General features: G+C 42.1%; 5 protein-coding genes and 3 pseudogenes across 12 annotated transcripts; 3 read left to right on the top strand and 5 right to left on the bottom strand.

The window, feature by feature from the left end:
• Window positions 1-20,380: 20,380 nt before the first annotated feature.
• On the bottom strand, window positions 20,381-44,242 carry LOC100136247 (CD36 antigen). 2 transcript variants are annotated; one of them, NM_001124511.1, is given in 13 exon segments: window positions 24,281-24,458; window positions 27,090-27,137; window positions 27,966-28,118; window positions 28,345-28,396; window positions 28,518-28,591; window positions 29,506-29,624; window positions 31,013-31,191; window positions 31,665-31,784; window positions 32,131-32,222; window positions 33,478-33,672; window positions 34,654-34,801; window positions 35,109-35,266; window positions 43,101-43,559. In NM_001124511.1, coding segments are annotated over 13 exon segments (1,599 nt in total). In that variant the 5' UTR covers window positions 43,224-43,559; the 3' UTR covers window positions 24,281-24,320.
• Window positions 44,243-59,752: 15,510 nt separating this feature from the next.
• On the bottom strand, window positions 59,753-69,780 carry LOC110535822 (coiled-coil domain-containing protein 158). Of its 4 annotated transcripts, XM_021621138.3 has the most exons (24): window positions 69,256-69,780; window positions 69,052-69,106; window positions 68,726-68,868; window positions 68,324-68,520; window positions 68,049-68,158; window positions 67,606-67,912; window positions 67,423-67,499; window positions 67,144-67,254; window positions 66,860-66,974; window positions 66,416-66,535; window positions 65,983-66,180; window positions 65,410-65,862; window positions 64,974-65,142; window positions 64,363-64,506; window positions 63,229-63,341; window positions 62,856-63,014; window positions 62,662-62,745; window positions 62,422-62,538; window positions 61,940-62,088; window positions 61,643-61,702; window positions 61,410-61,480; window positions 61,025-61,201; window positions 60,717-60,821; window positions 59,753-59,890 (listed from the first exon to the last, which is right to left on the bottom strand). In XM_021621138.3, the coding sequence occupies exons 1-24, from the start codon at window positions 69,362-69,364 to the stop codon at window positions 59,805-59,807; spliced, it is 3,429 nt and encodes a 1,142-aa protein (XP_021476813.3). In that variant the 5' UTR covers window positions 69,365-69,780; the 3' UTR covers window positions 59,753-59,804. The 4 variants fall into 4 exon arrangements, 2 of the variants coding, with proteins under 2 accessions (XP_021476813.3, XP_090046504.1); XR_016484526.1 differs by lacking the exon at window positions 61,410-61,480 and having other exon boundaries at window positions 69,256-69,778; XM_090190378.1 differs by lacking the exon at window positions 67,606-67,912 and having other exon boundaries at window positions 69,256-69,766.
• Window positions 69,781-70,156: 376 nt separating this feature from the next.
• Window positions 70,157-77,813, top strand: LOC110535820 (cyclin-G2). Of its 3 annotated transcripts, none has more exons than XM_021621133.3 (8): window positions 70,157-70,407; window positions 74,347-74,476; window positions 74,588-74,725; window positions 74,945-75,195; window positions 75,336-75,414; window positions 75,509-75,607; window positions 75,875-76,077; window positions 76,306-77,813. In XM_021621133.3, exons 1-8 carry the CDS (start codon window positions 70,370-70,372, stop codon window positions 76,418-76,420), a joined length of 1,053 nt encoding a protein of 350 aa, XP_021476808.3. In that variant the 5' UTR covers window positions 70,157-70,369; the 3' UTR covers window positions 76,421-77,813. The 3 variants fall into 3 exon arrangements, 2 of the variants coding, with proteins under 2 accessions (XP_021476808.3, XP_090046503.1); XM_090190377.1 differs by lacking the exon at window positions 70,157-70,407 and adding an exon at window positions 72,858-73,831; XR_016484525.1 differs by lacking the exon at window positions 75,336-75,414 and having other exon boundaries at window positions 70,164-70,407.
• Window positions 77,814-79,657: 1,844 nt separating this feature from the next.
• Window positions 79,658-89,507, top strand: LOC100135853 (alpha-N-acetylneuraminate alpha-2,8-sialyltransferase ST8SIA3). Its single transcript, XM_021621130.3, has 4 exons — window positions 79,658-80,611; window positions 81,462-81,584; window positions 81,751-82,308; window positions 85,977-89,507. Exons 1-4 carry the CDS (start codon window positions 80,451-80,453, stop codon window positions 86,257-86,259), a joined length of 1,125 nt encoding a protein of 374 aa, XP_021476805.1. The 5' UTR covers window positions 79,658-80,450; the 3' UTR covers window positions 86,260-89,507.
• On the bottom strand, window positions 89,010-93,608 carry LOC110535819 (ras-related protein Rab-27B). Of its 2 annotated transcripts, none has more exons than XM_021621132.3 (6): window positions 93,480-93,608; window positions 91,966-92,167; window positions 91,615-91,700; window positions 91,309-91,412; window positions 90,942-91,065; window positions 89,010-90,126 (listed from the first exon to the last, which is right to left on the bottom strand). In XM_021621132.3, the coding sequence occupies exons 2-6, from the start codon at window positions 92,119-92,121 to the stop codon at window positions 89,940-89,942; spliced, it is 657 nt and encodes a 218-aa protein (XP_021476807.1). In that variant the 5' UTR covers window positions 92,122-92,167; window positions 93,480-93,608; the 3' UTR covers window positions 89,010-89,939. The 2 variants fall into 2 exon arrangements, with proteins under 2 accessions (XP_021476807.1, XP_021476806.1); XM_021621131.3 differs by having other exon boundaries at window positions 91,966-92,146; window positions 93,480-93,591.
• A 3,150-nt stretch (window positions 93,609-96,758) lies between these two features.
• On the bottom strand, window positions 96,759-99,870 carry LOC149979613 (DNA polymerase iota-like; annotated as a pseudogene).
• A 283-nt stretch (window positions 99,871-100,153) lies between these two features.
• On the bottom strand, window positions 100,154-105,751 carry LOC110535044 (DNA polymerase iota-like; annotated as a pseudogene).
• Window positions 105,752-105,754: 3 nt separating this feature from the next.
• On the top strand, window positions 105,755-118,196 carry LOC149979612 (uncharacterized; annotated as a pseudogene).
• Window positions 118,197-122,717: the final 4,521 nt, after the last annotated feature.

Genomic DNA, 122,717 nt, shown 5'->3' with positions numbered 1-122,717 from the left:
GGTAGCCTGGGTTTCACTGTGTGTTTGTGGGTGATTGTTCCTGTCTCTGTGTTTGCACCAGATAGGACTGTTTAGGTTTTCACATTTCATTGTTTTGTAGTTTATTAATATATAGTTTTCCTTTATTAAACAAACATGAATCATCACCATGCTGCGTTTTGGTCCGCCTCTCCTTCATCGCAAGAGAACCGTTACATCCAAGCACAGAAATGACACTTGAAAATGAATCTGCTTAAAGCATTAAACATGCAAAAATAAATAATATATGTGCCACAGCATCAGTTTGAGTCAAACTTACGATCTGTTTTCTATCATTTGGAATTAGTCCACTGCACCAAAGCTGTTCATTTTAGTCTATTCAAATAGACCCCATTTTAAAGGAAACAAGCACTCATTAAGATCAGATGTGGCCAATTAGTGGGCACGGCCAACACACCTGAACCTGAGTTTTGTTGACGCTGAGAACAGAATGTATGTTTTTAAATAACATTCATAGAACGTTCTTGGAACCTTACTGTTTTCTTGTGGTCTTTATGGAAAGTCATCTTAATGTTCTGAGAACATGACTTTAAGTATAACCATGATGAAACCTGTAGAAAACGTTATGCTGAAGTACTGAAATTCCCATCTAAGAAACATGGTTCTCAGAATGTCATGTGCTAGCTGGGTATCCTATACCTTTCCCAGAACATTGTGGGAAGATTGAATGCAAAATAATCACAGGAAAACCAAGCTCTCACTAAGCTCTAAGAAACATGGTTCTCAGAATATTGTGCTAGCTGGGAATTTGTTTATTTTTGACTGCGAACAATCGCAGTAAATTACTTGGTTGTTACCCAGAAATGATTTGATACTGAGATAACGTCTGCATTGGGCCTTTATGTAATCCACTAAATAATGCTAATATTTGCTTTTGCATTTTAACATTTAATGTGGGAGATCTTTTAAAAAAAACGCAAAATATGTCACAAAACGGGCCTGGACCGCTGCAGGAACTGCTTAACAGGGGCCGCACCCATCACCAGGGAGACCCTGGAGTATTTCATGAGCCTTCGCCTCCCCTTGTATGAGCTGTATGGGATGAGTGAAAGCACCGGCCCTCACACCATCTCCTGGGAGAATAACTTCAAGATCATGAGGTCAGCAACTGGAAAACTAGGATGTCCACTGACAATTTTTAATGACTGTTTACATTCATTAATTTGTAGTTGACAAAGCTAGCACTGTGATAGCAAAACATGAATTGATACCGATAAGACATCAGATATAAAAGTGACATTTAATACATTATTTCTAGATGTACAGTACTGTATATATAGCCATTACACAACATGGCTGCCAGTGTTGGGTGTTGATGTGAGAAAGATGCTGTTTCCTCAAGACTCTGATCTAAGGTTGATTTTGTGTACCTTCCCCTGATCCTAAGTCTGTGCCTAAGGGTAACTCCTACCTTGAGCCTGGATATACAAGATAATCATCATTGAACATCATGTAGATCTATGATCTAAATATCTAGATAAGTATGACATATCTTGTCCTGCAGAGCTGATCATAACAGCAGGAGGAGAGAATATTCCACCTGTGCCCATTGAGGATGCATTGAAAGCAGAGACCGCCATCATCAGCAACTCGGTTGCTCGGAGACAAGCTCAAATTCCTCTCTATGATGCTCACACTCAAAGTAAGACCTCAAACATTAGTTGTGGACTGTATTGCCAACTCCTATGTTAATTGGCATACTTTAGAATTGTTGCTTTAGAATTATTAAGCAATTCAAATAGAATTACACAACACAAACAGATCTGGAACCAGGCTCTGTTCAGAAATACTCCTGGATCACTCCTAACCTTTGACCCCACTCTCCTTCCGTAGTGTGTAGTCGACGACAACGGTTATACGACGGACGAGCTGACCCCAGAGGCCTTGGCGTTCTGCCAGCAGCGTGGTGTCATGGAAATCAAGGCCTCTGAGATTATAGCCAGTAAGGAGCCAGCTGTTTACAAGGCCATCCAGGAGGGCATAGAGCTAAGGCCAACTCCAACGCCCAGAGGGTCCAGAAGTGAGTCATTTTGGACAGAGACTTCTCCATATCCGGGGGAGAACTGGGTGAGTCAGTCAGTGTGAGAAATATATACAGTACCAGTCAAAAGTTTGAACACACCCACTCAATCAATGATTTTTTTCTTCATTTGGGCTATTTTCTACATTATAGAATAATAGTGAAGACATCAAAACTATGAAATCACACATATGGAATCATGTAGTAACCAAAAAAGTGTAAAACAAATCACTTTATAGTTTAGATTCTTCAAAGTAGCCACCCTTTGCCTTGATGACGGCTTTGCACACTCGTCTGAAGCTGTGAGCATATACTGGAAAATAGGACATAGCAAGTAGCTTAGTGGAGAGATTAAACATTGTGTTGCAATGAACAGTTGTGCTGATTGGAAATAACGGGAAAAGATGGCACATGAGGATACAACTCAGCATAGTAGTGCCTGACTCATGTGATTCGCCTAGTGTGTTACATGCTGACGCTAGGTCTATGAGGTTGAGGCCCACTAAAGATTCACCAATTATTATCCGTAAAGTAAAAAAAACTATGAACTGTGGACTACTAGTCCGATAGGTAGCGTCTGTAGTAAACCCGTACTCAGAGCCAACTGTCTAACCCAAAATGAGATCTGAAATCAGGCACTATTGCAACACTACCATAGAAACTGTAGGAAGAGACCTAAAATGGCACTTGAATAAAAAATGTATGAAAAACTGAGTGCTACCAAACCCGTGCAGGTTCCAGATGAAACTTGCGTGCTAGCAGTAAAGGAAACAGCATGGTAAACCCATTGCTGGGTAGCCTTAATTTGCAACCAGAAGGTAGGAGTTTGCCAAAAGGCACCTAAAGCACAATATTCTCTGGTCTGATGAAACCAAGATTGAACACTTTGGCCTGAATGCCAAGCGTCACATCTGGAGGAAACCTGACACTGTACCTACTATGAAGCATGGTGGTAGCAGCATCATGCTGTGGGGAATGGGAGATCAGTCAGGATCAAGGGAAATATGAACAGAGCAAAGTACAGAGAGATCCTTGATGAAATCCTGCCCAGAGTGCTCATGACCTCAGACTGGGGGCGAAGGTTCACCTTCCAACAGGACAACGACCCTAAGCACACAATGTCCTGAATGTCCTTGAGTGGCCCAGCCAGAACCCGGACTTGAACCCGGCCGAACATCTCTGGCGAGACCAGAAAATAGCTGTGCAGCGACGCTCCCCATCCAACCTGACAGAGCTTGAGAGGAATTGCAGAGAAGAATGGGAGAAACTCCCCAAATACAGGTGTGCTAAACATGTAGCTTCATACCCAAGAAGACGCAAGGCTGTAATCGCTGCCAAACGTGATTCAACAAAGTACTGAGTAAAGGGCCTGAAATCTTATGTAAATGTGATATATCCGTTTTTATATTTGGAATACGTTTGAAACAATGTCTAAAAACCTGTTTTTGCTTTGTCATTGTAGGGTATTGCGTGTAGATTGATGAGGGAAAAAACGATGTAATCCGTTTTAGAATAAGGCTATAACGTAACAAAATGTAGAAAGAATCAAGGGGTCTGAATACTTTCTGAATGCACTGTATTTAGGTACATGAAGGATCCAACCTTACACAGGATAAAATACTTTTTACACAATATAATGAAGCTATTTTGACACAACCACAATGATGCTTTGCATGTCAGCCCCAATAACTATACAATAAAGCAGGTCTATTCCATGAATAATAATATGGTGATTATAGTTATAAGAAATCCCCAAAAACTTGATCAGCAACAACAGACATTCAAAGTAACACCTCATTCAAAGTAACCCTATGTTTTCATTTGCAACGTCAGTTATGTGAGCAGGACCATACACAATGAAGTAGGTCCTATTTACAGAACATTTACATACCATAGTATTGAATACATGGAGAATGGACATGTTTAGTAAGTAGTGTGATGGGGGTTGATCTGTGGTGTCCAGCTGTAGTCCTGGGTCAGATACACAGAGGAGATGACTAGTGTGTTGAAGTCATCCAGGTAAAAGCTGGCACCAGTTATCGGGATGCAGGTTTGCAGCAGGAAACTTAAAAAAGGAAAGGTCACTGAACTGTAAGTAACCATCAGATCACAGTTTGAAAAGTTCACAAACATATTCAATCTCTCCATTTCCCAGTCTGTTGTTCCAACTTGCTTTAAGATATCCACCATTGTTCCTTTACCCAAGAAAGCGAAGGTAACTGAACTAAATGACTATCGCCCTGTAGTACTCAGGGCCCTGGCTCTGAACCCCTCCCTGTGCAACTGGGTCCTGGACTTCCTGACGGGCCAACCCCAAGTGGTGAAGTTAGGCTACAACACCTCTGCCACGCTGATCCGCAACACAGGAGGCAGGGGTGCGTGCTCAACCCCCTCCTGTACTCCTTGTTCACCGGGAGCACACTGCCTGCCCTCCAGGACATCTACAGCACCTGGTGTCACAGGAAGGCCAAGAAGATCATCAAGGACCTCAGCCACCCAAGTCATGGCCTGTTCACCCCGCTACCATCTAGACGGTGGAGACAGTACAGGTGCATTAAAGCTGGAATCTAGAGACTGAGAAACAGCTTCTATGTCCAGGCCATATCAGACTGTTAAACAGTCACCACTAGCCGGCCTCTGCCCAGTACCCTGCCCTGAACCTTAGTCACTGTTACTAGCTGGCCTCCGCCCAGTACCCTGCCCTGAACCTTAGTCACTGTTCTAGCCGGATACCACCCGGTACTCTACCTTAGAGACTGCTGCCCTATGTACATAGTCACTGAACACTGGTCACTTTAATTATATTACATACTGTTTTACCCAATTTATATGTATGTACTGTATTCTAGTCAAGGTTCATCCTATATACCTACTGCTGTACACACTTTTTCTATTCATACATTGTCCATAATGTCTTACACATATGTATGTAAATATTTATGTACATATGTGTATAAATATATATATATATATTCCGATCTCTGACGTTGCTCGTTCTGATATTTCTTCATTTCAACTTGACCATTTTTCTGGATTACCGTGTGTATTGTTTTTTCCCATGTAATTATTTCTAGGTATTACTGCACTGTTGGAGCTAGAAACACAAGCAAATCGCTGCACCTGCAATAACATCTGCAAATCTGTGTATGCGACCAATAAACTCATACAGTATATTGACATCATTATGCTTCTTAGAGAGGCTGATCATCTGAAATGAAAGACTATAGTAATACAATGAAGTAATCAGGTATGATCTGTCCAGTTGCACATTTGTTCAGGGAGTAGAAAGGGAGAAGAAAACAAAAAATTAAGGAAAGCGCAATATCTGAGTTCTGGAAAAAAAGTAAGAGGCAGGTTGGTTGCAGTAGTGTCCTAATTTTACCCTTAAATCATATTTGGTTGTTAAGACGTCTGCTCTGTCTGCTTGAGTCTACCATTTCCTGGCTGAACAAATGTGAGAACCAATTAGATCAACAAGGTACTAACCCTTAAACCTGTGACCTTGTACTGAGAGATGCATAACACATTCTATTTTATCACTTTGTTCAGACAAAGCACAGGTAGCCACTTCTATGGAATCGGATGGAATAGCCGCACATATACATTGTGTTTGCAAAACGTGCATGTTACGTTCCCCAGTTTCTGTGCTGTTTTGGGTTTGGTTGTGTGTGTGTGTGTGTGTATATGTAGGGTACTCTAACTTTAACTTTATTTTGCTTTGGTTCCATCCAGACCATTTTCCCCCCATTTTACCTTGTTAAGGAAATAAATTCCCTGTAAAAGGTAATATTCTCTGCCTCTGTCATCCTTACCCGTGCCTACAGTCACATACCTCTTAAACTCCACGGGAAGTTGAGTGTAGCAGGGTGTTGCGTTCCCTACAAGATGTGTGTAACAGTGCATTTGATTGTAAACTTAATCATATGCCAACTGTTACCACTTCAACGCTTTTGCAGTGTGATGAAGTTTCAATGTTTTTAGTGCAGTTTTGACATTCTTGGTTGAAGCCAGGGTTCCATGCATTACCTCTGGAGGGGAGTCCTGTGGGGAAAGGTGTGCACCACACCGTGGGCCTGTGGGGTGCAGGCTGCACACTGGGTGACGGGGGAAACTCTCTGGGTAGATCCAGTTGTAAAATTGGAAATTGATCATGTAACACAAACCTTGTATGAAGATCTGAGATGCCAGTTGACAGCAGTGTGTCCCTGTTTCCAGGTAACTCTGGCTTGGCGTTCTCTACTGAAATGGAGAGCAACTTCAACAAATTTTGTAGCAATACATTACTCAAGCAAATGGTGGGAATCTAGCATTCATTATCTGGATTTGATCAAAAATTCATTGTCAGTGATGATCTTCTGAGTTACATTACACAGCTTTACTGTTGCTGTCCTGTGTTGTCTGAGTCACTGTTGCCATGACATTGGTCTATCGGGGGAGGTTTATGACCCCCATAAATACTTTTCCCCATTTTCCCTCTACTCTACCAATGTGACTATTGAAAACCCTTGGTTAACAAAGATTCTGGAGACATCAAAAGGTGGGAAACGGAACCATATTTCGGTAATCCAACCAGTTGAAAATATGCGTTGGTACTTAATGTCAGTTTGGTTGGCATCTGAGACATTACTGATGATAGGACGACAAACTGTATCTTGGAAAGTCGACACATTCTAGTTCACATGGATTCACATGGAATTGTTGTGCAATTTAAATGTTTAAATATGAAACTATTTGTGGAAAGATAATTTAATTTTAGCTTCTTAAATGAGAACGGTTTATCACTCGGAAGTGAACAGACATGTGAACAGACATGGGTTGTACAAGCTATGAAACACACACTTATTTCACCACTATATCAACCCGTTGACAAATGTAACTTCCTGTTCCAAGGATGTGCGGACTGGCAGTCCCCACGTTGAAAGGACAAAGGCCACCTACAGAACATCGATGAATTTCGACTATGCCAGCCAGAATATAGCATGAGCTTAAAGTATGGCAACTTGGTATGAACTTTGAACTCTTATTCACTAAAGAAGTGCTACCCCCTCCAACCCCGCTAAACGTGGGCTAGGAGAGGACGGACAGAGTATGCATTCTACCACGCTCCAGTTCACCACTAGACAGTCTTCAGAGATCCATGCTGGACCACCCGGCCTGCCACCTACGAGTAAATATTCATTACATTCTCCTTTTTTCAAATGGGCGGTTATTTAAAATGCATAACCTTTTTTGCTCCTCAGTCTTCCCGCTCTTTCATTCTAACCCAACCCCCTCTCTTTGTGTAACCAGTCGTCGTATCTGTTCCGTCCGCTAGGGACATTTTCCTTTATGACATTTGTAATCTATGTATGATACATTCTGTGTATATGTGATTATTTAGTAAATAAGTAATTAAACAAAATGTTGTATTGCTGATTAAACTTGTTAGCCAAGGTTCGTGAAGATAACCAAGAATGTACAACACTCAGATGAGACTAAATAAATGATTAAATATTAACTGCTACTGATGTAAAAGATTACTAGGTCTTTAAGAGTTTATTCGGAAGATAACAGCTCTATAAACATACCTTTTGTGGTGCCCCGACTTTCTAGTTAATTATTTACCTGATTAGCTTAATCAGGTAATATTAATTACAGAGAAATGATTTTATAGAATAGCATGTCATATCACTTAATCCGGCATAGCCAAAGACACAACACTGCGTTGGGTTGCGAACACAGCTGTCCACTTCTCCCTCGGTGAGGCCAGTCCAGCCCCCTCCATCCGAGGCTCTCTTTGCAGGTTCAGACCTCCCCACAGGAACTGCTTTGTCTAAAAGTGGTTCCCAACGGCACCTGCAACAAGTGAATAAGGGGATCATTACTCCTTAGATTTTTTTCATAGATTATGCTCTAAAAATAGCCCTAAGATCAAAATTAGAGCATGACAGATGCAGGTTTACCATGTTGAGAAATAAGGTGATGAAATAAATCAGACAGGCCAAGGCAAACTTTTCTATTAACATAATTGGTGAAGCAAAGGGAAATTCTAAATTGATCTGGGAGAATCTAAATAAAGTTAACAGGGAAAGACCATAGTAACACTGCAAAAAGACTAGAAATCATGGTGAATAACAATCTAACACAGGATGCAGTCGAAATAGCAATAGCCTTCGATTCCTACTTTATTGACTCAGTCAGGGTACCGACACAGAACCCCTCCACTCGTTTCATGGGCTCAGTGCTAGTGAATGACGCTCAACCTGTCTTCATCATAAGGGAGGTTTCTGACTCAAAGATGAACAAGGTGATTAGCTCACTAAAGAACTCTAAAGCCAAAGATATGTTTGGGCTGGACTCTACCTTTCTTAAAAACTACAAAGAGTCACTCATTGGCCCCATTACTAAGGTCACTGTTAGATGAATTTAGTTCTTACGTGTTCATTAACCAATTCAATTAAAACACTCTGTCCATTTCTAAGAATTTGTAAGGTTCTTATTTGCATAAAATGGACAGAGACCAGCCACCAAAATTAGCCAATAGCGTTTATTCTCGAGAGCTCTGGTCATAATACCATGTACATTGGTTTATATACCTCACATTTCATCATACATGTCCCTCCTCCTCTCAGATACAATGGCAATATAGTTCACAAGCCGTCTCACAGTCTGCCACCTGTTAAACAATCTACTACAAGCCCAAGGTCTCTCCCCTCCCTGGGTAGGGACAGAATGTCCTGTAAGGAACACAGTATTCCAGCCGGTCTGACGATAGCTCCATTTGTTTCTAACAAGGACAGAAAGTGTGTAGCAGAACAACTGATTGCCCACCTCAACAACAGCCCCTTCACATTACACTCCATGCAGGAGTGTAACACTGTGGAGTGTTACAGAGCAAAACACTCCACAGAAATGGCCAAATGCTTCCTTCTGGAAAATGTGAAGTCCAAGATGGACAAAGGCGTTGTTGGGGCTGTGTTTCTGGACCTAAGGAAGGCATTTGATACTGTTAACCATGAGATTCTCATCACAAAATTGTCCAAGTTCAACTTTTCCCCCGATGCCTTGAGATGGATGAAATCATTCCTTGAAGGCAGAACTCAGTGTGTCAGATTGAGCAATGAGCTGTCGCCCACTCTTAGCTATGATGTGGGCGTGCCCCAAGGGTCAATACTGGGGCCCCTCCTGTTCAGCCTGTACATTAATGATCTGCCTTCTGTCTGTACTGGGTCTGAAGTTCAAATGTATGCAGATGATACAGTGATATGTGCATGCAAAGAGCAAACAACAAGCTGCACAAGAACTCACTACTGTAGTGGTCCAGGTTACAAAGTGGCTCAGTGACTCGTGTTTGCATCTCAATGTGAATAAAACTGTTTGCATGTTATCACAAAGAGGGCAACAGATGCTACTGAGCCAGATGTTGTTGTGTCAGGGGAGAATCTCCAGTTGTTTTCTGATTTTAAGTACATTGGCATCATAATTGATTCCAACCTCTCTTTTAAAAAGCATGTGAAAAAGGTAATTCAAATAACCAAATTCAACCTAGCTAATTTCCGATTTATACGAAATTGTTTGACTACAGAGGTAGCAAAACTGTACTTAAAATCTATGATACTCCCCCACTTAACATACTGCTTGACTAGTTGGGCCCAAGTTTGCTGTACAACATTAAAACCTATTCAGTCTGTCTACAAACAGGCTCTCAAAGTGCTTGATAGGAAGCCCAATAGCCATCATCCCTGTTACATCCTCAGAAAGCATGAGCTCCTGTGTCGGTGTATTGCACAAGATTTTCCCGACGCAGGTCTTGTATTCAAGATCCTAAATGGCCTGGCTCCCCCTCCACTCAGTATTTCTGTTAAACAGAAAACCCAAACATATGGCAGCAGATCCACAAGGTCTGCCATCTGAGGTGACTGTATAGTTCCCTTAAGGAAAAGCACCTTTAGTAAAAGCACTGCTTTCTCTGTGAGAGTTTCCCATGTCTGGAAATCACTGCCATCAGACACACATAACTGCACCACATATCACACTTTCACAAAATGCATGAAGACATGGCTAAAGGTCAATCAGATTTGTGAACATAATCCCTAGCTATGTATTGTTGCTTTCCATGTTGCCTGTAGCTTGTGAGGTGTGGAAACACTTTGCTGCTTTTATGAATTTTGTCTTGCTGCTTTTTGTTCTGTTGCCCTGTCTGTATGCTACGTCTTGCTTGTCCTATGTTGCTCTGCGTGTGCTCAATACTCAATGATTGTCTATATTGTAATTGTTTTAATAACCTGCCCAGGGACTGCGGTTGAAAATGAGCCGGCTGGCTAAAACCAGCACTTTTACTGAAACGTTGATTAATGTGCACTGTCCCTGTAAAAATAAAATAAACTCAAACTCAATTAGCATCCTGACTGCATGAATGTCCACCAGAGCTGTTGCCAGAGAATTGAATGTTCAATTCTCTACCATAAGCTGCCTCTAATGTTGTTTTAGAGAATTTGGCAGGACAGCCAACCGGCCTCACTACCGCAGACCACGTGTAACCATGGCAGCCCAGAACCTCTACATCCAGCATATTCACCTGCGGGATCGTCTGAGACCAGCCACCCGGATAGCTGATGAAACTGTGGGTTTGCACAACCAGAGAATTTCTGCACAAACTGTCAGGGAAGATCACCTGCGTGCTCGCCATCCTCACCAGGGTCTTGACCTGACTGTAGTTTGGTGTTGTAACCGACTTCAGTGGGCAAATGCTCACCTTTGATGGCCACTGGCACACTAGAGAAGTGTGCTCTTCATGGAGGAATCCTTCTTTCAACTGTACTGAGCAGATGGCGGTTTGCTGATGTCAATGTTGTGAACAGAGTGCCCCATGGTGGTGGTGGGGTATTGGTACGGGCAGGCATAAGCTAAGGACAATGAACACAATTGCATTTCATCGGTGGCAATTTGAATGCAATTGTGTTGAGATCCTGAGGCCCATTGTCGTGCCATTCATCCGCCGCCATCACCTCATGTTTCAGCCTGATAATGCACAGCCCCATATTGCAAGGATCTGTAGACAATTCCTGGAAGCTGAAAAGGTCCCAGTTCTTCCATGGCCTGCATACTCAGCAGACATGTCACCCATTGAGCATGTTTAAGATGCAAAGGAGATGCGTCACACTGCATGAGGAAAATTGTGGTCACACCAGACTGGTTTTCTGATCCACGCCCCTACCTATTTTTTTTTTTAAGGTATCTGTCACGGTCTTCCTCCTCTTCATCTGAAGAGGAGAGGCGAGAAGGATCAGAGGACCAAAATGCGGCGTGGTATGTGTTCATGTTGAATGTTTAATCAAAGGAAGAACTGAACACGGAATACAAAAAACAATAAACAAATAAAGACCGTGAAGCTATCCTAAGGACTGTGCTGACACAAGCAACTAACATAGACAATCACCCACAAACAAACAGTGCAACCCAGGCTACCTAAGTATGATTCTCAATCAGAGACAACTAATGACACCTGCCTCTGATTGAGAACCATACTAGGCCGAAACATAGAAATCCCCAAATCATAGAAAATCAAACATAGACTGCCCACCCAACTCACACCCTGACCATACTAACTAAATACAAAACAAAGGAAATAAAGGTCAGAACGTGACAGTATCTGTGTCCTACAGATACATATCTGTATTCCCAGTCATGTGAACTCCATAGATTTGACTGATTTCCTTTTATGAACTGTAACTCAGTAAAATCTTTGAAATTGTTGCATGTCGCGTTTATATTTTTGTTCAGTGTGGCTGGCTAGCCAGCTCATATAATTACCAGAACATATCTGCCAACGTTATTGTGTTAAACTCTAGCCTACTTTTTATTCAACATATAACTAGAAAATGAACACATCACAAGTTAATCACTTACAAATGATTTACAAGAATGGCAAGCTGATAACTTAAAAACTTAACTTTCCTGTTGGAGGAATTTGCTGTTACCCCTACCTCTTTCAGGTATACCAAGAAGCAGGCAAAAAGAAGCAGTCGTGGTATATTCGTGGGATCTTGGTCTGTGTATGAAAGGGATTTTACAGTACAAGAGTTAGTCGACTGAATCCGCCAATAGTGTTTTCAGAGTTCAGTATATTCTCATATGATATATCAAATCAAATGTAATTTGTCACATACACACGGTTAGCAGGTGTTAATGCGAGTGTAGTGAAATGCTTTTGCTTCTAGTTCCGACCGTGCAGTAATATCTAACAAGTAATCTAACAATTTCACAACAACTACCTTATACACACAAGTGTAAAGGGATGAATAAGAATATGTACGTAAAAATATATGGATGAGCGATGGCCGAACTGCATAGGCAAGATGTAGTAGATGGTATAGAGTATAGTATATACATATGAGATGAGTAATGAAGGGTATGTAAACATTATAAAGAGTGGCATTATTTAAAGTGGCTAGTGATACATTTATTACATCCAATTTTTAATTATTAAAGTGGCTAGAGATGAGTCAGTATGTTGGCAGCAGCCACTCAATGCTAGTGATGGCTATTTAACAGTCTGATGGCCTTAATATAGAAGCTGTTTTTCAGTGTCTCGGGTCCTCGCTTTGATGCACCTGTACTGATCTCGCCTTCTGGATGATAGCGGGGTGAACAGGCAGTGGCTCGGGTGGTTGTTGTTCTTGATGATATTATTGGCCTTCCTGTGACATTGGGGGTGGTGTAGGTGTCCTGAAGGGCAGGTAGTTTGCCCCCTGTGATGCGTTGTGCAGACCTCACTACCCTCTTGAGAGCCTTACGGTTGTGGGCTGAGCAGCTGCCATACCAGGCGGTGATACAGCCCGACAGGATGCTCTCGATTGTGCATCTGTAAAAGTTTGAGTGTTTTCGGTGACAAGCTGAATTTCTTCAGCCTCCTGAGGTTGAAGAGGTGCTGCGGCGCCTTCTTCACCACGCTGTCTGTGTGGGTGGATCATTTCAGTTTGTCCGTGATGTGTACGCCGAGGAACTTAAAACTTTCCACCTTCACCACTACTGTCCCGTCGATGTGGATAGGGTATAAGCATTGGCTAAAACTAGTGTACTATTTAGGGAATAGAGTGCCATTTGAGATGCCGACATGGTCTTCTCTGTATCCCCTTATATCCATATACCAGTCGTTTGTTTACTGTTGTTTTTCTTATAATTCCCTATTGTAAAGTCTTTGGATCTGAAAAAAATGCTACTAAAAATATGCTGTATTATTTCTGTGATTAGATCCTGGACCTGCTGTGGAGTGACCCCATGCCTCAGAATGGCTGCGTGCCCAGCGAGGTGTGGGGAGGAGGCTGCTCCTGGGGGCCAGATGTCACCCGGGTCTTCCTCAACAGACACAACATGCAGCTCATCAGCCGCTCCCATGAGTGCAAGCAGGATGGCCTGCCACAACCGCAGGGTGAGAACAGTCAGGCTACACATGTCTAAGGGTTTACATAGGATGGGTAAGACCATGGCCCATATTCAAAAAGTGTCTCAAAGTCGGGGTGTGGATCTTGTATCACTTCCCACCTGTCAAAATAATCTTCATTCTTTATGATCTAAAAGGCAAAACTGATATCAGATCAGCACTACTGATCAGTTTTTCCTGACCATGTGACCGGATCATGAAAGATTCTAGACCCTCGTTGTAAGCTATAACATTGGCTCAGAGTTTGTCCTGGGTCGGTATCCAGAAAGCATCTCAGAGTAGGAGCGCTGATCTAGGATCTGTCAATATAATATTACTCATTATGATCGAAAAGGCAAAACTGATCCAAGATCAACACTCCTACTCTGAGAAACTGTGGATATGGGCCCTGGTCAGGTTACAGTATGTAGCCAGGAAGAACCTCCTGGCCTTGGTAATGGGGTATTTTTAAAGCTAAATCTCTTTATGCCCATAATGCTAATACGCCCACTGACTTGTCATGGCATAGGCCCACACTACGGTATTATCTCACTTGGCAGACGGGAGGAGTTGCAGAGTTAAGAGTTGTAAAGCTTATCACTTACCTGAGTCAACTTAAATGTGTCTGCTTTGGAAGTGCAGTACGAGAGGTTTCTGGTACATGTGCAACAAACTAAAACACTGCTTTACACTGTATGGTAATTATGTATTGTTTACTTCTGAACAACATGTCCTCACCCCGTTCTCTGCCTCCAACTAGTGTGAAGTGGGCAGCAACAGGGGGGGCTACATGAAACTGGGTCCAGGCCTTGTGCCTTACTTGATTCAGTATCAGGCTAGCAGTATGACTTCGATAACTCACCCTGAGGAAAAAGTAAGATGCAACAGACAATGGAAAACCACATTATCTAATAGTTTCCCTGAGAATGTTGCGCTGTGATATTTCACATCCAAGACTAATTATATAGAGATTGATATGGCACTACACGAGAGAAAGCTTTGGTCTCTTTGTATTAAGGATTAGACAATAGCTTGTACACAACTACGCATGCATACATGTTAACAAGATTGTTCATACATACAAAGTATTTAGATTATTCAATTGACAAGGAAAAAGCTTGATCTGCTCTCCCTGTCTGGCTTACAGTGTGCGGAAGGTGGGAACATTCAGCCCTCAATGTCCTGCTGGAACAGTTGTTTTCACACAAGTCGGACCTCGTCAGTGCCTTTCAAGAGTTTGATAAAGACAAAACAGGTGTGATAACCTCAGTATAGCCATGATCAAATGTTATTCCAAAGGATTAAGAGTTTGTGGGTTAATCCAACCAACACCGGTTCGTGCTCATATTTCATAAGAAATAAACAGACTGTTCGTAACTTGTTTTGTACTGCACCCATCTCTGACCGAAAAGAGTTTATGGACATCAGAATTGCGATTACTCACCTCACATTAGACTAAGAGTTTTTCTTCAATGAGTCGGACGGGAGGGATATACTACAGACACCGACCAGGCCCAGATCCCCGTCATTCGCTGGAGAAGGAAAAGGAGATTTTGCGGAAAAAGATCAGGGTGCCTTGAGGATCAGGCGACGAGTGGCTAATCTGCCTTTGCCTTCCATCCTGCTAGCTAACGTTCAATCGCTGGAAATAAATGGGACAAACTGAAAGCATCTCCTACCAACGGGACATAAAAAAATGGTAATATCTAATGTTTCACCGAGTCGTGGCTGAATGACGACGTTAAGAACATACAGCTTACGGGTTATACACTCTATTGGCAGGATAGAACAGCAACCTTTGGTAAGACACGGGGTGGGGGCCTATGCATACATGTAAACAACAGCTGGTGCATGATATCTATAGAAATCTTGAGGTTTTGCTGCTCGCCTGAGGTAGAGTATCTCATGATAAGCTGTAGACCACGCTATCTACCTTCATCTGTATTTTTCGTAGCTGTCTACATACCACCACAGACTGATGCTGGCACTAAACAGCCCTCATTTTTTTACATTTATTTACCCGTTATTTTACCAGTAAGTTGACTGAGAACACGTTCTCATTTGCAGCAACGACCTGGGGAATAGTTACAGGGGAGAGGAGGGGGATTAATGAGCCAATTGTAAACTGGGGATTATTAGGTGACCGTGATGGTTTGAGGGCCAGATTGGGAATTTAGCCAGGACACCGGGGTTAACACCCCTACTCTTACGATAAGTGCCATGAGATCTTTAGTGACCTCAGAGAGGCTCAATGAGATGTATACCGCCATAAGCAAACAGGAAAACGCCCATCCAGAGGCGCCGCTCCTAGTGGCCGGGGACTTTCATGCAGGGAAACTTAAATCAATTTTACCTCATTTCTTTTTAAAATTTGTAATATATGTTTTTTTTTTACCCCTTTTTCCTCCCCAATTTCGTGGTATCAAATTGTTTTAGTAGCTACTATCTTGTCTCATCGCTACAACTCTCGTACGGGCTCGGTAGAGACGAAGGTTAAAAGTCATGCGTCCTCCGATACACAACCCAACCAAGCCGCACTGCTTCTTAACACAGCGCGCATCCAACCCGGAAGCCAGCCGCACCAATGTGTCGGAGGAAACACCGTGCACCTGGCAACCTTGGTTAGCTTGCACTGCGCCCGGCCCGCCACAGGAGTCGCTGGTGCGCGATTAGACAAGGACATCCCTACCGGCCAAACCCTTCCTAACAACGCTGGGCCAATTGTGCGTCGCCCTACGGACCTCCCGGTCGCGGCCGGTTACGACAGAGCCTGGGCGCAAACCCAGAGTCTCTGGTGGCACAGCTGGCGCTGCAGTACAGCGCCCTTAACCATTGCGCCACCCGGGAGGCCCCAATTTGACCTAATTTCAATCAGCATGTCAAATGTGCAACCAGAGGGAAACATTCTAGACCACCTTTACTCCACACACAGAGACGCATACAAAGCTCGCCCTCCATTTGACAAATCTGACCATAATTCTATCCTCCTGATTCCTGCTTACAAGCAAAATTTAAAGCAGGAAGCACCAGTGACTCGGTCAATAAAAAAGTGGTCAGATTAAGCAGATGCTAAACTACAGGACTGTTTTGCTAGCACAGACTGGAATATGTTCCGGGATTCTTCAGATGGCATCAGTCACTGGCTTTATCAATAAGTGCATCGAGGACGTCGTCCCCACAGTGACTGTACGTACATACCCCAACCAGAAGCCATGGATTACAGGCAACATTTGCACTGAGCTAAAGGGTAGAGCTGCTGCTTTCAAGGAGTGGGACTCTAACCCGGACGCTATGAGAGCATCAGAGCATGAGAGCATCAGTTGTTCCGGATGACTGTGTGATCACACTATCCGCAACCGATGTGAGTAAGACCTTTAAACAGGTCAACATTCACAAGGCCGCAGTACCAGACGGATTACCAGGACGTGTACACCGAGCAAGTGTCTTCACTAACATTTTCAACCTCTCCCTGTCTGAGTCTATAATACCAACATGTTTCAAGCAGACCACCATAGCCCCTGTGCCCAAGAACACTAAAGTAACCTGCCTAAAATGACTACCGACCCATAGCACTCACGTCTGTAGCCATGAAATGCTTTGAAAGGCTGGTCATGGCTCACATCAACACCATTATCCCAGAAACCCTAGACCCATTCCAATGTGTCCCTTCACACCTGGACTAAAGGAACACCTATGTGAGAATGCTATTCATTGACTGCAGCTCAGCGTTCAACAGCATAGTGCCCTCAAAGCTCATCACTAAGCTAAGGACCCTAGGACTAAACACCTCCCTCTGCAACTGGATCCTGGACTTACCACCCTCGGGTGGTAAGGGTATGTAACAACACGTGCTCAGTCCCCTCCTGTACTCCCTGTTCACTCATGACTGCACGGCTAGGCACGACTCCAAAACCATCATTAAGTTTGCTGTTGACACAACAGTGGTAGGCCTGATCACCGACAACGATGAGGAGGTCAGAGACCTGACCGTGTGGTGCAAGGACAACAACCTCTCCCTCAACGTAATCAAGACAAAGGAGATGATTCCTTGGTGTCCACATCACCAACAAGCTAACATGGTCCAAGCATGCCAAGACAGACGTGAAGAGGGCACAACAAAACCTATTCCCCCTCAGGAGACTGAAAAGATTTGGCAGGGGTCCTCAGATCCTCAAAAGGTATTCCAGCTGCACCATCGAGAGCATCCTGACCGCTTGCATCACTGCCTGGTATGATAAATGCTTGTGGGAGCAGTGGGGCAGGAGGGGGACCACAATATATATGAGGGAGCAGTGGGGCTGGAGGGGGACCCCAATATATGAGGGAGCAGTGGGGCTGGAGGAGGACCCCAATATGAGGGAGCAGTGGGGCTGGAGGGGGACCCCAATATGAGGGAGCAGTGGGGCTGGAGGGGGACCCCAATATGAGGGAGTAGTGGGAATAAGTGAAAAAAGAGAACACTCAAGACCCAAATACACCCCAGACCAGGAACTACTACTAGTGGGAGTATTTCAGTATGGAGAGAGAGAGGATGGAAGAGACTGCTTGTTTATTACCTCAGGGACTAGGAATCGAGAACAAACAAATCAACCAACAAGCTGCTTTGATCGTTGACGCACATTGAGACACTGACACTATGGAGTGTTACAGGCTAGAAGGTGAATAGAAGCCCATTCATCTCCTTGGTGGTGAGAGAGATGGATGGATATCATGTCCATCATAGGTTGACGTTCAAGAAGACACCACAGAGGGATGTGGTTTGCATTCATTTAGTCCACATGTAGAGGCCAATGAGCAATATACACGTCGTCGTCATTCCAAGCAGAGTAACTTGCGCATCATTTTACACTTTCAAAAATCCAATTGATGCCAGACTCCCATAAATACATCTGGACTAACTGTTATTGGTGCTTTAGTGAGAAAGCGGGGAAAGCCATCAATTTAGTGACACTCTTAGTGTACAGACTGTACGGTCATTACCAACGGACACCGGTTCACTGGATGTTGCAGTAGGATTATATCTCCATGGGGACATCGGTCCTTTCTCACAAGAGCGGAACTCCAGCTCAGTGTCACCCTCTGGTTTACTGTATAAACACAACTACAGGAGGACGATGCAGAACCTGCCTCTCCAAATGTTTGCACCCATCACTGTAATTGTCCTACCTTTTACTAAAATACCCATAATTCCTTCCACCATAAAGAAACAATTTTTAAAAATGGAATTGTTGGGCAAACTTTAACTTTGCCAGATGTTTGATTCACTTGTAATTACTGTAAGTTGCTGTTGATGCTGGAATGTTATTTGACATATCGGAAGGTAACATTGGGAATGCACTGGATGTAAACGTAAGTGACATTACTTTGAATTAATCTTTTTAACCAAATATGCTAAGCTTGTGTACGTATGGGTAATGAATCCAAGAATATCAGGTAGAATGTTTCTGTATTTTATTTGTGTGTGTGTGTGTCACACATAAAATCTTGATGACATGATAGCAAACTTGGTAATGTAACAATGGAAGTTCTGGAACTCATTAAAAACCAAAGTATGTTTTAAGCAACAATGAGTTTCTTTTTAGGAGGTACAATAGAATACAGGCACTGGAGTTCAATAGTTGCAAGTATTTGATCATAATATCATATAACAATACATTCAAAAGGAAAACATTGGTATTAGTAAATAAGAAACACTGCAAGCCGCTCAATGCATTTACATTTAAATATATTTTTTAAAGATGTGAATACTGAGGTCTTTACTAGTAACCACCAGATGGCGGACACACACTACTTGTTCACGCAGATATATCGAATCAGACAGAAGACAGTTTCAGTACTCTATTACTTCCTTTCCTTAATTATTACTGATAGGCCACACCTCTTTCACCTGTCATATTCATTCATTTCAGCCGTCAGGAAGGAAAGGGGACCATAAGACTTCAGATACAACCATGGGTAGAAGTGCACAATTTGCCCTACACTCCTTCTGCCTTTCGTGATGAATCAATATTGTTTTGCTTGCATGTATGATTTCTGAAGAAAAAAAAAAGATTGATGTTCATTGAATTCCTACATTTGAATTACTAAACTCAACAGGAATAAAAGGACATGAGAACACAAAAAAAAGATAAGCTTACACCCAGGCATTGCAGACAGTGCCCAAACATGCCTGAAATTCAGCATGGTGGTATGTCCATTTTCAAAACAACTATGGTAGAGGATGTGGAAAACCATGCCATAAGTGTCCATTTTCAATGTATGTAGGAAGAATAGGATGGCCTATAGACTTCCTGAGCCTGAGGTCATGTTAGAAGAGGGACAAACAGCATTATTCTATGCTGGAAGCAAGGCAAGGTTTTTTATGTTTTGAAACTACTGTGTTCCTTTGTTTCCCAGAATCCATATAAGGGCCTGTGGGGGTGGTGGCTGACTTCTACAGAGGTAACACACATGGCACAGCCTGCCCGCCGACCCTATTCTTAGTCACAACCCCACAAAATTCTGGTATCTTTCCCTAAATTCCCTGGTTTTCCAGAAATCCTGATTGAAGGATATCAGATTTCCTGCTTATTTGCTCCCAATTCCAGGAATATTTTAACTGGGATTTCTGGAAAACCCAACATTTTTGGGAAAGCTAGAACAGTTTTGCAAAGTGTTACTAAGGAGGAAAACAGTACTATTTTGATAAGTTAAAGCTATAGTTTGTGACCATTTCTTATAGTTAGGATAAGCTGCACAAAGCTCTCCTAAATCCTCAATAACTGAAAGCAGATTCTAAACATACTATTTGAAGGCACCAATAAATACCATGAGCAGGAAAAAAAAGTAAGTTTAACAACTAGTCTTAATTAAAAGTTAAAACAGTATTTAAATGGTAATGTTGGTATCGTGTTAAAAGCAAAACACAGCCATCAACTGTATTCTTTGCTACTTTGTTTATTTTTTGGCAAATACACTAAAAATGTTTACAAAAGCATTGTATAAACATTTGTGCAGTGTAAATTATCAAAACTAATGTATATTACATTTGAAATAGTTTTTCACCCAACATGACGATTGTCATTTTCAGCAGCAAAAAACTTAAACTCAGAAGTAACATTAAAATGTCTGTTAGATGGTGACTGAGACCTTTAGAAATGTACACAAAATGAAATGTGAAAAAAATATATACAGTTGCCACACTGCGTAACTAAATTGGTTACTTGAAAGCAATTTAAGGAAATAAAAGGATGCTATTACCGTTGTTTTTCCATGAAGGAGGGCTTCATTCATCTATGGGTTAGATTGCTTGTACACGACCCATGTACCCATCCAGGCACGAAGGCAATCTACCTCCACATGCATACACATTATCAGCCTTCCAATTAAAAATCACTCCAGTTTGACAAAACAGTACATTGGCTGTACAAAAATGTCTACATAAGCTTATCATCCAACACACACATACGACCAACTAGGAATTCTCTCTAAGAACATTTGTGAGACAGAAAAATTCAATGTTCAACTGAAATGTGCTTGATGACCAAGTTGAATATTACTAAACAGAAAAAAAAATAAAAGGAAATGAAAACGGGACCAAACAACAAAAACATACAAATTCAGAAAAACAGAGACAACATTGAACATATGGATACATAACTTGTGTCAGATTAAAAAAAACATTTAATAAAATGTATTATTACATAACATTATATTGTTGTGTCAATACATAAAACTGATTTTTTTCTCCCGCACATTAGAGCAGCATTTGTGCATAACAAGCAATACAGATCGCCCCAGTCTCTTGACATTAACAATAGTTCTGGATTTTTTTTTTGTCTTGTTGGGAAAAGACAACTCAAACACTGTTGTAAATACACTGCAATTGGATCCTGGCACTGTTTTAGATGGCTTGCATCTGAAATGGCACCCTATTCCCTAAACCGTGCACTGCTTTTGACCAGAGCCCTTTGGGCCCTGGCCTAAAATAGTGCATTGTATAAAAGGTATATGGTGCAATTACTATTAGGTAGGCGGTGGCACAACCGTTATCTCGGAGGAGAGTAGACACAAGCTAGAACAGATCCATGTAGGTTATCTTTGGTCACGCACAGAGGAGCGAATGGACATGAATGATTGGGTACAAAGGTAAATGGGACTAGTCAGTCAGATAGTGTCTCAGGTAAGTGTGTGTGTGTGTGTGTGTGCATGCGCACTGTTAAGCATACAACACACACATGGCTCTGATTCAAGGTCTTATATGTTCAAGTCAAAAAAAAGGATAGTATGATATACTGTGATGATTATACAAGTACAGCCATGCTTGCACAATGCAATAATTGCCTGATAAGTACAGTAGGTTTCAAACTGAAAAGGCCTATTGTGAATTGGTTCTTGATATATAATCATGATATATAAAACATTTTTAAAAAATCAGGACCAGTTTATCATAGTACAGCCCAAAGCCATGTCGGACAGACGTCCTTACTGGCACAACCAAACAAACTAATACTTGAACAACTCTCATTTGTTTACTAGAGTATCCATCTAGACCTCCAGAAATAGTTTCCAGTTTTAACAACCCAAGCCATCATCACCCACAGAAACAAAATTCTCAATATGGACAATTCTTCAGCCACTGTCTGCCACAATGCCAAGTGAGGTCAAGTCCTCATCAGTCCTCATCAGTTAATATAAGTGGGGTTAAAAACCATTATACTTGATGTTACAATTTTGCTATCTATAGTTATCTGCTCATTCCAGTAAATGACAGCAAGTTTTGGGCATTGTATCCTATGCTCAAATATTCTTAAACATTTAAGGAGTTCACAGACCAGACTTAACAATTCAGAAGAGTTGATATCAGTTTGTTGGAACAACCTTAAAACAGAATATGAGCATGGATGGTTTCTCCACAAAAAAAGCCCATATGTTAGTAATTAAGTGCAGCAATAATAGATGAAGAAAAAAAATATTCCATCTACCTAAAAGCAAGTAACAAAGGCAAAGTGTCCATCTAGAATTACACCTCAGGAACCAATGAAAAACAACCCTGGGTCAAACCACTGAAATACACCGAAGGACCATTGCATTTTACATTAAGCCCCCAAAAATACAGGGCAAGTTCTTTTTTTGGAAAGTGCAGGAATCACATTTTGAAGTTGACAGTATTATGGACTTAGTACATTTTTTCCAGAAGCGACTGCCAAAAGCCTTGACACGACACAGAGACTAGTGACCGAAGACAGCAACGAAAAACACCACATCAAAACATACAGTAAGACAAATAGTGATTCAAGTGTCATGTTTGTCTGAATACCTGAAGCTCCTTGGCTAGCCAGTTGACTCTGTTCGACATAACATGCACAGCAGAAGCAGAGTGCAGGGCCTGACTGTTTATTCTAGAACTTAGTTGTTTTCTTTACGGGGCACCCATCGGTCTTCAAATCAAATCGTATACAAGCCCAACACCCAACAGGTGTTGTATTACAGTGAAACGCCTACTTACGAGCCCTTTCCCAACAATGCAGTGTTAAAAACACACAACTGTAAATACAAGTAGTATAATATGCTTCTAGCAGGGTACAGTCTATGTGAAGACCTGTTACCTTATGAGGACTGTATTAGCAATCCAAATTGTGCTTATTCTAAGTATCAGTGCAGACACACAACGTGGGTCGACACTTAAAATTAAAGTGTTTTAGGCACACCTTTGACTACTTGCTGGATTAGGTCAGAGGTAGCCTAACATTTCCCCATTACGCATGTACAACTAAGATATCCAGCTTTTTACCACATCCACATGAAGAATCAACACACTGAACAAGTGTAAGGCAGAAAGTAGGTTCAAGTCTCCCTTGTAATGTAGGTTTTTCTTCCATTTTGAATATTAGATGGAGGTTTATGGTATATCTACTTCGGCTATAGGTACAATCCCCTAACACCACATAATGGGAAAAGCAGCTATCTACTAATGTCTTATCTTCTGAGGACTTTGACATGTCTTCAAAAAGGCTTCCAAAAATGTCAATATGTAAAAAAAAAAATATTAATAAAAAAAAAAGCTAAATCTCTCAGTTGTCATACTACACAGTGCCTGCATCAAGAAAAAGTAACCCATAGTCCAATCAAAACAGGACACTACAGTGTAAGACATGCACACACAGTCACAAATTCTGTTTGATGACAACTTGGGTATGTGACCTGACTGATTGCTCAACATAATATGAATAGTTTGGCTCAGTTCATTTATTTATTTTTTTTCTTCTTTCCCTTCTATAGTTTTTTTTTTCTACAAAACGGATATGGTAAGGAAGTACACAGTTTTGTTAGCCAACCCACATTCTGAGTCACTGAAAACTCAGTTACAGGGTGGGAGGGAATAGTACTGGTCATACTATTTAACTTAAGGAGCAACGGTTTTAATCTGTTGGCTTGTTTTGGAGGTAACCTCACAAACACCGTTACAAAGAAATGTTAGAGGACCTTCTGATCTTCATTGTTCAGGTAAATACTACGGTCAGTCAGTGCTCTTTGCGCCCTGTTGGAAGGCTGATAGCGGTTGTTAATCATTGAGAATACTGACTAATATTCTACTTCAAAGTGCAGAAAATACTCACCAAACCTATTGTCCTGGCTGAGATAACTAGTGTTGTGTCATGAAATCAGCGGTGAGCTCGACAGAAAAAAGACAAGTGACATTAGTAGTAGACCGGAGATGTTGTTTTGCACTATGGCAGGAAGAAAGGCCATGCTCAGCAGGAGAGTAGGACAGTCCCCAAAAGTGAAACCCCATGTCCGCACTGCAAAACCCTGCCTTGGTTATAATACCGCTGCTCCACCAGGCTGCTCCACCTGCCCCTCCACACACTGCAGCCTCCATCAACACTTCTGAGCCTCCACAGGAGACATGGCGATGTAGGAGCCGTTCCTCATTGGCTGGTTGGTGTGGTTGTTTTCTGATGGTTCAACCTCTGGTTTGTCGCTGACTTGAGTGTAGGCAGTGTCGTCTTTTGCCGTCTGAAGAGGGAAAAACATTTTGTAAAGGTCATAATAATCCCACCATGAAAACAACACCCATTTATATACGTATAACTAAATTGGAAAAATTTTACACATGAAAATGAAATGTCTAATGCAATGTTATAGAATAAACTAAATTGTGGATATATCATGAATTAATGTCACTGTACAAACCAACAAACCCAAAATATTTTTCAACTTAAAAGAACAAATATAATATGAAGCAGGAATGAGATAAATATACACTGAACAAAAACATAAATGCAACATGTAAAGTGTTGGTCCCATGTTTCATGAGCTGAAATAAAAGATCCCAGAAATGTTCCATATGCACAAAATGCTTTTTTCTCTCAAATGTTGTGCTCAAATTTGTTTACGTCGCTGTTAGGGAGCATTTCTCCTTTGCCAAGATAATCTATCCACCTGACAGGTGTGGCATATCAAGAAGCTGATTAAACAGCATCATTACACAGGTGCAGCTTGTGCTGGGGACAATAAAAGGCAGCTCTAAAATGTGCAGTTTTGTCACACAACACAATGCCACAGGTGTCTGAAGTTGAGGGAGTGTGCAATTGGCATGCTGACTGCAGGAATGTCCACCAGAGTTGTTGCCAGAGAATTGAATGTACATTTTTCTATCATAAACCGCCTCCAATGTCGTTTTAGAGAATTTGGCAGTATGTCCAACCAGCCTCACAACCATAGACCACATGTATGTTGTTGTGTGGGTGAGCGGTTTGCTGATGTCAACGTTGTGAACAAAGTGGCCCATAGTGGTGTTATGGTACGGGCAAGCTTAAGCTATGGACAACGAACACAACTGCATTTAATCAATGGCAATTTGAATGCACAGTGATACCATGACGAGATCCTGAGGCACATTGTCATGCCATTCATCCACCACCATCACGTTTCAGCATGATAATGCACGGCCCCATGTTGCAAGGATCTGTAGACAATTCCTGGAAACTGAAAGCATCACATTACATGTAAACTTGGCACAGCCATTGAAGAGGAGTGGGACAATATTCCACAGGCCACAATTAACAGCCTGAGCAACTCTATGCGAAGGAGATGTGTCACGCTGCATGAAACAAAATGGTGGTCATACCAGACAATGACTGGTTCTGATCCACACCCCTAACTTTTTAAGTACTCTGATCAACAGATGCATCTGTAGACCGTCATGTGAAATCCATATTAGGGCCTTATGAAATCATTTAAATTGACTGATTTCCTTATATGATCTGTAACAACTTGAAATTGTTGCATGTTGCAATTATATTTTTGTTCAGTGTATGCATGCATGCATGCATGCATGCATGCATGCATATATACTTAACAAAATTATAAATGCTAAATAAACAATTTTTGTTATCTTTTATTTCAGCTCATGAAAAATGTGACCAACACTTTACATTGCGTTGCGTTTATATTTTTGTTCAGTAAATACACACACAAAGCATGTGGACACCCCCTCAAATTTGTGGATTCAGCTAAGTCAGCCACACCCGTTGCTGACAGGTGTATGAAATTGAGCACACAGCCATGCAAACCTCCATAGGCAAACATTAGCAGTAGAATGGGCTAACTGAAGAGCTCAGTGACTTTCAACGTGGCACCGTCATAGGATGCCACCTTTCCAACAAGTCAGTTCGTCAAATTTCTGCCCTGCTAGAGCTGCCCCGGTCAACTGTAAGTGCTGTTATTGTGAAGTGGAAACATAGCGCACAAAAATTGTCTGTCCTCGATTGCAACACTCACTACACAGTTCCTAACTGCTTCAAATTAGTTTCCATGGACGAGCAGCCTCACACAAGCCTACGATCACCATGAGCAATGCCAAGTGCTGGCTGGCGTGGTGTAAAGCTTGCCGCCATTGGACTCTGGAGCAGAGGAAACACGTTCTCTGGAGTGATGAATCACGTTTCACCATCTGGCAGTCCAACGGACAAATCTGGGTTCGACAGATGCCAGGAGAACACTAGCTGCCCCAATGCATAGTGTCAACTGTAAAGCTTGATGGAGGAGGAATAATGGTCTGGGACTGTTTCAGGGTTCGGGCCCCTTAGTTCCAGTGAAGGGAAATCTTAATGCTACAATTTACATTCTAGACGATTCTGTGCTTCCAACTTTGTGGTAACAGTTTGGGAAAGGCCCTTTCCTGTTTCAGCATGACAACGCCCCCGTGCACAAAGCGAGGTCCATTCAGAAATGGTTTGTCGAGATGGGTGTGGAATAACTTGACTGGCCTGCAGAGCCCTGACCTCAACCCCATGGAACACTTTTGGGATGAATTGGAATGCCGAATGTGAGCCAGGCCTAATCACCCAACATCAGTGCTCGACCTCACTAATGCTCGTGGCTGAATGGAAGTCCCCGCAGCAATGTTCCAACAGTGAAAAGGCTTCCCAGAAGAATGGAGGCTGTTTTATGGCAGCAAAAGGGGGGGGGGGGGACCAACTCCATATATATGACCATGATTTTGTAATGAGATGTTCGACGAACAGGTGTCCACATACTTGTGTGTAAAAATAATCCCTAAAGATAATTTTGAAATTATAAGCAACAAGCAAGAATTGCTAACAGCTCAAAGAAAATAGCAAACAAAGCGAAATTAAGACTTACAGTAAAAGAATGAAAAGCTTCAGTAAAATCAATACGTTTTACTTCATTCTAAAACAGAAAGGAAAAAAAAGGGGGGGGGGGGGTTACAGAAATGTTTTATCATAATACGTTAACTATACAGTTCTTTACAATAGCTTTATTTCATAAAACAAGCTTTATCTAAAATACAAATTCTGTCTGTGATGTGAACTCCTACTCTGTTCCTCAGCATGAACATGCCGGCAGGCCGATATCTGTTTTGTTGAACCACGTGGGGAAGATACTAAGCTAACTCTTAACTGAGTCATGACTGATGGGTGGGGAATGGGGTCATGCACAAGGGGTCAGAACGGCTAACCAAGACAAACACAGATAAGTGTTGAAAGTACACTGGCTAACCTACAGGATTACTAGAGTTCAGTGCCTGTACGTCACTGTAGACTGTCATCATTGTGACTTGTCTGCCAACGAGGAACTGCTCAATTCAGATGTATACTTCCTGTTCTGACCTCAGTGGTTTCAATTGTTCGAAAGGCCAGCCGGAATAACATTTGATACAGACACTACAGGAGGTAGGACATGCTGACCATGTGAGTTTTATCATGTAAGTAGTTGGAGGTTACCCCCAGTCACCACACCAGTGATGTTAATATAGAAGTATAAATGGTCTATAAACAGATAAACATTGAACAAAGCTAACATTAAACCTTTGTTGTGACATTGCACCACTATAGACTAATAACCACTTAAGGAATCCTTCACCACAACTGACAGTGAGTGAAGTGCCCAATTGTAAATTAAAAATGTACAATTTACACTATATTTCAGAAGAAGCTAATGAATATTATTGTTTGGGGTGTCCTGGGAGTAAGTGCAGGGGTAGAGGGGAGGTCTTACCTTCTTCTGGCGAGACCTGCAGACCAGGAGGACGAAGACTACGAGCAGGATGGCGCCCATGCCCACGATGAGCAGAGGGAAGTTGGACACCAGGGTCACGATGAGCAGCAGGGTCCTCATCTGGGTAGCAGAGTCATCGTCGATAGTGGCCGTCTGGGGGAGGTCACTACGATTATCAACCTGTCTTTACCATTTAATTAACTGGTGTGAGATGCTGCAAACCAGTTATTAACTAGTCTTAATAATAGACCAGTAATAAAGGATTTTCTCTGGCAAAATTTTCAAACTTCATTTGACATTCCTAGGCTGCACGTGAGGCCGACTGAATTTCACAAAATAATGGAGAGAGAGAGAGAGGGAGGGAGGAGATATGTCTTACCTCATTGACAAACATGATAGGGAAAATTGTAACGTTTAGATGTTTGGTTTTGCTGAGGAAGAGAAAATGTAATGAGGACAAGGTTCAACAATGGGTCTTCTCATCCTTCATACGAATCGAGTGGGAAAAGAGCAGGCTTCAAAGTGTGTAAAACTGTTCTGGTCTTTACTTACGGAAAGCCTGGAACTCTGTTCAAAATTATATTGAGCTGGGCTCTCTTGCAGGCACGGATGGGGACCCCAGTGGTCTAGAAATACAAAATAAAATATTCTTTAAAATGCAGTTACATCTTGTCCTTTCCGATATGGAGACAGCTTATTTTAATAATCCACTGGTACTTCAGAAAACACACAAATGCAAAAAATGTCACATGGCTATTAAATACGGTCTATTTATAATCAGACTGAGACTATGTAAACAGTATACACTCAGTGGCCAGTTTATTAGGTACACCAACCCGTTCATGAAAATGGTTCGCTCCTACAGTGAGTCACATGGCCGTGGTTTGCTATATAAAGCAGGCAAACAAGCATTCAGTTACTGTTTCGATTGAACGTTAGAATGGGCAAAACGAGTAACCTAGGTGACTGAGCGTGGTATGGTCGTCGGTGCCTGGTGCGCCAGTTCCAGTATCTCAGAAACGGACGGCCTCTTGGGATTTTCACACATGACAGTGTCTTGGGTTTACCGAGAATGGTGCAACAAGCAAAACACATCCAGTCAGCAGCAGTCCTGTGGGCAAAAACAGCTGGTTGATGAGCGTGGTCGAAGGAGAATGGCAAGAATCGTGTAAGCTAACAGGCGGGCCAAACAGGAACACAAATCCCAGTTGCTGTTGTGTCATGTTGATGGCAGAGTCAGGATTTGGCATAAGCAGTGCGAGTCCATGGCCCCATCCTGCCTAGTGTCAACGGTACAGACTGGTGGAGTTGGTGTGGGGAGTGTTCTCCTGGAACATGTTCGGTCCCTTGATACCAATTGAGCAAAGTTTGAACGCCACAGTGCATCTGAACATTGTTGCTGACCAGGTGCATCCCTTCGTGGCTAAAGAGGGGTCCGACCAGATACTAGATGGGTGTGCCTAATAAACTGGCCACTGAGTTTATCCCACATATTGGCCTTATGACATACATACATGTTAGATAAAATGTTTGTTCATACTGGATTAAGGTCAAGGTAAGTCTCATGCTCCTCCTTGTTGGGGCTCAGTCCTTCAACAGCATTAATGTACATGGCATCGGCCTGATAGAAGTGAGGGAATGACACCACGATAGGGGCACCTATGGACAAGAGGATGGAGATAAAACATGATTTAAAGGCCCAGTGCAGTCAAAAATCTGTCTTTTATATACATCTCCACTCTGAGGTTGGAATAATACTATGAAATTGTGAAAATTATGATAATGCCCTTTAGTGTAAGAGCTGTCTGAAAAGAGCACCTGAAATTTCAGCCTGTTTTTGTTGGATGGAATTTTGGCCTGCCTGGTGACATCACCAGGTGCTAAATTTGTTAACAGACTAATAAGAGAGTTCCAAACCTCTCTACCAATAACAGCACCTTTTTTTTCTCTCCCCACTCAGACCACTACCAGACTTGCCAAGAGGCTATTTGTTTCTTTATTTTACCATTTTAATTGAAAACAAATCACAGTTGTGTACTTAATTGTTACCCAGAAATGATTTGACATTGAGAAACAACTGTATTGGACCTTAAAGAGACAAAAATAAAACATGAGCAACCAATATGATCAACTAACCTATATCCTTATCCTGGACTGCCATCAGGGAGGATTAAGCAAAACAAAGTCAAATGTTTGAAAACTGAGGAAAATTAAATATCTTAAAAGGAAATATCATGGACAGATGTGAGATATTGCTAATGTGTGCTATCTGGTATTATAACCCAAGCACAGAGACAGCGGAAGAGATAGCAAAAATATGGGTAGAGTTCTTCCTTGCTATTGGAAAGGCAGCCCATACCGGACAGGTTCTGATAAGCCATTGGAAAGGCAGCCCATACAGGACAGGTTCTGATAAGCCATTGGAAAGGCAGCCCATGCCGGACAGATTCTGATAAGCCATTGGAAAGGCAGCCCATACCGGACAGGTTCTGATAAGCCATTGGAAAGGCAGCCCATACAGGACAGGTTCTGATAAGCCATTGGAAAGGCAGCCCATACCGGACAGGTTCTGATAAGATTAATGTTGAACTTTCTCTGCTGCACCACACCGTGAATGCGGATGTTTAACACACATACAGTACAGGACTTAAAAATGCATCTACCCACGAGAATTAAGGGTTACAGCAGGGCATTTATATGCCATGTGTTTGTACATGGATTGTTTTAGGAGAGGAAATCATTTAGAGATTAGCCGTATCCTAACCCTGAAGTCCACAGCTATGCAGGCAATTCAAGTGTTTTATAGCCCTCATCCAGAGTTAATCATTCACCATCTTACACCATTGTAAAATCTGGATAGTCAAACATGGGAAATTTCTGATATTTACTGCAGCTGGAAACGCAGCTAGAACTGGATTGACTGGGGTATTCTTTTCAGTCCAAAACAATAGGTTATGTTGTTAGTCAACTCAAACAGTGGGTAAGTGGGGGGCGCATGCTTTGTTATGCAAACCAGGGTTGCAACAGGGTGACGAACCGTCTCGTACCTTCTCGGCAAACACTGACTTTAAGCACCCCGGTGCCAAGGCAGTCCCCAGCTGGCACACAGAAGCCGGCGTTGGTAGGGTTCTCCTTAGGACTCTGCAGGACATCACGCGGAGGAGCGAAGCGGTAGGCTGGGATGCCCTTCACTTCCACATCCTCAACATAAGCCAGGTGGATAGACCTAGAACACAGGGAGAAGTGGGAATAAGGATATGGACACAAGACGTGTAGCAGGACTTTCTCATTATGTCAAAATGATGGCAGGATTTTGAAACTCTTCATTCAGTTCTACATGTCATTTCCAGAGAAGAGTGTGAGGTCTGTGCTGAGCAGTGGCTAACTATGAGAAGATAAAGTGCAACTGTTTCGACTGAGTCAAAGCTTCCTTTTCATATCATGTGCCGTTTTCCCAGTTTCTCCTCACGCGTCATGGTGTTGGTTGGGCCATGCTCAGCTCACACTTGTTTACCATGATCAGGGAGTGACGTCTTCTACAATGGTTTATCAGTCTGATAGGGATACGAGTCCGTCGTTTCCAAGAATTCCTGGTTGTCACCTAAACCACAGACCCTCTTTGTACTTGCTACTTTGGCTGTAAAACAAAAATCATAGACTACCGATAATACAACATTTGGAGATATGACTGTGACATACCTGCAGAGGTCAGCAGCGAAGATGTACAGCAGCTCTTTCCTGGACAACAGAGGGTGGAACACACTGCCATCCGTGCCGTTTATCATGTTGCTCTGGTTAGAGGACCACCACGACATTTCACTGTTGATAGGGGAAAGGTAGGGGAAATGTTAGACATCAAGAGGACACATTTGTCTACATAAGGTTATTCTAACATAACGGAACCAAATATTGATTCCATTTAAACTGCCTGGAAGCCATTAAACATAACATTTTGCAATCTGCTCTGTCATGACAGGGAGCAACTGGGAATAACCTTGGACTTTGAATACTTGAATTGGACAGATACCAAGTCATCCCTGTTCAATGAGTAAACCCAATGGCCGGGGCAAGGACCAAAAAGCTAAATTATGACATGAGAAACTTTCTTGTTATCCATTAATCACAACAACATGAAGGAAGAAAAACAGAGGAAAAGGGTCCCTACGTCAGCCCGTTCCATGTGTCTATTCTGCCATATTCCATATAGTCCCGTTCGCCAGTCAGGAACACAAACTCTCCTTCGTCAGTTCCATTTTTCTGGGAGGATACAGAGAGCAACAATAGTTCAGTGAGACTGTCTTATCAAAACAAATACATCCAACAAACAGGGGGACAGCGGACAGGTACAGAATTAGAAACAGACAAACAAGCAGAGTTAAATTTAGAACATCTTCCTTTATTGCTGTTAAGTAAATTGGGAAGTAATTTCTGTGTTTAAAGTGGCTGGTTGTCGTTGTTGGAAATGTACTGACGAGGAATATTGTGCTCTAGAGGCTCAAATAAAAATGCCACTATTACTGTAGCCTGCCCATCCAGTTCTGTTTTCTCTTTCTCATAATACAGTTTTCTAGGGAGTAGGTTTGGGCGATGTACCGTTTATACTGGGGTATTTCTAAATACGGAGGGTATGCTTTTCAATACCATTTTAAAAAACGGGGTCGGGGGGGGTGCTACGCCACTGCTTATAACTAGAATTATAACTAGAAGAAATCTAAGATTTTTAAGTATGGAATGATTCACACCCTCATGTCAAATAAAATATATCCAGCTCAGGGCTCCAGTTTTGCATTTGATTTGCTAACTTGCTAGCTAAGTGGCAAGATGTCAAGATCAAGCTTCTTGGTTACAGCAGAGGCATTCAATCCCCTCCTGGATCAAGATCCCCATTGCCTAAATTGTTTTGTGTGCACTTCCAGTAATACCCCGGTATGGTACAGAAACGATATGACAGTATGAAAATATGGATAGCGCCCAAGCCTAATGGGCAACATTAAGACTCCGTAAGAGTGCCAAACTAACAATAAGAAGTCCCTTCCAGATAAACACTGACAGTTGAGATTTGAAAGTTTAGGTCCAGGTAAAATTCTACCCGTCTACTTCTTTCTGGGATTTTCCAAATAATGCACTGAACTTGTTTATTAAATCGGACTGTTTGCTTTTTATTGCGTGAGGCAGAATAGCAGACACAAGTCTCCAAAGCCCCAGAAAAAGAGGAACTAAGCAAGCTTCCTCAGCATATTGTCATTTTCACTCTCATCATGTGATGACCCCACAATACCTCATCCCCGTCTCTCAATCTCTACCAACAGCCGTCAGGTCCGATGACTACAGGATTTATCGAGCAATGTCAACACTTCTATTTAAAATCACAATTTCAAGACCGGCCATTAGCAAGGCTATACCTTTAGTGAATGACTGGATTAACAAGGACCAGCTCTGAACTGTAATCTGAGTGACCATATGGTTTATTACAGTATTTCAAGGTTTTTACTGAATACAAACAGTGCTTTACCTTCCACATCAGTCCAAACATCTCGTCCACCTCTGGCTTCATGGCATGGATTTTGGAGAGCAGGGGGTCCTTGAAGCCCCATAGCACCTCGTGAACGGTGCGGGTCATGAAGATTTCCACACCGATGGAGTTCATCCACATGGAGACGAAGGTGCGCAGCAGGAAAGAGTAGGAGTTCAGCTTGTTCATCACCGCCTGTCCAGGGAGAGGGGAGGAAACAGAGAGAGAGAGAGAGAGGGGGTTAGAGATCATAGGCACTATGCAACACAACCATCAGCAACATTTGTAAGTCCATAGCTTTTGTTGCCATCTGGTCTGGTCCTTGTCATTGGAAATTAGATGAAGTCCACAAAAGTGTCTGTGATAAAGTAACATGCTTATAGGAACAAGTCACCATGATGTCATAATACGGCGTTTAGCATAATGCTTGGAAAGTCTACTGGAATGATGCAGTAAAGCAGGGTTATCAAAATTTCATGGAGGCCCAAGTGTCTGTTTTTATTTTTTCCTTTAAATTAAGCCCTACACATCCTGGTGAGGGGAGTTCCTTTCTAATTAGTGACCTTAATTCACCAATTAAGTACAAGGGAGGAGCGAAAACCCGCAAACACTCGGCCCTCAGTGGAATGAGTTTGATACTTCAGCAGTAAAGGAATGTCAGTACATTGTTATAGTGGCTATACTGAAACTCTCGAAAGGTTAAAGTTGACCAAAACAAAACAGCTGTGGAATGATTCACACCCTCATGTTTCTATGTGTTCTTAGAAAGGCGCTGCACCATAGTTTATAATAATGATTAGGTGGGTGCTTACATTTGTCCTATTTCACATACGTACAAGTGTGAATTGGAATTGTGTTTTTTGCATATCCCACTCTCCCCTTGAAGACCCTCTCGGAGAGTGGGGTCATGGCCAGGGATCAGCCATTATTGAATGGGTCCCCGGAGCCTTGCTCAAGGGCACACCGGTAGATTTGTTTTACCTAGTTGGCTCGGGATTCGAACCAGCGACCTTTCAGTTACTGACCCAATGCTCTTAACCACTAGTTAATCTGCAGCCCAACACACTGTATTGCGGATATACCATGTCCATGGCAGCTAAGATAAAGTGCATATGTGAAGACTACAAGTATGTAGAGGTAACAAGCAGAGACCAAGAGACACACACACTAACTCACCACAGCTGGGATGTTGACTGTCCTCAGAATGTCGACCTCTGGATTACCCCGGGACTTCTCTGGGACGAAGACAAAGCTTTTGGGGTTCAGGGCATAAACCTTGGTTCCGTTTTCGAGGAAAGTTACATTTTCCCTGGGTCTGTATTCCCTGTTATGGAAAGGTGAGTAGAAAGGTTGTCATTCCAAACAAATATCCTCCCCCCTCCCCCATATGACTTTCCCAAGACCTGCATCGCCAGCTTCCCATGATCAAACAAAGATCATAAAACAAATACATAGTGGACCGAATCTGAACTTGAGATATACACACGAAAAACAAATATTAGCAATAACCTTTCCTTGGTATCGATATAGGAGTTCCACTGAAGTCAGAGTTACGAGTGTTGATCTCAAGCCCTTTGTGAACTGAGGCCATCTCATTTGAAAGGAGAGCAGTGAGTGTGTTGTCAACCTACCTGTAAGTGTAAGGTCCAATCTGGGTGACAGCTGCCTTGCCCCCTGCTAAGAACACTTCAGGGTTGGTCACGTTGAAGAAGTAATACTCCATGTAGACTGGAGGCGGTGGGTTCTTCCACGACTCAAATACTCGGCTCGCCTCAGTCAAGGTCAATTCCTACAACAACAACAAAACAAAAAAAAAGAGAGAGAAATACAGTTAATGATGGAGGACAGACCAAAACAACAATGATATCTCCAAGCATAATTTGTTTACAGTAGTACATTCCGGAGGGATAGAAAGCTATTTAGCCTAAAAATGCAATTTAAAACCATTTCATTAATTTCTAAACTAAGGATATTTCAAGCAATTACATTTTTGATTGCGGCAGCATCATCCACCAACAATCCTTCTCAGGTTATGCCAGGAGAGAGCACACACTGCAATTAATGTAGTGTACACCCTATGCCAGCACACCAAAACAGGGTACGGGGGGGAAGGTCCTTCACAGCTGAATAACTGTCAGTACAAGCAGAAAACCTGAGTGAAAACTGCCCAGGGGGAGTCTCTGTCGACTTCAGCAGGATGAGAAAGATATTTTGCATTTTGCTCAGGACAATCTTCAAAAAAGCCTAAATTACTACCCACCATAGTGGCAGCATGACAGTTTGAATAGACAATACGGACTAGCATCACTGTCCTATTAGTCATCATCTGAATACAGGAAAGTGGTTCAAGTTAGCCATCATGCCTGGACTAGAAAAGACAGTAGCTTCAACAAGGTAATTCAACTGTAATTAAAACTAAACGCAGTGACATTCAACACCTTGAATGAATGAATGAAGCGTGTTAAAACATGGTTGTCAAATCTGAAGAGCAAATTACTGTTAAGCGGTCTGTTGATCCATAAAATACTGGTAAGTACGACGCCAATAGGGCCTACCGTAAAGAGATATCAGTATTACTAACTTCAAGTGAGAAATTTCTCACTTCCCCCGTCCTTTATGTAAGGGGTTCCTGATTGCTTTCTCTGTCCTCTGAGTAAAGTGAGGTGTACTTGGGAAAGGCCTTTACCATTCACACAGCTCACTCAGCTGAAGTCTCAGAGAAGCTCAGCGAAGCTCGGTGATTGAAAGAGGATGTTTATTTTAAAGGTGTGGTCCAACAGGGATGCACAAAAACTCTTGTTTCCTGTCAAGACTTTTGTGCAACCATGATATAAGACGGTAGAATGACTCATTACAATGGAGGTGCATACTCCCTATGGAGTCTTAAATGTTAGAACAGTATTTTGGCTCATACACACACATTCTGAGAAACACACACACCATACAACTGGGCCAAAGGTCAGAACACCCTAGCTAGAGCATTGAACTGGGGGGCTTACTCCTCAGGGGCAAAACAGAAGCCTATTGCTTCATTTAGACTCAGTCAGTTTTTAAACATGATCATAACTTCGAGCGGGCATATTGCAGCAGTGAAATAGGCTAGTTTCCAGCACAAGTCTTGTAAACAGGGTTCTAATAAAAAGTTAAGAGCACAAAGGATGCACGATATATTGGTGAACATATCGGAATCGGCTGATACGAGCTAAAAATGCCGCGACATCTAGTTTAACGCCAATGTTAAAAACCGATGTCAAAGCAACTGTGCATTCCTTATATAACGTAGGTACATGACGTAATGACGGCGCGTAAAATGTTGCGCTACACGTGCAGCACAGCATTCTTAACCGAGCCCACAATGTCTGCTGTGTGGATCAAGCAGTCAACAGTCATTTGAAAGAGTAATAATTTTTCAGCGAGACAACTTAAAGGCGAAATCCATTAATGCCAAGGTAATGGAATTCATTGCCCTTGACAATCAACCGTTCTCTGTCGTGGGTGATGTTGGCTTTCGCCGACTGGTCAAGCACCGGTACACACACTACCAAGTGCGCTATTTTTCAGATGTTGCCCTACCGGAGTTACACAGTAAAAGAGTCACTGCTATTAGCTTCAAGACATACATACTATGAAACGCCATTTGGGTCTTTGGTGTCAAAAAGTTACAGTAGCAGTCAAAGCTGTACAAAAAAAGTCGGCAATCAAGCAAACACCGGCCACGAATTATGCGTTTACAATACCGCGCTGGTAATAAAGCATAATTTGTTTGACCACAACTTCTGTGGTAGCTAGCTTTAGCTTGGTACCTATCTAGCACCAAATCAACCAGCCTGAAAACAATGATCAGTAGAAACTGCAGTCATTTTCACTATTCTTATCAATGATTTAGGAATCCTTGTGAGTAACCATTAGCTAGGTTGCCACTTGTTGTTCGCCTATTGAAATTTAACTTAATTTAATGAAAAGAAATAGCCAGCTACTTAACCCTGTTGCCCAAAGCTAACGTTATAATCAGCCAGCTACCTTCATCTGGCTAGTGAAGCTCGACCGGACTGGGTTATGTGTTGTGAAGCTAGCCACAATAAGGATTAGGCACAATAATGGAATTTGCGGTTTGCCTTCAAACTAAAAGTATGTCAATGACAGGTTTGCAAAAGAATACAAATAGTAGAATTATGTCACACATTTATTTTGAAGGTTAACTGCAAAGTCCACTATTGCGGCTAATACTTATTGTGGCTAGCTTCACATAGATGGGTCAGACCACCATTAATCAAATAAGAATTGTCTTATAAATTAGGGTTATTTTAGATGACGACACCTAGCTATATAGTTAGCTAGCTAATTAAAAAAAAAATGAAATATTACATTTATATAAGTATTCAGACCCTTTACTCAGTACTTTGTTGATGCCTTTGGCAGCGATTACAGACTCAAGTCCTATTGGGTATGACGCTACAAGCGTAGCACACCTGTATTTGAAGAGTTTCCTCCATTATTCTCTGCAGATCCTCTCAAGCTCTGTCAGGTTTCTGTTCTCTCCAGACAAGTTTGATCGGGTTCAAATCTGGGCTCTGGCTGGGCCACTCAAGGACATTCAGAGACTTGTCCCAAAGCCACTTCTGTGTTGTCTTGGCTGTGTGCTTAGGGTCGTTGTCCTGTTGGAAGGTGAACCTTCACCCCAGTCTGAGGTCCTGAGCGCTCTGGAGATGGTTTTCGTCAAGGATCTCCTGACTAGTCTCCCGTCCCTGCTGCTGAAAAACATCCCCACAGCATGATGCTGCCACCACCATGCTTCACCGTAGGGATGGTGCCAGGTTTCTTTCAGAAGTGATGCTTGAGATTTAAACCAACAAGTTCAATCTTGGTTTCATCAGACCAGAGAATCTTGTTTCTCGTGGTCTGAGAGTCCTTTAGGTGCCTTTTGGCAAACTCCAAGTGGGCAGTCATGTGCCTTTTACTGAGGAGTGGCTTCTGTTTGGCCACTCACTGTACCATAAAATGCCTGATTGGTGGAGTGGTGGAGTGCTGCAGAGCTGGTTGTCCTTCTGGAAGGTTTTCCCATCTCCACAGAGGAACTCTGGAGCTCTGTCAGTGACCATCAGGTTCTTGGTCACCTCACTGACCAAGGCTCTTCTCCCCCGATTGCTCAGTTTGGCCGGGTGGTCAGCTCTAGGAAGACTCTTGGTGGTTCTAAACTTCTTCAATTTAGGAATGATGGAGGTCACTGTGTGCTTGGTGACCTTCTATACTGGAGACATTTTTTGGTACCCTTCCCTAGATCTGTGCCTCGACACAATCCTGTCTCGGAGCTCTACGGACAATTCTTTCGAACTCATGGCTTGTTTTTTTCCTCTGACATGCAGTGTCAACTGTGAGACCTTATATGGATAAGTGTGTGCCTTTCCAAATCATGTCCAATCAATTAAATTTACCACAGGTGGACTCCAATCAAGTTGTAGTAACATCTCAAAGATGATCCATGCAAACAGGTTGCACCCAAGCTCAATTTCAAATCTCATAGCAAAGGGTCTGAATACTTATGTAATTAAGTATTTGCAAAAAAAATCTTAATCTGTTTTCGCTTAGTCATTATGGGGTATTGTGTGTAGATTGATTAGGGGGAAAAACTATAACCCATTTTAGAATAAGGCTGTATCATAACAAAATGTGTAAAAGGTCAAGGGGTCTGAATACTTCCCGAATGCACTGTGTGTAGCATATTTGGTCTATATAAATTCTAGCTACTTTTTAAGCAAACGTTGTACTCTAGAAACTAATATTTAACCCTGTAAAAACATTTGTTTACTATAAAAAGCTAAAATGTTGATACAAAAACAGGTCATTGAAATTAAAGTCATTTGTGGAATATCACATTTCTACACAGTGTAAAAGAGTAACCTATTGAGATGCATTACATTGAAAATTCTACACTGATGTTAAGAGGGTAAAGTTTGAGTGACGACATGAGCACTGTGATTCATTCAATGGTATTGTCATTAATCTTCTAAAGAAGCTATCCTTTTTGCTTTCCTTCTGTGCCGCCAAATGTTCAGATATACTGGTAAAGTAACCAGGTTGTTAGCTACAAAAGCTAGCTAATGAGGTAACATTACTGGACAAGGTGTAAACAAATGCCCATGAAGAACACGAGGTCTAGGGAAGAAAAAAAAAAAAAATCATATTTTGGAGGGTATTGTTGCCCTTTAAATTTCAATTGCACACCTCAAGAGGCTGGTGTTTAGCTGGCAGTGTTTCTGTACTGCATGCGCAATAGCAGAGTTTGCAAAACAAAAGACGACCCGATTGATATAATCATTCAAAAAGGTAAGCCGACTTTGCAATTAACATTTAATTTGTTATGTTTTATGAGAAAGACTTTAGAAATGACTGTTTCAGCATTGCCGGCTGGCTACACAAAGTGGTTGACAGAGGCATTCCCAAGCCATTACGTCTTTAGAAAGTTACAAGAATGACATGCAGTCTTTAAAATCTAGGCTTTTGACTGAACAAATCTGCACTCACGTTTTTTTTCTCTCTAGGTCACTCGGAAACAACTGCACAGTGAAGCCTATCATTACAATAATACATTTTTTATCTGGGGGGGGGGGGGGGGGGGGGGATCTTTCTCTGGTACTCCCAAAATAAAACATCTCGGAGCATATGTAACCAACATGGTCGCACTTTAGAGCCTTGAATGTGAATCAACTCTAATTGAATAATCAATGCTGTACAGCAAATTATGATTGCTATAGAGTCAAATATCGCTTCGCATTAAAGAAAAAATATCCAAGTTATTTAGGAACAAGCAACAAAAAGCCTATTTGATACTTTGAAGACATTTCCTTTTATTTTACAAGATCATTTGAGTCACCAGAATGGTGTGAATTAAAAAGTAAAGCCAAAGTAAGCTAGCTATTCCAATGCTGTGTGTTGGATTGAATGCGTTTAAAGCCAAACACTGATTGCGTACAGGATATGAGAGAGTGAGGGAAACACTAACACGCGATTCAGTCATCAGCAGTGTTCTACCAAGTTTCCAAATTTTGCAATCAGTGAAGTTTGTTCTGTTTTCTAGATTAAACTGAGTCCCTTTCAAACAGATACAATTCAAGAGTGACAGTTTCTGTGTATACAACATTTTAACTCAAACCAAGGTCTAGATTAGAATAATTATTGTGTTTACCAACCTTGAAAAAGGAAGGCCACCTAAAGGCTTCCATGGACATCATGTCTACATCATTTATCTCTTAGAAATGCTTAAAACCTTGATCTCACAAGCAAGCAGGGACAGAGGGTTACGGTTTATCAATCTTATCATAAATCAAACTAACTAACTATGTGCATGTAGTTGGTGGGTGGGGGTGGGTCACATGATGAGTGGTAAGGACATGAAAGCATAAAAACTGTTAGGGTCACTCACAAATAAATTAAAACTTAAGCCAAAATATATGCAGGAGTTGTGGTTAGATAACTGTTCAAGATAATATTAAATTACATTCAGTGCCATATTTTTCTCTGGTTTTCCCCATCTACGAATTATGAAAGAAACCTGTTTGAATTAAAGTAAACAGGTTTGTCACCCATGAATTTGTTGTGAAGTTTTTTTTTACTCTACCCTCCAAAATATAGTTTGAGGAGCGGCAGAGGGTTTCTTCCTGGAAGAGCAGTCCTCTAGACCTAGATCAGGCCAGGGCTGAAACAACAAGTTAACAGATGACTGCTGTTTGACCAAAAAATATCCTGCCTCCAGGCCAAGGAGTCCGTCAGATTCCATACGTGAATTAAACACTCCTCTCCCATCCACGCCCTTTTACCAGAAGTCCTCTAGGTAGGATACTGGAAAGTTGTTCTAAAAGTGCACCATGACATGAAACAACATCAGATCAGTTTTAGAAGTGGTACAGTTGTGGATGGACATAACTTCTTTATTTCTTATTTCTCATTTATCTTTTCAGTCACCGGCAATGTCCACATACGACTCGGGCACGTAAAGCGCCTGGTAGGCTTTGTTTGTTTCATTTCTTGATGTTATGTATTCTAGGTCTAGGATGACACTACCATATCCGAAATAAACACAGACGCGAATTTAACAACAGCAATTCAACTGTGGCAGGGAACATTGGGCTGTTTGTGTCTGTATACTCTCCCTGCCAGTTTGACATTTCTGCTGAGGTTCGCAGTTTCAGAAAAATAAATTGAACCTGTTCAGATCTCTAGGACATTTTTGGGGGAGATTCTTTTATAGTGTGCTATTCAACCTTGTCAGCAAAGACGGGGAAGAATGAAATGCAAAGTATTCCAAAAAGAAGCTTGACTCCGAGCCTTCACGAGCTCTCTCCCTTCCCCCCACCAATGCGCACGCACGCACGCACACGCCTCCCTACCCTCTGACGGGATTCCTACCCTACTACAACCACTGATAAACCCAATAAGCCACTTGGGAAGCTCATATAAAACTTTAAATCCCAAATCAATTATATTGAGACACACATGTAGATACGATGAATACACTGCAGTTGAAGGTGCAGCAGTTCTAATTCAAATCATCTGTATCGTGTATAATAAAGCTTGGCTAAGTATGATTTTAAAAAATTATTTAAAGTGGGTTTATTGTACTGATGGAATAAAGCAGGTTGCTTGCTCTGAGAGCACCCATCCATGGTGATGGTCTTACCACGACACACTGTGACATGAGCATACCCCGCATTGTAAATCTGCCAGAGATTCCATCCATAGGCTACTACAATATACTGAGTTTACATGCAGAGCTGTTCAAGAGGTTTGAATCAATGTTGCGGATTTATGAATGATAACATTTTGCGATCATACCACAAAAACCATCACTGGTTGGTGGTAAAAAAAAATGCAGCACATAAATTGGCGACCTTGGAATGCATGGTATGTTGCACTGACCCATGTTGGGTGGGCAAATGACTGGAGATGGGGATTGAGTGAACTCAATGCTGTAGCTAGCTAGCAAACATCACATTTAAAGCTCCAGTCTGGTCTCAGACTATACGTAACATAGTAAACCGGGACACTGAAATGTGTATGATGTGTTACATTTGGTATGGTTACATAAGACAGAAGGTATAACTTCAATGTCTAGCAACCCAAAGGTTGCGTGTTCGCATCTTATCACGAACAACTTTTCTACTACTTACTACTTTTTAGCTACTTTGCAACTACATGGCATGGGAGCTAACCCATCCTCTAACCCTTTAACCAAACTCCTAACCCCTAGCCTAGTTAACCACCTTGCCACCTAGCGAACATTAACCACAACAAACTAGAATTTGTAACATATACATTTTTTGCAAATTCGCAACATGTACGAATTGCAACGTGTACCATATTGTACGAATTGCAATCCGTAACATATCGTACAAATTGTAATTCATAACATATCACACGAAATAATGATAAACTCCCATAAAGGCACGTCTACTATGTTACGTCTACTCCTGAGCCCAGGTTGAAAACTAGTAACGAGAAGGGATGGGAAATGTGACTCACCGTCTGCTGTTCAGTGCAAAGACAACAGACGTTAACAAGTTAAAGCCACCAGACAACAAAAAAAACTATAAAATGCACGTTTGAAGTGGGAAAAAGTTACAACTCACCTTTTTAAGCCGATTGTAAATCATTGTTTGGAAGACTTGAGCCACGACCAATGCGATGCCCACTATCAGTAGATGGGCGCAGAGAATCCCAGTAGCGTAAATTGCACATGATCTCCGAGTCATGATGCTAGCCAGCTATCAAACTAGCTAATTTGGCAAATTTGAAATTACTTATAACACTAACGATAATACTGTCTGTAGGTTCTGATATTTATTTTGACTTTCTTTCCTCGAAGATAGCTGCTACTTCTCACTTTGCCTCATACTCACTACAGACAACGCTTGAAACGAATATAAAATTGCTCGTTGATATGTAGCTATCTACTCGCAAACTGTCTTCGATAATAAGAAATACTTCTACTTAGTGCTGTCAAAAAAACTGTTATTCTGCCCATACAGTCGGTGCCTAACGGAAATCGACTGTGTTGTTCTGAGGCAGCGGGAGAAATAGCAGCTCACAGTGCAGAGGACGGGCGGAAGACCTCCACTCCCTCCTTACCAGATTCAAATTAACTCGAACAAGGCGTCGTTTTGGTCTCTGGTGGGCGGTGGGTGTGTTAAAATCAATGACGGTATATGATGTTAAAATGTAGCGTGCTTTCCGTGTGGCTGAGGTCAGTGTTTTACTTTAAAGCACCATAATAAGACAGCACAAACTAAAACACGTTCGATATGTTTGCCGTTGATTTTCTCTACATAGTTGGCTAATGATTTGTATTTGTATACGTTCAACCATGCAATGATTTTAAAGTAAACTTAAGATTCTGACAATTGTATACCAGTTCACTTTCATATGAAACTGCAAGTAATATTATGAAGTAGTGAGGCTAACAACGTGAATGTGCTGAAGGGAGCTTGTGAATGAATTGGCGTCGCATGCTCATTCACATATCACCAGCTAACTTTATAAACTGAGTGTTGAGTGTAGCCTAGGCCTACTAAAGCCACTGCTTAGCAGGGTGGCATATACTATTGCGACACTATGAAACATTTAAATAAAAAAACAGTGCATCTGAATTGAGGAGTTAGCCAAATGAATGTATACACGATACTGCCTTCATACATGTTTAGGAGTAACCGACTGTTACTTCTCAAAATTAAATTCCGCTATATCACCTCATCGTGTCTCTTTAAATAACTACAACATAAACATGAATAATGTCTTGTTCAGAGAACCAACGATAGTTGACGTGAACCGTTAGTTCACTGAGCAGTAAATCCTATTGGCTAACAACCTCCCGGACCACCATCCTAAGACCACCCCCAGTGGGTTATGATTGGACAGACGAGGTTGAGTTGTTGCAGAATTTGATCGACTGATTTCGGGGCGGGGCTCGTTTAAAGGGGGAATGGCAAAGTGAATCAGATGTGCTCAGAGAGCTGACTGGAAAGTCTCCAGACTACTCAGTCAAGCTAATGTCGAGAGGGAAAGAGAAAATGCTAAATAAGTACAGAAACATATCTTGCAATAATTCCTACCTTCAGCAAATAGTTATCGTCTGGTTCTCCCTTGTTAAAGGTTATACAATTTCCCCCATCTGTACAATCTGTACTATGCTTCCCATTGATTATTGCCTCTGCACTAATGACAAAATGCAGATACATTTGCACTACTGTTCAAAAGTTTGGGGTCACTTAGAAATGTCCTTGTTTTTGAAAGATAAGCACATTTTCTATCCATTAAAACAAAAGAAAATTGATCTGAAATACAGTGTAGACATTGTTAATGTTGTAAATGACTGTTGTAGCTGGAAACAGCAGATTTTTTAAATGGAATATCTACATAGTTGCTGATAATTGGCCTCTGTAGCCTATCACTCCTGTGTTCCAAAGGCACGTTGTGTTAGCTAATCCAAGTTTATCATTTTAAAAGGCTAATTGATCATTAGAAAACACTTTGGCAATCATGTTCACACAGCGGAAAACTGTTGTGCTTATTAAAGAAGCAATAAAACTGGCCTTCTTTAGTTGAGTATCTGGAGCATCAGCAGGTTCAATTACAGGCTCATAATGGCCAGAAACAAATACCTTTTTTCTGAAACTCATCAGTCTATTCTTGTTCTGAGAAATGAAGGCTACTCCATGTGAGAAATTGCCAAGAAACTGAAGATCTCGTACAATGCTGTGTACTACTCCCTTCACAGAACAGTGCAAATTTTCTCTAACCAGAATAGAAAGAGGATTGGGAGGTCCCGGTGCACAACTGAGGAAGAGGACAAGTACATTAGTGTCTAGTTTGAGAAACAGACTCCTCACAAGTCCTCAACTGGCAGCTTCATTAAATAGTAGCCGCAAAACACCTGTCTCAACGTCAACAGTGAAGAGACGACTCTGGGATGCTGGCCTTCTAGGCAGAGTTCCTTTGTCCAGTGTCTGTGTTCTTTTGCCCATCTTAGTCTTTTATTTTTATTGGCCAGTCTGAGATATGGCTTTTTCTTTGCAACTCTGCCTAGAAGGCCAGCATTCCGGAGTTGCCCCTTCACTGTTGATGTTGAGACTGGTGTTTTGCGGGCACTATTCAACTTTGCCACTTCAGCTTGTTTTTGTGGAAAAGTCAATGCCACGCAGGGTTACGAGCCAGAAGGTTGAGGGTTCACCTACCACCATGGACGAGCTCACTCACTCTCCCTGCCTGTTTCATTACACTACGGTCAGAGCCGGCTGCAGACAATGATTCGCAAGGGGGAAATCACATTTTCAACATTTGATTCCATATTTATGAATATATAAAAAAAACATGCAACAAATTTTCCACCAACAGCTTTCTGTGCCAATGCATCACACAACCAATAAACAAAGCATACCTACTTCAGACACTTCAATATCATGGTTTGCGTTTTCAACACCACTATAAAAAGACTATGTCAATCTTGACAAACAGAAAATACATCCCTCCCTACCTTGTAGGCCTACCCAGCATCAAAGGCTTGGCATGACAATGTCTGAATGTCATTCAACCGTTTGGTGTTTTGCAATGATGTGTCCTTCCATTCATCAAATGGCCTTCTGCATAGTCTGGATTGATTTATTAATTTTATTTGCTGGATTGCATTGTGGTCCCTATTTTTTTTACATAAATACATATAAAATTACATACAGTTGAAGTCAGAAGTTTACATACACCTTAGCCAAATACATTTACACTCAGTTTTTCACAATTCCTGACATTTAATCCAAGTAAAAATTCCCTGTTTTAGGTCAGTTAAAATAAAGTGGTGATCCTAAGAATGTGAAATGTCAGAATAATAATAGAGAGAATTATTTTTTCTGAGGTCTTGGCTGATTTCTTTTGATTTTCCCATGATGTCAAGCAAAGAGGCACTGAGTTTGAAGGTAAGCCTTGAAATACATCCACAGGTGCACCTCCAATTGACTCAAATTACGTCAATTAGCCTATCAGAAGCTTCTAAAGCCATGACATAATTTTCTGGAATTTTCCAAGCTGTTACAAGGCAAAGTCAACTTAGTGTATGTAAACTTCTGACCCACTGGAATTGTGATACAGTGAATTATAAGTGATATAATCTGTCTGTAAACAATTGGGAAAATTACTTGTGTCATGCACAAAGTAGATGTCCTAACCGACTTCCCAAAACTATAGTTTGTTAAACAAGAAATGTGTGGAGTAGTTGAAAAACAAGTTTTAATGACTCCGACCTAAGTGTATGTAAACTTCCGACTTCAACTGTAGATAGATATAGACACATTACAGAGAAAACAAATGCTTGACCTCCAGATGAGTGTGAAGGGGGAGTTTAAACACAATTTTTACAAGATTGTTTGGTTGGTAGCTTATTCATTAGATGTTTGGGGCTGCTGGTGAACCATGATGTGCAGGTATAATCACAGTGAAACTGGACTAACGCACTAGCCAGAGTCTTTAGGATGTCTATAGCTAGGTTTTCATCCCATTGGCTACAGATTTTCATGTGAATATTCTAAAATCTGAATTAAAAACAACATGCACATTTTCCCATAAGAGTTGTGTTTCCATCTAATTGACTTTTTTCAACTCTAGGCCTACAATTGATTTTGTCACGACAAATGTTGTATAGGTATAGCAAATGTGCCCACTCGGGTATTGGCACGTGCGCTCCAGCCAACAGTTTTCAGATACAGTGCGGGTATAGCCTACAATATACAATGATATTATTATGGACAAAAGTGCAAGATTATTTTTATCTGTCAAATGGCAGCCAAGCATTGATCATCATGTCAGCAGAATAAGACCCTTGATATTTATTGAAAGGAGCATCCAAGGTCATCACCGTGCACTTTCACCACACTGTGAAGTTCATCTTAATTTATTTAATTTGTAGCCTAATAAACTGCATGCTTTCCCATGATGTCATGACATTTTTAATCCGACATGTACCAAAAGGTTGGATGTAAACCTGGTTAATGTCAAACCATTTTGAGACTGCTGGAATTATATTTTGGACAAACGTGCTCATGCCTACAGAATACTTTTGAAGTAGCCTAATCAGATCAAAACATTGTGACTGGTTGTGTTTAAGTCACATATAAAAGATAATACATTTCAAAAGTGAAATTATAAATATTTAGGCTATATTGAAGCACAGGGTTCAAGGGGGCATGAGGAACAGCCTCTCGGATTGGAGAGGAGGCAGAGTGTTCGTTAAACTTTTCTGAATAGCTGGGCCTGCCGGAAGCATATGTCGCCACATTATTATAGGATGACTTGGGAGAATGATGATCTGCAACAGACAGTGCATCCCAGTATCAGAAGTAGAAATACAGCCAGACTGGCCTGCTACTGTGCCATTCTATACCTTATAAATTGTCGAGAGTAGTCCCACAATGGTTCCAAATGGAATGAAACATTTAAATCAAAGGCCCGTTGCGCCATTATTCAAATGGCATTTTCACCTAGAGTAGAATTTTGTACTCACTTAGTGTTGTAGGCTACTCTAGGTAGGATAATTGTATTGTCCCTAAACAAGATCAATAGGGGAGCTTTTTTGAGCTGCGTGTCTCATGTCTTCACTGTTCTTTCATGTGCAGTGATCAAATCAAATCAAATGCTTACTTACAAGCCCTTAACCAACTATTCAGTTCAAGAAATAGAGTTAAGAAAATATTTACTAAATGAAAGAACGTACAAAATAATCTTCAAAGTAAAACAATAAAATAACAATAACTAGGCTATCTACCAGGGGTACAGGTACCGAGTCAATTTGCGGGGTACAGGTTAGGTTAAGTAATTTGTACATGTAGGTAGCGGTAAAGGGGGGGGGGGGTCAATGTAAATAGTCCGGGTGGCCATTTGATTAATTGTTCAGCAGTCTTATGGTTTGTTAAGCTGTTAATTAGCCTTTTGGATCTACACTTGGCGCCCTGGTACCGCTTGCCATCCAGTAGCAGAGAGAACAGTTTATGACTTGGGTGACTGGAGTCTTTGACAATTTTTAAGATCTTTCTCTGAAACCGCCTAGTATATAGGTCCTAGATGGCAGGAAGCTTGGCCCCAGTGATGTACTAGGCTGTACGCACTACCCTCTATAGCGCCTTACGGTCGGATGCCGAGCAGTTGCTATACCAGGCGGTGATACAACCGGTCAGGATGCTCTTGATGGTGCAGCTGTATAACTTTTTGAGGATCTGGGGACCCATGCCAAATCTTTTCACTCTCCTGAAGGGGAAAAGGTGTTGTTGTGCCCTCTTTACGACTGTCTTGGTGTGTTTGGTCCATGATAGTTTGTTGATGACGTGAGCACCAAGGAACTTTAAACTCTCAACCCGCTCCATTACAGCCCTGTCAATGTTAATGGGGGCGTGTTTGGCCCTCCTTTTCCTGTAGTCCACGATAAGCTCCTTTGTCTTGCTCACATTGAGGGAGAGGTTGTTGTCCTGGCACCACACTGCCACATGTCTGACCTCCTCCCTATAGGCTGTCTCATCGTTGTCGGTGATCAGGCCTACCACTGTTGTGTCGTCAGCAAACTTAATGACGGTGTTGGGGTCATGCTTGGCCACACAGTCGTGGGTGAACAGGGAGTACAGGAGGGGACTAAGCACGCACCCCTGAAGGGCCCCCGTGTTGAGGATCAGCGTGGCAGACATGTTGTTGCCTAGCCTTACCACCTGGGTGGCGGCCCATCAGGAAGTCCAGGATCTAGTTGCAGAGGGAGGTGTTTAGTCCCAGGGTCCTAAGCTTAGTGATGAGCTTTGTGGGCACTAGGGTGTTGAACGCTGAGCTGTAGTCAATGAACAGCATTCTCACATAGGTGTTCCTTTTGTCCAAGTGGGAAAGGGCAGTGTGGAGTCCGATTGAGATTGCACCATCTGTGGATCTGTTGGGGCGGTAAGCGAATTGGAGTGGGTCTAGGGTTTCTGGGATGATGGTGTTGATATGAGCCATGACCAGCCTTTCAAAGCACTTCATGGCTACCAACGTGAGTGCTACGGGGCGGTAGTCATTTAGGCAGGTTATCTTCGCTTTCTTGGGCACAGGGACTATGGTTGTCTGCTTGAAACATGTAGCTATTACGGACTCAGTCAGGGAGAGGTTGAAAATGTCAGTGAAGACACTTGCCAGTTGGTCCGCACATGCTCTGAGAACATGTCCTGGTAATCTGTCTGGTCCCGCGGCCTTGTGAATGTTGACCTGTTTAAAGATCTTTCTCACATCGGCTACAGATAGTGTGATCACACAGTCGTCCGGAACAGCTGGTGCTCTCATGCATGCTTCAGTGTTGATTGACTCGAAGCGAGCCTAAAAGGCATTTAGCTCGTCTGATAGTCTCACGTCACTGTGCAGCTCGTGGATGGGTTTCCCTTTGTAGTCTGTAATAGTTTGCAAGCCCTACCGCATCCAAAGAGCGTCGGAGCCGGTGTAGTAGGGTTCAATCTTAGTCCTGTATTGAAGCTTTGCCTGTTTGATGGTTCATCTGATGGTATAGCAGGATTTCTTATAAGCGTCTGGATTAGTGTCTCGCTCCTTGAAAGCTGCAGCTTTAGCCTTTAGCTCGGTGCGGATGTTGCCTGTAATCCATGGCTTCTGGTTGGCATATGTATGTATAGTCACTGTGGGGACGACGTCGTCGATGCACTTATTAATGTAGCCAGTGATTGGAACATTTTCCAGTCTGTGCTAGCAAAACAGTCCTGTAGCATAGCATCTGCTTTGACTGACCACTTCCGTATTGAGCGAGTCACTGGTACTTCCTGCTTTAGTTTTTGCTTGGAAGCAGGAAAAAGGAGGATAGAATTATGGTCAGATTTGCCAAATGGAGGGCGAGGGAGAGCTTTATATGTGTCTCTGTGTGTGGAGTAAAGGTGGTCTCAAGTTTTTTTCCTCTGGTTGCACATGTGACATGCTGGTAGAAATGAGGTAAAATGGTAAAAAGTTTGCCTCCATTAAAGTGACCCGGCCACTAGGGGCGCCACTTCTGGATGAGCATTTTCTTGCTTGCTTATGGCCTTAAACAGCTTGTTGAGTATGGTCTTAGTGCCAGCATCGTTTTTTATATCCTTCACGTCGGACTCATTAAAGAAAAAACTTTGTCCAGTTAGAGGTGAGTAATCGCTGTTCTTATATCCAGAAGCTCTTTTCGGTCATAAGAGACGGTAGCAGCAACATTATTTACAAAATAAGTTAAGAACAATGTGAAAAAACACACAAAATAGCACAGTTGGTTAGGAGCCCATAAAATGGCAGCCACCCTCTCCAGCGCCATTGTAAGAATGCATCTGGCCTCTCCGCTGCCTCTCAGCTATTGCTATTTGTTCTTGTGGATTCATATTGAAATGTATGCAGCTTTGAATGATTTTATATGTGTGATATGACTGCTAGTTAGCCTATTGCAGATCTGGACAAATTAGATGGAAGGATAGACAGTTAGACTGGTAGACTATATTGATCTGTGGTATAGTAAAATTTAGTGCGGAGAAAAGCGTAGTGCATAAGGAAAGTAACAAAACAGCTTGATATAGGGGATGGGGCAAGCAAGCAGATGAGGAAATGTGGCTAGGATGGAAGCAATTATATTGTACCTGCGGAGTGAATTTAAACCAGGTAAAAAACGCACTACCCTCCCCTGTGCACCCCCCAAAAAAACATACAACCCTCCCCAAAGCAACAAAAAAAAGTTTGACAGCGCTCCCCAATTTTGGAACCCTTGCATAGGAGGGCCTTGCATAGCAGAGAACCAGTATTCTATAGGGGACAGTTATCAAGTTTTTAGGTTCATTTGTTTCACAGTCACACAAGTTAACCTTCAGAAACGGATCACGCCATGTTGAGACTGGATGCCAGGGTGTCATAGCTCAAGCTCATTGCCACCATATGTGGTTTCAGGGACATTTTTCCAACAACCTTTTGGATTATGTGTCATTCACAACTTGTGATGGACAGTTGGGTGTAATAGGACAAGGGTGCTTTTAGAGCACATTGTGAGCATCCATCCTTATTTACAGATAACACCTGCTGCTTGACTCAAGGACATGTATTTACACAGAACTTCCATGGAGTGAATTAGCGGTCAGATAACAGGTTATGCATAGGGAAATGGACAAGTCGGCCAATAAAGTCTCTTATTTTCGTGGCCTGGAAAATTAGGCAAATATTTATAAAGAACAGTCATTGGGTGTTGGCCCTAAAGACTGCCAACACTTTGCATATCCGCCCTGAAATTATTGTTGGCAAAACAGTCAGCCACTCTTATTTTACAATGAGGTCAAATCCAGCACCAAACTAATATAAGTTTCACAAGTAGACCGGCTCCTAAAATGTAATCTGTTTCCCATTGACTATATAAAAATATATATATTTATATCTCGGGAAATCAGTTAACAACAAATTCTTATTTACAAAGACAGCCTACCCCGGCCAAACCTGTGCCAATTGTGTACCGTCCTGTGGGACTCCCAGTCACGGACGGTTGTTCAACAGCCTGGAATTGAACCGGGGTCTGTAGTGACACCTCTAGCACTGAGATGCTGTGCCTTAGACCGCTGCGCCACTCAGGATCCCACATTTTCACTATCACCATGACTTCAATGTAATTTGGTTTGCCAATAGGTTACATCCTGCTAAAATGCTGTTTGAACAGTATTGGAGGCTACAGACTGAGCTAATATGATGTATAACTTTTCCCATGGACTATAATCAATGGGCATCTTTTGTCTGAATACAGGGAATGGCATGCAAAAGGTTGTTGCATGCCAATCCTTGTATTCAGACAAAAGATGCCCATTGATTATAGTCCATGGGAAAAGTTATACATCATATTATTAGATGTTGCTTGTTAACAAAAAGGAACTTACTTGGGTGTACTCTAAAATGCTACTAAAGTGTTACTTCAATGTACTAATAAGTAAGTACTATAACAATCGGGCCATGCTGGAGGGGGGTGGCATCTGTTCAAACAAGAGAAGCGAAAAATACTGAAGCAAAATCACCAGGGAAGAATGATAATAGGCAAGTAATGCAGCAACATTGTTTCTAGGGGGAAAAAACGATTTGGTTAGTGAAGCGAAAACTGATTTTATTTGTAGATGCTCCTAAGAGGGGATCCCGAGTAGCGCAGTGGTCTAAGGCACTGCACCTCAGTGCTAGCGGCATAACAACAGACCCTGGTTTGATTCCTGGCTGTATCACAACCGGCCGTGATTGGGAGTCGCACAATTGGTCCAGCGTCATCTGGATTAGGGTTTGGCCAGAGTAGGCCGTCAATTGTAAATAAGAATTTGTTCTTAACTGACTTGGCTAGTTAAATAAATAAAAATTGACGGCCCATGCACACAACACTATTTGATCATATTGGGAACAAAAACTTTTGGGTGCAAGGGACAATATCCTTTGTGCACTCTAAAAGGGTCCAGTGTGCAAATAAGGCAACCATTCATACATACCAGGACAAGGAGACTTTTAATTAGAAGGTAAAACATTTTGAATAAATGATTCTAATCTAACCTGTCTGGGTATCTGTTTTCCCCACATATCATTCATTGTTTTCTCACAAGTTCCTGTCCTAGAAGCAAGAAAGTGTGCCCATAGCGCTTGGTTTGCACTTTGGAGGCAGTACCTGTAGCACAACAGTGAAGCTTTTCTCAGACAAAACATGAGATGTCAAATGCAATTGATTGATAATGTCCCAGCACTTCTACAGTTGAAGTCGGAAGTTTACATACACCTTAGCCAAATACATTTAAACTCAGTTTTTCACAATTCCTGACATTTAATCAGAGTAGAAATTCCCTGTCTTAGGTCAGTTAGGATCACCACTTTATTTTAAGAATGTGAAATGTCAGAATAATAGTAGAGAGAATGATTTATTTCATATTTTATTTATTTTGAAATATTTGGCTAAGGTGTATGTAAACTTCCGACTTCAACTGTAGATGTGGTCTTCGTATTCCCAACTTTGAGTGGAAAACTTTGCAACAAGACTAAGAGGATGCAATGCAACTTTTTGAAGTGTAAACAGAAATGAAAATCCACTAATTGAAGATTATAAAAATGTAAATAAAATACAAAACAGAAATGTCTTATATCTTCATCTTATTGCACACAATTTGAGGAGAAGCCTGACAGTACCTCACCTTTTTTATTGTTTTACTTCTCTGCAGATTTCTGAAATCTACGAATTGCAGATGATTATAAAGAAAAAAACGAATGTTGTCCTGTTGCTTTGGTTCCCAAGTTGTTGGGACATTTTTGGAAATGCACACTCGATTGTCAACACCCAACATCAAATGGAACAAGATATACAATGGAATATATTAAAAAATATGATATAGCCATAGAATAATATTTCCACACACACCCAAGAGTTAGTTACAAAGTTTACATCATGCAAGGAGTACTAATGTTAAAGTACACTGACAACTCCACCTTTACAATCCGACTTTGAAGTTCAAGTATGTCACAGTGCCAAAGTTTGTACATGTAAATAGTGTTTGTTTTTTGGGAGTATGTCGGACAAATAATCCTGAGATCCTTTTCGATTCCATATATTTACTTCTCTTATGGATCTGCCAAATGGCAAGGCTCCAGGGAGAGTCGGACCATGGTCAACGCAACTATTTGGAGGCATCATCCAGGTGATCACAACTTCCAAACGTGTCATATTTCAGTCAATATAAATCCATGACACAAGTGATGAAATCGTTTCCCAACTAGAAATGCTTGAGATTACAACATAGGGAGAATTTATTTTACGCCTCTTCAAAACCTTAAAATCTGACAGTGACGGTTAACAAACCTCAGGGTTCAAACAAGCCCATTTCAAACTTATTTTCATATTTTGAATACGTTAATACTTTTTCTAGTCCTTTCATATACTGTATACAGTACAGTCTTGGTAAGGTCTATTTATTATCAAGTGTTCTGAATCACATACCACATTTCTCAGAGGACAGTAACATGATGGTATGATGGAAGATGGTACAATAACCTAAAGATGTCAAGGAAAGTAGGCAGGCTTTGTCAAAGGGAAAACTCCTTGTGAGATGGTCCTGGAGCCAAGAGGACATATTTGCCAAAGAAGTTCAAATATGTCAAATAAAATTAAATTGTATTGGTCACATACACACGGTTAGCAAATGTTATTGCGAGTGCAGCGAAATGCTTGTGCTCCTAGTTCCAACAGTGCAGCAATATCTAACAAGTAATATCTAACAATTCCACAACAAATACCTAATACACACACAAATCTAAGTAAAGGAATGGAATAAAAATATATAAATATTTGGATGAGTAATGTCCGAGCAGCATAGGCTAAAATGCAATAGATAGTATAGAATACCTATACATATGAGATGAGTAATGAAAGATATGTAAACATTATTAAAGTGACTGGTGTTCCATTTATTAAAGTGACCAATGATTTCAAGTCTGTACATAAACAGCCATCACTAGCGCAGAGGCTGCTGCCTAACAGTCTGATGGCCTTGAGATAGAAGCTGTTTTTCAGTCTCTCGGTTCCAGCTTTGATGCACCTGTACTGATCTCACCTTCTGGATGGTAGAGGGGTGAACAGGCAGTGGTTCGGGTGGTTGTTGTCCTTGATGTTCTTTTTGGTCTTCCTGTGACATCAGGTGCTGTGGCTATCCTGGAGAGCAGGTAGTTTGCCCCCGGTGATGCGTTGTGCAGACCGCACCACCCTCTGTTCTGGTAGTCTGGCTGAAACAAAGTTCATAACCTTTCTGTGACAGCTTAGGCCTGTTGGAGCTGTTTCACAGTTGGCCGACAAGGTCAAAATGCTGTCAGAGGCATTTACTAAAGGCTGGGTCTTCCACAGTCCATAAATCCATGAAGTGGAATTTCACTGGCCTAACAAATGGTGCCTTGTTGATGGAATCGGATGCTGATGACACTGAGGATTTGTCATTCAAGAGGCTGTGATGTTGTTCAACAGTGTTGACCTCAGTCCTGTGACACAGCAGGAGGAATACATGGCGCAAGAAGGAATGAAAACTCTGAAGACCCAAAGTACACGACAGGCCAAACTTACAATGTTAAACAACCCTTTCTTTTCCCACTGGGCACACAGTGGTTGTACAAACGTTGTTTCAACATAATGTCAATGAAATTACGTTGAACCAACGGAATAATGTTGAATTGACATCTGTGCCCAGTAAGTAAGCACTCTTTTGTCAGAATAATAAAAAATACAAATAAATACCACAATCTAGTGGTCAAAACAGTAAGGCTGTATGTGATGATTTTGCTCTTATTTTGTATGTGTTAAGGTTTAATTTATAGTCAATCATGCTGTACAACATTGGAGTGCACAGTCCATATTTAAATATGGGCTAAATAAACAATGAACATATGTAAATATAACTAAACAACCATATTAAGGGTCTCTGGATTTATATTTGTGACATCGCATAAGAACTGCCGATTTAGCGCTAAAACAGTTACCTTAGTATCCACATAACGAACAAACTTTCGATACTGGAATTATTTAAGGGTCGAAGGGCAAGACTCGTTTTACTGTTCAATACATGGACATTTGACAAAACAAGGACACGTAAAGACTGATAAAACATTTTTAAAAATGGACCAATGGAGATCAGAAAGATGTTGCCTGCCTACCCTCGGTAATGTGGATGTGCTGCTAGCTTGCCCGTTACATCTCTCACACAAACGTTAGCTAAAGATTGTCGCTAGCTATTGTGGGAGTACCTCAGGATTTAATGGTCAACGTTGGTCCAAATGTTGACGGTCGACCATTAGAGTTAACGGTAGCCCATAGGCCGGCAGATGGCGACATTGCGTCGTTTCATTTGACCAATATGACTGACAATCTGACTCAATATCGCCAGCTGTCGGCCTTTGGGCTAAGTTTACGGTTAAGTCCTTAGCTACTCCCACCTTAGCTAGCTAACGTTAAAAGACAGCACTGTGTTGCATTTGTTATGGTGATTACAGTCATACTTTAATATCTGGCTGACATATTTTGTCATATGTTTAATTGACTTAGTTGGCCCAGCGTTGTACGGGTTAGGGGAGGGTTTGACCGGGGTAGGCCGTAAATAAAGGTTACAAATAAAAATGGGTTTAATTGACAAATAATTGAAGACCTTCCACAACCCACTCTCGCTGGAGCTTCCAAATGTGGGCAATGTGAAAGTAATCACCGTTTAGCTTTTACCCCACAGGGACAAGGAAAAATGTATTGAGATATTCAATGGGCTATCATCGTTAAGTAACATAGTAGATACAAAGCATTGAAGCGTTTAACTGCAGGGCACTCCCACATATGAAGGAATGTGCCTACCTGATGTAGGGACAGTGAACAGTTGGGAGATGGGGCCAATTTCATCGTAAAACGTTTCCTTGGTGTTAAATACAGTCTGTGAACAAATGTAAAAGTTATAAATGGCTAGTTCGGATTACGGGATGCCATATTCTGTTCCAGTTAAAGGGTTGTACAGATTCAGTTAGAGCTGCGGACCATACTTTTTTAATGGCTAGCTCAGAATTTGAGCATTCCAAAAGTTATTTCTGGAGATCAGTTATTTTGTGAGCCCAGATAATTCATTTATAAATCCCATCATTGGATGGTTCTGTAGTTGGGATGTCCTACATCTCTCTCTGATAAAACACAAAGGAAGTGCTTCTCAAAATAGCAGGCTTGCTTCTCTAAGCAAAATGCTCTGCAGCAGGCACACAGGATGTGGCTGCAGTGGAGCACAAACTCAAACAGCATCCTCTGGCTCTGTACCCACATTAAGAGCATGGCATGCCCCCAGAGGTGAGTGGCAGGTAGATAACAAGACTAATTAGCGATGTCATCACATTGAAGATAAAAGATGCCTCCTCCTTTTTGCAATAAGACATAAAGGGCATCTTTCCAAACACATTGAAAGGGTTTTAGTCCAACTGAATGCTTAATCTGTGTCCGAGAAACCAGACCCTAAAATATACATCAGATGGTTCACGCACAAACAATTCTGAATTCTAAAAGTAATCAACTCTTACGCTGTTGTTACGGCATGACTTTGTTTTGCTTACTTGTAACAACACAATTGAATGTACTACTTACTGTTTGTCCTTCATCCGATAGTTGTTTGATCAGGTTGTGTCCTGGGGCCGGATAAGTGTGTGAACAGAGCTTCTGCAGTGACTTCACCAGACGACTGCACTGAGCTGTGTGAAACCATCATACAGGAATCCGAGTCAGAGGAGGAAGTGAGAGAGAGAGACCATCTGTCACTGCAATGTCATTTCCAGAGAAGTTTGTTTTGGGGCAAACTCTTCATTACTAGGGTATAAGCTGTACATCTAGTGCAGGACCGGTTCCTGGCATAAGCGACATAAGCGATTGCTTAGGGCGTCCGGCCACAAGGGGACCTGTCATGCCAAATAGTGTCCACCTGCCAAAGTGTCCCCCCTGCGTCACAGTGGGAATCCCATTGTGATGCAGTGGGGGACACTCTTTGGCATGTATTATTTAGCATGACAGGCCCCTGACCAAAAATAACTCAGTCGGGATCTCGACTTACTATTGAGAGTAAGATTAGTCTTGCCATCTATCTTAATGTGTAGTAATCATTGCCGAATATCAACCGGACATGCAGGGCATGTGCCCTGACCTTTAGTCATTGTCACTCAGATATCATATCAACATGGCATAAGTCATTGCAAAATGTGTAAAATTGCAGGAAAATGGGGCCATGAAAATGTTTTGCCGTGAGGTGGGGGCCCCCTCAACCAAAACTCACTTAGGGCCTGTCATGCCAAAAATTGTCCCGCAGAGGGGGACACTATTTGGCATGACAGGTCCCCAAAAGGCTAGAGCCGGCCCTGATCTACTGGTATAAGTACTGGTGATGTAGGATATGGAGCCAACAGTCTGTGCTGTTAACCCTTTTCTTTTTTTTGCTAAAGGATGGACGATTCCTGCCCAAAGAGCTGCAAGCAAAACAGATCAGTGCCAAGGAAGACCAGATAATCAATGTCAAACGACTGTGTTCCACATCTCAAGAGGAGGACATCAAGAAAGTCAAGCTTTTCTGTGACTGGGTCGCCTCATTGGTAAGCACAGCGAACACAAACCTTCCATGACCATAAAGAAGGTGAGGAGGACTGCGTACATAAACACAGGAAGTAGGGATTCTGAGGGTGTTGCAGCACCCCCTGAATTATTTATATATTTTTTCCTTCACTGAAGTAGTGCCCTGGGCCTTTACGAGTCCTGTATTAGCAGACCAATATAGCAGTCTGTATTTTTTTTCTTGTTTCCTGCCTATGTAAAAAAATATATATATATATAATAATAATGCTCATGTTCAACAGAGCAAACCAGGAACTAAAAGCCCCAAATATGGAGCATGGTTCCTAGATGCTAAAACATGGAAGTAAAGAGATGCTGATGAACCATTACGAGACCCCAATATCATCCCTGAGGACATTGAGTTTCCACCAGAACCAAGTGAAATGGTGGGTCTTTGGTATAACTTGTCCTTGTTCTTTGTGGGTATTTATGAGACAATTGATTTTGAGAGACCATCAATCCCCCTTGACGTTTCAGTTAAAATGATCTGAAATTATATTAGAAGCATGGGTCTCAAGCGTTCATCATCAGCACGGGGCTGAGGGTAGGGTATGACAACATTGCTTCACGTGTACGTAGTGAGTGCTTCCCAGCACAGGCGTAATGCTTTTCCTGGGAAGAGAGAGACCATATTGAATGGCAGATTATTATTAGATTAAAAAAAGAGATATTATATACAGATTGCTTGACTTTTTAACTATTTTTCGGTTTCTGAGTCTTCTCTTTGCAGAAGAGGAGCGAGACAATTGATCAAGGCCAGATGCAGCAGGCTCTGCTTCAACACGGAAAGGGAAATTGGTCCTTCAGGCATGTTTCAATAGACATTATGTAGGTCAGTTTCACAATAGTACACAAGAATAAGACACTATGCTGGTAAAAAAGAAAAAGTGGATCTTAATTTTTCACGTGTTTCCAGATCATGTTTAGAAAACATTGACTGTCTGTCAATGCATGTACATCACAGATCATCCTCAGTTACCTTGAATAAATGACATATTTTATGAACAACAAGAGATTGTTTATCCTTCTGTCATCATATTTAGTGCCAATCTTGCTGTGTTGAAAGTAACATGCCATGGACATTGGCAATTTCAATTAATAATAAAAGACAATTCACAATAATCAGAGTGCCTTCATTTAAATACAAGTTTATTTTTGTTACACATGTAGACATTCACCCAGAGCCTTGCTTGTTATAAAGCCTCCCTTTGTCTTTGAACATCAACCTCCTCTCCTGACCCTTTATCATAGAGGACATGTCTGTTAAAAAAAAGAAGGAAAAAAAAAAAGTTTCTCACAGAAATGTGGGTTTTCATGTCGAATTCCACCTTTAGGACAATCCAGTTTATCGGACAAACAGCAAATGGAATTTCTCCGGATTAATCAAGAATTCATGTTTTTCTGACATTTATTTTATTTTTTACATTTACGGGTTGGTTGTTTAGCAACAAAAGCGATGCATGCTCAACAATGGGGCAAAACAGACAGGTTGACTTAGATTGTTGATAACATGTAAACTATATTTTGTCTCCAATGTTTATTAAAAACATAAATACATCTGCACAATGAGCACTTATTGTCTCACAAATACATTGATACATTGGTTAGCTAGCTTGTGAATTTTATCCATATTAGCATTGACATGAAATCAGTCAAAACATGGTATCAAGAATAAGATGAAACAAGCCAATTGTGATTCCCCACGTGGCAGTTTCTTGTCATTGTTGGTAGCTATCTGGCCATCCAGAATCAAAACAAGTCACGGACTTCTGCCCCATTGAAGCGTGTGCATCGTTTGTGACGTTGTCAGCTATAAACCATCTATTTATACAATCATGAAATTGACCTACCCAAGCCAATATCCTCTTTTTTTCTGATTACATTCCTATTAAAATATTTGTCTGCTACACGAGACAGGGAAGGACAGACATAAGTCTGGATTCTCACAACTGTAGTGTGGACAACATTGGTATCTAGGCTAATTCAACACTAAATACAGATTCAGTTCTTTAGCACGGATGTCAGTCACCGACCACTGCACAACAGTCATATGAACTCAAAAAAACAGTGTCTTGGCTCAACAAACCTTGGTTCTTCATCTGCAAGTCATCCACCATGTTTTGAAGGCTGTCCAGTTTTCCTTGCAAGTGCTTGCATGTGCGTCCTGTCAACTCAGCCTGCGGATTGGCCACTGGACAAACATTTCAAGTGAAACCACAAGTAACTCACTCAAAAAGGTCAACAGATTAGAGTTCAGAAGTTCAAACATTATTATGACGACATACTGTAGTAACAGGAACTTCAAGCCCATTTAACTGGTGCAAAGAAGGCCTCGGTCATCTCCCACATTGGATACACAACAGGTGTAATAACACTGAAGGAAGTTGGACTTACAGGTGCACATGTCTGCAAGAGGGCTTCCTGCCTGAGGCAGAGGCCTGCTCGGTTGTAGATGCGTGGGGCTGTGGTCAGTAGTCAGGAGTGAGTGTACAGGGGACGTGTGGCCCAGTGCCATGGCTCGAGGTGACGATGTGTAGCAAGGCAGAGATGCAACAAAAGAGAAGTCCTGGCCTGTAGAAATAGCAAACGATGTCTAAAGTGGAGGAAAGATTCACTGATCAAAATAGTGTGTTCCTTAATCATATTACGTTTGAGGGGACCACAGGGGTGATAAAGGAGACTAGAAGAGTGATACGAAACGTGTGAAATAAGGGAAATTAAGCACATGCTTTGTTAACTGTGTATAAGTGGTTGGTCGTACCAACAAAGACAAACTCACTCTCGCTTGAGAAGGTTCTGTTTAAATTCCGCTCATCCAGATCAGTTGTCCTAAGGAGGTGAGGCACACCACTACACATATTGCATACACAAACATGCATTAGAACGATGCCACAGACACTGCACATGCATGTGGCCTGAGGAGTAGAAAAGCCAAGACACAGGTAGGGGCCGGTTGCCAACTGCCATGTTCAGGCAGTCAGACACAAGAGGTTCAAGGATACATGCTCTTACCTGCTGTAGGTCCCCTTTGTCGTTTTGGCATTGTTTGTAAAACAATTGGTGACTTCATTGCTGTAAGATAAATATTTTATTGTATTACATTTGAATAAGAGGCTCCACATTATTTTAGTTAATGGGTTGATTGAGAACCAAATAGAACACAATCTTTGTAAACATTTGCGTAAAAGGTCACTCACTAGTGGTTGTGAAATAAACAGATTGGCGCACACTATAAAATGTGGGGTGAAAACTAGTAACATCATGACCTCTAATGGTCACATGATCTCTAATAGATGAGGACAGACTTACAGGGTGGTCCTGTGCACTCTCTCTGGAGCAGACGTCCTTTTGATAATGCTGGTGTGTGGTCCGGGGTTCTCAGAAATCACACGTCGCAGCTCTTTGACTAGAGAACGCAGCTCCATAGTGGGGCTTTCCAGCAGCCGCTGCGACTTCAACTGCAAGAGGGGTGAAGAGGTGCTGTGTAAAATACCATTATGGCCAATACCAATAAGGATTACAGTATATTCAACACATAAATCTTTTGTTTACTATCTGGAATCCCTCCATGCTTTGAATAAATTGGCTTAAATCCGGCCGAGTCAAGTCAAACGGTTGCTGAGCGAGTCTGTCGTGCTACCACAGGAATGCAATCAGGGTGTGTTTTTAATTTTGGGGAAGTCAGATGTGCTGAGTTTGTATCTTTGTTTTCCACAGCTGAATAAACAGCGATAAAGCCAGGCCCTGGGAGGATTGGAGCCATTTTGTAGGAGATTTCTGTATTGATTTACCTCTAGATGGCAGTTAGAGCGGTACTGGGTTGAGGTTAGTGCATTCCGGGCTGTTGGGCTTGTAGGGGAAGAACGCTGAGCATTCCCTGTGTCTTGCAGGTTTTGACCCTGCAGCTCCTGCTGAAAAGACACAGCACTTGAAAAAGCACACAGTAGAAAAGGTAGAGACAGAAATAATAAGACATCATATGCATTAGACCTCTATAGAGGCAAATGGACACCCGTCTTACTGAACTGTACCTGAGCATGCTGCAGCTTCAGCCGCACAAACGCCTGCTCTTGCAACTGGATGAAGTCTTGACAGTCAATAACGCTCCCAGACATCTGAGGAACGTAGCAAGTGTAAAAAAAAGGGGGGTCAGTCAAAGCATATATATATATATATATATACTGTGTGATGAAGTGAATTTACATACAAGGTAGTGCCACACCACCTTGTGTAGGGTCGCCTCCAGTTTGGCCACTTTCTCCCTGAGCAGTCTCTCCAGGGAACGGACGGTCTCCAACTCAGTTGCCATCTGTCTCTTCTCCTCTGTGACTGAGGCCAGCTCCTGGACCTGACGCTTACTCTCCAGACTCTGGTAATGCTTTTCCTGGGAAGAGAGAGACCATATTGAATGGCAGATTATTATACATTTAAGAAAACACTAGAATCCCTTGTTGTTTAAAATCCCTACATAATTAAGGACACAGGCCTTTTTTCTGTGTGGAAGCCAGGGCACGTGTAATAGTGAGAGAATGGGGATTCACTCAGAATTTGGAGTTTTGCATCATGGATCCCTAAAACAGACTGTCAGGTGTTCCTACCTGGCTCAGTTTGTCCATGGTTTCCTCCAGTAGTTGGATTCGGCCCTGGAGAGAGTGGATCTGGTCTTGCTTAGTTTTTATCTGCTTCTGCATTCCCATGGCAACCTTCAGGCCTGGACAGAAAAGGGGATGCAGGGCAGAGAGGAGGAGTCAATCAAGGTTCATCTACTCTCATCTCTTTCTGTCTACTCAATGGAGGGGGAGAATTAATTAAAGCCTACATTATACTGAAATTATATTTACATCCAAATTGTCACACAAGCTATTAACAAAGGTGTATGCCCAATACAAAAGTATAACAAACTCGTCACAGCTCTGCCACAAAAATGGAAGAGGCAATTGCTCAAAAGAGAAAGGAATGAATTTGTTGGCCTGCCTCCAAAGAAAATCCATGCATGGCTTAAAATGACTAGTATAAATTGTAAAATGTATCACTTTTACTTAAGGTCGAGAGGTTTGACAACTATACCAAGGCATCGGGTTTATGAACTGATAGAGAAAACAAATTGACACATCAAAATCCGTTCTTTTCAATTAAAACTATTATATAAAATTCTCGCCACAAAAATAAGGCTCAATATATTGGGGCATTGAACAGACTCTGCCACTAGGAAACAGAATCAATAGATCATCTCTTTTGGTTCTGTCCTTCGGGGGCTCACTTTTGGTGTCAGGTCCAGGACTGGTTGTTAAGTCACGACGTCTGTGTGGACCTACAAACAGTACTGTTAGGAGATCTGAAGAACCACGATCAAACAATGGAAAATATGATTATACTCTTAGATAAACAATTTATTTTGGGGGGCAATCTCAATAGAAATGGTACAAATAGAGAGGTTTAGACCTTCGCTAAGGCACCACAGTAAAACAGATGTATATATTGCAAATCAAATAGTAAAATGGTAGTGTACTGGGAAAGATGGGTTAGTCTGGAAATATGTTGGTTGCGATTCAATTTTTTTTTTTAATGTATTTCTTCCAGAGCTCCTTACTCATCCGTTGCAATAGTCAGTTCTCTCAACTAAAAATCTCATGCCTAAACACAGTGTATATTTCCCATAATCATACAAACACAAAATGCTCTACTATACTATAAATGTTCTCTGTGATGTTTGTCAGATGTGCAGTGCTGACCATGTCCGTCCACCCCCTCTAGGGTCCTCCTGGCCTGGTCTATCTCAGCCCGGGTGGTCTTCAGCTGGGCTTTGAGACTCACCAACACACCCTCCTGCTCCTCACTCTTACTGCTGTGGAGCCTCTTCAACTCCTCATGCTCCTCTGGACAACAGACAGATGGACACACACACAAACACAAAGCACAATGAAGGCTTGATGAACATGAAACACATACAGTACACGCTGAAGTGTTTTTCCAACACAGTGTAGCAACTTCATCATTATTCTTGCCTTTTGCCATTAAAGACCTGTATTACCCCAAAGACTGGAGAAATGGCCGTTATATCTAATCATTGAAAGGTCTTCAATATTACAGAATTAATAAAGATCATAATTCATAGAGAAACGTTAACAAATAACGGTTTGGTCACAGGAGTAAAACATTTAATTGGCTAAATCAAGGACACAACGTCAACACAATCGTTTATGTTGATTAGAAGGCCGGCCTCAAGACGGATAACCACAACATTATCCTGCTGATGAAAGAACTGACAGAGTGGGTGCGTCATTTTATCTGTGCACGGGGAATATTCTCATATGAAAGCCATCTATAATGACAGCTAGTGTACCTGTGAGGGTGACCAGTTGCATGCGTTGCATCTCTAGCTCAGCGGTGAGCTTCTGTTTCTCCAGCTTTAGCTCCTTGTCACAGTGGCTCTGTTCGGACAGGCCAGCCTGCTGCTCTCGCCTCTCCTTCTCCAGCACTGCCAAACACTCCTCACACTGCTCCAAGTCTGTCTGTACAGGGTGGGACACAGCAGGGTTTGAACATTATTGGTAGGATAGCTTTGAAAACACACCCAAAAAGAAAACATTGGAGTATTATAATCCAAGACAAGGAACAATTCTTGGTGTTAACTGAGGATTCCCTTTAGCAGCCTGTATGACCTCTGGCCCAGAGGTGGAGGAAACGACCAACCATGAAATTAAAGTAGGATGATGCAAATAAACTATGATCAAAACTAAGTAGTCAACTAACTCTAGCTAGCTAACTAACAAACCAACCCTTAGCTGTTGGATCTCCAGCTTGTGCTCACTGAGCTGGTTGCTGAGGCGGCTCTTCTCGTCGTGCAGGGAGTCAATGCTACGTCCATGCTGTACGGTCATCTGGGTGGTGCTCTCCATTTGCAACCGAAGCAGGTTCACCATCTTCTCCCGGTCCTCCAGCTTGAGCCTCAGTACCTCAGTCTCTGCCCTGAGGGCCTGGCAGTGGCCCTGGGCCTCCTCCAGCCTGGCCCGGCCCTGCTGCGCCTCCTGTTGCCTCAGCTGCAGCTCCCTGTCCCTCTCCTCCAGCAGCGCCTGGACCCTCTTCAGCGCCTCGTCCCGGTCCCCCTGTAGGGCCTGCAGTCTCAGCTCCTCGTCCCTGGCCCTGTTTAGCTGGTCTGTGGTCAGTTTCAGCTCCCCTCGCAGCACAGCCAGCTCCTCCTGCTGCTCCCATTGATGCTTCTCGCCCAACAACTGGCAGAGGAGATACAAAACAATAAGTGTTTGACAACTAAGGCCTTGGTTTCATTTTTCATTTAAAAAACAACAACAACATTTAAACAAACAGCTCAAGGCTTTTCATTTAATTCTCACCTGAGCCTCCATCTGTGCCTGGCAGTCGTCTTTGAGAGATCCCACCAGAACCTCCAGCTGCTGCACCCCCAGGCGTCGCTCCTCCAGCTCCCTGCGCAGCCCGTCGCTGGTCACACTGTGGCCCGTGTCCCGCTCCCACAGCTGTTTGGTCTCCTCCTTCTCAAGGGCCAACTCCTCACGGACCTGCCGGAGCTCTGACTGACCCCACACGTAACACAGTACCCACTCTTACTCATCGCAGTTTGTGTTCATACGTTTGGATTTATTCAAAACGTTTTTTTATCAAAGCCACTTTACCATTTATATATCAAATACATTGATAGATGTAGGCTTGCTGGAATATAAAAAATGTGCAATGTGCTTTTTCCACAGCAGCAGGGAGCACACTATGGCTGTATCCTCCCTGTTTATGTCTGTGGCTGGGCTGTCTTACCGTGAGCTGGCAGAGCTGAGAGTCCAGCTCCTCTGCCTGCTGGAGAGATCCGTCTCTCCCTCTCTGGGCCTCCTCCACCTGGGACTGGGCCTCAGCCAACTGCTTCTCCAGAGCACTCACCTGGCACACAACATCATGACAACCCAAACCTTCAGAACCTTCACATAGAATATTGCAATGCAGTGGAGGCTGCTGAGGGGAGGACAGCTCATAATAATGGCTGGAACGCCACTAATGGAATGGCATCAAACACATAGAAACCATGTGTTTGATACCACTCCACTTATTCCGCTCTAGCCATTACCACGAGCCCTTCCACCCCAGTTAAGGTGACACCAACCTCCTGTGTTACAATGTCTACCCCCTAAACTTCTGTTTGAATAGGCCAAGGCCACTATGATTATTCTAATAATTTAAAACACAATAGAGATATGTAGCCATTACCTTGTCTTCATGGATCCGCTGGCCATCCAGTAGATCGGAGCGCAGGATGGAGAAAGCTGACTCCAAGTCCTTGACCTGACACTGGTGCACTGAAGCCTGACTCTCACCTTGTTTTCTGGTCAGAAGGAAATAATGTATGTTTTTGGACACTTTCTGAAAGATAAGACTGATGTTTTACAACTAAATTAAAATATAGGTGATATAATTAATTTGCTTTAAATTTAATTCAACTCAGGAAATGTGTAGATATTGTTTTGCGAGTTAATTAACTAACTGTCTCTCACTGTAGCAATTCCACCTGGACAGACAAGCTGGAGGCACTGCTTCTGGAGCTGCTCAATTTCTCAGTCAATATCGCCACCTCCTGGTCATGACTGGTAATAAGCTGCTCCAGTCTGGAAGAGAGCATAGCAAGCAAAGCAAGGCAACTTGACAGGTCGCCTCAAGGAACTTGTCGTAAACATACTTACAGTTTTTTTTAAATCAGAGAAGTGAATGAATGACTAATCCCAGGTAACCCAAGTGACTGAGGCAAGAATTGTCAAAAGTTAATGAAAAAGTACCTTTCCCTTTGCTCCTTCAACCGTATCTCTGCTTTATCTTGGCATTTCTGTTCTTGAGTCTCCATCTGCTCTTCCACCTGGCACAATGAGTTTGGAATAGAAAGATACAATATCAAGAACAACACGTCAAACCTTTGACAAAAGTGTTTAGAGTGGCATAAAACATAAGACTGACTGTATTACCAGCAGGAATCTCTCTCTCAGATTGTGATTCTCATGTTCCAAGTCCTGTAATACTTTCTGCACCGCAACTCCCAGTGCGTCATGGCTGGAGTACAAATAGTTTCTACACCGTTTCTCATAAGCCAACAGTGTGGAGTGAACCTCCTGTAGTGTACGCTCCATTGACTCTGCTTTACTGCTTTGTGACTTTGCTTCCTCCTCAGCCTCCAGTAGCCTCTGGTCCCCTGTCTGTTTATTGATTTGCAGCGCTCTGATTATTGCATGCATTTTCCCCATTACATCTGCCTGTTTTCTGCTCTCTTTCATTCTGAGGGACAAAACAATTAACATTCACGCAACTTATATCCTTTACTTCCTTACTTTTACAGTTAAAATGAGCTGAGATCTGTCCAAGGGTATACAGTACAAATGGCCTACATTGCAAGGGTTTTAGCATGAATTACCTTAGATCAGTCAGGGCATCTTTCTCAGTCTGGACCTCGTGCAACTTTGTCTGCAGCTTGATGATGGACTGACGCAATTTGAACTTCTGCTGTTCATGAAAAGCACACATCTGAAAAAGTATTAGCAAATGTGCTGCAATCAATGGCAACTCTGTGGCACAGAATTGCACGGCTTTTGAATCAAATAACTTAGTTCAGGAGGCCTCCTTCAACCAGATTATATCAACAAATCTCAGCAGGAAAGGAAAATAAATAGTCCTCCATCTCAGACTAACCTCACTCAGCTGCTTTTGGAGCTCCGACACCTGCTGAGAGTAGTCCTCTATTACATTTTCCAAAACATCTTTCCCGGGGAAGGTTACACCACTTCTGACCACCATCAGATCCAGGCCATCACGGTCATATGTAAGAGGCTGGATCAAAGACGGTCGGTATGGAGACAGCACTTCTGAGTTCTCCTCCGATGAACCATCTGTAAAAAATAAAATAAAATAAATAAAAAAGGGGGCAATAGGGAAAACGTATCACAGCAAAGTACTACAGGTAGCTCCAGAATTCAAAATAGGTTAGTGTCATATTTTGACGTGTTACTGTATAGAGCTAGTACTAGCTAGCTAGTGTATACGCTTTGCAATGGCTATATTTTTATTAATGACACAAGAAAACCTCATACTCACCCATAAAAATGGGAAAGTAATTTATTTGTGAGGATGAGCTGCTGGGAAATGTGCGTCCCATTTTCTCCATGGTAATTTTAGTTGCATGTTCAACCTCTTCTTGCAGCATTTGGGTCTCCTTGGTTCGTCTGTTGAACTCCTCACTGTAAAAAAAAAGCCAACCTAACAAATTCGCTTCCAAATGGATGACGGTTCCTGGTGCAAAAGGCAGACTGTTTTCAAATACAGGTAGGTAGGTAGCTAACGTCAGTGTTTTGAAAAAGGAGGTAGGGCAGTTAACAGGTAACGTGTTATCTAGCTAGAGAAACTTCAAGTGGAAAAATTACCTCAACTCATCCAGATTCTTGTACCTTTTAGGGACAGTGCTGGTGTCATTTGTACCTGTAAGGTAGGGGCAGTTATCTTAATTAGATAGCCAAAGAGGGTGGCTCAGTGCTGCCACTGCGGATGGCGCCAGGGACCAGCACTATGACAAATAAGCGTTGCTAGCTAACGACGTTATAACTAGCTAGTCAGGTTAATTGACTTACTTGTTGTTGTTGGAATCTCGTGCAATAATCCATCATCAAAAAATTCAGACGATTTATGGATAGATAAATCACTATCTTTAGGTATGGAATTTTGAGATACAGATGACATTATCAGTTGGTTAGCTATCTAGCCTTGTGAGATAGCATGTGCAAATCCACAAGCGCCTGCAGCTACAAGTAACTACTAACGTTATAACGTTAGGGAAGCTTAATCGCTCGCCATGGAAACCGTTGATTTCGTGCTTTCTTCAGAGTTGGTGGATTTTAGAAACGTTAGCTAGCTAACTCCACAAACTTGTTCCTGACTTTATAGATACTATCTCAAGAACGAACAGAACGAGTTTTACTTTACTGTTAAATACAAAATATTAAAGGGTAGTAGAACCTGTTGTCATCCACCGGTGCCCGATGGATGTTGTAGTTTACGAGACAACGACAGTCGTTGAATACGCAAAGATGTTATAATTAACCCAAGATAGACCACAGCCTATTGTTTCCAATGGGGACAAATGAGTCATAGTGGGCAGAACAAGCAAGAAGGTGGGCAGAACAAGCAAGGAGGTGGGCAGAGCCAAGCCAAAGCTAGCGAGATCCTATTGGTAAGTTCTAGCAAGTATTTGCATGTTTCGTTCGGAAACGCCTACTCCAGTGCAGTGCGCGTGTACAATACCGACATACGCCTTTGCACTCCTTCTAAACAACGCGATTTATTTTTATTTGGCAAAGGGTAACGTCTACAAAACTTAGTCCACTCTGCTCATAACATATTATAGTTTTAAGAACAGAAAACGTTTTTGAGATCAAATGTGTAATCGATGAGAAAATGTGCAGAATGTCGGACAAAATCTATCTCGGTCCATCTTCTCCCACTACGGGCCACTGGGCTTCCTCTCACTATCATATTTGGTAGTGATTGGAAACGCCAAGCGGAAGCTTCACATTTATACATTCGTCGAAATATCTCTCATTGTTCTGTGGTTTAAGCGTTGTTGTATTTATTTCAAGACGGACATTATCAACACCAACATTACATTAGATTACCATTTAGGAAACATAGTGTTAATTTACGTTATAGCCAACATAATCGAAATGGAAATGTGAATACTGATTTGATATGTGCACAAATTCGTCTTGTTCCAAGCGTTTGGCAAGGTACGAAATGACTCTGTCTTGTTAGCTAACTTAGCTCACATTAGCTAGCCTAGCTTGTTGACCCTTTTTGCTTTGCAGCTGGTACACTGTATACTCTTAGCATGTAATTTTGAGATACATGGGATCGTTTTTCATTAAAGATTATTAACGTTAATTAATTGCGTCAAAAATAATGTCCCAATATGAGCTTGATACGTGACCTATATACGACCGTTTTTTTCAGCTAACGTTAGCAGCAAGCTAAATAATATAGTAATCATTTAATGTTTTTTATATAACCTTTATTTAACTAGGCAAGTCAGTTAAGAACAAATTCTTATTTACAATCACGGCCTATCCCGGCCAAACCCTAACCCAGACGACGCTGGGCCAATTGTGCCCCGCCTATGAGACGAGACTGCTTGCTTTTCAATACATCCATTCTACTATCAATAACATTTTGCTGGATACCTTTTAAGAAATCATGTTAAAGATGGCAGGCAAAGGTCTCCATGTAAACCATAAAACATAATAATAATAATTTTAATTTAGGTTTAATTAAATAAGCCTTATCAGCAGTTTTGTCTATCACTGCATTTGGCTGTTATTTCTACATTTTGGTGAATATGTCATTTCTGTCCATAACATCACTTGAGGACATAATTTCAGGTCAAAATGAAAAGAATAATACTGCAAGCAACACAAGTTACAGATTTGGCTTTTGTCAGCTGATTAACTCCAGCATTTACAATAGAGTTGAGTGGCAACTTTTTTTTAAACTAGATAGCTACTGATTTCAGCACCCAAAGAATAGCCCACAATTACACACAATATTGTTCTGTGTAATTGTGTGCTATTCTTTGGTTGCTGAAATAAGTAGTTTGTTTAATGATATTTTATGTGACATTGGTGCTCCAGTCCACCCACCCTAGACACTGCTCAATTCCATTTTAAATTGAGGAGTTGAGTTTAGTCTGCTAGGATTTGTGAGTCATTTTCTGGATCAGAAATGAAAACTAATGATACTGACGTGAGAATATGTGGGGAATAAACGTTTGTCAATAATGATCACTCATATGCAGATAATGAGATATGATGTAGTTGTTAGTTAGCCAGTCAGTGAATTCCCTATCAACTTGATGAGGCTGCCATTTTAAACAACTAATACTGCAGTCAGATAGCCAACTAACATTAGCTAACCACCAAAACGTGACTAACTACAACATGAAAATAATATAGCTATTGTATTTCTGATCAAATATTACCATATAGCTAGACCCTTTCTGCTAAATGTACTCTGAAAAATAAATAATTATATATGTACTCTGAACAAACGGTTACCTAGAAAACATTAGCTAGCACTATTGTGAAGCTAACCAAGGATATCCATGTGACTTCTCCTGGCAAAATTCCTTTGAAAATCTTTTTCTCAATCTCAAATACACTGTAGCACTGTTCCTAAATAAAGATTGTAGACAGCAGTGAAGTTTGAAGTGATTTTATTACGGTTAGCTAGTTAAATGAAAAACATTGAGCGGACTCGTAATGGCGTCTTTTTGTAGGCACTAACGGAGGCTTAAAGGCATACATAGGTTCCATTCGCTCCTATCAGAACTCGGCAAGGCGAAGCAACTGTTAAGTTCATGTTTTAAGTATCCCTATATTTCTGTCATTATGGTGCTATCACTCTGTTTTTAGTACGCCCGTCCCCTCTCCCCGACCTGGGCGCGAACCAGGGACGCTCTGCACACGTCAACAGTCACCCTCGAAACATCGTTAGCCATCACTCCACAAAAGCCGCGGCCCTTGCAGAGCAAGGGGAACCACTACTTCAAGGTCTCAGAGCAAGTGACGTCACCGACAACCGCCAGTAGCGCGCACCACCGCTAACTAGCTAGCCATTTCAGATCGGCTACACCTGCGCAAGAGTCTCACTGGAGATGGGCCTGGCCTGAGTGCAATGGCAACTATGTACAGTGGACGATGAACGATGAATTAAACGTTGTTAAACTGGAACCTAATCGTTGTGTCATTTTTAGTTAACAGCAACCGTCTGTGCTCGCATAATTCCTAAAGACCTTCACCTGAAATATTTGAAAAAGCATCAATATTAATTTGTGTTCCTCTTGAACCACCGTAGCAACAACATAGCCAGAAACACTTCCTCAAAATAATAAGAATTAATCTAAGATAAATCAAGAAATCTGTCATTAATTTGGACGTTTTTGCCGAAGAGGTCTTAGTCACGCAATTTTACATCTAGCTAAGATGTTTGGTGCATGAAAACTAGCCGTCTCTCGTCGAATGACAACAAATTCTTCATGTTCCCACACCTACTAGGAGTAGTGCTGTTGACCAATCACCGAAGAAGGGGTGTAGGCTTCGGCTACAGAATATGAGAAGAGTGCAACTGCGTCCCGCAATTTGGGACATTCCTGCATCTCCTGTACATAGACGGGAGGGGCAGGAACACAGTAGGTGGCAGTAATGCACTATGACGTTGGATTCCGACGGCTGATAAAACCCACAGAAGAGACGCGGCCGACAATTATAAAAACTTTAGGGCATCTAGCTTCAGGGGATGCCTTGCTTGACCACACCTTCCTTCCTTGCTCCTGGCCTGCCCTGCCTTTTCCACCAATCCATTTGTTTCTTATGGACAGAAAAGAGCAGAAGCTCTGAGCTGTCCGATCAGGTCCATTGTTTACTGAGCGGTCGACAATGGTAGCTAGCTATAGCTAGTACACACGGGCAGATGGCGTCTTTCGCCCCAGGTGTCGCTAACTAGCAAGTTAGCTAGCACACGGTGCTGTCCAAGCCTCTCGCCCGCTGTGCTAGCGGGGGGCGACTGGTAGACAGTTGCAGTTGCACACTATTGCCGAACTTCGACTTGCCTCAAGAAAAAAATGTGTGTGCTCGAACAGTCGGAAAAAACTGTTTTGACTGGGAAGCATGCAACAGACTTAACTTTAGCTTGTTGGCTAAAAGATGTGATAAATAAGGTCTGTGGTAAACACAGGTTTCAGAGATCTTATACGTTTTGTTCTACGTGATCATCTTCATCATCTAATGTAACTTTTTGTGAATTTTGAAGCATTTATGTAATCGAAATTATGCTTCATAATTCATAAAGGTCATGTTAACTGACTGATGTTATCTCAGAACAAAACGTATAAGATCTTCTAAGCCGGTGTTAACCTCAGACCTTATTTTTGGCGTTTCTCCCAAAAACCCAGTCTTTCCCCATAAATTTCCCCCATAGGAATGGCTGAACGAACCAGAGATTTCATTTCCGTTTTTCAGGGCTACAAACTGGCGAGCTCTATTCTGCAGCATAAATCTGACCTACTCCCGACAGCTTCATGGCGCAGGGCAAGTGAAAAGGGAAAAATACTTTAAAATCGCAGCAACAGAAGATGTCCTGACTGAAATAGCTGGATCAAATGTAAAACGTGAAATTGAGTTCTGATTGTGTTCTCAACTGTACAATATCGAGCATGTGAGCTCAGAGATGTGTGACTTAAATCAGATAACTGAACCTTTTCAGATGATGGCATTTTCACATTGACCTGAAATGACCAATTCCAAGCATTTCAAAGGCACATGTTGACAGGTGGTCATGCTTAAGTGTTATATCAAGGATCCAAAATCTGATCTGAACAAAATATTATTGCTGATTATTTTCTCTTGTGTTTAGCTGTTGTTTTTATTTTTACAACTGAGAAACTTTTGCCTGTCACTGTTTTAATTATCAATAATGCTATGCTTTTCGTTTTCAAGAATTGTATTGGGCCTATTGTAAAACATAGCTAGCAATCTAGCTAGCTATGATTATGGGTGGCTGCCATTGACATTTTGACACCCTGTGGGTGGGGTAAAACAATCCCCATTTCTCTGAGGGAAATGTTACAGTTTATTTGTTTTGGATCTAATCACATAAAACAAAATGTTTTTTTTCAGGATGCAGGATCTTCAAGACCTTGACAATGAAACATGTTGGCTTGTCAAAGAGCTAAAGTCATACATTGCTCAAGAAGCAGACTTTTTACCGAGGGAAACTGGCCTCAATATAATGGAGTCTGCAGCAGAGGTAGGTATTGCTATCCCAGTGACCCAGTTCTATATACTGTACTTACCTTTCAGTAGTGTTTTGATGTGCTATTTTGATGTTTTGTTGTGGTGTTTAACATTCATTTTTCAGAATCACAATGGAGTCTCTGCAAAATGCAGAAATGCCAAAGTTGAAGACCTGTGGAGCCTGGCCAGTTTCTTTGGTTTCAGTACCCAGACATTTGTCCTAGCTGTCAATCTACTGGATAGGTTCTTAGCCATTATGAAGGTGTGTATTTTAAAGATATTTGTTTTGTGATGTGGTCACACTGAATATTCTACATAATTGCATATTGTATGCATTTTGTTTATTGTTTGATACCTGTGTTGTTGTTTAAAATTGTGTAAATTTGCATGCTTTTTTATTTTGTTTTTTAATTATAATCGAACTCTGCAGAAGTAGCCCATTAATGCTGACTAGTGTATCACTATAATGGCATGTTCACAGGTCCAACCTAAGCACGTGCCCTGCATTGGAGTCTCCTGTCTCCATATTGCTGCCAAAATGGTTGAGGACGAGTGCAACATCTCACCCACCCATGAACTCATCCGCATCAGCCAAAGCAAGTTCACTGTGTCTGACCTCAGCCGAATGGAGAAGATAATCTCTGAAAAACTCAACTTGGAGCTCAAAGCCATCACAGCCTTAACTTTTTTACACTTATACCATGCTGTCATTGTATCACTTACATCAGAAAGGTGAGCACTTTGTTTCTCAATTGATCACTTTTCGCGTTATGCCATCAGTGATGTATTTTTCCAATGGCTAGAAGCTGTAAAGTAGATATCCTAATGATCAGTTGACATGAGGATCACATGAGAGTTCCCTTTATTTTAAGGGGGGAGATCCCAAGCATTGAAAGACTGGAAGCCCAGCTAAAAGCCTGCTTATGCCAGCTTATTTTCTCTAAAGCAAAAGTAAGAATTATTCTCAGGCCAATACACTTTTAAATGACAAGAATGTTAACTTTGAGTTGTAGGACTGATAAGTTTTTTCATTTTTTTTCTTCAGCCATCGGTGCTGGCACTGTCTGTCATTACTCAGGAATTTGATGCCCTCCAGTCTCTTGCCATGTTGGAAATTGTCCAAGAACTCCAAAGGCACTTAAAGGTATTATACAGTTTACTTACATAGCCCTCAGTTTGATATGACGGTGTTGTGACCAATGACAGTTATTATATTGTTAGAATACAAAGACCCACTGAGGCTGACACTGGCATTATACTTTACCCTGGCACTGAACAAGTGAAGTCATCTGACAACATGCTACATGAAACTAGCACCTTCTGGCTTGGATGACTACTCTCTTTATTTATATTTATTTATTATATTTATGTCTTCCGCCAGCTTCTCAGATGTTTCCTGTTCCCTTCACAGATTGTTGACAGTGAGTTACTCTACTGGAGGGGACTCGTGGCCAAATGCATGACTGAGTACAGCTCAAGTGAATGTAACAAACCAGACAACAAAAAACTGGTGTGGATCGTGTCCAGACGGACTGCCCAAAATTTGCACGCTAATCACTTCAGTGTCCCTGAACTGCCGACTATTCCAGAGGGCAGCTGGGATGAAAGTGAGAGGTAAACAAACAGCCCGTTTTAATGCACTTCACTGTTTAATAATATAATAACATTTGACTACATTAGAGCTACTGTGTGTGAACATAAAGGCTCATTATTGAATTGTACTGCAGCGTAATGCACCACATCACTTCTACATTGCTATGATGTTTCAGGGAGGAAAGAAAAGTTAACTCACTAATCTGAAGATGGCAATGATTACATCTGTTCTCCCCTGCATATATTTAGTGAGGATTCCTGTGAGGATATGAGCTGTGAAGAGGACAGCCTGTGCGGCTCTCCTGGCAGTGATGCAGAGGGAGCCTTCTTCCCCTCAGAGTTTTGCAACCAGGGCAGAAAATGATACTCCTCTCTTTTTGATGAGCTTAAATTCTCGATAGGGATTGTATGTGTAACCAGGGTGCTAACTGTAACTTTTCCCTAAATGTAACTTTCCTTGTCGTTCGTAAAACATTTATGTTAATTACTATACAGTATGTGTGGCAGATGGGTATCTAACTCAAGCTGCCTGCGCGACTTGTTAGTCCTCTGAGCTAAAGCCTAGGTGTGGAAGCTAACAAATCCTCCGGTCCAAAGTAAGTTTACTGATCACGGGAGCGTATTCAACAAACCACCTCTGCTACATACGTATGTATTCTGGAAATACTGAATGACAGGACCTACCAAGTGCCTGTGTTAATCCATGTGCAGTTTTAAAATTTTTGTTATGATTTTAGATAGATCTTAGTGGAATTTAAATTGCAATATCTTGGCAGCTGACTGGCAATAAGATCTTAAAATGCCTTTTTAAATATGTTCCTGGTGTCAATCTAAGTCAAAACTTGACACATTCCAGTTGTCATTAAAGGGATTGTTCACCCAAATTTAAAATGACACATATGTTTCCTTACCTGTCGTGTAATAAGCAGTCTATGCACAAGGTATGACAGCAATCCATGCTTTGGTTTAGTTTCCCTGGCACTGTTTCCACATGCTAACATTTTAGCATTTGTGGCACAAATCCCATTCAAGTCATTGGTATTAGCTGTTTTTGCACATCTACACCAAATCATACAAAAGTATCTCAAATTGATTATGAAGCTCAACAAAGTCACTTCTAGATGTTTTGAACATTTTGCATGAAAAATACAACATTAGATTTGTTCAACAACTGCTAAAACTTTAGCATGTGCTAGGGATGCTAAACCAAATAATGGATTGCTGTCAAACCTTGTCCATAGACAGGGTAAGGAAACCAATACAGTATGTAATTTGGGTGTACTATCCCTTTAAGCACAATGGCAAAATGATTTTCTACCTAGGATGTCTGTCCCGCACACTAACTGTTCAATCAATGGGAAATACCCAACATCGGTACATTGTGCAAGTTTTACCGGTTTTATAGAATAGTATTAATGTAGTAGTTGCCAATTCACCATGTTATTGTAATGTGTTTGTGAGATTATATGCAGGATGATACTGTATTCTATTAATGGTGGCTTTGTATGGAAGTATGTCAATGGGATTCTGTTAGAGAATGATGGTGATTGTTGATTCAGTTCACGTGCAACATATTTATATGTAAATGAATATACATTTACATAACTTGTATAAGAAATTATTTTAAAAAAGTGAATGTGTTATCATTCTTTGTGAATAAGCCATTTTATGTTACTGTATATCAACATGTTGTTATAAACAAACCATGTTTGCTTGGAAAAAAGAACCCTGCAAATAAAAGGATTACAATTTTTAAACGCTGTTGTGTTTTCCCTATTATTGTTAAGGCCCAGTGCAGTCAATGATTTTCCTGTACTTTATACAGTGCATTTGGAAAGTATTCAGACCCCTTGACTTTTTCCACATTTTGTTACGTTACAGCCTTATTCTAAAATGGATTGAGTCATTTTTTCCCTCTTATCAATCTAGACACAATACCCCATAATGACAAAGAAAAAGGTTTTTTAAAATTTGTTTTGCACATTTATAAAAAAAAAAATATATATAATTTAATATCACATTTACGTAAGTATTCAGACCCTTTACTTAGTACTTTGTTGAAGCACCTTTGCAGCGATTACAGCTTTAGGTCTTCTTGGGCACACCTGTATTTAGGGAGTTTCTCCCATTGTTCTCGGCAGATCCTCTCATGCTCTGTCAGGTTGGATGGGGAGCGTCGCTCCACAGCTATTTTCAGGTCCCTCCAGAGATGTTCGCTTGGGTTCTAGTCCGGGATCTGGCTTGGCTACTCAAGGAAATTCAGAGACTTGTCCTGAAGCCACTCCTGCGTTGTCTTGGATGTGTGCTTAGTGTCCTTGTCCTTTTGGACGGTGAACCTAAGCCCCAGTCTGAGGTCCTCAGCGCTCTGGAGCAGGTTTTCATCAAGGATCTCTCTGTACTTTGCTCCGTTCATCTTTCCTTCGATCCTGACTAGTCTCCCAGTCCGTGCCACTGAAAAACATCCCCCCAGCATGATGTTGCCACCATCATGCTTCACCGTAGGGATGGTGCCAGGTTTCCTCCAGACGTGACGCTTGACATTCAGGCCAAATAGTTCAATCTTGCTTTCATCAGACCAGAGAATTTGGTTTCTCATGGTCTGAGATTCCTTTATGTGCCTTTTGGCAAACGCCAAGCAGGATGTCATGTGCCTTTTACTGAGGAGTGGCTTCCATCTGGCCACTCTACCATAAAGGCCTGATCGGTGGAGTGCTGCAGGGATGGTTGTCCTGGATGTTTCTCCCATCTCCACAGAGGAACTCTGGAGCTATGTCAGAGTGACCATTGGGTTCTTGGTCACCTCCCTGACCAAGGCCCTTCTCTACCAATTGCTCATTTTGGCCAGGCAGCCAGCCCTAGGAAGAGTTTTGGTGCTTCCAAACTTCTTTCATTTAGGAATGATGGAGGCTACTGTGTTCTTGGGGACCTTCAATGCGGCAGAAATGTTTTGGTACCCTTCTATTGATCTGTGTCTCGGAGTTCTAGGGCCAATTCCTTCGACCTCATGGCTTGGTTTTCGTTCTGACATGCACTGTCAACTGTGGGACCTTATATAGACAGGTGTGTGCCTTTCCAAATCATGTCCAATCAATTGAATTTACCTCCAGTGGACTCAAATCAAATCCACTGGTGGTAATCTCAAGGATGATCAATGGAAACAGGATGCACCTGAGCTCAATTTCGAAATTCATAGCAAAGGGTCTGAATGTTTACGCAAATAAGGTATTTCTGTTTTTAATTTTGTATATATTTGAAAAACATATTAAAACCTGTTTTTGCTTTTTCATTATGGGGTATTGCGTGTAGATTGATGAGGACATTAAAAAAATATATTTTACAATAAGGCTGTATCGTAACAACATTTGGAAAAAGTCAAGGGGTCTGAATACGTTCCGAATGCACTGTATATATTTCCACACCATGAAGTTGGAATAATACTGTGAACATGATAATGCCCTCTCAGTGTAAGAGCTGTTTGAAAATGTCAGCCTGTTTTGGTGCATGGAGTTTTGGCCTGCCTGCAGTAAAATTAGTTAAAGACCAATAAGAAATTAGTTCCAAACCTCTCTGGCAATAACAGCTATTTTCCCCTTTCCCTCTCAGACCATGCGCAGACAGTTGTAGGAAATTATTGCTTGAGAAATTGCTCTTTGCTGAGAAGCTATTTTTGTTTATTTTTGACCATTTCAATTGAAAACAATCACAGTAAAGTACTTAATTTTTTACCCAGAAATGATTTGTTATCGTAAATGAAACGGCTGCATTGGACCTTTAAACTGATATGCTACTGTTAATGAGATGTACTTTAGCATTCGTAGGGACATCCCTTAATCAGATGCTGATCAGGCTTCCACATTTGCAAAATATTATGTGATTCAGTATTTTGTACAGTCAGCAAGTAATATTCGATGGTATGCATAACACATTAAGTTTATTGCTCCCGTCTCTAAACCAAGGAGATGTAATACAGTCATGACACTTTTAGTCGTATTTTCATCTGGGCTCAACAAACACTTCTCCATTTGCACCGGAATATGTGGAATGATTTAATGGGGAGAGATTGCGTAGCCGAGACCGGTGAGAATTTTGCTGGATTGATACATTGACGTGAATTTCAGATGCATCGCCCTAATGGTATTTATCTGGCTGCCTGGAGAGAATTCAGTTCAGCGCGAAGGCAAGGCAAGGCAGCAGGGATGATGTGAGTGCACGAAGACAAATCGCTAACTGCCATTTCAACCACATTGCATATTTGCCGTCCATTTTACATTGGAAAGCATGTTTATTTTGTGTCATAATACGAATATGTATAGCCAAAATCAACATCTAGAATCGAGGTGATGAAGGCTGGCACATTTCCATCGCTATTCTTCAAGGAATGAAAACGCTCCAAGATGGTCCGCATCGCAAACGCTCTGGGTCTGGTCATATTGATGGTTGCTCTTCTCATTTTATCCTTAATAAGTTATGTGTCCATTAGAAAGGACAGCATCTTCTCTTCCACAAAAAATGACAATATGGGAGGACCACGGATAATGTTCCACGCAGGATTTCGGTGAGTAAGCTAAACCAAGATTTGGAAGCTCATCATTTTTTATGTTGATATGACGCATGTAAAAATCCTGAAATGGTCTGATAATATGTGATTTATTTCATTCTGACAAGGCGCACGCGGTACATTGCGGTACATTTTTTTCCAACGTAATCTTTATGATTGATTATGTCTACATTGTTCTGTATGCTATGGCATTATATGGCCAACTGTATTAGAGGAATCAGGGCCTGAATAAATAATCAAAATAAATAATAATTCCTCTGCAAGCGGAAGTAGCCTAACTCTAATGCAAACCCCTGCCTCAATTAATTAGCCTTACATTAGATGTTTAATGACATTTCAACTGTAGAATCATCGACAGTAGGTTTTTGCCCCCCCCAATATACTACAATATATATGGTATATATATATATATATATATATATATATATATATATATATATATATATATATATATATATATATATATATTGTTATGTGGTTATTGTGACGCGCCAGGCTATGTTTCCATGTTCCGTGCTTTTGCACGTATGTTCATTTGGTACATTAGCTTTGGTGAGTGTTTTTTCGCGCGTTGCACTTTTGCCTTTTTGCAGGAGGTTTTGACGCAGTTTGCGTCCGTCTGTTTGTTCACTCCAGCCTGAAAAAAAGTGTGCGCCTGTTCACAAAACTCTGCTCTCCTGCATCTGATTTCGCCACCAGTATACACACCCTTGACAGTCCAAGGTGCTGCTAGATGTTATTGTGCCTATACTGTTACAAGTCCACACATGAATGCATGCTATGAGTTGGCTTGGACATGCTGACAATATGAATAGCTCTTTACTAAGGAAAACCCTTTTCTTCTCAGGTCACAGTTTGCCATGAATTTCCTGGACCCATCCTTCATCCCGTTAACCAATGCTCTGAACGAGGAGCTGCAAGGGAAACCCTCCAAATGGAAATTCAATAGGACAGCTTTTTATCAGCAAAGGTATTATTATTATTATTATTATTATTCGGTTTAAACAGAATACTGTTTATGTGTTTAGTAGAACATTTCAGTTTATTTGTCGTTTGCAGTTGGCTACATTGCAACATTGCATTTAGTTGAAACAGCAGCTGTGAGCTGATATTTTGATCTGTTTACAACTTTTCAGGAAAGAGATCTTCCATTACATTGATGTGGCCAACAACTTCTCCCTCACCAAGAATGGTGTGCGCGTCGGCCAGCTGATGCACTTTGACTACTCCAGTCACAAGTATGTCTTCTCTATAAGCAACAACCTGAAGTCACTGCTTCCTGATGCTTCACCCATCCAGAACAAGCACTACAACGTGTGTGCCGTGGTGGGTAACAGTGGGATCCTGACAGGCAGTCACTGTGGGCCAGAGATCGACAGTGCCGACTTTATCTTCCGCTGCAACTTCGCCCCTACCGACTCCTACTACAAGGATGTGGGCCGGAAGACCAACCTCACCACCTTTAACCCCAGCATCCTGGAGAGGTACTACAACAACCTTTTGACCATCCAGGACCGCAACAACTTCTTCCTCAACCTGAAGAAGCTGGAGGGGGCCATTTTGTGGATCCCTGCATTTTTCCTCCACACCTCGGCCACCGTCACACGGACCCTGGTGGACTTCTTTGTTGAGCACAAGGGGCAGCTGAAAATCGAGCTGGCCTGGCCTGGAAACATCATGCAGGATGTCAACAAGTGAGTATGGAGAGACTGAGTTTATTGTGCCAGAGTTCTGGGAATCAGAACTGTCATTGGTGGTTTTGTTCTCACTTTCAGACACCATTGTTCCTACATACTGTACACACAAAAATGACCCAACTGCTGGGTTGTAGGCATTGGGTCACTTAGGTTGTTTTCTTTTAAAAGAGCAAGGTTGGGTTTTAATGCTGGGTTATTGATGCTGGGTTATTGAAATAGACTGCAGGCGTGGCTTAGTAGGGGTGTGGCTTTCAGATAGCCACCTGTGAAAGTAAATGTTATTCCTGTTAATCTGTTCTGTTATATTATTACTGCATGTTAAGGTTGAACACTGGCAGTTTGAAGTTTTTATGAGGCTCACAGAAGGCTTACAGAGGTTTTATGTTCCTTAAAGAGCACTTTGCCAAGACCGCCTGGTGGGATGGAGTTTTGGCCTGCCTGGTCACATCACCAGGCAGGAAATTAGTTAATAGACCAATAAGAAAGAGAGTCACAAACCTTTCGGCCAATAACAGCTAGTTTTGTGTAGAGGTCGACCGATTAATTGGAATGGCCGATTAATTAGGGCCGATTTCAAGTTTTCATAACAATCGGAAATCTGTATTTTTGGGCGCCGATTTGCCGATTTTTGTATTACATTTTTTATATACCTTTATTTAACTAGGCAAGTCAGTTAAGAACACATTCTTATTTTCAATGACGGCCTAGGAACGGTGGGTTAACTGCCTTGTTCAGAGGCAGAACAACAGCTTTTCACCTTGTCAGCTCGGGGGATCCAATCTTGCAACCTTACAGTTAACTAGTCCAACGCAATAATGACCTGCCTCTCTCTCGTTGCACTCCACAAGGAGACTGCCTGTTACGCGAATGCAGTAAGCCAAGGTAAGTTGCTAGCTAGCATTAAACTTATCTTATAAAAAACAATCAATCATAATCACTAGTTAACTACACATGGTTGATGATATTACTAGATATTATCTAGCGTGTCCTGCGTTGCATATAATCTGACTGAGCGGTGGTAGACAGAACCAGCTGCGTAAATGTAACAGTATAGACTTTACGTCCGTCCCCTCGCCCCGACCTGGGCGCGAACCAGGGACGCTCTGCACACATCAACAGTCACCCTCGAAGCATCGTTACCCATCGCTCCACAAAAGCTGCGTCCCTTGCAGAGCAAGGGGAACCACTACTTCAAGGTCTCAGAGCAAGTGACGTCACCGATTGAAACGCCATTGGCGCGCACCACCGCTAACTAGCCATTTCACATCGGCTCCATAAACATTAATTCAAACAGCACTTTTGTGCGTTTTGCCAGCAGCTCTTCGTTGTGCGTCAAGCATTGCGCTGTTTATGACTTCAAGCCTATCAACTCCCGAGATGAGGCTCGTGTAACCAAAGTGAAATGGCTAGCTAGTTAGCGCACGCTAATTATTGTTGTGTTGCTGGTTCGAGCCCAGAGAGGAGCGAGGAGAGGGACGGAAGCTATACTGTTACACTGGCAATACTAAAGTGCCTATAAGAACATCCTATAGTCAAAGTTTAATGAAATACAAATGGTATAGAGGGCAATAGTCCTATAATTCCAATAATAACTACAGCCTAAAACTTCTTACCTGGGAATATTGAAGACTCATGTTAAAAGGAACCACCAGCTTTCATATGTTCTCATGTTCTGAGGAAGGAACTGAAACGTTAGCTTTCTTACATAGCACATATTGCACTTTTACTTTCTTCTCCAACACTTTGTTTTTGCATTATTTAAACCAAATTGAACATGTTTCATTATTTACTTGAGGCTAAATTGATTTTATTGATGTATTATATTAAGTTAAAATAAGTGGTCATTCATTATTGTTGTAATTGTCATTATTACAAATAAATAAATAAAAAATTGTCCGATTAATCGGTATAGGCTTTTTTGGTCCCCCAATAATCGGTATCGGTGTTGAAAAAATATAAACGGTTGACCTCTAGTTTTGTGTTTTACGCTCCCAACTCAGACCACTCCCAGACAGTCCTAGCACAATTCTTGCTAGAGTCTTTGCTAGGAAGCTTTTATTTGTATTTTATTTTTTATTGAAAACAATCACAGTAAGGTACTTAACTGACACCTAGAAATGATTAGATATTGAGATAAAAATGTCTGAATGGGACCTTTAAAGCTGGAGTCCTTCATGGTGAAACAGCCACATTCGTTTGTGATATTACAACAGCAAATAAGTTTTTTTTTATTGGATGCGAGATAGAAGAGCACAATATGATTTTTTATCATGCTGTGCAACACTCCTCCAATCTAAAAATGTAAATAAACAAAACATTGGTGGTGGGGTGGCCACTGGCGCTGTTTCCCACTACTGCGGATTCCATCTTGAAGAACCTATGTAAGTTCCAGTGTTGAGATAGCTACCACTTTATTACAATATGTATATAATAATGTTAATATCCAAAAATATTTAAGGAACATTTAAAATTACACTCTACAATCTTAACATGTAATACAATAGAACTGTAACGACGTTCGTCTGTAGGAGGAGAAGCGGACCAAAAAGCAGCGTGGTGGTTATTCATGTTCTTTAATGGAAAACTGAACGATACATGAAATAACTCAAATCTACAAAACAACAAACGGAACGTGAAAACCTATACAGCCTATCCTGTGACAACACAGTGACAGGAACAATCACCCACCGACACACAGTGAAACCCAGGCTACCTAAGTATGATTCTCAATCAGAGACAACTAATGACACCTGCCTCTGATTGAGAACCATACTAGGCCGAAAACATAGAAATGCCCCAAAACATAGAAAAACAAACATAGACTGCCCACCCAACTCACGCCCTGACCATACTAAATAAATACAAAACAACAGAAATAGAGGTCAGAACGTGACAAGAACAGAACAAATGAACAGGCATGACATTTACTCTCATGGGTGACCAAAAATAACTATCTGAAAGCTACACCCTTAATAAGCCATACCTTCTGAAAAGAATAAGGATTACATAAAAAAAAAAGACCTGCTGCTGGGTCAACCCATCATGAAAGTGAATAAAACCCAACTGATGGTTAAATTAACCCATGTTTGGGTAATCCTAACATCCCAACATGTTGGGTTATTCACGCAAACCAACTGGCTGGGTCAAAATAACCCACCGTGGGTTCTGTCCAATATTTACCCAGTGCTGAGTTAACCAAAAAAACAAATTAGGTTATTTTTAAGAGTCTATCTAAGTAACATAATAAAAAACTCAATCAAAATCTTGTCAGTTTAAGCTAGACATATCCGGAAAGTGGCCGAGCTACAGCTGTGTTTGTCAGCCCATGAGACATACCGAATATCGATCTTTTCATGAAAACATCTGTAGCGTCCAAACAGTTTGGCTTACAAAACTAATAGGACCCCACTATGGAAAGGGGGGACTTTCTGTTTTGCTCTATGACACACACAAGTGTCATGGGAATTGTCTGAAGGTAACACGAATGGAAGTATGGAGGTAGTTGTGTGCCAAAAAAAAGCTAAAATATTTCTTAAGCTTTCTTATATCGCTTAGATATAGGACAGACACTTCAAAACTTTATTCCGTATGATTTTTTCTGACTGTCTTTTTTGCCATCTGTCGAACACTTCATTGTCCAAAAAGTGTTTACTTTTCCCCCATAGATATTGGAAGACCAAGAACCTGTCCCCGAAGCGACTCAGCACTGGTATCCTCATGTACACTCTGGCCTCGGCCATGTGTGAGGAGATCCATCTGTATGGCTTCTGGCCCTTCGGCTGGGATCCCAACACAGGCAAGGAGCTGCCCTACCACTACTACGACAAGAAAGGAACCAAGTTCACCACCAAGTGGCAGGAGACCCACCAGCTGCCCAGTGAGTTTAAGCTGCTTTACAAGATGCATGGAGAAGGTGTGACCAAGCTGAGCCTTTCACACTGTTCTTAGACATTCCAGCCTTGGTGACAGTGCGTCAAGAAATTAATTTGGTGGAGCTCCAACACAGCAGCTGACCTTGCGCTCACGTAACATATTTTGCGACTCGAAGCAGACAATGCATGATTTAGTAGTAAGATGTATTACTCTTTCACTCCAGAAACACACCATCATACCACCACTGCATCTTGCCTTTCAGCTTCGTCATAGGGTATGTAATTCACACTTTAGGTTGCGAGGAACATGGCACAGTATTTCAAATGTTGATTACTGGTTGATGTCATTATGATGCTTAATATATTATGTCACACTATCATAGTACTTATCATACAATATTTCACATCACATTATTTGCATTGCTATCATAATTATTGGGATAAATAGATCAATACAACACACGTACATTTTATGAAAAATAATCACTATTTCCAAACGAAAGTTTTTTCCAGAATGTAGGGGTGAGGTGGGGGGCATAATTATTATTAGGCTATAGCCTTATTTCAAAGGGATTTGATTGTTCTTTTGATATCACTGCTTAGTCTCAGGGAAGGATTTAAGAGAAGGAATGTTTTTTTGTTTTTTTTATCAGATGCAAATGCTCCCACTGAGGTGCAAGCAGAGACACTGTCTATTTTCCATCCCTTTTTAGCATACAGTGAAGTACCACAGGTGCCAGCAGACAGCCAATGGGCCCAGCCAGCACACTGCACTGCTAACTACTGTTGCAGTGAGATTTGTTTACAATGCCCCTTAATGTATATAATTGCTGCCCTATTTAGATAAAGATACTGTAGCGATAGCCACAGTCCCACTGTTTTACTGAGATTCTGGTGATCGCTCTGGTAATATTTAAATTTGCGAATGAATAATCTACATTCCAACACCAAGCCATAGACTGAGCTTAGTTACAGTACACTTTAAAGGATATATATTGTTGTTATCATCCCGCTTTAAGAATTGTTCTTGAGGAATTGAGCAAAACATTCAGAAAAAGTGTCAGAATTCTGTTTTTAGTTTCATACGACTTCAACTCTTATCTATTTTCAAAATACCATTGAACACCATGGTGCTAAAGGGAGAAGGAATTTCATCAACCAGTCTTTACGTTGTGGGGTGCATACCGTAACAGCATTTTTTTGTTTTAGTCAAACACTGAACACAGAACTCATGTTATGACCCATGTATCAACACAGGGTCTTCACCACATCCACGGTGTGTAGAAAACTTTAAGAACGCTTTCCTAATATTGTCTCAAGTCTTTCTTTAACCTGTCCCCCCCCCCCCTTCCTCTACACTGATCTGATTGAAGTGGATTTAACAAGTGAAATCCATAAAGGATCATAGCTTTCACCTGTTCAGTCTATGTCATGGAAAGAGAAGGTATTCATAATGGTTTGTACACTCGGTGTATACATTACTTTGACCTTACTTTGACCTTTGAGACATCATCCAGAGAAATTAAGTTTTGTTGAATAATTGTAGCACCTTGTACAAAGAGCATGATACACTATTGAATGACACTGCATGTAAGAAACAAACAAATTATTTGTGCTGATATTCTAATTTAAACAGCACCAGAAACATTGTATGAAAGCTGTTTTAAGGCAGAAATTCCTATCAAACCACTGGGACCAAAATTATTTGTTTTACCTTTCTGACAATTAAAGAACTAATGTAACTTTATTTTTATATCTCTAGATTATATTTACTCTCCTCAACAAAGTGTTACATGAAACATATACTGTATCAAGTCAAGCTCCACTATGTTAGAGGATTGGGTATGGATTGGTACTGTAGCTTTCAGGATTTAACCATTGATGTCTGTACATTGACTTTGCTCAAACGGTACCATATGATAGCCACATGATGACTCACAGCACATGCACACATTGGGAAGGAGGTGAGGTTGGTGAAAACACCACAAGTTGGCTGTATTTATTAGACAGAGGGTTTCGTCATAGTGTACATGTCATGCACAAGATATGGGATTGCCCTTATGAGCAGGGGTAGAAAATCTTAGGAATTTACCTTAAAACATTTTTCTTATGAGTTCAGATTTACTATGCTCATGAACCAGATTATGGGTACTTTTAAAAGACAAGTTAGTCAGTATTACATCGACCATGGGTGTCATGCTCACAGAAGTATTTTAGAACAGAGCGGGTTTTTTTCCCATCATAATACTGTCTGTCATTATTATGACACAAATATATGATACAAATGTGCCATTAATTTGTTAGGTAGTAGTTTACTCTTAGTCCATACCCTGGTCGTGTAGATTCGATTTTAGATTAAATTAGATTTATATTTTCACTCATGTTTATTTCTTAAAAGTAAATACACCAAAGAAAGCCCATTAAACAAGAGATACTCATTTATCTGAATGTGATGTGATTTAAAATGTTGGCTTAAGTATGGCAACCAATGTACAACAATATATTTCATTCAATTTATGTTTTTTTATTTGATGTGTTGTCAAATGATTTCCTGACATAGAAAACACTTGGGTAGTTGTGTGGTATATTTGCCTTTTATGTCTTGTCTAATGGGTTCTGTTGTTGAATTATAATGCCTCTATGAATGTCCTCCTTTAAATGCTTCCATGTACTGATCATCTCCAAAGAAAACTACAGTACTACTCACATAAATGAAGAGAATGTATGCTCCCCCACATTTCCTTAGAGCAAAATGTCCAATGTGTGTGCAGACGCGTTTCTGTTCAAAAGGAATGGTACTAACAGAATCCCGGATTGCAAATCACCCCAGTTTGTGCTTGCATGTATTTATTTGATAAGAACAAACTGATAAGTCATCAAAGCAGCCAGCCATTTTCATGTCAAAAGGCAATTATTGGTAAAACCAACATTAATTGTGTTTAAAATGACAGCATTTATTCTTAAGACGTAGGTTTTAATACAATTTCATATTTTTTTCTGTCAGTACTTATGACCTCTAAACATTTTCTATACTTTCTTAAATGTGCATGACAATTATGTTCCAGTAATAACCAAGCTTAAGTACCAAATGTGCTCTTTGTCGTATACAGTAGAACTCATGGATCCTGTAATGCACTTTGCTATCTATGTTTGTAACACAATAATAGATTTTCTCATTCATATATAAGAAATGTAACCATGACTGTGAATGAGTTGTTGCATAATCAGTTTTGGATTATATATTGTCAATTATAAATGTATGTGCCTGCATTTTCCTTCCATCGATGCCTCAATGTGTCAAATAAAAAAGAAACATACTTTTTACATACGACTCTTCTTCAAACACTTTTGATTAGTATTTAACCATTTAGAATCACACAAAGCCTAGTCATATTACAAATATTGGCTTGAGATCTACACATGGTGCTTTCATTTACTGTTTAATCATTTTACAATGTTACAAAACTGGATTGTGTGTTATGTTGCTTGTTTCTGGTCAATAACATACATCACAAGTACAGACTGAAGATAATGCTGACCAGGTTGGGAATAAATAGCCAGGGCAGAAGTTATCAATCCAAAAATAAACACACATTATTACAGAAGAGGATAATACACATCCTTAAAATACTGGATGGGATAATTGAACTTCTCCAATATAATAAAACTCCTATGATGCAATAGTTACACATTTGAATGAATGGTCCTTCATTCTGAATGCAGCCAACCACATGTCCATGAAATGTGGCTGACATCCTAACAGGCACACTTCCTGCTGGTGGAGGTTTCGGCCACTTTGTTAATGACTGCGCTCCCATTGGCAGCCTCTGACACAGGCCCCTCTGTGTTCTGCTCCATGCGCCTCATCACCAGGTCCAGCAGAGTGGTCACTGCCTGGTCTACCTCATCCCCTGTGGCACTACTCGTCTCAAAATAGGGTACACTAGAGAGAAAGGGAGGGACTTATTAACCTGAACACTATACTGATTATAGTGATTATTAATGAATGGATGAAGGCCACAACGTTCAGTTGAATTGTGATTTATTTCTAATAGGGTCATTTTTATTTTAAAGGTCTAATGCAGCCATTTGTAATCTTAATATCAAATCAATTCTGGGTAACAATTAAGTACCTTACTGTGATTGTTTTTAATTTAAATGGTCAGAAATAAGCAAAAATATCTTCTTAGCAAAGATACATTTCTCAGACTGTCTGGGAGTTGTATGAGTGGGGAGGGGGGGAAATTTCACTAGCCGTTATTGGCAGAGAGGTTTGGAACTCTCTTTCTTATTGGTCTATTAACTCAATTTACCACCTGGTGAATTAAAAAGGCAGGCCAAATCTCCATCCCACCTAAACAGGCTGAAATTTCAGCCAGTATTTTCAAACAGCTTTTACACTAAAAGGTCATTATAATAATGTTCACAATTTCACAGTATTATTCTAACCTCAGTGTGGAAATATATATAAAACACAGGAAATCACGTGTTTGATTGCACTGGGCCTTTAAAGATGCTGAAGAGGCTCTATAGAGTGGATGGTAGTAGCTAACTGACTCAAGTACAATAGTACTCCTTCTGTTTGGGGCATTCGCTCTAGATTGGTACGAATGCTTTACAGTTGTGCTAAAACTATGAACTCAAACACCCTCAGTTCATGGAGGTTCGCTGGAGAAGAGAGCCGTGCCAATGGTCAGATCACATTTCGCAGAGGTAGCAGAACTTTGTCCTGAGCAAGCAGGTATCCATCTCACTTACCAATATCTGTCCGCCAGGTCCCTGGCTTGTTTTCCTTGTACATCTCTCAGGTCTTTGAGGTCTGCTTTGGTGCCAACTAAGACTATGTCTGGACTGTCACAATAGGCATTTGCCTGTAGCTGACCTGAACAATCACAACAAGAGGTAATCAAATTCCAGTTATTGATGGATATGTAAGTTAGTATTTGAATCACAAACAGTAACCTACCCTGCTAGATTGAGATAATTTACTATAATGCCAAATACAACGTAAAATACACTATCAATGTGGTACTGTACTTACATGCTCTACTAAATGGATGATTCAAACTGACTATAGGCTGACATTGATCTAAGTGCTTTGGAAGATACGTGTGCTGAGACATACTCATCCAGTTCCTGACATTCAGAAAACTCTGCTGATTGGTCAGATCAAACATAAGAAGGAAGCCCATTGCGTCTCTGAAGAAGGCTGTAGTGAGACTTCTGAACCTGGAATTTATACAATTACAACAATGTTCGAACACTGGTAACGTTATGGATATGGATTATACCATTGAAAATGCTCATCTAACAATGATACAAAATTGCCTTTGAATTTCTAAATACAGTATACTCCTAGAAAAACAGCAAACACCGTGAAATGTGACAGACTTACAGATATCACATGTACTGTCTGCTTGTTGTGGCCTACCTCTCTTGCCCTGCTGTGTCCCAGAGCTGTAGATGCACTTTAAAAGTCTTCTCTGTCGTTCCATTAGAGCCAGTCCCCAAATACGTCTGGAGACACAAGACAGTTGTAGAATAAGTGTCATCTCAAGAGCTGGGACCAAAAGCATGCTCTTTGGCTCTGGAATATGTTTTCAACAAATGTTCTATTTTTTATTGTGAGTTGATCCCCTACTATTCCATCCAACATTCAACATTTGGATTTGTATAACCACATTATCATTGGAAGCTGGTGTGGAGCAAGGATGACTGAACATGAATGATGTGTTTGAAAGGAATGTCATGGGCTGCACACAAGTAAAGCAGCACGACTCACCACTCTCTTTTCCCTGAAGTCTATTCCCACTGTGGTGGTGAACTTGCGGTTGAACTTGTTGTCGGTGTACCTGTAGAGGAAAGTGGTCTTCCCCACTCCAGAGTCCCCTAATGACAAGAGCTTGATCAGGTAGTCGTAATCCCAATCAGTCGTCATTGTGCAGCCTCGTGCCAAACCTGCCCTAAAATATGAAACCAAAGTACTGTAGGCTATTATAGTCATATCTTACTTGCAAATATGACATTGCAGACATTACTGTGAATGGTGGTACATTCACCACACTTACAATTAATACAGCAACAATGAATACAGCGGAATTACTATTACATTGCCAGGAATTCAGAAAATTGAATACAGGTCTCCCAGAAGACATTAATGGCTTGATTCGTGCCCTTAACTAATATACTTTGAAACTGTCATACATATATAGGCTATTGTAATTTCATTGTATAGTACTGTAAATATAGCCAGTATACTACAAAGTGCCCTAAAAGGATTGAACAAAGAGGCAAATATTGGCCTAACACACAGCTGAAATCCCCAGTCAGGGGGTTCATGATCACAGGGGCTTCGTAGACCGTCACAACTCGAGTCATTAAAAGCCGATCAGAGCAGAGCAGGCACATGACTCGACCCAGCTTTCACATGAGCGGTCAAGTGGCTGTCCTGTGTGAGCTGCAGGAAAAAGCTCTAAACATGTGGCTTCTATTCATTGTCTACATACAGTACACTCTCAAATAGTACAGAGACAGAATACAAAGAGGGCAGAAAGACCTTGGGCTCCTGTAGCTCATTCAGTTACACCGGTAACTCTTTATTTGGGTAATAGCACGACAAAGCATCTTGTAGTATGTGTATGACGATCAAGTGGAAGAAAATATCAAAAGGGATGTTGACATTTTCACATCATTACCGTCGCGGACTTCAATTGATCCATTATTGTGTTGGGAACAGTCTAAAAGCACAACCTTGTAGTTTATTTTAAATGTTTTATTTCCAATCATACTTGGAAATGGCCTGTCTCAGATTCCTTAGGCACTGAAAAAGGAATGAGATGCCAATATGAAAACGCTGACTCATTTCCAGTGTGGATTATCAATATGATATTTCTGCTCAGTTGTCTGGTGTCTTTATTGAAAGATGAGAAAAAGTAGGCCTGATTAAATTCTTTCAATGGCCAATGTGTCTGTGATGCCCGAAATATTTAAGACATTGGACAATATTTATTTTGTATGCAGAGAATGTGCAAGTTATCCATAGAACAAACTAATCTGTATGCAGATTCTCTTGGAGATAAATGGCCATTGTGCACATAAGGAACGTCTCAAAATGGGTTTTCAGAAAATGTAGGCCAACTATAATGCCCCCAACAATACAGTGTGACAGACAATACAATGCCTGATGAAATGCCTGGAGATGAGTAAACCAATATGCCACTCAATGATGCTGCTACAAAATGCACGAACTTCACTCTACCAAGATTGGAGAAAAACGACAAATAAATTCAATCTTACCGATTTAGCCAGAGGTACTGCCAACTTCCATTCAGGGAGCTCAACCAGTCCTTGGCAAACACATAGCTATTGCCTGAACCTTTCCCCCTCTCACATGCTATAAGGGAGGAGTTTCCAGCGAAAAAAAATAACCACAGAGTGCGGTGTTCACAGACCTTGTGTTTTCTGGTATTTCTCAGGGGGGAAAAAAGCTCTTTAATAACTGGGTTGCGGCCCTGTCTACAAATAATGTGTTCTTATGTGGATTTCAATGGAACTCAGCAAACTGGGAGCTTTGTAAACACCCCTAAAAGTAATTTCTCCCTCTTATTTCTCTGGAATCTCAACAAGTTGGCTAATACTCTAAACTGAGTTTTTCCCTTTCTAATGCATTAGGACAACATCTTGAGGTGAACTTGTGGGGAGGCATGTGGGGGTAACATGTATTGTGTCACCCACCGTTTGTACATCATTTTTATACCAGGTCTAGACTACATACCAAAAGTCAGTGGACACCTGTTCGTTGAACATCTCGTTCCAAAATCATGGGCATTAATATGGAGTTGGTCCCCCCTTTACTGCTATAACAGCCTCCACTCTTTTGGGAAGGCTTTCCACTAGATGTTGGAGCATTTCTGTGGGGACTTCCATTCAGCCACAAGATGTTGGAGCATTAGTGAGGTCGGGCACTGATGTTGGGCGATGAGGCCCGCAGTCGGGGTTCCAATTCATCCCAAAGGTGTTTGATGGGGTTGAGGTCAGGGCTCTGTGCAGGCCAGTCAAATTCTTCCATGCTGATCTCGACAAACCATTTCTGTATGGACCTCGCTTTGTGCACGGGGTCATTTTCATGCTGAAACAGGAAAGGGCCTTCCCCAAACTGTTGCCACAAATTTGGAAGTATAGAATTGTCTAGAATGTCATTGTATGCTGTAGCGTTAAGATTTCTCTTCACTGGAACTAAGTGGCCTAGTCCGAACCATAAAAAACAGCCCCAGACCTTTATTCATCCTCCACCAAACCTTACAGTTGGCACTATACATTCGGGCAGGTAACGTTCTCCTGCCATCCACCAAACACAGATTTGTTCTTCCGACTGCCAGATGGTAAAGTGTGATTCATCACTCCAGAGAACACGTTTCAAATCCTGCAATATGACCACATTCATTGAGTGACACATTGATCTTATAAGGTGGGGCAAAAAAGTATTTAGTCAGCCACCAATTGTGCAAGTTCTCCCACTTAAAAATATGAGAGAGGCCTGTAATTTTCATCATAGGTACACTTCAACTATGACAGACAAAATGAGAAAAAAAATCCAGAAAATCACATTGTAGGATTTTTAATGAATTTATTTGCAAATTATGGTGGAAAATAAGTATTTGGTCACCGACAAACAAACAAGATTTCTGGCTCTCACAGACCTGTAACTTCTTCTTTAAGAGGCTCATCTGTCCTCCACTCGTTACCTGTATTAATGGCACCTGTTTGAACTTGTTATCAGTATAAAAGACACCTGTCCACAACCTCAAACAGTCACACTCCAAACTCCACTATGGCCAAGACCAAAGAGCTGTCAAAGGACACCAGAAACAAAATTGTAGACCTGCACCAGGCTGGGAAGACTGAATCTGCAATAGGTAAGCAGCTTGGTTTGAAGAAATCAACTGTGGGAGCAATTATTAGGAAATGGAAGACATACAAGATCACTGATAATCACCCTCGATCTGCAAGATCTCACCCCGTGGGGTCAAAATGATCACAAGAACGGTGAGCAAAAATCCCAGAACCACACGAGGGGACCTAGTGAATGACCTGCAGAGAGCTGGGACCAAAGTAACAAAGCCTACCATCAGAAACACACTACGCCGCCAGGGATTCAAATCCTGCAGTGCCAGACTTGTCCCCCTGCTTAAGCCAGTACATGTCCAGGCCCATCTGAAGTTTGCTAGAGAGCATTTGGATGATCCAGAAGAAGATTGGGAGAATGTCATATAGTCAGATGAAACCAAAATATAACTTTTTGGTAAAAACTCAACTCGTCGTGTTTGGAGGACAAAGAATGCTGAGTTGCATCCAAAGAACACCATACCTACTGTGAAGCATGGGGTGGAAACATCATGCTTTGGGGCTGTTTTTCTGCAAAGGGACCAGGACGACTGATCCGTGTAAAGGAAAGAATGAATGGGGCCATGTATCGTGAGATTTTGAGTGAAAACCTCCTTCCATCAGCAAGGGCATTGAAGATGAAACGTGGCTGGGTCTTTCAGTATGACAATGATCCCAAACACACCGCCCAGGCAACGAAGGAGTGGCTTCGTAAGAAGCATTTCCAGGTCCTGGAGTGGCCTAGCCAGTCTCCAGATCTCAACCCCATAGAAAATCTTTGGAGGGAGTTGAAAGTTTGTGTTGCCCAGCAACAGCCCCAAAACATCACTGCTCTAGAGGAGATCTGCATGGAGGAATGGGCCAAAATACCAGTAACAGTGTGTGAAAACCTTGTGAAGACTTACAGAAAACATTTTACCTCTGTCATTGCCAACAAAGGGTATATAACAAAGTAACTGTTGTTATTGACCAAATACTTATTTTCCACCATAATTTGCAAATAAATTCATTAAAAATCCTACAATGTGATTTTCTGGATTTTTTTTCTTCTAATTTTGTCTGTCATAGTTGAAGTGTACCTATGATGAAAATTACAGGCCTCTCTCATCTTTTTAAGTGGGAGAACTTGCACAATTGGTGGCTGATTAAATACTTTTTTGCCCCACTGTATGTATTGATTACGTACCATATTGATTGATTATTTATTGGACGACAGGGAAGGAGCTGTAGGATAACACAACTGACAATCCTCTTTGAAATATGTTTCAACTGTAGGACTGTTTTGTATGAACACATAACAGGAATAGTTTTTGTTGTCTGTCCATTCAAGTATTTACCCATCTTGCTCTTTTTGTACAATAGGCATGTCATGTAGCCAAAGATTTTTATTTTACCATCTTTTCTCAAGGCTATTGTGATTAATATGCTTTTTGTAAAATGTTGGTTAATATTATGTTGCCAATATGTTATTTATAGCAACTATTTATTTAATAAATGATTTGTCAATTAAAAAATATATACTTTGTTTGAATTTATCAAAAGTAATTAAGTGCCGTCCTCTTATCGTTAAAAGAGGATTCCATTGACACCATGCAACCATTTTTACTGATGTAACAGAAAGTGTCGATCCAGTAAATCAAGAGTACAGCTGCTCCCTGTGTGTTTGTACTGGTCCATTCTGGATCCCCTAGTCTAGTAAAGCCCTTGTTCCCTCTCAATGGGCCAGTAATGGCCATCCCTCTGATTGTCCACTACAAACACCCTGACCACCGTGTGGACACAGAGACAACCCCTGACCTCTGAACCCTTATCTAGTGTCTGAAGGCAGCGAGACGGGAAGAACGCGTTTCCACTGCTCCAGAGTCCAATGGCGGCAAGCTTTACATCACTCTAGCCAATGCGTAGCATTGCGAATGGCGATCTTAGGCTTGTGTGTGGCTGCTCGGACATGGAAACCCATCAATCTCCTGACGAAATGTTATTGTGCTAACGTTGCTTCTAGAGGCAGTTAAGGAACTGAGTGTTGTGTCGTGGAGGATCGTTTCAAAATATAACACTTACAAGAACTTGTGAATTCAATATAGGCTTTTAATACAAACATATCAGAAGCCTAGATGGTCTGCGGAACACACCCTTTTCCAGAGCACTGGCTCTGTATTTATACACATACAACATATGAGTCCATCCCACATGCAAATGAAGTTACTTCCCTCAGTCCATCTGCCACCATTATCTTTCAGTCTGTGCTTCCTGCTTGTTCATGCCCAATAACGCCCATATCTGCTTTCTGTTAAGTTATAATGGTGGCAGGACCTCTTCATGTCGCAAAAATAATGCATGCCCATCTTATCCTATGGGCCCCTTATGTTTAGCTTGGTGTGTTCTTTGGTATGTCTGTCCTTATTAGGACTAGTAGACTATGTGTCTCTTCTCTTCATGTCCTAAAAATATATGCCCTATGTCTATAGTCCATCAGTTGGTAATTTGGCTGACCCCCTCCCTTGTGTGTCCCTCTGACCTCGGTATGTCCAGCTGTCCTATGCACTCATGGCCTTGCTTTGGTTTCCTGTCCTCTACAATAGACAATGCATTTTACCCTAAATATTTATGCATTTTATGGCTTTGGCCATTACGTCTGTTATTTCTTGGTTTCCTGTTTTTACCAGAATGGCAATTGCACTCTAAGTGTATCTTCCTCTTGTGGTCTAATGTACACCTTTGCTCTACAGTATTATGTTTGTCCCTACATGTACAGCTTGCTCCCACAGTTGCAACCGAGGACAGGTTATTTTTACGTGCTTCAGCCCTCTGGGGTCCCGTTCTGTGAGCTTGTGTGGCCTACCACTTCACGGCCCACCCGTTGTTGCTCCTAGATGTTTCTACTTCACAATAACAGCACTTACAGTTTACCGGGGCAGCTCTAGCAGGGCAAACATTTGACTAACTGACTAGTTGGAAAGGTGACATCCTATGACGTGGCAGCATCATGTTGTGGGGTTGTTTTTCAGCGGCAGGGAATAGGAGACTAGTCAGGATGGATGGAAAGATGAAAGGAGCAAAGTACAGAGAGATCCTTGATGAAAACCTGCTCCAGAGCGCTCAGGTCCTCAGACTGGGGGCGAAGGTTCACTTTCCAACAGGACAACGACCCTAAGCACACAGCCAAGCTTGTAGCGTCACACCCAAGAAGACTCATGGCTGTGATTGCTGCCAAAGGTGCTTCAACAAAGTATTGAGTAAAGGGTCCGAATACTTATGTAAATGTGATATTTCAGTTTTTTATTTTTTTACATTTGCTTTGTTGATATGGGGTATTGTGTGTAGATTGATGAGGGTAATAAACTACTTAATCCATTTTAGAATAAGGCTGAAAATTAACAAAATGTGGAAAAATTCAAGTGGTCTGAATACGTTCCGAATGAACTGTATAGTGTATCTGTATGAATATCCACGTTTCCTGGAAATCCACAGTCAGCCGACTGCCTTTGTGACACAAGGCCTGTAGAGGAGTTTCCCTCCTCCAAGCGGTCTGTGAGTGAAGACTGCAAGGAGGTGACTGTGAGTTCCTGGTGTTTGTTGGTTGTTGGTGCGTTGGGCTGTCTGTCAAAGCCCTTGGCAGTTTATTTATGGTCTATGGGAGTGCTGTGAAATGAGTCATTAAGATTGCATGGAACAGGCTGAGAGAGAGAGGCAGGCTGTTCTGAAAGATGGTTGTGAGATGAGTGGGCTGTCTGCTGGCTCCAGCTGAGGTGGCCCTGGACGGTCTCGGGTAGGCAGGTGATAACAATTCCTTCTGGATGTCACCAGGCAGGAGTCTGAACACCTCAGGGTCAATGTTTGGGGGCAATCCAGGAAAATCTGTCAAACCAGGACTGTTGGTCCTTTTATCATCTACTGTTCCACCTACACAGCACTCACCCAACCTTGGCTGCTGATGGGAGGCCTCAGGGCTATGTTAAGGTTGGAAGGTGTGTCTGGTATCCCCTGTGATGCATCCTGACCAGTCAACCACTCTGTCCTACCTTCAACATCAGACCCAGCCTGCACTGTGAGGTTACCAAGCACACTTTGAGACGGATCATCCTATAGCAGATGGAGAGAGAGAGAAATTATGCACATTTTTACAATTCCAAAGATGACCCATAGGGAGTGCACATTGCAGGGGTAAGGCCTGAGACAGAGATATTAGTTGATATCTTATGGGTGAAATCCAGATGTCTTACCTGACACATAGGAGGCCTGGGTTTTCTCAAGAGATCTGTGTGTGAAGAAGGCACAGATGTATGCCTTGCTGACAGCAGCAAACCTGGCCTGCATGTTACTGAAGCACATGTTGAGGAGGGTGAGGTGGAAGCCTGTGCTGGTGTCCACCATCTTGTGGAAGAGCTTCATGGCCATGGTGACCAGCTGTGCCAAGGCATCACTGTCGCCTGATGAACAACACAGCAGATTTAAGTGGGATAAGTTGCTAAATGTACAGTAACTGATCTACCATTTAAGATCTGTGAAATCCAGCCTTAGAAATTAGTGTACTATTAAAATGTAGATTTACAGCAGGTCTAATCAATAGTTACTACATATTTGCCAAAGCCATTGGTAGTCCATTTTCAAATCGTAATGACGTACAGACAAAATATACTCCTTATTTGTGTGAGAATTATTTACCAATACCAGAGCTGATCTTCTGCTCAATGTGGTTGGGGATGGTCACTGCCTGCTCTCCCGGGCTGAACCGTTTGTTGGTTGCTGAGTAGCGCCTGATGGTGAGTCGAAGTGTCAGAGCCTGCCTGCCATCTTTATGCATCCTAAAACCAAGACAGCATTCTGAAGTTAAACTTAATGCAGACACACTACTTACAGACTTAACTGTTTCTGCACCTTGCAGTTCAAACCTTATGAATAACTGTGTAGAAGGCTACTCAACAAATCTTTGGTTGAGGACTTTTTCATGAAGGGAGTCTTCATCGCTAAAAGACTGGGATATTACGAAGATATGGAGACAAAAGACAGAAAGACATACAGTATCAATATGTGCACTGTATCAGTGTTAGCTGAAAACGGTTTAAATCACAAGGTCCTTTCATTTATCAGTTTTCAGTTTTCAGTGGGGTGACTGGAGTGTCATCTATGTCCAAGGATAGATTCTGGAGACGATGAGCGTTGGAGGCTCTGAACTCCCTCACCAGGTCAGCCAATGGGAAGAGCTGCAAGTCCTGCACACTAATCAATCCCAGGGCCTGAAATCTCTTAGCCGTCTGGTGGCCTAGTGAATATTTGGTACAAAATCAACCATCCAATGTTTATACAGCGGGAATTCAATTCACTCCATTACTCCCGACAATCTTAGATAAGTATTTTTGTGATGATAGAAAGCATTTGTTGGGATTTTTGACATAATATAGGGAAATCAGAACCAGGCAACATGGCCGAGTGCATGGAGGCTGACACATCAAGCAGCATCAAGGAAAATGGTCAAGAAAAAGAGGCTTGGAGTACATTCGCCGGGTGCAACACGTCAAGGGAAACTGTTCTTCCTATCTTCATTTTGGAGAGAGAAATCCTTACAAGGGAGGAGGCCACAGCTAACCCTCTGAAAGAAGAAGAGCTCTACCATAGCCTCACCCAGGAAATCCACCCAGGCCACCTTAGGTCAGTACAGAGAGCTAGAGCACTCTGGTGTATCCATCTACATAAAAAGAAGCAAGGGCAAATCTCCAATTAGAGGAATATCTGTCTGTGGAAAGCATGTAGTGTTCAAGGAAAACAACCCTTTCAGTCTGAAGTCATGCATGGCCAATCAGAACTCAGTCCAAGTTATCTTTATTTATTTAACTAGGCAAGTCAGTTAAGAACAAATTCTTATTTACAATGACGGCCTACCAGAAGGCAAAAAGCCTCCTGCGTGGACACGTGCTGGGATTAAAAATTTAAAATAAAATATAGTACAAAACACACATCACGACAAGAGAGACACCACAACATAAAGAGAGACCTAAGAGAGACCTAAGACAACCAAAGAGCTGGCTGAATTAGTTTCTAACTAAAGCAGGCTGCAAAACTGTGGGGAAAGTGATGAAACGCATGATTCTATACAAGAACCAACTAATTAACTGTTCCAATGGAGATTGCTTTGCTTACAGTGAAGCAAGCCCATACCCCGCTCTGCAAAGATCGATCCACACTGGGTCAAAATATTTTACTCTGGACAGGGCAATGGACAGTGTCAAGACGTCCCGGCACAATACCCTGCACCTGTCACACCCTGGTCTGTTTCACCGGTCCTTGTGCTTGTCTCCACCCCCCTCCAGGTGTCACCCATCTTCCCCATTATCCCCAGTGTATTTATACCTGTGTTCTGTTTGTTAGTTGCCAGTTTGTTTTGTTCGTCAAGCCTACCAGTGGTTTTCCCCTTGCTCCTGTCTTTTGCTAGTTCCTGGTTTCCCAGTTTTGATCGTTCTGCCTGCCCTGAGCCTGCTTGCCGTTGTGTACCTTATGGACTCCGATCTGGATTACTGACCCCTGCCTGCCCTTGACCTGTCGTTTTTCCTGCCCTAGTAATAAACTTTTGTTACTTTGACACTGTCTGCATCTGGGTCTTCTCCTGAAACGTGATAGCACCGAGCCCAGAATCCAGTCCAGCCACTGAAGATAACTCTAAGTATATAGAGGAGATATACAGCCAGTATGATGACATAGGAGATATGCAGCCAGTATGATGACATAGGAGATATACAGCCAGTATGATGACATAGAGGAGATATAGAGCCAGTATGATGACATAGAGGAGATATACAGCCAGTATGATGACATAGGATATATACAGCCAGTATGATGAAATAGAGGAGATATAGAGCCAGTATGATGACATAGGATATATACAGCCAGTATGATGAAATAGAGGAGATATAGAGCCAGTATGATGACATAGGATATATACAGCCAGTATGACGAAATAGAGGAGATATACAGCCACTATGATGAAATAGAGGGGATATAGAGCCAGTATGATGACAGAGAGGAGATATACAGCCAGTATGATGACATAGGATATATACAGCCAGTATGATGACATAGAGGAGACATACAGCCAGTATGATGACAGAGAGGAGATATACAGCCAGTATGACGACATAGGATATATACAGCCAGTATGATGACATAGAGGAGACATACAGCCAGTATGATGACAGAGAGGAGATATACAGCCAGTATGATAACATAGGAGATATACAGCCAGTATGATGATATAGGAGATATGCAGCCAGTATGATGACATAGAGGATATATACAGCCAGTATGATGACATAGGAGATATACAGCCAGTATGATGACATAGAGGAGATATACAGCCAGTATGATGACATAGGAGATATACAGCCAGTATGATGACATAGGAGATATACAGCCAGTATGATAACATAGGAGATATACAGCCAGTATGATAACATAGGAGATATACAGCCAGTATGATGACATAGGAGATATACAGCCAGTATGATGACATAGGAGATATACAGCCAGTATGATGACATAGGAGATATACAGCCAGTATGATGACAGAGAGGAGATATACAGCCAGTATGATGACATAGGAGATATACAGCCAGTATGATGACATAGGAGATATACAGCCAGTATGATGACATAGGAGATATACAGCCAGTATGATAACATAGGAGATATACAGCCAGTATGATGACATAGGAGATATACAGCCAGTATGATGACATAGGAGATATACAGCCAGTATGATAACATAGGAGATATACAGCCAGTATGATGACATAGGAGATATACAGCCAGTATGATGACATAGGAGATATACAGCCAGTATGATGACATAGGAGATATACAGCCAGTATGATAACAGAGGAGATATACAGCCAGTATGATGAAATAGAGGAGATATACAGCCAGTATAATAACAGAGGAGATATAGAGCCAGTATGATGACATAGGAGATATACAGCCAGTATGATGACATAGGAGATATACAGCCAGTATGATGACAGAGGAGATATAGAGCCAGTATGATGACAGAGGAGATATAGAGCCAGTATGATGACATAGAGCCAGTAAGTGCCGGCCTTCAAATGTACGCTGATAACACTGTTGTCTATGTGTCTTATAAAACCTGTGCTGATGTCAATAAACATTTGACAAAACACCTGGACTCAGTGGCCACCTGGTTGAACTCTGTCTGGCTGAATGTAAAGTAAACGGTCTCAATCTGTTTCTCAACAAGGAAGCTGCCAGTGACAAAGTCGCTCTCTGTCCGCATCAAAGAAAAGACAAACAAGTCACAGAGGTAAAATATGAAGTTGGACAAACATGCTAAAAAGATCAGTAGGACTATCAAAGCAAGCTTCTACTGTTTCAGACTAATAAAGACCTTGTCTGTGTCTTGATAGTGCCTTTTTTATTCTTACATGCAATGGGGTTCTCTCACATGTCACTCTGTATAACATCCTTGTTCCAGGCCAGCCAGACAGTGCAGTGACCCTTAGAGTCACTGTATAAGTGTGCGCTGAAAATATTGGTCCAAAAACATGTACGGGTACCATCACTGTTACATCCTGAAAAAGTACAATGTACTGAGCTGTTAAAAACTTAATCAGATTTGCAAATGTGAAGCTTGTGTTTAAGTGTCTCAATGGTATTGCCACTGAATCCCTGACCAAACACATGCAGAAGCTGCAATGGCCTGGAATGTCCACCAGGGGGTGCACCAAGGGAAACTGCAAGGTCCCTGTCTATAAAACTTCCGCAGGGCAGTCCTCTTACCGAGGAGACACATGCACGGAACACTTTATCAGAAGAACATAAACTGCTGGAACATGTCAAGACATTCAAAAGAAACAACAACAACTGGTTGCTACAGCTCCAATATTGCAATCATGTATGAACTGTATGAAGTGCTTCCATTAAGAGCACTGTACATCCAAGTTATAAATATTAGGGGTATATACTGGATGTATGAGATTTGCTTTGTGATATAATTATGATAATGTACAGATATGTTTTTTTATGTGATTATTATTTTAAACATTGATTATGCACTTGTTTCTTAGCTTTGGCTTCCATTCAAGCAACTAGGGATAGGTGTTGAAAATGAGCGTGAGTTAGGAAACACTACAGGGCAATGCATAGGACAATTGTTTGTTCAATGTGTTTGTGCTTGTTCCTATCCAAATACACTAAACTAACTCCTGAAATCGGCCAGAATGGGTTAAGGTAAAGACCTGAACGGCTTGACAACAGCTACAGAGGCGATAACTGCAATGGGTTACATTGAGCATCAATAAGCTCTACTCTACACACTTAATATGTTGTGAAATCTGTTGTGACTGTAATGTCAGTCAAATGTATAACTGCCTTCATTTTGCTAGAGCCCTAATGGGGATAATAAATAATAATACATACAAATAATAAATACAAATAATAAATACAAATAATAAATACAAAAACTTCATGTAGTGATTTGGATACATTAAATTGAGTCAAGTTAGATATAAAACGTACATCTAAACCTGGTACTTTATCTAAACCACTTAGACTACCCATGATTTCTCTGACACTCTCTGGCAAAAGTGTGGTTTGTTGATTTGGCTTGAAGGTGCCTGACACCAGTGAGGCCCAGCTTGCTTTGGATGGCTGTTCTCAGTTCCGCTGTGATGTGTGAGCCCACCACCACCCAGTCCAGGGCGGTCCATGACTTTGGCATCTGAGGCTGAGTAAAACCAAACAACAACACATACAATCCTTGGTTGCATTTCACATCATCGTAAACCGATTGCTAGTATGAAGACATTTCATTTCTTCGAACTAAAATCAAATCAAATCAAATTGTATTTGTCACATGCGCAGAATACGATGCTTACTTACAGGCCCTAAACCAACAATGAAGTTCAAGAAATAGAGTTAAGAAAATATTCACTGAGGAACTAAAGGCCAAGTTTAAGAATCCAAACCCTTTCCGAAACGTATGTCCTGACAGGTTGTTTCACAACACATATCCTGGTTTCATTAAGCCAAATGGATACCTAGAACCATATTAACAGTAAGTACCCAGTCTGAATGCTGCTAGACAGGTTACTCACTGTCATGATGAATAGCGAGCAGACTCTGGAGTCAGTTCCATCCTCCTCTCAACCATCTCTGTGATGTCCATGAAATTCTTAACATATCCCAGACATTTTACTAAATGGACAGAATGACATCAGCGACTCTGAATGGGGGAAAACACAGAGACAGGTGAGAGTTATTCCATAAAATCTAATTTTATTGGTCGCATACACATATTTAGCAGATGTTATTGCGGATGTAGCTGTCACGTCCTGACCTTAGTTCCTTTTTATGTCTCTATTTTAGTTTGGTCAGGGCGTGAGTTGGGGTGGGCATTCTATGTTTTGTGTTCTATGTTTTCTATTTCTATGTGTTTGGCCTGGTATGGTTAACAATCAGAGGCAGCTGTCTATCGTTGTCTCTGATTGAGAACCATACTTAGGTAGCCTTTTCCCACCTGGTGTTTGTGGGTAATTGTTTCCTGTTTTCACCTTTCAGGACTGTTTCGATTTTCATTTCTTTCATTCATTTTGTTATTTTGTATTCTCGTGTTCTGGTATAATAAATAATCATGGACACTTACCACGCTGCGTTTTGGTCCGATCCTTCCTACTCCTCATCCCATGAAGACGAAGATCGTTACAGCCCCACAGGTCAATGAGGACAAAGACCCTTGCCTTTTGGAGTTGGAGAGGATTAACAAGTAAAATAGAGACTGTGAATGAGGTAGAGAAGGAGCAGAGGAGATGATCCCTTTACCAAACTGTGCAGATTAACAGTAAAAGCATAGAGTCCAAGAAAGTCTCGATTCCCAAATCTGAAACGGCAGGTGAAGATTTGAATGGAAATAGCGCCAAATCTTCACACAGGCAGCCCACTACAGTCTATTCTCCTTCTAGGAGGAAGTACGTGTTTGACAGCTCCAAACAGAAGGTTGATTTGGAATAATAGCCCTTGTCCAACTTCTTAGCTTCTTTGTTATCTAGTCGTTGTTTTAAGTACAGGGATAAGTGGGCAAGGTGTTAACAGGACGAGAGAGAATGTTTGTAAGGGGAACCAAACTAAGCCGCCTTCTCAAGAGCCCACTCCCTCACAAGCTAGTAGAAACAAGCTAGTTGATGACCCTGATGAAGAAGGGGTCCTCATTGATATTCCACCTCTGGAGAGCGACAGGAAGAAGAGCCGAGCTCAGAAGCCCTGTAAGACCACCACAAACCTTCCACAGGAAGTCAAAGCGGAAGTGTTGTCATATCTAGTGTTTCTGCTAGTCAGGGAATTGAAGGTAAACCCAGTGCTGAGTATGTTTGATGACCTGTCAAAATGCTTGGAAAACCTGAGGAGTGAAAGTGAGAGAATAGTTTGTTACCAAGAGGCTGAGGCCACTGCGGAAAGTAACTGAGACAGATCTTGAATGTCCCAAAAGGGATGCTTCATCTTTACAGACACCTCACCATAATGATCCAGTTGGTTATGCAGATGTCGACTTACTGATGGCAGAGCCTGAATTGCTTGAAAGTGAGCTTGCCTTCAACTGTGCTGAGAACAGTAACCCTCTTCCACCCAATGAAGTCTTATATGGACATGTATCTCCACTACCTCACAAGGTTTTAGTCCCTCCCTCGATCTCCCCCCCCCCCCATAAACTCGTCATTGAGCAGCCAGCAACACAGAGCTTCTGGTCACTTGTACAAAGCATATCATCAGTGCCATGTCTTCAGAAAATACCAGGTCAAACTCCAGGCCATGATTTTGCCTTGCCTAGTCCAGTTCCGGCAACAAACTTTGTAGAGCAAGCAGCCACTACCCCGGGTATCACAAAATGCCAGCTGTTATATGGGCTAACTAATGGAATAGAATTAGAATCTGCTCATTTTGAACCACTTACCATAGACGAAGTGAATGAACAAGTTATTGAGTTCTGAGGAGCTTGAGTATTGAGTTATCTGATAGTGATGCAATGGAGGAATGCTACCGTATCTTCTTGGAGGAAGCCAACAAGCTGAAGAGGGATCAACAGAACAGGCTGATACTCCCACACTCACACACTGGGCAGGATACGTGGACAGTTGGAGATTGGAACATGTTGATATTGTGTGTACAAAGTCATTGCTTGTGTTTTTCCTCTGCTAGCCTGTGTGAACATCATACCTGTGGAAGCAACCATCCAGGTGGGCAACAACCTGCACTTCATCCTCCCAGAGGGAAGCTATACTCTGCCCATCACTTCAGTTAGTTCTCCAGTCACTCCAGTCCATACCCAGTCACAGTTTTACCCATTTCCCCTGTTCCTGTAGAACCTCAGCCTACTGCCTTCATCCCTGCTAAGGTGAGTTCAAACGTAAAGATGTAGAGGTGGACTGAAATGGCTTCAGTGATGTTCACTGACCGCGAGTACAGTATGAAGCAAAGCATTGTTCAGTTGTATATTGCTGAGAGCTGACCAAATGTAAAAATGCACCTCTTGAAATGTGACAGATTTAGTCATAAGCATGCCTTTTACATGCTTGGCATAGGCAGTACATCCTATAGGCTGTGGTATGATTCATTTCCCTAGGACTGGCCTACATTGGGTAATGTAGTCAACATGGGGCTGTTCTTCGTGCTCTGTTCATCATTCCCCATTATGCCAGAATAGGGCATACTTCAGCTCTATGATGTATTTGCATTCAGGGCTAGTCCTGTTTTACTTCCAAATTGGCAACTTGTGCGTTTTTTGTTTCTGGGTAAAGAAGCTTTAAAGAGGCTTTTCTGTCGGTGTGGGGCCACTTCCTCTATGAGCCCAGTGGGAAAGCACACTCGCAAGGAGGAGTGCAACTACCAGAATGGGAAGGGAGTTGAGAAGAAGGGTGAGAGGACATCATGTTATGTTCCACATTTCTGAATTTAGAAATGGAATCCTGTTTTGAGTAACTTGTTACTACAGTTCCAGGTGGAGTGGAAACACGCCATAGCTGCTGTGAGGGTGTCATTGGATGTCCTGGATGCCACGTTTTCAAGGTAATAAGAAGACAAAAAGGGCATAGCACCTATTTTCCGCAAGACTTTTCAAAGATGTCAGGAAACATAGTATCCCCCACATACTTCTACCCCTCAGCCGCATGTCCCATGACACAGTTAGCCTAGATGCCTTTGTCAGTACCCTTCCTAGACCTGCCTCTGATACGGGCTGCCTGGAGGTGTTCTCAGTCGACTGTGAAATGGTGAGATTCAACAGTCGGATTATGGAAATCATAGGCAACCTTTTGCATGACATGCCAATTTAAAGTTAGGTCAGTGTGTTTTGAACATCGATGTCCCCACTGCCGTACTAGTGATCTGGTCAAGTTATTTTCTTTACTGTATGACTAATAGATTTAGTCTTTCTTCCTTCAGTGCTTTACCACTCATGGTCTGGAGCTGGCTAGAGGGACTTCTGTCAACTCCAGTTTGCAGGTAACCTATGACGCCTTTTGTGAAAGCTGATAATGAAGTCATTGACTACAACACCAGGAAGGGCCACATAACACTCCAGAATTCATATAGAATCTCGACAGACTGCTTCATTTTATCCAGCATTTTAAACAAAGATGGCATCGCAGTCACCAATGCTCTCTTCTGCTCAGGTTTTCAGGCACCAGTGATGTTCGTGTGAAAGGAACACGCTCGTCCACACGGGATGTTCAGGAGACTCTTCTGAGCTTTGTAAGCGCAGAGACTATACTGATTGGCCAACGCTTAGAAACTGACCTCTGTGCACTTAAGGTGAGTTCAGCTGCATTAGTTATTAATAGTAGCTATGTATTAGTGAATACGCACCGATATGGAAAGTCTATCAATACCAGTTGCTTTTTTCTCTCTCGATACAGTATAGATTAATATTGAAATAAAAAACATTACAACTGCCAATGAGAATTGTCTTTGAGCATATTTTTTTTAGTCCAGGACAAGGCCTAATCTCAACCTCATGAATAAGATTACGCTCCACAACCTGACAGCAGACTACCCGAGGAGGATCATCCAGGAGAGTGGAGGGTCAAACAAACAAGTCTCTGGCAATGGGAATAATACCCATCACCTGTGTGTCATTACATTTCTAAACAGTCAAACTGATCATGGTGTAAGCAGGGCAAGATGTTGCATGACTCTTTTAATGAAGTGTCTCACAATCCCAACTCTGTCCATTCACTGCTTACCGTTAAATGTGTTCATAGAACACTTGTAAAAGCAGTTGAGACAATCTGAGAGATGATCCTATTTTGTGTTTCGTAGTAGGCAAAAGTCCTAAACATGTATCCACTAATTTGAGAATCATTCCTAATCCAAGCTTTTCAGATTTTGTGCATGTGCGCTATAGGTTTATAGTAACTGTGTGTATGGTATTGTTCCGCTCCCTTCCAGTGGGTGGCCATGACTCTGCAGAAGCTGCTGCCTGCTCATGTAACGAGTATGCTAGGAGTCGGGAAGCTAGTACAGGGAGTGAATTTAATAATAAATGGAACAAAATAAGAAACACGACTACCGTACAGACATAAAACACAGAAACAGAATCAATAACGCCTGGGGGGAAAAAAACAAAGGGAGTGAAAGATATAGGGGAGGTAATCAGGAAGGTGACAGAGTCCAGGTGAGGTGCATGTGTGCGTAATGATTGTGGCAGGTGTGCGTAATAATGAATAAACAAACTGGCGACATCGAGTGCCAGAGAGAAGGAGCGGGAGTAGACGTGACCGCTCATGTTGTGGAAGGTCAAAGATGGCAAAAACTAAACGATGGTGACCTGAATAAAACTGTCATCGCCCACCTACGTTTTGAAATCCCAAATATTAATGTTCAAATGTCACTTATTGTATAAAGGTGAAGTGAGATTTGTTGGGCTTTTTCTTCGAATGGTGTGGGTAGGCTTGGAGAGGGACTGAAATTATAATTTTTATGTCAATTGGTGGAATTCCTTTTTGTTTTACCATGTTATGCTCCTTCCGCAGTTTCTCTTGTCAATGTAATTATTATTTGGGGATGCACTCTGAACATTGGAAAATAAGAATACATTGAAAGTAACAGAAATCTGTTATGGGGTTTTATTAACATTAAATAACTCGTTAATGTTGATGGTGGCTGTGTTGATTGAAGGAACACCTGAAGACTATTTCAATTTCCAATTGATGAGATTAGGGTCAATAATTCCAAAATCAAATGAACTAAGAATTTGAACAATACATAGTCTCCTCCCCAGTGTGCTATCTACTAATCCTCAACACTTTCAGATGTTATATGCGATGTTACATAATCAAAATCGACACATAAAACCTCAAACAGTGTCAGAGAATGTCCTGGTGATGGGGAGGAGAGATGACGTCCTGGTGACGGGGAGGAGAGATGACGTACTGGTGATGGGGAGGAGAGATGACGTCCTGGTGACGGGGAGGAGAGATGACGTACTGGTGATGGGGAGGAGAGATGACGTACTGGTGATGGGGAGGAGAGATGACATCCTGGTGACGGGGAGGAGAGATGACATCCTGGTGACGGGGAGGAGAGATGACATCCTGGTGACGGGGAGGAGAGATGACATCCTGGTGACGGGGAGGAGAGATGACATCCTGGTGACGGGGAGGAGAGATGACGTGCTGGTGACGGGGAGGAGAGATGACGTCCTGGTGATGGGGAGGAGAGATGACGTAATGGTGACGGGGAGGAGAGATGACGTACTGGTGATGGGGAGGAGAGATGACGTCCTGGTGATGGGGAGGAGAGATGACATCCTGGTGACAGGGAGGAGAGATGACATCCTGGTGACGGGGAGGAGAGATGACATCCTGGTGACGGGGAGGAGAGATGACATCCTGGTGACGGGGAGGAGAGATGACATCCTGGTGACGGGGAGGAGAGATGACGTCCTGGTGACGGGGAGGAGAGATGACATCCTGGTGACGGGGAGGAGAGATGACATCCTGGTGACGGGGAGGAGAGATGACGTCCTGGTGACGGGGAGGAGAGATGACATCCTGGTGACGGGGAGGAGAGATGACGTGCTGGTGACGGGGAGGAGAGATGACGTACCGGTGATGGGGAGGAGAGATGACGTACTGGTGATGGGGAGGAGAGATGACGTCCTGGTGATGGGGAGGAGAGATGACGTCCTGGTGACGGGGAGGAGAGATGACATCCTGGTGATGGGGAGGAGAGATGACATCCTGGTGACGGGGAGGAGAGATGACATCCTGGTGACGGGGAGGAGAGATGACGTCCTGGTGACGGGGAGGAGAGATGACGTCCTGGTGACGGGGAGGAGAGATGAAGTACTGGTGATGGGGAGGAGAGATGACATCCTGGTGACGGGGAGGAGAGATGACGTCCTGGTGACGGGGAGGAGAGATGACATCCTGGTGACGGGGAGGAGAGATGACGTACCGGTGACGGGGAGGAGAGATGACGTGCCGGTGACGGGGAGGAGAGATGACATCCTGGTGACGGGGAGGAGAGATGACGTCCTGGTGACGGGGAGGAGAGATGACGTGCTGGTGACGGGGAGGAGACATGACGTGCTGGTGACGGGGAGGAGAGATGACGTGCTGGTGACGGGGAGGAGAGATGACATCCTGGTGACGGGGAGGAGAGATGACATCCTGGTGACGGGGAGGAGAGATGACGTCCTGGTGACGGGGAGGAGAGATGACGTCCTGGTGACGGGGAGGAGAGATGAAGTACTGGTGATGGGGAGGAGAGATGACATCCTGGTGACGGGGAGGAGAGATGACGTCCTGGTGACGGGGAGGAGAGATGACATCCTGGTGACGGGGAGGAGAGATGACGTACCGGTGACGGGGAGGAGAGATGACGTGCTGGTGACGGGGAGGAGAGATGACATCCTGGTGACGGGGAGGAGAGATGACGTCCTGGTGACGGGGAGGAGAGATGACGTGCTGGTGACGGGGAGGAGAGATGACGTGCTGGTGACGGGGAGGAGAGATGACGTGCTGGTGACGGGGAGGAGAGATGACGTCCTGGTGACGGGGAGGAGAGATGACGTCCTGGTGACGGGGAGGAGAGATGACGTACTGGTGACGGGGAGGAGAGATGACGTGCTGGTGACGGGGAGGAGAGATGACGTCCTGGTGACGGGGAGGAGAGATGACGTACTGGTGACGGGGAGGAGAGATGACGTACTGGTGATGGGGAGGAGCGATGACGTCCTGGTGACGGGGAGGAGAGATGACGTCCTGGTGACGGGGAGGAGAGATGACGTGCTGGTGATGGGGAGGAGAGATGACGTGCTGGTGATGGGGAGGAGAGATGACGTGCTGGTGACGGGGAGGAGAGATGACGTGCTGGTGACGGGGAGGAGAGTGCAGCCTTACATCTCAAGCGGAGTAAGTGTACCTTCATGGGGAATAAGGCAGTGTTCCTAAGACACAGATTGGACGCCACGGGTATCCATCCACTCAATGACAAGGTACAAGCAATCCAGAACGCACCTGCTCATAAAAATGTGACTGAGTTTACCTGGGACTGCTAAACTATTATAACAGGTTTTTGCACCTCTTCACACACTACTGCGTAAAGAGACAAAGTGGCAGTAGGGGGAAGAGCAGGAGGCTTCTTAAACCAGCAGAAAATAACTATTCCCAACTAGACAAAGAGGGGTTAGCAGTACAGTTTGGGGTACATTTGGAAAGTACTATAAGGACACAAGGCGAGACCCAAATGCAGACACAGGAAGCAGATGGTTGAGCTCCAATATTTCTTAATCCAAGGGGTAGATAAAAGGTAGGTCTGGGACTGGCGAGAGTTCATAAACCGGGTCAGAGTCCAAAACAGTACCAGACGAAGGGCAGTCTCGAGGTCAGGCCAGGCAGGGGTTCAGTAACCGGATCAGAGTCCAAACAGTACAAGGGGATAGGCAGGCTTGAAGACAGAACAGGCAGAGTGGTCAGGCAGGCGGGTACGGAGTCAGGACAGGCAAGGGTCGAAACCAGGAGGACTAGAACCAAAAGAAACTGGGGAAAAGATCCTTGAGAGATCCTTGATGAAAACCTGCTGCAGAGTGCTCAGGACCTCAGACGGGGGCGAAGTTTCACCTTCCAACAGGACAACGACCCTAAGCACACAGCCAAGACAGCTCAGGAGTGACTTCAGGACAAGTCTCTGAATGTCCTTGAGTGGCCCAGCCAGAGCCCGAACTTGAACCCGATCTAGCAACTCTGGAGAGACCTGAAAATAGCTGTGCAGCGACGCTCCCCATCTAACCTGACAGAGCTTGAGAGGCTCTGCAGAGAATAATGGGAGAAACTCCCCAAATACAGGTGTGCCAAACTAGTAGCGTCATACCCAAGAAGACTCGAGGTTGTAATCACTGCCAAATGTGATTCAACAAAGTACTGAGTGAAGGGTCTGAATACTTATGTAAATGTGATATTTCATTTTTTAAATATTTAATACATTTGCAAAAATTTCTACGAGCCTGTTTTTGCTTTGTCATCATGGGGTATTGTGTGTAGATTGATGAGGAACATTTTTATACATTTTTGAAAAAGGCTGCAACGTAACAGAATTTGCAGAAAGTCAAGGGGACTGAATACTTTCCGAATGCCCTGTATATGGCAGGAAGTTTACCACATGTACAGGTCATAAACCTTTACGGTCTCTTTTCAAAGAAATGAAGGCAGTTCCACAGATGGTGTTTCGGAGGATTCAGAGGTGGGCAGTGACGTTGAGGGCGTATAAGTCTTTCATCGTTTTTCGAGGCAGGAAAGTACCATGGGAATGTAGATGCCTTGAGCCGTCTTCCGCTGCCGTACACGCCATCATAACAGCTCAACGGGACAGAGTGCTGATGTTTGTGGACAGACACGGCACTCGTGACTGCAGTGCAAGTGAGAACCTGGACAGGTAAAGATCCAGGACGGTCTAGAGTTAGAGAATACATGGTAAGGGGATGACCACAACAAACAGAAGAGATTGAATTTCAGAGTCTGGAAAACAGAGTTTTGCGTACAGGATGGTTGCGTTTTGTGGGGAGCACGAGTGATTATTCCACTATCAGCACGCCAGGCTATCCTACAGCAGCAACATCAGAGTCGCCCTGGGGTTGGCTAGGAGTTACTTATGGTGGCCTCAACTAGATAAGGAGATAGAGAATCTAGTCAAAACATGTAAGGAACACAGGCGAAAGCAACAGCTTCCCTCCACCCTTGGGACTTCCCAGAGAAACCTTGGAGAAGATTGCATATAGATTACGCAGGGTCATTCATAGGAAACTGTTCCTGATAATCATCGATGCACATTCAAAAATTGATGGGATGGGTATCCGTTTAGTTTTGCTTCGTCCACCACTACTATCGATGGCCTGCGACAGAGTTTTTGTAATAAAGGGGATACTTGAGAGGGTGGCGAGCGACAGTGCAACCTGTTTCATGAGTACAGAAACACAAGAGTTCTCCAGAAACAACGGCATTGTGCATGTGCCATCTGCTCCATTTCATCCATCTTCAAATGGCCCGGCGCAGTGCAGACATTCAAAGAAACGAGGAAGTAAAGCGCAGAAGGGAGCGTGGCAGCAAAGTGTCACGTGTTCTGTTCAGCTGCAGACTTAACACCTCGACCCACAACAGGACGTTCTCCTGCTGAGATGTTACCAGGTTGTCGACTACGCTCCACACTGGACCTAGTCCATCCAGACCTGAAAAGGACAGTTGAATGCAAACAAAACAGACAGAAAGAAAGAGAACCATGACAAATTCACCAAGGGCCGCAGTTTTGGAGAGGGGGACCCTGTCCTTACCATAAATTTCAGTCAGGGGTCAAAATGGATACCTGGATTCATAGACTCAGTGACAGGTCCTGTCTCTTACAAGGGAATGTTGGGAGATGGTAAAGTGGTTTGCAGACATGTTGATCCGATTATTTCCAGATGGAAGGAACAACAAGTGAGTTACCAGTTGTGATGGCAGAGGACAGGCTGTTCTCTAGCTATCCAAGTGCTTCTGTGGTGCACTTGCCACAGACAGAGACTGTAACAGGGAAAACAGTTCACCAAGAAAAAAAACACAGTTTCAGTCAAATACTCTGAGCCTGGCTCAGAAACCGCTGGTGGCTTTTCCACCGTTGAGAATAAATACTACCCCTTAGTGTTTGTCGTTCACAGAGGAATGCAGAGCTTCCAAGCTGCTTAAAAAACCTTTAACTCTGAACAAGAACTGATATAAATTGATATAAATTGTTTTTTAAAAGACAACTAAAAGCCTCACAGTAAATGAGACTCAATAATGAAATGCATAACAGTTACCCAAGCATGTGAAAAGAAAATTCAATTATTGTGAACATGTGAAATGTCATGTTTATTGTTTACACTGACTTGTTTGGATCAGTAGAGTACATAACACGTTTTAAAGAATGTTTCAGTTAAAGGAACTTCATATTTCATAATGAGTTCACTAACGCAATAGGAGAGCATAGGGAATGTGCTATGTTGTATGTCCTAACAAAGGACTTATTTAAGAGGGGAGGAATGTGGTATTAACCGTAATACACATAAACGCCACCAGTGGGCGTAGCACTTGAGTACCTATTGGTGTCATTGCTAGGGTATTGGAATGCACCCCATACACACATTGAGTGCAGCTGCAGTTGCCTACCTGTTACACCATGCTCTGGCTTAGTAAAAAAGTAATTTCTCCAATAAAATTAGACATGACAAATTACTACAAATCGGTAGAATTTAAGTAGTATTGGCATTAGAACATCCATTTAAACTTTTTTTTTTAAATACACTGTACTCGGTTGTTTTGTGGTGTGATCATCAAATTGACCTCATCCAATGATATTGTAAATGAGCTCACCCATAGCCTCACTGTAGTAGTCATCCATATCATGGCCACAGACTGTATTGTCATGTCCTGGGACGCATAGAACAGACAATTCAGAACAGGAAGCTTATTCTATGTGCCTTATGTCTATCTGCCTTATGATACATAACTGTATGATTAACAGCTGTAATCAATCCCTTTTGAACTAGTCGTTCAAGTGAAGCAAACATCAACAGAACAACTTTAACTCTGAATCATAGTTGCCCTCAATGTATCGCACGTCACCAGATTAAAGAGCCAAAAGGGTATTTTGGGGGTGAAAAGTAAAAGCCGGGTTAAAAGAAACAACAGAGAAAGTCAACAGAGTAGAACTAATGTAAAAGTGAATGGAAGTCATCATTGTAAATGTTTGTGTTACTATTATGTGTGTGTGACAAACAATGATTATAATTGGGAATAGACATTTGTAAACTAAGTAAACTTTCTCACTCAGTATAGTATAGTTAATTGTAGATGACCTCATCTCTGTTTTTAATGTGAAATGTAGCACTAGTATAGTGATCAGGTGAATGAGGCAGCTGGTTTGAGTGTGGGCCCACTGAGTTCTTCCAGGGTCAGGGTCCTTTAGGAAGGTGTGACTGACTGTTTTTCTCTGGCAAATAATGTCATCTCCTACACGCCCCCCCCCCCCCCCCCCCCCCCCCCCCCCCACACACACATTATCGTTGTAGATTCCTTTTGACATTGGATCCAGGAGTGTCTGTGAAAACAATAAGGATTTGAATGGTTAATTTGCCTGGCTGTAAGAAAGTCAGCCTTCCGTTTTATGGTTCTATGCTACTTTTATGATGAAGGACGTGGGTATTATATTAATAAGGTCTAGTGAACTTTTAGCGTGGAGCGTTCAGTATACACTATAAGTTGTTCTTCTCTAAACGGCTGCCTCTACTCTCCTTCCTCTTTCTAACCATCCTTAGTAATCTCTTCCCCTCTCTCTCTCTCTCTCTCCCTCCCTCCTACTCCTTTCTCTCTCTCTCTCTCCCTTCCAACCCTCTCTCTCTATCTCTCTCTCTCTCTCTCTATCTTTCTCTCTCTGTCCCTACCACCCCTCCCTCCCTCCCACCCACCTCTCTCTCTCTCTCTCCCTACCACCCCCCCCCCCCCTCTCTCTCTCTCTCTCTCTCTCCCTTCCAACCCTCCCTCCCTCCCCCCTCCCTCTCTCTCTCTCTCTCTCTCTCTCTCTCTCTCTCCCTCTCTCTCTCTCTCTCTCTCCCACCTCTCTCTCTCTCTCTCTCTCCCACCCCTCTCTCTCTCCCTCCCTCCCACCAACCTCTCTCTCTCTCTCTCTCTCTCTCACCCCTCTCTCTCTCTCTCTCTCTCTCCCTCCCTCCCACCAACCTCTCTCTCTCTCTCTCTCCCTTCCAACCCTCCCTCCCCCCCCTCTCTCTCTCTCTCTCTCTCTCTCTCTCTCTCTCTCCCTCTCTCTCTCTCTCTCTCTCTCCCACCCCTCTCTCTCTCTCTCCCTCCCACCAACCTCTCTCTCTCTCTCTCTCTCTCTCCCTCTCTCTCTCTCTCTCCCTCTCTCTCTCTCTCTCTCTCTCCCTCTCTCTCTCTCTCCCTCTCTCTCTCTCTCTCTCTCTCTCTCTCTCCCTCTCTCTCTCTCTCTCTCTCTCCCACCCCTCTCTCTCTCTCTCTCCCTCCCACCAACCTCTCTCTCTCTCTCTCCCACCCCTCTCTCTCTCTCTCTCCCTCCCACCAACCTCTCTCTCTCTCTCGCTCCCTCTCTCTCTCTCTCTCCCACCCCTCTCTCTCTCTCTCTCTCTCCCTCCCACCAACCTCTCTGTCTCTCTCTCTCCCTCCCTCTCAGTGCCTGGGTGTGGGTTACAGCGTGTTGCTTTTTGAAGTATACATTTGCATAATCTGATTAGAATGTGGGTTTGTCTGTGTCAGGCCCTGTAAGAAAGTGCTCCAGAGGAGAGGGTGCTGTCCAGCCAACAATGGGGTCCCCCTTCCCTCGATGAGCCTGCACCTGCATCCATCCTTCATTGGGCTGCCCTCCTCTCCCTGCCGACGCTGCTGGGGGAAGACCAGAGCAATGGGTAGGAAGAAAAGAGGGGGAGGAAAGGAGGGGATAGGGAAGAAGGGGGTGCTGAAATATTTAAACATGCAGAGTGTGAATTGGTTTAAGGGGATAAAGAGCTCAGGGCCTATCGGTTGGCACCCAGCTCCAGAAATTCTTTTTCATGGCGCCTCAGCCGGGAGTGAGAGGGCTTGCCTGCACTGATCTGGTCCATTGTGATAACAGATTCAGACAGTGTGCTAGACGCAGATAAGGAAATGTGCTGTCAATAGACCATTACCCCTGTACTTGGGAGAGAATAGTCAATCAGGCAAATATACTTGAATAAGATGAGCAGAATACAGATTTGATTTTCAGTAGCTAGTGAGTTAGCATTGAAGAAGAAAGAAATGTCAGAGAAACGTCTACAGTGTTTGGATGTTTTCTGCGAATCACGTGCATAAATGACACAGTAAATGATACTTCGATTTATTATGATTACACTGAAGGCCTATGTGTTGTGTTGAAAATGTCACATTTGTTTGGCCTTAAAAGAGTTCTATAGTTTGCTGAGCAACAACAAATCCATGTACTGCATCATGTGTGCAATTTCTCTACCATATATCAGTACTAGCACAGCAAAAAGACACAGACGTATATACATTGTAAACAACCGGAATGCTGTGTAACTGAGGATGGATTAGGGGGGGTATAACTGCATAGAAAACCTGTTGGCACTGTAGTACTGTCATCCTAATGAAGTATGATTCTAGTCTAGTGTATCCCCAATGGATTAAGAGCAGTCGCCTGTCCATTCCCACAGGCTGTATGCCTGTGTCCAGCAGCTGCACATTGCTCCGTTTACACACCATTAGCAGGTTTAATGGCGGTGGAGAAAAGGCCTAAAGCCTTACACCAACTCACAGTTGACTCTTCAGCTCAGTAGTTGCAGCCTGTTGGCACAGTCAGGACACGGGGCAGATTTTAAACAGTGACAATGGGTGATTAGTAGCCTGGTTAAATGTTTAACAATGGTGAGCTCCGCATTTAGGCTGGTTTAACCAGGCTAGGTGATTAGAGCTGTAGACTTGTGACCTTGGGGTGTAATCGTCTTCTTAGCTGATGACGTCTCGGCCAACACAATGGTGGACCAAGGGAACCTTTCTTTCTGTTTGTTCTGTTTGTTCACCAATCAGTAGCACTTTATTTTACATGACTGTTTCCACTGGTATTTTCTTTGTATTTAATAGGACTTTTTTTTTATTTTTTAAACTAGCCTTTATTTCAAATCCTTATTTACAATGACATCCAAACCCAGACAAAGCTGGGCCAATTGTGCACCACCCTATGGAACCAATCATGGCGAGATGTGATTCAGCCTGGTTTCAAACCAGGGACTGTAGTGATGCCTCGTGCACTGAGATGCAGTGCTTTAAACCGCTGCGCCACTCGGGAGCCCTTATTAAGTGGGGGTAACAATGGGTACTTTTTGGTACTTACTTGACAAAATAGGCCTTTGTTCTCAATACATTTATTTTGCTGTAAGTTTATGTATTTTTCTAAATCAAATTTCACAGTTCTTATAAAGTAATCCATGATGGAGAACCTACAGGGAAATTCAGTAATTCAAGTCTATTAAATCTAATATGTGCGTATCTATATCAAGGGAAAATATCAAAATGAAACCATTGGACAGAGAAATGGCCAAGCCTGTGTAACCTACACTGGCATCTGACTTCAGTGACATTTTGCCTCAGTAAGCGGAAAATTCCACTATGACCTCCGACGAGTCATCGAATAGACAAAACGTCAACCAGGACTAAGATCGAATCCTACTACGACGGCTCTGATGCTCGTCGGACATGGCAGGGCTTGCAAACTATCACGGACAACAAAGGGAAACCCAGCTGCGAGCTGCCAAGTGACACGAGCCTACCAGACAAGGTAAATTCCTTCTACGCTCGCTTCAAGGAAAGCAACACTGAACCATGCATGAAAGCACCAGCTGTTCCAGATGACTGTGTGATCTCGCTCTCCGTAGCCAATGTGAGTAAGACCTTTAAACAGGTCAACATTCACAGACAGATTATCAGGATTTGTACTTAGAGCATGCGCTGACCAGCCCCTCAGGGGTGAGTGCTTAGTCCCCTCCTGTAATCCCTGTTCACCCATGACTGTGCGGCCGCACACAAATCTAACACCAATATTAAGTTTGGTGACGACACAAGGGTGGTTGGCCTGATCACCGACGACAATAAGAGTGCCTATAGGGAGGAGGTCACTGATCTGGCAGTGAGGTGCCAGGACAACAATCTCTCCCTCAACGTCAGCAAGGCAATGGAGCTGATCGTGGACTACAGGAAACAGAGGGACGATCATGCCCCATCCACATCAACGGGGCTGTAGTGGAGAGGTTTGAGAGCTTCAAGTTCCTCGGTGTCCACATCACTAAGGCATTATCATGGTCCACACACCAACACAATTGTGAAGAGGGCACGACAACGCCTCTTCCCCCTCAGAATATGTTGCATGGGCCCTCAGATCCTCATAAAGTTCAACAGCTGCACCATTGAGATCATCTTGACTGGCTGCATCACCGCTTAGTACGGCAACTGCTTGGAATCCGACTGCAAGGCACTACAGAGGGTAGTGCGTACATCACTGGAACCAAGCTCCCTGCTATCCAGGACCTCTATGCCAGGCAGTGTCAGAGGAAGGCCCTAAAAATGGTCAAAGACTCCAGCCACCCAATTCTGTCTGCTGCCACAAGGCAAGTGGTACCAATGCACCAAGTCTGGAACCAACAGGACCCAGAATAGCTTCTAACACAAAGCCATAAGACTGCTAAATAGTTAGTTAAATAGTTTACCCGCATTGAACCAATGTAATATTTTTGACAACATGAGCACTGCCTCCGCTTTCCAGCAACATTTCAACTTAAACATTTACACATCAACAAGTCTACATACACTAGTTTAATTCACCGAAAACAAACTTAGATATCAAAAAAACTATTTAGATCAATCAATGCTGCTAAATATCATGTTGCTGTCCATGGTACTGATCTGTGTGTGTGTGCGTGCGTGTGTGCACACAAGTAAAATAAAAAACAATGTGACCTACCTGTAGACTAGTTGAATGCCAATGTCATCCTCCTCTCTATCATGTTGGCTAAACGGTCTATGGCTCTGTCATACAGTAAGTACACTTTTAGTTTTTGTTGTCATAGGCTACCTAGCTAAAATGCTTGCTAGCCTAACTTCCTAACATGGGCAACAATGAACAAGCTAAGTTAGCTAGTTAGTTAACGTGAGCCTACATCTAGGCTACATATTGAACTTCAATCGTCTAAGGCCAGTGCCACAAAATATGAATTTATGGTTAGAACTGAATTGCTGTCATAATCATTGTCTGTACAGAGAATTAGCAAGCCACACTGAACAAAAATCTAAACGCAACATTTAAAGTGTTGGTCCCATGTTTCATGAGCTAAAAAAAATCCCAGAAATGTTCCATATACACAAAAAGCATATTTCTCTCCAATTTTGTGCACACATTTGTTTACATCCTTGCTATTGAGCATTTCTCCTTTGCCAACATAATCCATCCACCTGACATGTGTGACATATTAAGAAGCTGATCAAACAGCATGATCATTACACAGGTGCACCTTGTGTTGGGGACAATAAAAGTCAAGAGGTGTGAATACTTTCTGAAGGCACTGTACATACTTTTGTATATATAGTGTATGTGGACACCCTTTCAAATTAGTGGATTCGGCTATTTCAGTGATACCCGTTGCTGACAGGTGTATAAAATCAAGCACACAGCCATGCTATCTCCATAGACAAACATTGGCAGTAGAATGGCTTTACTGAAGTGGTAAGCTACACAAGCTTACAGAACGGGATCGCGGAGTTCTGAAGTGCGTAGCGTGTAAAGAATTGTCTGTCCTCGGTTGCTATTCTCACTCCCGAGGTTTCAAACTGCCTCTGGAAGCAACGTCAGCACAAAAACTGTTTTTCAGGAGATTCATGAAATGGGTTTCCATGGCCGAGCAGTAGCACACAAGCCTAAGATCACCACGTGACAGATGCCAGGAGACTGCAACCTGCCCAAATGCATAGTGCCAACTGTAAAGTTTGGTGGAGGAGGAATAATAGTCTTGGGCTGTTTTCATAGTTCGGGCGAGGTCCTTTAGCTCAAGTGAAGGGAAATCTAAATGCTACAGCATACAATTACATTCTAGACAATTCTGTGCTTCCAACTTTGGTAACAGTTTGGGGAAGGTCCTTTCCTGTTTCAGCATGACAATGCCCCCGTGCACAAAGCGAGGTCCATACAGAAATGGTTTGTTGAGATCGGTGTGGAAGAACTTGACTGGCCTGCAGAGCCCTGGCCTCAAACCCATCAAACACCTTCGGGATGAATTGGAACGCTGACTGCGAGCCAAGCCTAATCGCCCAACATCTGTGCCCGACCTCAATAATGCTCTTGTTCCCGCAGCAATATACCTACATCTAGTGGAAAGCCTTCCCAGAAGAGCTATTATAGCAGCAAAGGGGGGACCAACTCCATATTAATTTTGGTCATCTACGTCAATAACCTCGTACCCCAGCATATCGACTCGGTACTCATTGTGTATTTATTCCTCGTGTTATCTTTTTTTTCTCTCTGCATTGTTTGGAAGGGCCGTAAGTAAGCATTTCACTGTTTCACTTTGTTTACAAAGATTTGTGATTTGAA

Source organism: Oncorhynchus mykiss, chromosome 11, assembly GCF_057628025.1.
Source record: "Oncorhynchus mykiss isolate SJ-2025 chromosome 11, ASM5762802v1, whole genome shotgun sequence".
In the NCBI taxonomy this organism is placed as follows: Eukaryota; Metazoa; Chordata; class Actinopteri; order Salmoniformes; family Salmonidae; genus Oncorhynchus; species Oncorhynchus mykiss.
Note: the sequence above shows the minus strand (reverse complement) of the source record. Positions and strands in the feature narration are given on the sequence as shown.

Excerpts from the sequence above, each read along its gene's own strand:
- LOC100136247 (XM_036934614.2), bottom strand. The coding sequence starts at position 43,223 with ATGACTCGGAGATCATGTGCAATTTACGCTACTGGGATTCTCTGCGCC. Across the intron at positions 35,267-43,100 it reads TTTACAATCGGCTTAAAAAG|GAATTGACCTTGACTGAGGC; the intron begins GTGAGTTGTAAC and ends TTGTTGTTGTAG. Across the intron at positions 34,802-35,108 it reads ATTGGACCTTACACTTACAG|GGAATACAGACCCAGGGAAA; the intron begins GTAGGTTGACAA and ends TTTCCATAACAG.
- LOC110535822 (XM_021621138.3), bottom strand. The coding sequence starts at position 69,364 with ATGTCATCTGTATCTCAAAATTCCATACCTAAAGATAGTGATTTATCT. Across the intron at positions 69,107-69,255 it reads CGAGATTCCAACAACAACAA|GTACAAATGACACCAGCACT; the intron begins GTAAGTCAATTA and ends CCTACCTTACAG. Across the intron at positions 65,863-65,982 it reads AGGCACAGATGGAGGCTCAG|TTGTTGGGCGAGAAGCATCA; the intron begins GTGAGAATTAAA and ends CTCCTCTGCCAG.
- LOC110535820 (XM_021621133.3), top strand. The coding sequence starts at position 70,370 with ATGTGCACAAATTCGTCTTGTTCCAAGCGTTTGGCAAG. Across the intron at positions 74,726-74,944 it reads GGTTCTTAGCCATTATGAAG|GTCCAACCTAAGCACGTGCC; the intron begins GTGTGTATTTTA and ends GCATGTTCACAG. Across the intron at positions 76,078-76,305 it reads AGCTGGGATGAAAGTGAGAG|TGAGGATTCCTGTGAGGATA; the intron begins GTAAACAAACAG and ends GCATATATTTAG.
- LOC100135853 (XM_021621130.3), top strand. The coding sequence starts at position 80,451 with ATGGTCCGCATCGCAAACGCTCTGGGTCTGGTCATATTGATGGTTGCT. Across the intron at positions 80,612-81,461 it reads ATGTTCCACGCAGGATTTCG|GTCACAGTTTGCCATGAATT; the intron begins GTGAGTAAGCTA and ends TTTTCTTCTCAG. Across the intron at positions 82,309-85,976 it reads ATCATGCAGGATGTCAACAA|ATATTGGAAGACCAAGAACC; the intron begins GTGAGTATGGAG and ends TTTCCCCCATAG.
- LOC110535819 (XM_021621132.3), bottom strand. The coding sequence starts at position 92,121 with ATGACGACTGATTGGGATTACGACTACCTGATCAAGCTCTTGTCATTA. Across the intron at positions 91,701-91,965 it reads ACTTCAGGGAAAAGAGAGTG|ACGTATTTGGGGACTGGCTC; the intron begins GTGAGTCGTGCT and ends TTGTGTCTCCAG. Across the intron at positions 91,066-91,308 it reads GAATGTCAGGAACTGGATGA|GTCAGCTACAGGCAAATGCC; the intron begins GTATGTCTCAGC and ends GTGATTGTTCAG.